This window comes from Brassica napus, chromosome A9 (genome assembly GCF_020379485.1).
Source record: "Brassica napus cultivar Da-Ae chromosome A9, Da-Ae, whole genome shotgun sequence".
Lineage (NCBI taxonomy): Eukaryota > Viridiplantae > Streptophyta > Magnoliopsida > Brassicales > Brassicaceae > Brassica > Brassica napus.
In genome coordinates this window covers 16,683,509-16,804,479 of record NC_063442.1, presented here as the reverse complement: position 1 = coordinate 16,804,479, position 120,971 = coordinate 16,683,509, and the positions used below count along the sequence as shown (strand labels likewise).

The 120,971-nt window shown below is 32.1% G+C and overlaps 14 protein-coding genes, 1 long non-coding RNA gene and 1 pseudogene across 18 annotated transcripts; 8 read left to right on the top strand and 8 right to left on the bottom strand.

Annotated features, from left to right (window-relative positions):
- The first annotated feature begins 6,157 nt into the window (after positions 1-6,157).
- BNAA09G20010D lies at positions 6,158-7,839 on the top strand. Its single transcript, XM_013804035.3, has 2 exons — positions 6,158-6,794; positions 7,052-7,839. Exons 1-2 carry the CDS (start codon positions 6,197-6,199, stop codon positions 7,423-7,425), a joined length of 972 nt encoding a protein of 323 aa, XP_013659489.2. The 5' UTR covers positions 6,158-6,196; the 3' UTR covers positions 7,426-7,839.
- Positions 7,840-9,785: 1,946 nt separating this feature from the next.
- LOC106364465 (vacuolar protein sorting-associated protein 28 homolog 2) lies at positions 9,786-10,989 on the top strand. Of its 2 annotated transcripts, none has more exons than XM_013804034.3 (2): positions 9,786-9,927; positions 10,198-10,989. In XM_013804034.3, the coding sequence occupies exon 2, from the start codon at positions 10,220-10,222 to the stop codon at positions 10,856-10,858; it is 639 nt and encodes a 212-aa protein (XP_013659488.2). In that variant the 5' UTR covers positions 9,786-9,927; positions 10,198-10,219; the 3' UTR covers positions 10,859-10,989. The 2 variants fall into 2 exon arrangements, with proteins under 2 accessions (XP_013659488.2, XP_022548506.2); XM_022692785.2 differs by having other exon boundaries at positions 9,891-10,105.
- Positions 10,990-17,007: 6,018 nt separating this feature from the next.
- LOC125578326 lies at positions 17,008-17,949 on the bottom strand. Its single transcript, XR_007316403.1, has 2 exons — positions 17,616-17,949; positions 17,008-17,367 (listed from the first exon to the last, which is right to left on the bottom strand). It is a non-coding gene; the product is annotated as an uncharacterized LOC125578326 (long non-coding RNA).
- A 10,830-nt stretch (positions 17,950-28,779) lies between these two features.
- Positions 28,780-29,872, top strand: LOC106364463 (F-box protein At4g05010). Its single transcript, XM_013804032.3, has 3 exons — positions 28,780-29,183; positions 29,270-29,344; positions 29,422-29,872. Exons 1-3 carry the CDS (start codon positions 28,959-28,961, stop codon positions 29,632-29,634), a joined length of 513 nt encoding a protein of 170 aa, XP_013659486.2. The 5' UTR covers positions 28,780-28,958; the 3' UTR covers positions 29,635-29,872.
- Positions 29,873-34,242: 4,370 nt separating this feature from the next.
- Positions 34,243-38,153, top strand: LOC106366865 (external alternative NAD(P)H-ubiquinone oxidoreductase B2, mitochondrial). The gene is made up of 10 exons (XM_013806534.3): positions 34,243-34,479; positions 34,883-35,144; positions 35,318-35,524; positions 35,691-35,941; positions 36,051-36,267; positions 36,357-36,461; positions 36,550-36,825; positions 36,989-37,110; positions 37,551-37,670; positions 37,779-38,153. Exons 1-10 carry the CDS (start codon positions 34,388-34,390, stop codon positions 37,864-37,866), a joined length of 1,740 nt encoding a protein of 579 aa, XP_013661988.2. The 5' UTR covers positions 34,243-34,387; the 3' UTR covers positions 37,867-38,153.
- An 891-nt stretch (positions 38,154-39,044) lies between these two features.
- On the bottom strand, positions 39,045-40,624 carry LOC125578325 (vesicle-associated protein 4-3-like). The gene is made up of 4 exons (XM_048740767.1): positions 40,116-40,624; positions 39,575-39,690; positions 39,361-39,486; positions 39,045-39,252 (listed from the first exon to the last, which is right to left on the bottom strand). The coding sequence occupies exons 1-4, from the start codon at positions 40,420-40,422 to the stop codon at positions 39,196-39,198; spliced, it is 606 nt and encodes a 201-aa protein (XP_048596724.1). The 5' UTR covers positions 40,423-40,624; the 3' UTR covers positions 39,045-39,195.
- Positions 40,625-41,228: 604 nt separating this feature from the next.
- On the bottom strand, positions 41,229-41,771 carry BNAA09G19970D. The gene has a single exon (XM_013806533.3). The coding sequence runs from the start codon at positions 41,658-41,660 to the stop codon at positions 41,415-41,417; it is 246 nt and encodes an 81-aa protein (XP_013661987.2). The 5' UTR covers positions 41,661-41,771; the 3' UTR covers positions 41,229-41,414.
- A 1,588-nt stretch (positions 41,772-43,359) lies between these two features.
- Positions 43,360-45,673, top strand: LOC106366862 (putative PAP-specific phosphatase, mitochondrial). Of its 2 annotated transcripts, none has more exons than XM_013806530.3 (8): positions 43,360-43,535; positions 43,615-43,814; positions 43,923-44,134; positions 44,294-44,353; positions 44,524-44,849; positions 45,078-45,156; positions 45,234-45,284; positions 45,373-45,673. In XM_013806530.3, the coding sequence occupies exons 1-8, from the start codon at positions 43,447-43,449 to the stop codon at positions 45,520-45,522; spliced, it is 1,167 nt and encodes a 388-aa protein (XP_013661984.2). In that variant the 5' UTR covers positions 43,360-43,446; the 3' UTR covers positions 45,523-45,673. The 2 variants fall into 2 exon arrangements, with proteins under 2 accessions (XP_013661984.2, XP_013661985.2); XM_013806531.3 differs by having other exon boundaries at positions 45,234-45,307; positions 45,373-45,411.
- A 7,138-nt stretch (positions 45,674-52,811) lies between these two features.
- Positions 52,812-53,391, top strand: LOC125578324 (uncharacterized protein At1g43920, Chloroplastic-like). Its single transcript, XM_048740766.1, has 2 exons — positions 52,812-52,967; positions 53,088-53,391. The coding sequence occupies exons 1-2, from the start codon at positions 52,812-52,814 to the stop codon at positions 53,373-53,375; spliced, it is 444 nt and encodes a 147-aa protein (XP_048596723.1). The 3' UTR covers positions 53,376-53,391.
- Positions 53,392-53,709: 318 nt separating this feature from the next.
- On the bottom strand, positions 53,710-56,495 carry LOC125578092. The gene is made up of 5 exons (XM_048740376.1): positions 55,289-56,495; positions 55,029-55,231; positions 54,906-54,955; positions 53,987-54,824; positions 53,710-53,913 (listed from the first exon to the last, which is right to left on the bottom strand). Exons 1-5 carry the CDS (start codon positions 56,493-56,495, stop codon positions 53,710-53,712), a joined length of 2,502 nt encoding a protein of 833 aa, XP_048596333.1.
- Positions 56,496-59,305: 2,810 nt separating this feature from the next.
- Positions 59,306-60,925, top strand: LOC106364462 (transcription factor MYB74-like). The gene is made up of 3 exons (XM_013804031.3): positions 59,306-59,730; positions 59,832-59,961; positions 60,059-60,925. Exons 1-3 carry the CDS (start codon positions 59,595-59,597, stop codon positions 60,795-60,797), a joined length of 1,005 nt encoding a protein of 334 aa, XP_013659485.2. The 5' UTR covers positions 59,306-59,594; the 3' UTR covers positions 60,798-60,925.
- A 21,561-nt stretch (positions 60,926-82,486) lies between these two features.
- On the top strand, positions 82,487-83,428 carry LOC125578091. Its single transcript, XM_048740374.1, has 2 exons — positions 82,487-83,044; positions 83,198-83,428. Exons 1-2 carry the CDS (start codon positions 82,487-82,489, stop codon positions 83,426-83,428), a joined length of 789 nt encoding a protein of 262 aa, XP_048596331.1.
- A 685-nt stretch (positions 83,429-84,113) lies between these two features.
- LOC106366860 lies at positions 84,114-86,980 on the bottom strand (annotated as a pseudogene).
- A 6,065-nt stretch (positions 86,981-93,045) lies between these two features.
- LOC106363010 (equilibrative nucleotide transporter 3-like) lies at positions 93,046-97,381 on the bottom strand. Its single transcript, XM_048740765.1, has 8 exons — positions 97,305-97,381; positions 97,085-97,189; positions 96,853-97,008; positions 96,614-96,757; positions 96,393-96,498; positions 94,016-94,188; positions 93,500-93,916; positions 93,046-93,265 (listed from the first exon to the last, which is right to left on the bottom strand). Exons 1-8 carry the CDS (start codon positions 97,344-97,346, stop codon positions 93,152-93,154), a joined length of 1,257 nt encoding a protein of 418 aa, XP_048596722.1. The 5' UTR covers positions 97,347-97,381; the 3' UTR covers positions 93,046-93,151.
- A 2,151-nt stretch (positions 97,382-99,532) lies between these two features.
- On the bottom strand, positions 99,533-102,426 carry LOC106364457 (equilibrative nucleotide transporter 3-like). Its single transcript, XM_013804030.3, has 8 exons — positions 102,054-102,426; positions 101,811-101,915; positions 101,557-101,712; positions 101,321-101,464; positions 100,677-100,782; positions 100,420-100,592; positions 99,900-100,316; positions 99,533-99,815 (listed from the first exon to the last, which is right to left on the bottom strand). The coding sequence occupies exons 1-8, from the start codon at positions 102,093-102,095 to the stop codon at positions 99,702-99,704; spliced, it is 1,257 nt and encodes a 418-aa protein (XP_013659484.2). The 5' UTR covers positions 102,096-102,426; the 3' UTR covers positions 99,533-99,701.
- A 15,166-nt stretch (positions 102,427-117,592) lies between these two features.
- On the bottom strand, positions 117,593-120,023 carry LOC106366857 (equilibrative nucleotide transporter 3). Of its 2 annotated transcripts, none has more exons than XM_013806528.3 (9): positions 119,781-120,023; positions 119,612-119,691; positions 119,410-119,514; positions 119,163-119,318; positions 118,929-119,072; positions 118,739-118,844; positions 118,471-118,643; positions 117,965-118,381; positions 117,593-117,831 (listed from the first exon to the last, which is right to left on the bottom strand). In XM_013806528.3, the coding sequence occupies exons 2-9, from the start codon at positions 119,651-119,653 to the stop codon at positions 117,718-117,720; spliced, it is 1,257 nt and encodes a 418-aa protein (XP_013661982.2). In that variant the 5' UTR covers positions 119,654-119,691; positions 119,781-120,023; the 3' UTR covers positions 117,593-117,717. The 2 variants fall into 2 exon arrangements, with proteins under 2 accessions (XP_013661982.2, XP_022548503.2); XM_022692782.2 differs by having other exon boundaries at positions 119,775-120,005.
- Positions 120,024-120,971: the final 948 nt, after the last annotated feature.

Genomic DNA, 120,971 nt, shown 5'->3' with positions numbered 1-120,971 from the left:
AATACATTTATTTAAAATAGAAATTTATACTACTACCTATAAATGAATAAAATACGAAAGCCTTATACCAACGAGAATTATACATAATGAAACATAAACAAATTAAAGCTAACAACTACATGTAAGAAACACTATTTAAACTTTAAGAAAAACAACATTGTTTAAACTTCAAAAGCAAACTTAATCATAATTTAATTTAAAATACAATTTTCAAAACATAAAACATTAATATTGACCAAATAAAAAATATATATTAGACCAAGTATTTGAGTTATTCATGTTATACATAAATATTTTAGATAGTGAATGATATCTTAGTGAATTTTTTGGATACATAATAAGGATTGAGATCAGGTTTGGTACAAATTCTTTTTAGGATTTTTAATTTTGAGGGTTTTCGAATATCAATTTGGGTTCAAGTTTGGTTCTGATAAAACCGATAACCCGAAATACCGTAAAACAAGATTTATTTGGTATTTATGTCGGGTTTCAATCATTTTTAACAATCGATTTTGGTTTGAATTTTTAGATTCGGTTTATTCGCCCGGCTTTTGCTAAATTGAAGCATTTTCAGATTTAGTCATCTAAATGTCTAATTCCAAGAGATTTTGGGTAGTCCCAAATGGTCTTTGGCTGACTAAATTAAACAATACTTTTTATTAAAATAATAATTATTAAATAAATACAAGTGGAAATCAAATAAAAAATTGAGAAATTGGTAAGAATGCACCCAAAAACCCATATAATTTGTCATATACCCTTGTTTCTTTTTAATATTTTTTATGACTATAATATCATTATCTCTATCTCTCTCTCTTTTCTCTTTTATGTGTTCTAATCTCTTTATCTCTCGTATAGATTCTTCAAATCATCTTCTAATTCAACACAAATCTTTATTTTTTTATTCTGATTCTTTTGACACCCATAATGTTAATCTTATTATCTCACCCCAATTCCAATGTTTCCAATTTCGACTCACAATCAACTTTTAGATAATATATTTGTTAGTAGGTATTTTATTACTTAGCTGCTATTATTTAGATTTTAATGGATTTTTAATCGATACATGAAGTGTTAGCTGTTACAAATAGATTTGGGGCTATTTGATAGATAACTAATTAATTGTTAATAGTTTCATTAACTGATATATGATTTGTTCATTTGTTTGATACATAGATTGTTAGATAATACTGAAATTATTAGCTGATATGTTAGTTGGTATGTAGATTGTTACCTGCTATGTAAATATTTAGCTGATAAATCTAAAGTTACTTGTTTTCGATAAAGCATGAGAGTATTATCGTCCGCACAGTGTCAAAAAGTTACTCCTCTTTGGATTATCCATAATTATGGGCATTAAGCTAATTTGGACCTTAATTGGATATATTCCACACATTCTCCCTAAAAAAATTTGATATTTGTCTTTATAGATTTATAGCCGTGAGTTATAGAGATCTATTGAGTACAATGAGAATTGTAAAAAAAAAATATTTGTAATGGTGCTCATTTTCAGAAATTCTATTATATTTATTTTAAAAAGAAAAATAATTAATAATTAATTTTTTGGTAAAATGTTACTAATAACTCGGTTTTTTTCACTTAACCCAGATATATTTCCGATTCACGTTTAACCCTGATATGACCGTTGGTTTGATCCAGATTTACGGAAAAATATAAAGCGATTTATAATGAGTGAAAAAGAACAAAATGAACTACCGCATTTGAGCCAAAGACAGAGTACTATTGACACCAAAAACAAAGCATTGAAGAACCATATTCGATGATGATCTGATTGTCGTGATGGCCTCATTTCAAACCACCGGGCGGAAGAGACCATCGCGAATATGATTACCATGATGATTGAGGGAAACAATTCGATTTCGAATTGTCTTCTCGGTTAGTTCTGTTGAGCCAGTCTTAGGCATAGCAAAGTGAAGTATTGGCTTTTGGATATTAAGGGTCATTGTTTACCCTAAATTGGGTCATGTCTTCTTTGATTAAGATTTCTTCCACACGTAGTAAATAAATCAGATTTTTATGGTAAGAGAGGGTGTCACACCAGTGGGTTGCCGCCGAACCAAGAATCTCGTATTATGAACAAGTCCATAAATGTGAAAGAATCTGGACTAAACAAAAAAAAGTCTCTGAACTTCGTTATTCATACAAAATAAGTTTTTGTTTTTTTTGACCAATAAAGTATGTATTTGTTCATTTCGAAGGAGCATATATGTAAAAATAGTTTATTTAATTACAAATCTATTAAAAGTAATAAGTCTCCCTTATATTTTAAGTATTTATATATTTGATCTGAAAACGTATGCTTCAATTTTATAAAAAAAAGTTTTTAGAAAATAAATAAATAAAATGGAATTCTAACAAGTATTTAGAAGTTATCAATGAATAACACAAGATTATATATAGAATTGTTCATAAAAATGTGCACAATGAACACTACTAAAAACGAGTATCGTAATAGACTCGCAGTATAAGAAATATCTAGATGATATTTTGACATGTAAGATATAATTTTCTAAGTCAACTCAAAGTGTGTGTGGTGCAAATACATTTCCACTTGAATTAATTGATGGATTATGTCGATACTATGACTCATGCAGCATGATGTCTTGTGTGTGACAAATTGAAATCTTTGGGTGATGCAAATCCAATCTACAGGTAAAAGCCCCCGAAACTTCATCACGTCATTTGATTTTGTTTTTTTTCTTAGAAATTAGCTGTCTGGATATGAATTTTCCACGCTAAACTACATAATTAAATTATATATATATATATATATATATACACTTTTTTGTCAACTGTGGAAAAAGAAAAAGAAACCAACTTTTAGCGCCAAAAAAAAAAAACTGTGCAAAAAGAACACAAATCCTAATTGACGAGACAAGCTCATGTAGTGTATATATGCATGATGCATAAGTTATATCATTTGGTTGGGTTTGGTCTATCGGTTAACATAAAATAGATTACACTTTTCATTTCGTTCCGCTAGCTGGTTTATCAGTATGCATAAACTTCGCGTATATATCACGGTCTAAAACTAGTTTTTAGTTCGGTTCTAGCTCCAGTAATTCTTCAAACTTGGTTTTCTTAACCTAGATGTAATATATGTCTAGCAGTCATCAATGTACACATAATCGTCTATAATGTATGTTCATGGCAAGACATTGTTTCTTTTTCTTCTCAAAAGCAAGACATTGTTACACAGCAACGTCATGCAACGTCAGGAGGGTAAATAATGTATTATATTTACTTGACTTCATACGCTTATTAACTAAGGCATTCATATATTACATATGTACACATTAGAATAATAGATCCTTTTAAGAAGCATGGTGAACTTTCATTGGCCCTTTGGCTTTTCAATATTCCAAAAAAAAATAAGTTTCTCAAAGGCCATAATCTTGACCTAGCTCGTATAGTATTATAGTTAGTACGTAACATGATAGCAAACTATCTGTAGGTCAACATCCAACTTACCTTGCTCATATGTTAAACCATGGAAAAATGCAACAAGATATTTAATTACTCTCATTTTATATTCAAAAGTGCAGATAGTAGTCTATGCATACAGTCTTTGATATGAATATATATTGGAACTTCCATTTAGTTCTTAAAGTTTATATTCACGTAATCACGATAGAGATTTCTATTAGCTTGGGACCAAATACACAATTACACGTAATAATTCTCAGCCATCACTAATAATAATTCTCAGCCAACTTTAGTAAGATATTGCTAAGCTTCTTAGAGCATGAACATCAATGAACCTCCATTTGAAGTTCCATTTGAAGTTCAAGTTTCTAAGTTTTTATTATTAAAAACATTTTTTTTTGTTTGATTTAAAAAAAAAAAATCAGATTAATTGTGGACCACCATATGTTGTGGAGTCCACAAAACAGTGATGAACTCACCACAAAAAAGTTCGCTGCAAAGAATTTAGAAGGACCAAGTTCATGAAAAAAGAATTATTTTAATTTTTTTTTTTTGACAAACTTACCCCATGAACCTCTCACGTACCTTTGATGTACATGCTCTTATCTCTTATCTCGTCGATCCAACAGATAATTATAAAATAAGATTCAAATATATATCTTCTGCAGTGAGATAAGACAAACTGTATATTTAAATATTTTGAGTCTTACCTTTTCAAACAATCAATTAATGAGTCTTGACCTTTTCAAACAATCAGTTAATGTCGACATTTTTTATTTTTTATTTTTTTATTTTTTTTTTCCATCTAGGTCAAAAAAAATGTTACTATCTAGGTCGACTGATTTAAAGATGATTTATAAAATATATATATAAATGTGATTTCATAGTAAAGGTTACTAGAGTAATTTTATCGCTCAGATGATACATATGATGCAAGTAAATTTGATCATGAATTAATCTTCATAAGACGGTTCAGATGATGCAGTTAGACGTAAATTTTCATAAGACAGATAGTATTGTCGGTTGTAAATCGTCTATGTAATCTTTTTCATATGTAATGTTTTAATAAATCAGCGTTATAAAAAAAACTTTATCGCTCAGAATCTCAAAAAAAATTCAAAATCAAAACATTATTATTTTAGTAATATAATTAAAAATTTAATTTAAACTCATAATTAAATTACTTAGCTGTGAACATGTCGAAATAAATATATTTAGATGGCGATGTGGGTAGGGAGGGTTTTATGGGTTTCTCAGTGAAAACCATTCTTGTTCTCTCCCCCCCCCCCCCCCCCCCCCCTTTTGTTTTTTTAGTGTTTAGATACCTATTTAGAATTTGGCAGTGGAAATGCTTACAAACGCTTTTTGGTTCTATATAATGAATGATGCTCTTATCATTCAAATAATTTAAATAAGAGCATCTTCAATGGTAAAAAATTTTTTTTCAAAATATAAAGATATTCAAATTTTTTTTGAAGCATGTTCTCCAATGGTTTGCTTCATTTTTTTCGTTAAAAAAGAATATTCCAAATATATTCTTTTTTTGTTTTATCATTATTTATCAAAAACATCTTTTACTTTTGCTAGTATACTAATTTTACCCAAATATTTTATTTTAACAATATTTCACCACAATTGCTAATTAATATTAAATAAAAATTATCATATAATATTATTAGTACACATCTCCAATGGTATCACTTGTTATTAACACCTTGGAAAAAGGAAATAAAAACTATTGGAGAAATTAGAGAAAACAAGCGCACAAATATAGCAACATTTGGAGATTCAAAACAAGAATTATGCTTTGAAAAAGTTTAGAGAAGAGAACAAAATTTTATTTCATGATTTGAACTCCATATAAGATCCTAACGTTAGTGCATACATTCAATATGAGCACAATCGAATTTTAGTAGAAATGAGTGAACAATAACAAGCTCAACAGCATTCTGAAACAGCCACTTCATTTGGACAATATTTTAACAATCTTAGTGGATATGGAAATGATTTACCAGATTATTAAGTGTTAGTTTATGATGTGCTAAGTTTTTTTTTTATTTAGATTGATGTTTATTAAGTCTTTCAACTTTTATATTATTTATGTAATTGTGTTTCATCTAAATATTAGTAAAAAAAACATTTTTCTAGTATATTTAATATTTTAAATTGATTGAATAAAAATAATAATAAAAACTTTAAAAGTATGTTGGTAATATTAGCTCTTACAGTTTATTTAAGTAAAAACTAAGAACAAGTTAAAGTTGAGGGATCAATATGTAATTAAAAAAACTGTATCTTCAAAAAATGAAACACCAATGGAACAAAAAATGAAGCAAAAGGTAAAAAATGAAGCACCATAGATGCTCTAATAATATATAGTATAAATTTTATAAACTAATATTCGATAAATTAATAAATTTTTCAAATTTCAAGTTGGATCAATATAAAATATGAAATAATTAAAATAATAATAATATGTTAATGAACCATACATTTTTATAAAAATAATAATTGTAAAACAAAAATAAATGATTCATTTGTTAATTATTACCTATGTAAGAATATAAATTATGTTATATTTATAGCTTTATACGTTCATGATTTATTTTCATAACATCTCTGTTTGTATATACTGATCCATTATTTATCATTTTATTGTTAGTTTATATTTATTTTAATTAGATTAACCTAACTTTAACCGAGCAAACATCGCTTTTGGTTTTGTGTGTATAAATCGAAAAAGGGTTGAATGGGTACGACAAAGGCTTTCATTCAAAGAAACAGAGACCAAAACACACACAAAAAGAGAGAAGGCGAATTAAAGACAAAGATAATGTTAACATCAAGGGCATGGATCATCGCTTCAGGTTTGGTCGGAGCTATATCACTGATGCTCCGATCGGTGTTGAACTTCTCCTTCACCGGATTTCATTTCTCTCTCCCTACTTTAAACCCCCTCTTCATCATCATCAACGGAATCATCTTCGCTCTCGCAGCCTCCTCTTCTCTCTTCGGCCATGGATCTGACTCTTCGGCCACGGAGCATAACCACGATCATGATACATATCATCACTATGAACATGATGACCATAACCATAACCATAGCCAGAACCATGACCATGACCGTTCTTGGAATAACTCATCATCCGACTTTTCGTTTGATCAATACAACAATAAGGTTCATGAGGTAAAAAAGTTCCCGGTGAAGTCAGAGAAGTCAGAGAGTGGAGGATCTTCTAGTAATCGTAGACCGGTTTCATCTCCGGAAATTCAATTTCCGTCAAAGGCGCCGGAGAAACCTACTGGACCCCGACGTCCACCTGTCCCTTTAAAGACTTTTCCACAAGGTATGTATTATATGTCCCTAACTATATGTTACACTTGTTACTTTACGGTTTTCGTTTAGGAAAACATGATTAGTTAAAAGTACCAATTGTTAACTTATAATTTTACAAAAACTAAATTTGGTAAATTATTAGAATATTTAATTTTGCAGTCAAAAATTTAAATAGTTAAAATGATGTAGAATTTCTATTTAAAACCATTAATAACTTTAATAAACTACAAAAAAATTATCTGCATGGATGTAAATGGATTATGTCAGATGACAAGTCGGGTGATGAGAGCGAGACCATGGATGAGATGTGGAAGAGAGTCAAAGCCGAAAAACAACCACCGAAATCTAACACGGTTCAAGGCCACGTCATTTCAAGAAACGGCTCAAGAATGTCCACATCGTCGTGTCCATCCCCGTCGCGAGCGAGGAGGCCTCCTTCATCGTCCTCGGGGTCGGGAAAGAAGTTGATGGATAGAATTCCGTCGTGGGTGAATTTGAAAAAGGAGTTGTCAATGGGAAGAGATGAGCTAAACTCACGAGTCGAAGCTTTCATTAGAAAATTCAACGATGAGATGAAATTGCAAAGGTTGGAATCTTTAAGACGTTACAAACTTTTCCGTCGTCGGAGCGAGGAAGAGTAAAAATAATGGAAGGAGCTACCAAAAACGACAGTGCATTTTCATACTGTTTTCCTTTTTGGTAAGCTTTGTTTCATCCACACTCCATCCGGTTTTAGTTTGTATAATCTACTCAAATAAAAAATGTTCAAGTTAATATGCAACATTCGACGACGTTGTAATCATTGTCTAGAAGTTTAGATGTGCATGTATATGTCTTGGCTTTAGATTTGCGTTTGGTAGTGTAAGAAAATGTGTTTTCTTTATTAATTAATTAATTATGTAAAAAAATTGGTATAAAACATGTAAAATCGTGTGCCACATTCATTCTGATTTTACTTGCTCTTTTTTTGTGTAAAGTGAATATGTGTGATTATGTATCTCAATCTATAATCACATTTGAAGTCAACATGGATGATCTCAAATATGTTGATCTTTTTTTTTGGCTCTGTGATCACTTCTTTGAAGTAAATATATAAAACAATATAAAACAACGAATATTAATAGTTAGCGTCAAACCATTATACTTTATCAAAAGATTGTAAAGTGTTGACTGTTGAGGATATTGAAAATATAAATCTTCTCAATCTTTTGGAAATTCTTGGAATTTTCTATCAAACTCATTATAATATCTAGCTTAGCTTCTCTGCTCTCTTGCAAAACCCAATCTTAAGTTTTACCTGAATATATATATATCTAGATTCAACCAAATTTGTGAAACAAATGTCTTCTGAGTTTTGTCTCAAGTAAGTGTTATAGACCAACCACACAAACATGATTGAGTGGTACAGGTGGTTTGAAAAGGTACTAAACACTTTGAATTCGAAACTTATCATCTTAGATATATCCGTTTGTCTGGCCAGAAAACATAAATCTCTAATTCATCACGAATAATCAAATCTGTTTGTTGATGGTAGTGAACAATTCCCCCCAAAAATTAGTTGGTTAGGATTCCCCAACCAAATACCCCGAGTTATCAAAAAATGTATAGACCTATTCTCATGTTTCATCTAGTGCTGTAAAGCGAATTAATTCCGTAATGCCAACTCCACTACATATTGAAGGATTTTTCATTCAAAAATCTGACTTAATAATTTACAAAAATTTTATATTTATATATTTTTAACACTGTGTATCGTTGAGCCACAAGGACACAAAGTTTCAAAATATTACAAAAAACAAAGAGCATAAGGTCATACCATTAGATGTGTCATAATATATAACGGATATAAAATGCCAAAGAGGTTATCCAAATAAAAAAAATAACAAACGCAATATACTTACAACAAAGACAATAGTTTGATTTTCTTTTAATCATTCGGACCTAAAAACTCGAGCCCACGAATCCGGTAAAAACCGCTAATGCGGATGGTCTAATGCTTCCGCATAAATCAAGGATTGTAATTTTACACCATCTGTGATAGAAACTCGTTGTGAGAACACTAGACAACTTATGAAATTGATGCTTTCTCATTTGTCATGAGCTCGAACTCTCCAAACTTTTTGGTTCTTTTTTTTATCTACACTATCTACTTAAAAAAAGAATTTAGTTCTTAGAGATCTGTCTCCAAAAGACCAATCCAACCAATTATGACCGTCGCAACAAAGAAGATCGATCAGTAAAGCGGGACTACTGAAAAGCCTAATTCCAATAAATAGCAAAGACCTTACTCCAAGAAAAACCAGAAATAGATAATAATACCCTCGCTTCAGAAGGAGCCAGCAACTCCCAAAAGTTACTATACCACATAAAACGAAGAAAATCTAAACCGGATCAACTTCTTTGCACCAGGCTTGAAGTTCTCAAATATACCTCAAAATATCCAAAATATACCTAATTTACACAAAATATTTCAAGTGCTTCGGGTACTAATCAACCCTCGGATAGGATCCGAACTCGAACAGGGGGATCCACAGGTCTAGAAAAATATGTATTTTACCATGGATCGAAACCCAAATAGCACCTATATTTCGGTTTGGTTTTCCGAGTCTGGTAAATATTTAAGCCTAAAAGAGAGTTATATAAAATCTTGTATACAAAATCTTAAATAAACCAATTGGTAAATTGTATAATTTTAAGCAATTTTTTCTTTAATATAATATGACTTTTTAACATGATATTACAAAACAATTTAAAATACTAATTTAGAAATTTTGTTTAAAATCCAAAGAAAAATCCACGCTTTTTATGCGCGGATTAAAATCTAGTTATAACTTATATTTTCTTTACCTTGCCGGATCCATTGCTAATATTGATTAAGTAAAATATTATATAAATAACATTTTTAATAAAGTTATATAAATATTTAAAATTTTATATTTTATTTTATTAAGAAGACTTTTTTAATTTGCTATCGGCGAATATCCGAAACCAAATTAAGTCAAACCAAAATCTAGAAAACAAACCAGTTTGAATTAGTCACCGGTCTGATATTTACTCTATTATATACTTTTTTGTAGTTTGAAATTAGTTTGGGGTCTTCTTCCTCTTCCTGGTTCATTTTCTCGGATCAGAAAGTCTCTCAGGTCAGAAGATTTGTTATCTCTCTCTTTCTTTCAAAGTCGTATTAATTACGAATCTTCTTCGTCTCCCCTGTAGTTTCCAGATAATTTCCATCAATTATTGTTTGTTTCCTCTAATTAACTTGAATTTTAGGGGTTTTAAGTTTCTCTTAAAAATTGGCCCAGTTTGATTCGTGTAAAGGTCTCCTCACTAAATCAGATTAAATTTTGATTGCGGTTCTAGAGAGATTTAGTTAGCTTAGTAAATTAATTAGCTTTTTTTCATTGATATAGAAAGGAAGAAAGTTCTTGTATTATGATGATGATGGAGGCCAAGTTATGGAACGACAAGAGAGAAAGAGAGATGTACGACAACTTCGCAGAGCTCTTTGCAATCATCAAAGCAACAGAGAAGCTCGAGAGAGCTTACATCAGAGACTTAATCTCTCCTTCAGAGTACGAATCCGAATGCAACAAACTCATCCTCCACTTCAAGACGCTCTCCGCTTCCCTCAGAGACACGGTCCCAAGCATCCAACGATTCGCAGACACATACAAAATGGACTGTCCATCCGCTCTCTACCGCCTCGTGACATCCGGTGTTCCCGCCACCGTGGAACACCGAGCCACCGTGGCGGCATCCACCTCCAATTCTGCCTCCATTGTCGCTGAGTGTGTGCAGAACTTCATCACGGCGATGGATTCTTTGAAACTAAACATGGTTGCTGTCGACCAGGTCTATCCTCTCTTGTCTGATCTATCTGCTTCTCTCAACAAACTGAGTATTCTGCCGCCGGATTTCGAAGGGAAGACGAAGATGAAAGAATGGCTTTCGAGGTTGGCGAAGATGGGTGCAGCTGATGAGCTTACGGAACAGCAGTCGAGGCAACTTCACTTTGATCTTGAGTCTTCTTACAACTCTTTCATGGCAGCTTTGCCTAAAGGTGGTAGCTGAAAAACCAATGTAGGTTTTGGAGTCGAATGTGCTTGTGTATAAAGTATTGTACGATGTGTTGGTTATATGAGAGTTTATTAATAATACCAATTACAAGTACAATGAACCAAGCTGCATCGGATGTTCTTGCACACTTTTATTGGCATGCAGAGATACGTTCAAATACCAAATACGAGACATCAAGTATTGCTAGAAAAACCTCCCTTATTCCTTTCATACTATTTTTTAAGAAACTAAGGTTTCTCTATTCTGTACACTGACTGAAGTTACCATGTCTGGAAGGTATTATGCCTTTTGTAATAGGTTAACACGTTTTCTCATTTCAAAACAAATAAAATTATGCGGTTCTACGGGTGGTATTGTCAAGCTTCTTGACACATTTTCTTTAGTGCAGGTTTGTTATGATGTATGGGTTTCAGGAGCTGTGGTCTTCTATTCTTTTATCTATCATGCTTTGTCAGTTTTTTTCTTTACAATTGTTCTAATATTTCTCGAGCAACCGTCAAGCACTAGAAATAGAATCCTCTGGAGTCTGAACGATACATGTTTTGAAACATGTGAAATGGTCCAAAAGTTCCCTTTGTTCGTCTCTAATATTTTCTGCCTGGAGTTGTAGCCAGCGGTGAATGGAGGAGAATTCTTAAATTATGATGGGATCCAAGTTTTCGTATATACAACGTAACATCTTCGTTTACTTTTCACATGTCAAATATAGTTGGTACAGCGTAACATCTTTGTTTATTTTTATTTCATTCTTAATCAATAATCAAATGAATTTCAACTACATTTTTGTTATATGCATGTTAAGCATTGTAATAAACTAATACATAATATAATAACATGTTATGTGGAAGCACCGTGACCTAATAGTTAAGGTTTAAATGACTATATACCAGGTACGGAGATCGATTTCTTATGAAAATGTAATTTCTTACAGATTATAGAATGCAAGTTGTTTGGAAGTTCGAATATGTTATAGGGAGAGCTGTTCATTATGGTCGTGTGGTGCATAGAGAGTATTTCCATCAAAGTTGTCGTATAAACAAGATCGTACGCCAATCCAAGTGTTATGGAAAAAGCTACATTGTGGAATTGATTGTAGTGTTATGGAAAAAGCTACATTGTGGAATTGATTGTTCGTGAAAGTGTTCATCATGTCCGCATATGTTGATAGTTGATCATCATATCATATGTAATATAATAAATTTCTGATGTAATTCATGCTTTGACCGGAGTTAAAAAAAACTAATATTATATATCACTGACACTTTGGTCCCCTTTTTTGTTTTGCAATTATTTAGTGAGATCTGCTGATTCAATATTTTTTTTAAAAAGCTAATATGCGGTCTATTTCACATGCATCTATAAGATAAGAAATTATAGATGTGATAGTGCCGATCCAGACATCAATAATCATGCTCGATTTCTTCAAATATTGCAAGCTGTTTGAGATATATATGTTTTAAGATAATCGCGCGAGCATAATGTGGGAGATTATAATATATCAAAATCATATAATTCGCGGACTATAAGACATTCATGTGAGCAGAGCAATTACAACAAAAAGAAAAAGAGAAATATCTATCTACGGAAACAATCTAGATCAAGCTAATATCAATGGCCATATCTCACGCCTTGCAGCCTTTGCTGCTTCTCCTTCTGTCACTTTTTTTCTTACCAGCTGCTTTGGGTGCCTTCGTCAATTTTACGAACTGCGGGCTATCGAACATTGACCGTGGCATCAATGCCACTAGTGTTAGGATCAATCCATACCCGCTTGGTATTGGCGAGAATGCAACCTTTACGATAACCGCTAATTCAAGTAAGCAATTCTCCTTTTTTTTTTTCTGATTCTTTTCTGGCAAGTCAGACTTTTCTAATATTTAGAATCTTTGGTGTGAGCAGCCATTAACATAACAGCGGGAAATATAGAGTTAGATACATATACGTCCACTACTGTGCCATTGGTTCTTCATAGAGTGCGAAAAACATACTCCCTCTGTAATGTGACGGCATGTCCTGTTACAGCTGGCCTTATTGTGTTTAATTTTCCTATCGTTATACCCAGGAATAATAGAGTTGTAAGTTTTTTTTACACTAACACTTGTTCGAGACGAGACCCATAATCTATGCATTTCAAACCCTTTGATGATATGATTTTCTGATGACCCTTCTGCAGACAAACCAGAGTGAATATTTTGCTATAATAAGGATGTACGAGAATATTATATACCAGACTATGTGCTTCGCCTTCACATATCCGACCCGTAAACCGTAACTGGACTTAATCTTATGCTGTATCCTTTGTTTCAAGACTTTTTAACGTCTCTCTCGTTATTCCTTGTATTATGTAATATTCCTTTCTTACCGATTATGTATCGTTCAACAATAAATAAGGGTTGTGTATACACACATACACCCTTGACCCCATGTCCATGTTATGTATTTGGTTTGCACCTTTTATTTTAAAGAAGTTACTTTTGTGACGCCATTTCTCTATCTTAAGCTGTAAACTAACAGAAAACTGCATACACTCTAAGATGCTACTCAATCAAACATTTAATTAAAAATTTGATTTTCAACTCATGTTAAATTTCAATTCTCTTAGATCAGTTTTTTGGATTGACCGCAAACCCTAATTTTGCGACTTACCTGATCATCTTTTGTAGGAGAAAACGTAAGACCCACCCCGAAATACCACTAGTAATGATTCAAATTCCAATTTGGTCTCGCTTAATTGCCTCCCAATTTTTTTTGTTAATTATCTCCTAATTAACAAATACCATTTACATGATTTTATGTATTTAATGTTTCATATGAAACAAAACAATACTAAATACGAGAATTTTCAAATATGGATTCAGTCATGTGATCGATCTTCTAGTTTAACTTTTATGTACGTAACTAAAGATTTGAATGTGGAAAACTGGAAAAATTATTTATGGTTAGTAATGTGAATATGCTCTTTACGACAACGGCCGCAACAGATTATAACTAAAATAACTAAAGATTTGCGCCACAACTTTACAACCGAAAATTAGTTTTAGCTCGACCCAACCGAGGTTTTACCATCAGATCGTGCTGAACATACTGCCTATGTTATCCCATCTGATCATTCCATCCTTACCGACCATGTTTTCTCATCGGATCGTGCTGATCAGACTGTCCGTACTAGGGCTGGGCATAAAATACGAAACCCGAAATTCGAACCAAATCCGAACCAAAAAACCCGATCCGTACCCGATCCGAAATGTAAAAAATACTTCAATGAATCTTATAGGGTGTTACAAAACATATCCGAACCTGAAGTGTTATTAACCGAACCCGAACGGGTAACCCGAAAACCCGAAAACCCAAAAAAATATCCGAAGAAACCGATCCGAATGTCCAAATTAATATATAATATAAATATTTGAAACATAAATATGTACTTCAAATATTCAGTTTCATATTTATTTGGATGTGACATCTAACAATAAGTATTGAAAATTTAAATAAATACCTTAAATACTCCATTATATACAAAAAAGATATATTTCTTATTTTTACTTTTAAATTTTAGATTTTACTTTGGATATACCCGAACCGATCCGATATAACCCGAATCCAAATGATATATGGTTACTTCGGACATATCCGAACCGATCCGAAACCGAAGTGTTATATCTGAATCCGATCCGTACTTGTAAATTTACTAGAATGGGACCTAGGAAGTGTTACAAAATGGAACCGAAATCCAAAAAATCCGATCCGAACCCGAACGGGTACCCGAACGCCCAGGCCTAGTCCGTACTGTCCCATCCGATCACCCCGACTGTACCGCACGTGATGTCCACCGTATCGACGCACAGACGTCTGGAATGGAGCTCAGACTACAACCACGACCTAGCGATGGAATTGACCGACCAATATCACTTCTTTCCCAACCAATTCAACATTATAAGATTGATGGTCGAGCCAAAATCCACTTGGGACGAGAAGAATCCAAAGATGGCCGCAGATTCTCCCTTATGGCTCCTTTGGTGCGCACAACGTGTCCTGAAGACTGTACTGACGTTCTTGCTTCAGTGTTCGACCTTTTGATGGACTTCTCACTTAGATATATCACTAAGGAAGGATTCTCAAGCTGTCCGAAGACTTGTCTCGCGCGAGTACACAGTTTGGTCATGTGGATCATCCGACGGGTCACGTGGAACGTCCGGCGGGTGTGTGAATCGTCCCGCGTGCATCCTTATCCTTCCCACCATGGACCAGCACGACCAGAATGAACTTGGACAGTAGGCGAATGGTTTCCGCATTCTTTGTCACTAGCCATGTATCAATATTATCCTTTTGATTGATGTACAAGTATACCATGGTCATATCAAACGCCGGTCTGGATTTGTTGGCCGCCTAAAGCGGACCAAAAAAATGTTGCCCTTTTATTATAACTACATTTATTATACTTTTATGTATATGATTAAAATAATGCTAGATAGTGCTAAAATTAGAGATATTTTCAAAAAAAAATTAAAACATTATTTTTTAATTCATATTGTCTGTTTTTTTCTTATTTTTGAATAAACATTTCAAGTCTGTTTTTTATTATTTGGTTAACATTTAATATTATTTTAGCAGATTCACAAATTCAAAAAGAACAAAAATATAATTTATAGATAAATAGAACATATAATAAAGTATGCTAACATCAACTTCACAAATTTTATTGTTTTCACATAATAATGAAACCCTATGATGTTAAGATTTTTTTTAAAAAATTCAAAAGTTTCTAACAAAATTACAAACACTTGCAAAAAAAAAGAAATAAAGAAAAATACCTATTTGAGATTCCCATTGAGATATTTCAAATTCAATCACAATGGAAGAGTGAAACATGAGCAACTGATATTTTAAGTTAATATTATCTTTTATGATATATTTTTTAGTTACAAAGCTAGTTAGCAAAACAGAAAGAAAAAACAGAGAAGAATAATTGTTTTTAAAAAATAAAAAATATAATTAAGTTTTGTTGATTAAATTATTTATCTAATAATATATGGGTCGTTGGAACATGTAACCAAATATTTCATGTCATTGAATGAAGAAATCTTTTGTAGTTATCTTCAGAAAAGGAAAATGCTGTTACTACAAAAAAGAGTAGAAATTTTGAAAGGGTACTTATCGAACCTGTGAGGTGAAGGACATAGGGAGAATTCTACAACCACTAGACTAGAAGCAACATTTACAATTTTGGCGCCCCTAAACTATCTATTATTTATGGCGCCCAAAACCTCAGTTTCATGGGCTTTAACCCAGGGCCGGCCCTGGTCACATGGTGTATACAACCAAGTTGTATACAAACAACTTTCTTTCGTGCTGGTTCACATCTTTGGTTCCTTTCGTTCAAGTAAAACAACAATTATTCACACATCATGTACACAAACATGAAAATCATCATGGATAAGCTTTCATGTACGCTGATATAATGATATCCACATGTACACTGAGAGGCGGACCCATATTTAAAGGAGGGATGTCAGCTGACACCCCTTAAATATTGTATATTAGGTTTGTAGGCTAGAAACAATCCGCAAAAGCCCTATTTTGTTTAAATATTTTTTAACCTGGGTTCGAATACCCTTTGCACCCTATTTTGTTTAAATATTTTTTTTGAATCGGACCAAAAGCCCAAATTTTGTTTATTTTTTTTTCCTGTTTGGACCTTAGTTCTTTAGTTTGTACTTCTTTTTTGGGTTTTACTTAAAATCTTTTCTAAAAATTTATTTGGGTATCCAAATTAACATATTTTTAATTAAAATCTGATAATTTTCGGTAATGATCTTTTTTTCCTACTGATTTTTTTTACTTATAATAGTTTTCACAAAGTAAACATGCTAAATATAATATTAAATATATCAAATATGTTTAATAATAATTAATTATTTAAAACTAAATTAATTATTATTTTAAAATATTTAATTTATGATACCGGTAAAAAAAAATTCTGGGTCCGCCACTGCACTGAGATAATGCTATCCATGTGGACATTTGGATGCATGTATACATGTGCAACATTTTCCGAAATTCATAAGTGAACCTTTAACGTAAATGTGTACAAATCTATTGTTACGTGCAATTTCACCATCCATTATCAAATTTTACATGAGACATAACACTAATGAAAACTTATCATAAAAGGTAAGCTTGATCCTGCCATAACAAGAGTCTCCCACAACAACCAACACGTAAAAACTTATATGTTATTTCTCTCTAATAAGATTTTTTTAAGACTCAGTCAAAGCTTTCAAGTGTTATAATCATTCAAACATGAAGGGGCAATCTTCAACGGATCAATTAGCAAACGACCTTGAGAGTTAAAGGCTCACAATCATCACCACTTGACAAGTCTTCCACATGCTCCTTTCTTAAGGAGAGTTACTCTCCTGGACCACAAAGTCATTTTTTCAAATTTGTTGCTTCTTTCACTGCTCTAATCCGTGAAAGCTCTGCCACTCTCATCTTCTGGCCACCTATAGTAAAAAATATATTATTTTCTTTTTGCTTTCGTCATATGAATAACAGAAATAATGATTGTCTTTCACTTCTTTCGCTCCTTTTTTTTATAATTGTCGAACAAGATAAGCACTTTCCTTCTATAAAAAATTGTATTTATGGAGAATACAAGTTTTCTATACTAAATCCACCCGTAGAAATCTAGAAAACAAAAATTAAACAGTAGAGAAACCATAAGAAAGAAACCAACTGTGGACTTGTTTACCTCCAAAGAAGACCGATTTTAAGGGTTCTGATCCATGAGATTCTCACGGCATGCCAAAGCTGACTGAGCCAGAGTATTCGCGTAGATTTTAGCAGTAAAGAGGGCTTTTAATACGGTGGCGGATGCAAATGAGAAAGAGAGAGCATTTTGTGAGGGTTTAGTGGATTCTGCTAGACTCTTACTATGAAGAGATCTACAAGACAGTGACAAAGAGGTAAGGATGCTATGTGGTGAGAGAGAGGAGAAAGATTCTTTGAAGACTGCGAGGATGGAGAAAAAAAAAGAAGAAGAAGAGATATAGCTCGTGTTTCAAAAAATAAAAAGATATAGCTCCGACTGCGTTTAGATCTAATAAAAAGAAGATATAAGAAAAGAGGGACCCACTAATAAAATAGGTGATTCAGTTTTAGTTAGTAAACCTAAAGAGAAAAGGGGATAAAAGTTACAGAAAATGTGGGTATAAGAAAGTGACCCATGATGTAATTCATAAGTACAAATGTGACCTAGAGTGTAAATCTTTTAAAAACAAAGAGCCCAATTCAAGACATTATTTGATGCAATATCGAGACCATCATACAACTGGTGACGTAAGAAGCGAAGAGGACGAAGAAAGAATCTGTGAAACTGATATCAGTAGTATGCCATAGTTTATTCATGCTTTTATAGGACCTTCAGCTTTTCTTATATATGTTAATCAATTTCTCGTCTGTGTAGAATGAAGCAACAGTAATAATACTCGTTCACGGCTCGCTTCCTCGTACATTCTCTGCCTACAACTTTTCAATACATTCATCAGACAAATAAGCAGAGAAAACTTTGTACTAAAACTAACTCTAAAACTGAAGATAAATTACATATTTTATTTTTTTACCTTTGCATTTTCACTGAAGCCGGCCATGATCATAAATATAACCATTAAAAGCCACATTAGCGAAAGCATCGTGACTCGCGAGAACAACGAAAGCTAACTGCCAGCTTGCCACAAACAGAATAACCACGCATGTGACAGACTCAAAACTTGTATGATTGGAGGCCATGCATTTCCAAGTAAACCACGAGCCGTAGCATAATCATCATCAGAAAGCCTTGCTCAAGTAAAACTTGTATGGTTGGAGCCTATGCATTTCCATCAACCTACCTGGGATCAAAATGGAGACGTTGTAAACTATCAGAATTGTGTACATTTAGTGGCCGACCTAAATCAAAATACAGAACTAATAGAAAGCCAAATACTTACTAAAACAATAAACCCAATGTGTGACCAAAGTGAAATGATCATGTTAGAACCTGTCAAAGAAGCGATCCAGGCTGTGGTACTGGGATCCTTGCAATTAATGATTCCCAAAGCGCACCACTTGTCCATTAAAAACCTTCAACTCTTCTGTGTTCATGATTTATAGATTTAGTTATCTCTAAGCTACAAACAGAAGCATTATAAAATGAATACATGAACAACATGGAACACTATCAAAATAAGTTACCTTTTGTATGTATAGATTCTTTTTTTGAAAAACAGCTTCGCCTCTCCCAAGACGGGAATCGTTGAAGAATTTCTCTTTTTTTGTTAGCCATGGATGCGGGGTTTTTTTATTTCGGGTATATGGAGTCGTGGATAGCGAGAGACGGGAATACTATATAATAGAAGGTGATGCTTGGGAGTTTGAAGAGGTCAATTATCATATGAGAGTTGCAACAATGAAGAGTGGAAGAGAGATCAATGAAGGTCAAAGCTTTATCCTCAGTTGAATGCGTCTCTGAGCAGAAGTGAAGAGGGAGATAGACAGACTGTAATTATAAAATAACAGTGAGACATAAACAAAGGTGAAGAGACGATCGGTTTCAACGGAGTTAAATCTCCGTCGACTCGCTCGCAACCAAGAAGAAACTAGGGCATGTCGAGCTGGCGTTGAAGTTTGAAGCTTTATGATAGTATGATTATTTAATCCTCTTTTAGTATTAGCAATTTACATTGGTTAACATAATTCAACAATATTCTATTTTTCTTGTTTCTTAACGTTTCACATGATCTTTTATCTTTTTCACAAAATAATTTAATGTCTAATTATCCAACAATCACTTTTTAAGCTCTACAAAAAAATTTTGTTTAATAACTTCTCAATATCATCTCACCATTTACAATCATATTTTTTTATCTTTTATAATTTAACAACTATGTATTAATTAGATTTTTTTATTTAGTTCACTTAAATAACTAAAGTGACATAACTTTTAATAATTTTCAATTTTATTTTTATTTACATTCTTAACTAATTTTTAAAAATAATAATAAAATTAATATTATTAGTTAAAAAGTTAGAAACACTAAAAATTTGATTAGAAGCTAATAAAAAAATATAAATAAAATAATTTTTCTATATCCAATTGAAACTAGTCCCTATTTATATATCGTAAATTATAAATTTTGATATATTTTTATTTTTTAAAAAAAATATTTTAATCTTAAATAATTGAATTCAAATAATTAAATAGAGATAAAAATTATAAATAATGTAGAAAACTAAAAATGGAACGACTCGGATTTGAGAAAAACTGGTGAAACCAGCTAAAAAACCAGTAAAACCGTTGACCCGGTTCAATTTTAAAAGTCGGTTCTAAAGAAATCAACCTATAACTATTTTTTTCAGTTGTTATTAAAATTTAATATATCGTAATCAATGTTTAACTTTTACTATTTAATTGGTTTTTTTTATTCTATTTTTATAAGAAAAAATATTTAAAAAAAAAACTCTTTTTGACTTTCATATTCTATTCTCATTTTGCCATATTCATAAATTTTAAGACTTTTAGTTGTAAAAATAAATAAATATGTCACTTAAACGGTCAATCATTTGTTATTTTTTATCAGTTTTAGTAGATTTGGTTGATTGTTTGTAGTTTTCAAAGTAGTTTTTGGTTTTTGATTTTCTATAATCTATTTTTTAACCAATCATGATTTTGACAAAGTAGTTTTCCTATTTTCTAGGAAAACTAGTTTTTGATTCATTTTACCTTTTTCTACTTAGAAACCAAAATCTCTTTTTTCATGGTTTCTCACGAGCAAAAACCATAAAAGTATTTTTTTTTAAAAAAAAATTATTAATTTTGGATAAAATTGTAGTATATAATACATACACTTATCATTCTGCAAAGCCCACAAAATTAACGTAAAACAACATCACTTTTCTAAGCAATTGGAGTTATAGCTTCACTACTTATAGAAACAATTAAAATTTTATAAAGATAAGTTAATTTATTAATGTTTTAATCAATATTTTGTACCATACATTTTATATAAAATTAATTAAAGTTGTATTTTACAAAAATGTCATTAATTAAAATTGTTAACTAAAGCATAATATTTTGTGACACTTTAATTACTTTTGTGTTTTAAAATATTTTCTATTAATATTAATGTAAAATATTTTAATAAAGTTTATTTTTTGCCATTGTTTTTAAAATATAATTAAATTTTACTTTATTCATAAAATATAACTATTATATATGTATTATACCATATGTGTAGACTTATATTTGCCGCAATTGTAGAAATATTGTTAATTTTTGTTAATTTTTAATTTAAATTTGTAAATATTATTTATCAATAATTATTTAATTCTAAAATTTTACACAAACTTATTGCATATACAGTTAAATTCTACACATAGAATTAAATTTTTAAGTTTATGTTTAAAACATAATAATATTTTTTTTTATGTTTGCTGTTTATTTATTTTAAAATAAGCTTATGTGTGTTTTGATAATGATATTTTATATTTACTATGTCCAGATTAAATATTTTACTATTAATAATTTTTTTCATTTTATTGCTTTAAAAGCCAAACCAAAAACCAAAAGGGAAATTGCCACTAATACCACTTCCCTAATACCACTTTTCAACTTTACACTTTTCAACTTTACCCTTAAAATTTTAATTGACAAAGTACCATTATACCCCTGAATAATTAAACCTAAATTACTCTTTCTCTCTCAATTCCAAATCTGAGAGTTTCCAGATTGATTTCGAATTCGACGGTGATCAAATCCGACGATCCTGACGAGTTCTCCGGACGGCGCTGGCGAGTTCTCTGGTGGATTTGACGGTGCTGACGAATTCTCCGACGAAGCCGAAAAACTCTACAAACTCAGGCGAACAAGACGATCTCTCACTTTCTCCTCCATTGAGAAATAATGACGGTGTCGACGAGCGTTGATTCGCTTCTGGAGAAGCTCAAACAGGAGGAGCTTTACCTTCCACCAAGTAATTGAGAGTCCTTACATTCTCAGAGCTGCCAATTTCCTCCTCCAACTCGTGCTTCTCCTTCGTCTTCTTCCTTTGTCTCTGTAAGTTCACCATTTACGCTTTTCATGTTTGTATGCGTGGAAACATGAGCTTTTGCATTTCGCTTGAGTGGCTAGGATCGGAAACCTAATAGGGAATGATTTGGGGAAAAAGAAGTATCAATTTTATTGATTTGAGTTTAGTACTCGATGTACTGTATTGAGTTACAACGAAATCATTATCTTAGGGAAGATTACGATGTCATGTTCTCAGATTTCTATTCTTAGTAATTAATTACAGAACAATGGAATATCTTTAGTGCTTAGATGAAATGAAAAAAGTATATTGAGACTACTTCTACTTTTGGCCACACTCTGACAATTTTGTTGCTTTTTAATAGGAATTAAGCTTGGTTAGGTTGGCGTTGAATGCCCTGCAAGGTGTTCTTCTCTTATTAGCATATAGAAGCTCTCTTATGGATTATGCTCTGAGCCAGCTGATAGGACAACCCACAAAAGTCTGAGCTTGTGGCATTGGTTATCAAGCACTGACGCCTTGGGACAGATTCTTTGAAACATAGGCTGTTTTGGTTCTTTGGTCTTTCTTCTCCATAACTTCGTAGACCCATTTCATGAACTTCAAGTTGGAAGTTGAGGGACAGGTGGGAGCTGTAAAGTAGGTGAAAATGAAGAAGCCAATAACAAGAGCCACTATACTCTTGTTAATCAGGCTTTTGCTATTGCTGTGAGAAAGGTTCTAGAAGGCTATATATCTGGTCTGGATACATTATGTGCATCTGCAGAACTGAGGCGTTCATCTAACATTGTGGTTTTGTAAACCCTTTATATTTTTTTATAAACCATTATAAATTCATAAACCCCAAGTATCTCTCAATGCTCAGTTATACCTTTTTATAAGGCCTTATAAAAGAAACTGTAAAAGAAAAATGTTCTTTAATAAGCAAAGAAATGGTGGAAAGTTGGTTAATTTGGTGATTTATAAACTCTTATAAATAGATTTATAAAACTTGTAAATTAATTTATGAACACTTATAAATAAATGTAAAAACTCTTATAAATAGCTTATAAGTTCTTGTAAATAGTTTTATAAACCCTTTTAAATAGTTTTATAAATATTTATATATGTTTTAAAAACTTTATAGATGGTTGATACAAGGTTTTATAAGCTCTTATAAAATTTATAAGTGATTTTATAAAGGTAACCCGCTTGAGGTATTTATTACGATTTTTATATTTATAAGACCTTATAAAAGAAACCGTAAAACAATATATATATATATATATATATATATATATATATATTTAGCCTTATGTTTTTATGTTTTCATAGAGAAACACAATTTTCAAGAAGATTGGAGTTGCAGAAAGAGAGAGAAGACACTTGTTTTTATATGTAATATATATGTTCTTGACACATATAAGAGAAACAAGACACATGTCTTTCTGTAATATATATGTGTAACACGTGTTCTTATAAGTGATTGTAAGCTGTAAATCATTTGTACTTTACATTTACTCTAGTTTCTTTTTTTCAGAAAATAAGTAACGAGCATCTTCATGTATTTATATCACCGATTTTACTTTTTAAACTTATAATAGATTTATGAATATTTTACTTCTAAATGTAAAGATTTATAAAATCTTTTAAAAGATTTATAAACTCTTGAAAAAGATTTATAAACTCTTGAAAAAGATTTATAAACTCTTGAAAAAGATTTATAAAATCTTATAAATATTTATATATGTTTTAAAAACTTTATAGATGGTTGATACAAGGTTTTATAAGCTCCTATAAAATTTATAAGTGATTTTATAAAGGTAACCCGCTTGAGGTATTTATTACAATTTTTATATTTATAAGGCCTTATAAAAGAAACCGTAAAACAATATATATATATATATATATTTAGCCTTATGTTTTTATGTTTTCAGAGGAAAACACAATTTTCAAGAAGATTGGAGTTGCAGAAAGAGAGAGAGAAGACACGTGTTTTTATATGTAATATATATATGTTCTTGACACATATAAGAGAAACAAGACACATGTCTTTCTGTAATATATATGTGTAACACGTGTTCTTATAAGTGATTGTAAGCTGTAAATCATTTGTACTTTACATTTACTTTAGTTTCTTTTTTCATAAAATTAGTAACGAGCATCTTCATGTATTTATATCACCGATTTTACTTTTAAAACTTTTAAACTTATAATGGCTTTATGAATATTTTACTTCTAAATGTACAGATGTATAAAATCTTATAAATGATTTTTAAGACTTTATAAATGAAATTACCTTTCTAAATATTTATAAATGATTTTATAAAACCTTATAAATATTTGGTATATTCTTATAAGTGATTTTATAAAGGTTTATAAATCATTTATAGGAATATATATAAACTATTGACAAAGGTTTATAAATGATTTCTGAATTTTCATAAATGATTTATAAACATTTATAAATTATTTATTATCTTTATAAAGCCTTATAAGGATTTTATTATGATGATATAATTTGATATGGTTTCTCTGCCTCTTCTTTATAAAACAATTATATCATTTCTCAGATTTTCTTAGCAAATAGAGGTACATCATTAACATCATCCACAATCAACTAAAGAATATATATATATATAGACTCGGTAAGATTCAATCATGATTCATGAGCAAATCTACACTCAAGAACAATTCAACATCCATAAATATTCTATAATTCACCACAAAACAGTTAAGTCAGAAAGAAAGAGAAGCAGAAGATTCTCACTGCAGGAGGCAGGCCGAGCAGATGGACGTAAAGCAAGCAAATCTTCTTGCTGGAAAAGTTTCTTGCCGCCCATAACACCGTTGTTTTGCTCCTCTCCACGTCTTCCGCCACAACCACGAAGATCGTCTGATCCACATCTAAAGCCGCCTCCGGAGACTTCTCCAACACTCCCCATTCTTCTTGGAGACACTCGCTCTTATTCTTAGCTAAGAACTATACAGCAAACTCAATATCCCCACGAACCTCTCCTGCCTCATCTCGCTGTTTTCCACTACATGAGGAAAATATATAAACTATTGATAAAGGTTTATAAATGATTTCTAAATCTTCATAAATCATTCATAAACATTTATTAATTATTAATAATCCTTATAAATTGATTTTATAAACTCTTATAAATAAATTATACTTTAATAATATATTTAAAAAACCTTATAGACTGATTTTATAAAGTCTTATTAATTGTTTTATAAACCATTATAAATAATCTTTTATTTATTATAAATAATTTACAAACATTTATATTAGAATTATAGACACTTATAATAGCTTTATGAATATTTTACTTCTAAATGTTTGTAAGCATTTATAAACTCTTGAAAAAGATTTATTAACTCTTATAAATTGTGCTATGAAGATTATTAAACTCTTATAATATTTTTACAAACCTTTATATACAGATTCATAAGCTTTTATAAATATATTTTTAAAACCTTAAAAATGATTTATAAGTTCTTATAAATAGTTTTATAAACCCTTATAAAAGCTTTCTAACATGCAAGATAATATAGATTAGCTAGAGCCCAAGCTGCAGCAAGACTACCTTCCTTTCCCTTGTATCAAAACTTTGCAATTGATCAACCTTCCCGGTGGGAAGATAAGGGACATTTTCATCCATCCTAGGACCAACAGAGCCTCTCCCACGTTTGTACCTGTCATTTACAAAGAGACTCAGAAGATGAAGGAAGCTAAAGGTAACATAAGCTATAGCAAATAGACATATATACCGTGATTGGAGAAAAGACTCAATTTTCATCATCTCCTAAACCTTCATCATCATCATCCAAGTACAATCTTTTGTCCAATGATGATTGATGAGTGATCTTTCTCTCCTCATTAATGGAGCTACATTTCTTATCCAAACTCCTTTTCGAGAAACTACTACTCCGCTTCATTTGGCTACTGCTGCTGCTGCTTTCCTCTCTTGATTTTCTTTAGAGCCTTTCGTTTTCTTGCTCCTGAGCCTTCCACATCTCATTGGATTCTACCGCTCTGTTTGTTGTATTATGGTCAAGAAACATGCAAGAGATTAGAGTAAATAATTAACATATTGAGCTACATTGAGTACTAGACAGACACGTAAGTCACAACATTGAACTGTTAAGAAACGCATAACCCAAAACAAAACTTTCAGATTCTGCCAACTTTCTTATTGTGAATCGACCATTCACCAACAATTAAAATAATCTTCTTCCAAAAACATACAGCTATTGCTTCAACGAACAAAAGAATATCACACACTATAGCAATGCAAAGGCTTATCCTTTTCAATCTTAACTTTTGTAAAACGAAAATAAGTAAAAGGTGGAAAGAAAAGCATTACATCGTTGAACACCAAGGACAGTTGCTGTGAGAAACCTCGAGTTAGGTCGATGCCTTACATTAGGCTTCTCAAGATAAGCTCGGACACCATCTTTCTCAGCTTGTCTCCTCAACTCTGCTGCTTCTCTCAACAGAACTGAAGCTATTCGATTTTCAGTTTCCAGATCCATCAGCAGAAGCAGGCTGTTAAAGTAACCAAACACTCAAAATCTGATATAGAATGCCTGAAAATTTTCTGCCACGAAACTTGTGGAAAAGCTATGGTCTTTGTATGTGAGAGAGAGAGCAAGTAAAAAAGTAAATGGAACAAAATCAACAACTGAGAAACAGAGGTTTCGCAATCAAGGAATCAGAGGAGATTAGTTGCTAAAGGGAACAAATTGTGCAATTTAAGACACACGAAGAAACAAAAAAAATATCAATGATTGTTCAATAAGATTTAAGAGAAAAACAAGAGTCAATGATGAAAATGGTGATTACCATTGTACATCGAAGCAAATGTGTGCTGGCAGGGTTGTGGCTCTCATATAAGCTTGAACATGGCTTCTCAGGAACTGAACATATCAATTACATTACAAAATAACTTAGATTTACAAAGGGTTATAAAGGGTCTTAAGTTGTCAAAAACTCAATGTTTTCATAATCAAAACTGTTTATCTTAGATCGATCTGTACAGATTAGAAGTCTAAAGCAACCTTGTTTGATATTTCGACTAGAGTAACCACAAAATCAAATTTCGCAAAATTAATCGACACAAACAAAAAAAGGAGAAATTAGATGCATACCAATTGGGAATCTTGTACAGAAGTAGGAGTCGACAGTGTGAGCCACAGAGAACCGGTGGAATTATAGAGAGATGGTGGATCTCCGGTGAATCGGAGGCAGAGAGGAAGAAAAAAAGATCGCGAGAGAGAGATGGTGGATCTCCGGTGAATCGGAGGCAGAGAGGAAGAAAAAAAGATCGCGAGAGAGAGAGGAAGAAAAGAGGATCGCGAGAGAGAGATAAGGTTAGGGCTAGTATGGTCTTTTGGTTATTAATGAAAAGTGTATTTATGAAAATGTCTTTATACTAGTGGTATATTTGAAATGAGGTACCAAAGAAAGTGTAGAAGTAAAATTCCCCCAAACCAAAAACTAAAAACCAAAATCTAAAGTAACCATTCATGTTTTTCAAAAAACTAAAATCTACTGCAAAATCTAAAATCCAAAAACCAAAATCTAAAATCTAGAAACCACACAAACAATCATCATCTTAGTATTCACTAGTTAACTGTATAAATAAACTTATGGCCTAGTTATTGTTTATTATCTAATTAATAAAAGAGAACATATAATATATTATACATAGAACTACATTTTAGGTCTAATTAGTGTAAATATATGATTATATATATGTTTATTTTAAAATAGAAAACCCTGTTCAACTGGTTGAACCGATCCGGCCACTCAACCAGTAGCTATACCGAGTCGGTATCCAGTCCGATTTTAAAAACATTGTCTTTTTTTCTTTCAATATGTTGAATAGAGTCAACTTGTGTGAATCCACGTCACTTTTTCTAAATTGTTGATTCACCTATCCTACTATTGATTTGTTATCTATAATCCTTTAGTTCCATCATCAAATTTTTTTTTGGAATGAGCTCACTCTTAATAAAAAAGAGTGTTGATTGATATACCCTCATTATTACACACAAATTTATTTTCTAATTAATAAGCTAAAATATGGATAAAATTAGAATTGTGCTGAATTATGTATGAACTATAAAATAGTATTATTTGTAAATTGAACAAATCTACATAGCACTTATTACTAAACAAATGGCACTTATTATGATAAACACATTAGTAATTTTATTTTATTTTTGCTGGATTTTTACAACTAATCCAGTAAATGAACAAAACATTAACACCAGAAAAAATACAAAATCTAAACATTTCTTAACATTAATTATTATTATTGGAATTTAGTTCTATATCAAAATATCACAACTCACTATTTAAGAAAAAGAGAGTAAATGAATGAGATCCTAATTCATTAGCTACATCAACCAAATCATAAAAAAAACATGGTAAAATCTTACTGTTAGACTTGTACTTAATCACTTTAATCTAATCTCTAACTTTGATGATTTTGTAATTTAATACAAAAGAAACCTTACAAAATACTTATTCCCACGTGGAGAATAACATGATCGCCGTCAGCTTCCATTTGAGAAGAATTCAGTGACCCAAGTCAACTAAGTTTCAAAACACACCGTTAAATGCACATGTCACACGACAATCGAAAAGGTACACCGAATAATCCGTGAACCTTACCTCATGTGATTCCTGATTTTCGACCAACACAAAGGCGGTGTAGAGAAAAACAAGATTAGCCAACCGAAAAAGACCGATCACCACTTACCAAAACAACCCAATCACAAAACGCCATGTGTCATACTTCAGTTTTTTTTTTTTTATTAGCTTACGCTGAAACTGAAGATTATAAAGCTCATCAAATGAGCTCTTCTTCTTCCTTAAATTTTTCTCTTCCATTTCTCTCTTAATTTAAAATTACATATCTTCAATCTTAGATTCTCTCAGACGATTCACACAATCTTTTAATTTATCAAAACTATTATTTCCTCTGTTTAATATATCTTAGATTTGCTTCGGGCTCAGTTTATCTGAGAGAGTTATGGCGTTCTCAAATAGAGGTTTCAGCAAGTTTCACGGCAAAGAAGAAGCGTCAGGGTTAGGGTTTGTGAGGATCACAAGAGGATTAGGGAGGAAAAGGATTCTGATATCGAAATCAAATCAAGAAAACGTTTCAAATTCCGATCAAAATCTGTTGAAGAGATCTAAAAGTGAAACAACAGAATCCAATAGCTCTGTTCTTGAATCTCTGCATCAAGATATTTTGGTAAGTTAGTTAAAAATTCATTTCTCTGTAAATTATTATTATTATTAGTTTTGATTTGATTTTGATTATGGTAAATCAATTCGCAGATTCGAGTACTTTGTCATGTGGATCACGACGACCTAGCCAGACTGAAACGTGTATCTAAAACAATCAGAAATGCTGTAAGTTCCCCAAATCATAATATCATAATCTTTTTGATTAAACAGTAATTGATCTTTTATTTTTTTTATGAATTTAGGTTTTAGAAGCAAAGAAGTCGCATTTTGATTATAGCACACCTAAGAAGACTCTGTCTTTTCGAGACCCATTAGTTACTCTCAACGAAGATTCAAATTCAAATTCTACGAGTGATCAAGATGATGAGATTGAACCTCCTAATGCACCAACTCGAAGGAAGAACGTTAGTCGTGAATCAGATTTGTCGAAGATCTCTATGGTATTGTTTAAATGAGGAACCAGTGCAGAACATGAAGACATAGAGTTCTCTTTTGCTTCAATCCTTAGCACTGAAGCTATTTAAAATTCAAGTTTATTATATTTACTGATCCATGTGAATATAACAATTATTTGCAGACTTTGTAAGATTAAAATATTAATCTGTAAATAATTCATTTGGGTTGTGATCAGACTTCAGAGTACCCTAAGTATTGATTTTGTCCTTTTCAATAAAAATTTGTTTAATTCTGCTATTTCATAACTTTTATCCTATTGTTTACTATATACATGTAGATGAACACATTGAATGAATCTAAAAATTTGCTTATATGAACAAATTGTGTCAGATAAAATTATTGCTTAGATTGTTAACCATATATGCATATTCACTCAACAGCTCAAAATGGATTGTTTTCTCTTTAATGCATTGCTCTCCACATGTATATGTAGAAAAGAAAATTATAAAAAGAAAAGAGAGTATATTCATGAAAGTTTTCTGGCTCTTTTATATTAATACAAACCACACCGACAGCTACTGTCTACTTTTACTATCTGGAAAAGTTCAAAATTATCGACCCATGAGGTATTGAGGTCTCTCTCTCTAAACAAAATGGCGTATTCGGAATATTTGAGTTCGGTAGAACCATCCATTCTTCTTTTTTCAGGTTAAACAAATGCTAATAAAAGGGACTTTAACCCCCAAATTACGTGTCCCGGGCCTGTACCATTCAATAATACACAAACAAATGTGTTGATCATATAGTGGAAATCAGGCCACCTAATCAACATGGTCGGTCCAAAATGTTATTTTTTTATTTTGTGGTTGACATTATTTAAAGAAATGTAAATGGGAAAATAGGATTGTAACATGCTGTTTTTGTGGCATATATTTGCAGATCCAAATGGACCAAATCCTAATACTGGTCATCCGTCTTTGTATATAAAAAAAAGGTCATCCGTCTTTAATTTCCACAAAAAGACAATCGATTAAGGATTGGTGACTGAAAGGGTATTTTATTTTTACTATGTTTAGATATTTGAAGAAGTCCCATAAAATAATATATTCGAATCAATGCATCATTATTCGAAAATTTATGTTTTCAGAATAATGGTTATACTATGAACGATTTTAAAATATAACTATTAAAAAGAAAATTAAGTTAATATACTAATAATTAGTTTGCTTGATGTTTAATTATTAGTTATAATTAAAAACTAGATTTTGATCCGCGCTTCAAAAACGCGGGTTTTGTTTGGGTTATAAATAAAGTTGGATACGAATTAGTATTTCAGGTATTTTTCGTCTTTCGGTCGGGTACTTTTATTTATTTTTTTGCTCCTAAAATCCAAATTGAGCTAAACTATTACGTACCCAAATTACATGTATTTTAGAGTTATTTGAATTATGGACTCGTACTGACTCGATTCTAAAAGGAATCAAACTGAACCATAACCGAAAATATTTCAAATACCTAATTGGATCTAAATGTCGAGGACTCGAAGAATTCAGATTAAAAAAAATTATCTGACCTAAACCGAAAACCGAATGAATATTCTAAGATATCCAAATGTAAATATATATTAGTTATATTTTAAAATTAGGTCAGTTCAGGTATTACAAACATGACAAACATGTTTCAGATACATTGGTTATTTGGTTATTTTCAGGTTCATATACATTAGAACCGAACATATCCGTATCTGGGATGACCGACTCGAACCCTACCCAAAAACTCAAAAACCCTAATACCCTAAAGAACTGACTCGTACCCAAATGGGTACTCGAATGCTCATTCATACACTTAGGCCTGGACGTTTGGGTCTTTGGGTTGGTTTTGGTCCAATTTTTCGGGTCTGGGTCCTTCGGATCCTTGAAATTTGGATCTAATAGGTATTCATAAAATTTTTCGGGTTTAGGTCAGTTCTTAGCACAAGATACACATATTTAGGGTTGAATATTAAGAAGATCTGATATGATTTTTTAGTTGGAGGAATAAAGAATATTATTGGAATATAAATTCTACACGATAATGTTTATCCAGTTAAAGTAGGTAACATAATTTTTTTGCACGGAAAATTATCATGTATTGTAGTTAATACGAAACTTGTAGATCAAGTATTCTAAGATTTCGGTTTTATGTATTTAAAATCGTATCGAACAGATTGTTTCGAAAATCTATTCAGTTAAAGTAGGTTAGAGAAATTAATGCTAGCCAATTAATAACTTATGGTCGTTAATACTAAATTTGAAAATATTATAACAATATATAGTTAGGATAACGTGGTTATTATAAACTTGATCGGATTTCTTAAAAACAGACTTTAACTTTGATAGATAAGAATGAATTAATAAAGAACGAACTTCTCAGATTAAGAACGAACTAAGAACCCTCTCAAAGAAGAGACTTGGTATATAACGATTTAAGCACTAATATTTTGCCATATTAGATTGATTCAAAATGATACAGTATTTTACCAGATAAGTTTTATTCAAAATGATACATTATATGTACGGTTATGCTCTGAATCATTTCTGCAGATTGAGAATGAATGTGTTGTTTCATCAAGGTTAGGGTATGATCTGGTCTTTAATTGAATGAGAGTATTGACATTTGGAGTTTGGGTCTAAGAGAGGAATACATGTGATATGATTAATTGTACAGATAACTGTCATGAACATGAGTCCTGACTCAATGAATAAACTATATAGTGTATAGTATCTTGTGTATAACATGTATTGTGTTCTATATTATCGTGTAGAACATGTTTTGGTCTGTCAAATATAAAGTTGTTATATTATTGGTTTAGATAAGGCGTAATAAATATAGTTAGTTAATCATACGATTATATTTTGTTATTATGCTAATAGATGATAAGACCAAATCATTGTTACTTAAATAAAAGGGTGCAGTAACCTTATATAAATAGATTTTTTCAGAATGATTATCTTTTAATAGAATAGATCAAATATGTTGGTTAATCGCGTTATAATACTTTATTGAGAGGGTCACTCTTCAGCTAACAATGTCTTCGTGACCCAACAAGCTCTCACTATCAGATTTTATAGTCTTGCAACTGTTTTTTTAATTTAGCTTTCGTAATAGCCAATGAATGACCCACCAATATCATTGTTTTCCACTAATCTACCGAGTACACTAGGATGTACCCTTACAAAATTTATTCGTCTTAGTTATTCTGCTATTATTACCACCACAATCAAAATATATCATTAAAACATACAATCATGCACACAGTCTTTCTAGCAGAAAGGTCATAAACAACATGTGGTTACATTTATCAAACAATCATGTGAGAAAGACAATATTTATCCTAAATAAAGGTAATGGAATTAAATTGTAAAATATATATTTTATGGCTGTTTTTCAAGCAAGAACAAAAATGCAAAGAGTGCAAAAAATAAAAATATTTGAGAATATTATATTAATAAGCAACAATTATTTGCGAAGTCCTAGATCTACAATCACTAATTATTAGTGAAATAAATCAAAATAATTTAAGCCAAAAATTAGCTTATAAACGCGTTATTTTAATTATTAATTTTCAATTAAACATGAATAATCTCGTATTTTAGATCCGTTGAAAGTCAGTATTTAAAATTGTTAGTGAATATAATTACTTGGCTATTAAATTTGTGAAAGTAGTTAAACACTTTAAGTATTCGCGACTTTTAGAACTAAATTAATCTTGGTAATATTTTTGAGATTGCTGTATACAAAGGCATATGAAAATGTCACTTTGTACTCTTTGTTAACAAGGTTTGCGTTTTATACTATTAGGCAATATGGTCAACATTCTGAGTATTATTCGATTCGTCATGTTATTATTTTTAACTGAATCATAATGTAAACAAGAAACTGGAAATTGTCAACGACACAACTGATGGCTTTTTATCAACGTCGTCAGGACTTACGTATGCTATAGATGTGAAATTGTCGACGAAACAAAAATTGAAATAAAGGGCAAAAAATATAATAACATGGTCTGCTTCAAAGAGGCCTGGCTTGGCCGCCACGCCTAGATCGTTTGAGAAATATATTATTTAAATCCAGATCCACAATAAAGGTTGTGCTTATTGTCTCTGTTACATACTTTCTTGCTTCATAATATACAAGTGTTCATGATATAATAACGGCGTTTAAAACAGAAGAATGTTTAAATAAATATAGTGAGAACGACGCAAATTCAATGGTCCAAAAGAAAGATAGATCTATCAATCGCATGCTTCAGATCCGACATCAGGCCAGCTTATCAATGTGGTTGGTTAGTATATATATGTTCTTTTTGATTAAATATGTTCATATGATCTCGAAAGATATAAAGATTTCCCTTCAAACCGTACATACTGCTTTCATTTCTAACTAGTGACCAAAACAATACTCACAATTTTAACTCAACCTATCATCAGAAGTGGTGGACTAGTTAGTGGTTTTTATTTTTGGTAAATTTAGAAAAGGAAAAATGGAGAAATATTCGTCTCCAGTCCCAACCTGGATTCGATTTGTTTTTTATTTTATTTTTATTATCACTTGAACTACATAGACTTTTTCCACGAGCGCCAGGTGTACAGCCAAACGATCGCCAAACACTACTTTACTTGCTCCACCGTCACAATCGTCTGGGGCCCCTCTCTTCTAGATCCCTTTACTTTTCTCTCTTAAAGCAAAACCGTTTCCCTCTGATATTTTTTCTTTTTCCAGGATTCCTGGCGTTAGCGAAATACTTTTCGATCTGAATCTAACAAAGAGAAAATGAGGAGGAGTTTCAGTTTCTTCGAGCGATTCTCGAAAGCTTTCCAAGATTATCCTTCCCTCTCCAGGATCATCGTCGTCTCCACGATCAGGTCATCTTCTACGATCCGTACCTCTCTATGTTCCATTTACATGCTTACCTGTTCTCGTTTCCACCTTGTGATCTCTCGAATCTCCCTCTAGCACGTATGACCGTTTGATTTATCAGTTTCTAAACTTGTTTCAGCTTTGATTTTAAGCAACTCGACGTAGTACATACGTAGTACATACGTAGTGAACAGATTCGATATAACGTTTCTCGAATCATACGTTACATTTTCTCGGCAATTCTCATACTATCTTGGATCTCTGTGAATGTTTGTGGATCTCTCCAGATCTCTGATTTTGTTTCTGTGTTAAGCATTCGTTGGCTTGTTTGTGATCTCTCTGTGTATAACGCAACGATTTGATTCAGATTAGAGTTTACTGATGGTTTATACTGTACGATTGTTGTAGTGGTGGAGGACTTATAGCCTACTCCGAGGCAAATGGAACAAACGGTGTTGTTGAAGTTGGAACCAAGAAGAAGAAGGTGGTGCTGCTCGGAACTGGATGGGCTGGAACTAGTTTCTTAAAGAATTTGAATAACTCTCAGTATGAGGTTCAGATTATATCGCCTCGAAACTACTTTGCTTTCACTCCCTTGCTGCCTAGCGTTACTTGTGGCACTGTTGAAGCTCGCAGCGTTGTTGAGCCTATTCGAAACATTGGCAGAAAGGTATTTGTTTCTCTAGTAATGTCTCTCTTTTTCCGTTTTCTGCTTGCTACAGAATAAAATCCTCAATGTTATGGGTTGTAGTTTATGTATTGAGGCTTTTTCTGCTTATAAATTCGGTATTTTTTGATGAAAAATTGCTGATATCTGCTTGTTTTTCTTTTCCTGGTAAGCAGAAGAACGTTGATACGTCTTACCTGGAGGCTGAATGTTTCAAGATTGATCCAGCTAGCAAGAAAGTGTTCTGCCGATCCAAACAAGGCGTTAGCAGTGGGAAGAAAGAAGAATTTTCTGTTGACTATGACTACCTTGTAATTGCTACTGGAGCTCAGTCTAACACTTTTAACATACCTGGAGTGGAGGAGAACTGTCATTTTCTCAAAGTAAGTCATCTTGGCTCGTATTTATTTTTGCTTCCCCTTAGTATGTTGTTCTGTAAGCAGTGGTAGTTTTAACAGGTCAGAAGCATACGGAAGTATATAACTGCTGATTATTTGTATGGATGTTAAATTTCTGAGGCTTTTTATTGGTTCCAATGTATGCTTGTAGGAGGTTGAAGATGCTCAAGGAATCCGTAAAAAGGTGATTGATTCCTTTGAGAAGGCAAGTCTACCTGAACTAAGCGAAGAAGAGAGGAAGAGAATCCTGCATTTTGTGGTTGTTGGTGGTGGGCCAACAGGTGTTGAGTTTGCCGCGGAGTTGCATGATTTTGTTACAGAGGATTTAGTCACACTCTATCCTAAAGCCAAAGATTTAGTGCGAATCACGCTTTTGGAGGCCGCAGATCACATCCTGACCATGTGAAATTTCTTGCCTCTTAAAACTTCTATTTCATGTTCAATCTTATATGTTTCATGTTTCCATTAAAAAAACTTTTATAATGATTCATGTGTTGCTTTTCTCTCACAGGTTTGACAAGAGAATCACTGAGTTTGCCGAAGAAAAGTTTAGCAGAGATGGTATTGATGTGAAACTTGGCTCCATGGTGACCAAAGTGAATGAGAAGGACATATCTGCTAAAACCAAAGGAGGAGAGGTTTCCTCAATTCCTTATGGAATGATTGTCTGGTCAACTGGTATTGGAACTCGTCCTGTAATCAAAGATTTTATGAAACAAATTGGTCAGGTAAAGTAATATGCTTAATTAAACTCACGCACTACAATCTTCAACGTTTTCTAGCAAACACGTTTATGAAATTGTCTTTGCAATTGCAGGGTAACAGACGTGCTCTGGCCACTGATGAATGGCTTCGCGTGGAAGGGTGTGATAACATATATGCCCTTGGTGATTGCGCAACAATTAACCAGCGTAAAGTCATGGTATTATAATCCTCTCTCTCTTCTTCCCAATGTCTGGGCGTTAGTTTTCGATTATTAACCAAAGAATATCAATGGTCTACTCTTGCAGGAAGATGTTTCTGCAATTTTTAGCAAAGCAGATAAAGATAATTCTGGGACGCTGACTCTGAAAGAGTTTCAAGAGGCAATGGATGACATTTGTGTTAGATACCCTCAAGTTGAGCTCTACTTGAAGAGTAAACGTATGCGTGGCATTGCGGATCTTCTAAAGGAAGCCGAAGCTGATGATGGATCCAAGAAGAACATCGAACTGAAAATCGAAGAGTTCAAATCGGCTCTTTCTCAGGTTGATTCACAAGTGAAGTTTCTTCCAGCAACAGCACAGGTGAATTTTAGAATTTAAGTCTTTTCGTTCATCTTTAATGAAACACATGCACACACATAAACACACATGTTTGCTGGATTCTTGGGTGAATTATCTGTTCTATTTAACACACACATACATTGTTTATTGGTTGAGTTATAATTTTGTTGTTGGCTGTCTTTAGGTTGCTGCGCAGCAAGGCACATACCTTGCAAAATGCTTTGATCGTATGGAAGAGTGTGAGAAGAATCCAGAAGGTCCCATTAGGATGAGAGGAGAAGGTCGTCACCGTTTCCGCCCCTTCAGGTTAGCCCTTCCAAAAAAATTTGAATCAGTATCTTTTGATTTTTGTTAACGAAACCAAAACAAATCTAAGACGTTAGAGAATAAGAATATGAAAGCGTTTCTCATTAATACTCTAAATAGTAAACAATAATTTGGAAATTGATGGGACTTACAATAACACGGCACTGCAACTTCGTAGTGTACTTGGGGTTTAGGTGTAGTGTAGTGTTTGTGTTGTGAAGATGTTAGTAAGCATGTTTAGTGAGTTTATGTAAGTATAAAGGTTTGTTATAGCTAGCTAGGATGTTTCAGTCTGAGTTTGTGTAGACTGTAGCAAGACCAAATTGAAACCGTCTTGATCCGTTTGGTTCAGGTTGTCAGCGGTTACGATATATACGTAGTAGATAAAGTAAAACAAATTGTAAAGTCCGGTGTGGTTTAATTTTGGGAGGGTGGTACAGGTATAGGCATTTGGGATCATTTGCACCATTGGGAGGGGAACAAACGGCGGCAGAACTTCCAGGAGATTGGGTTTCTATTGGACACAGCAGCCAGTGGCTCTGGTATTCCGTCTACGCCAGGTAGATTAACAAACAAACATTAATTTGCTTCTTTTTTTTTTAGCAATTTAGAAGTTTTATTTCATTCATCATTTTAAACTTCTAAAAATGGTTTTGGTAATGGAACAGTAAACAAGTGAGCTGGCGCACGAGAGTCCTTGTTGTTTCTGATTGGATGAGGCGTTTCATCTTTGGTAGAGACTCAAGTAGCATCTGAGTATAACATCACCAAAAGGTCCAAAACTATCTACACACTCTGTCTCCCCCCTTTATGCTGCCAACCAGCTTACACTTTTAACTTCTCTTTCTCATGTGAAAAGAGAGTTTTGATTTTTGTTGTTTTTCATTATGGCTTTACATTTGTAATAAAATAATCACTACAAAGATGCGAGGAGATTTGCTTCGTTCATTGGTCGTACTCAGAGGTTGCGCTATGTCCTTCCAAAAATATATTTTCCATTGCGGTTTTGGTTTTTCTGATTACAAATATGTTATTTACTGCTCTTTTTTGCTTCCACATTGACAAAACTTCATTGCTATTTTTAGTATCTTGGATTTGCTTCTTTCTTTTCCGTCGAAACATAGATTAATTATAATATCTTTGCATAAATTGGAATTTAATACAAAACAAGAAGAGGTTCACTCAAGATTGGATGTATATAGATGATCACTACTTCACTAGTCTTCTTCCATTGGCATGCGAAACCAATTCTTTGATCGATTTATTTGTTGATCGTAGAAGCTGACTGTGAATTATCCTCCCATCTCTCCACAGTTTCTGCTACTCACAAGCTCTTTCACAATTTCAAGACTAATTAGCTCTGGTGATTTTGCTTCCTGACTACTCGTGAGACTCTTTTTATCTGCCTTTTCTTAGTTCGTGCTTGTACCCTTGCACAAAGGCGACGAGAGTTTGGTGCCAAATGATCGGCATAACTTCTGTCTCCTTACGAAATCTTATGAAAGTGAGCAGCGATCGCGTCAATGGCCAGATGAGCCAGCGCATATATCTTCTCCAAGATAGCTTTCATCAAGTAACTTTTTGTGCCAAGAAACTCCATTTCCACCAAACATACCAAAGCGGCACTGCAATTCATGTATATGAATAATATTGGCAAAACTCGCAGACAGATAAAGGTATTAGAATAAGAGAGAGAGAGAGAGACGTTTTGCTATTGAAGCCCCCACCCAAGTGAAAGAAGGCATCTAGTAATAGCTTGTTGCGTACAAATGTACAATCCAAGAGAAGGGTAATTGATTTTCTTTGCCTTGGTTTTATAGGGTTTTGCTCTCTTTTGAAGAAACATTTTGTAGGACTAGAGCTCCTATTGTAATGGAACTTGGGGCTCTTGCTTGCTGATAGTCTTAATTCATGGGACGTTGTCAGATCGTTCATGGCGTTACAGAACAAACCTTTAGTTAAGACATCAAAGTAACAAGTGTTTTTTTTTTTTGGGATAAAACTTGACCACAAATACAATCTTCATTCCCTTCACACATTACATATATCCACACACTTTTTTTTGTCTTTGTGATACTTCTGGTTTCAAGCCAAGTCCAGTCCTCCTTGTTGCTGTGCAAGATACCTCTCTCGGCGTTGCTTCTGGTAATTTCAGCAGAAAGAGAAACACGTTAAACATCATAATCTCACATTTACCGTCTTAAAAACAGAAAAAAAAAAGAAGAAGAAGAAGAAGATTAAAGCTCTCACCCATTCATCAATCACAAGTCCTTCACCAATTGGCTTCGGACCACTACTAATAACCTCTGGTGCTTTCTTCCTTGCTTCATCTGCAGCATCCGCTTCAGCTAGTTGACTCTTCAGTTTCTCCATCACCTTTAGAGAACGGAGAGAAATGCAACATGATCCCAATTATATCACACTTGACGGCGACAAGAACAGGAAGAAAGAAAGAGAGACTCACAGGGTTAGGGTTTTCAGGATCCAAGAATACCACACGCATTACTTGCTCCTCAGAGACATGTGACTTGCTTGTATTCTTAATCTTAATGGCACTCCTGACTTGCTTCCCAGGCTCATCTTCAAAACACACAAAATTACATAAATTACTAAACTACCATCTAATTATTAATACAAAAAAACTGAATCTTCAAATACAATTCCACCTACATTAGCTCAACAATTGATAGTAGTATCTATCTATTTCTACCTATAGATATATTTTTATTTTCAAATTACAAGTTAACATCATCATCATCATCTATCAAATTACAAGGTGACATCATCATCATCATCTTCTTCAGATTGCAAGTTAACATCATCATCTTCAATATCCAATATCAACATTCCCAGAAAGAAAGAAAGAAAGAAAGAAAAGGCTAAAGTTTTTTAAAATCCTCAGTTGAGTCAATATCACCACTATGATCCAAAAAAATCGCAACTTTCCAATAACCCTCAAAAAGTAATGATCAGCAAAATCGGAATTTGGATAGAGTAACTCTCACAAGGGAAGTAAAGTTTGGAGGAAGGGTCGAGTTTCAATCGGCGTTTAGTAGGAAGAAGTGATCTCGCGACTGATGACATCGAAGGGATCGTCGCGGCGGGGGGTTGATGATGGGTTTGGCCCAATCGTTCGACGACAGGACGTGGTCCGTGATAGCGAAAATGGCGAGATTGATGTATATAATTGTCACTGAGATGAGAAGACGAAGAGGAAGAGGTAGCTTGATGATCACTGGAGTTTCGAAAGGGTAGTTTGAATAAGCTTCGACGTCGGCCATCGGAATCGGATTTTTCCGACGTTAAAGCCATCGGACCACCGCGACACAAGGAAAGTGAATTTTGATTTGGGTTGGTTTCACGTCTGGGTTTGGTTTGTTTACTGTTTCGTTAAGCGAGTGTCACATCGGAGGTAGAGACGATTCAAAACGCGATGGAAATTGCGTTTTATAACGACCGCGTCTTGGATTCGCTTCTTATTTCTCTTTCGATTGACGGCGTTATGAAAGGCAACGGAATGATTCATATTGTTTTGATAAGAATAGTAGAGATTTTGGGGAACAATTTTCTTTTTAAAAGTTACCAATTATGTGCGACCGCGGTTACAAGATTAGTACTTACCTTTTTTTTTACAATTACTACTTTTTTTTTTTGATCAAATTTTTACAGTTACTACTTACCAACCAAAACATGTACAATTTCGCTCCTGTGTTTCTTACGGTGCTTTTTCTTTCCATAAATGCATACAAGAGAGTAATTTTCAGCTTTTATGATTTTTCAGCATTTATGATTTTGTTTTGGGTCATTTTTCAGCATTTATGATTTTTTCAGCATATACAAGACCAGTTCCTATACAAAATCTACCAATTTTCAGTATTTATGATTTTTTTTATAATTTTGGGATTTAAAAATTAGGTTTTAACAATCCGATAATTATGAATTTGAGAATCTGATATTATCCGAGAATCTTACGCTAGAGTTGGAAATTGTTGCTAAACAGACACCTAATGGGAGTTTTCAAAAAGGCAAAATTAAATTAAAAAAAAAACAAAGATATCGAATAATGTATTTTTATACCATATATATTCACATCATAATTTAGAACTTAAGAAAAGTGATTTGGTGAGAGAAAAAACCATTTTCTTCAACACAACTTTTCGTTTTTGTACATTGATTTACAGAAACTCAAACAACTACACAAAGATGAAAAATATTCACAGCGAACATCTTCAAAATAAACAAAGAAAATAAAAACTCAAAATCAAAGCAGAAAGAGGAACGTGTTTTGGTTTACACCACCAGATCTAGCAAGCTCCCCAACAGCTAAGAAACATAACCGTCCTCAGAGACTCCTCCGCCTGCCTCAGTCTCTCGCTAGCCGCCCCTCCAAATCGCCTCGACTCCAGATCGCCGTTCAGCCTCCTCACTGACGAAGATGTCGCCACTGGACTCTGCGGCGACGCCGATTCTTTTACTGCACCGCCGCCACTTCCGGTAACACACTTGTCCTTCATTAACTTTCCCGACAACTGATTAATCACTCTGTTCATCTGCCGCAGATTTCGAGATTATAAATTTCTGATCCTCAAGTTTTTTTGAGTTCTTCTCTGGCTTTTCAGATTCTCAAGAGATGAGTTTCTTCCTTCTTTTTGGAGAGTGAGAGATCCATTGCTTTATATAGAGAAGGTACAGTGGAGTGAGAGCTAGAGGATTTGGGAGAAACAACCGGCTTAGATGGTAAAACCGGGTGCTCGACGAATCATCGGATTGCTACTTGATAAGTGACGGGCACGTGGCGGTTAAGGAAGGTTCGCGACTTGTTGGTGTAGGATATGATCGATGAGAGGAATAGATATTTTATTTCTTTCTCTCTTTGTTTGAAAATGGTTTTCATTTTAGAAGATATTTTATTATCCGCGTCGCTTTCATCTGGATAACTATGAATATTAATTATACGAATGTTTTAGTTTGTCGTTAGACATAATTGCCATGTACGATGTAACTTATTTTGTTTTACTTCACTTATTACACTTTGACTATAGTTTTTTTTATGTGCTTTATCTGCTAATCTCGATGGTTTCGGAAAAAAATATTTAATATTTTAAAATGAATTTGGTACAAGATTAACAAATCTGAATTTAAAATTCTTTGAGAGTAATGTCAAGAGTAACTAGATTGTTTGTTTAGTACTCGGTAAACTAGTTAGTCCAAGTTTAAATCCAGACTAACCAAGTAAAAATCAAACCTAACACATACAGTTTTACACCGTTCCGAAATTAGTCATCACTAGTAGACTACCATTACTTTGATCAAAGGTTTTTGTTTTTGTTTTGATTTCAAGCATGTCTTTAATAGTTTATACATATACTAATGATTGATTTATATTCTAAATCGTCTAAAACGTAATTGATAATACGATATTATATAACTATGATTGCTTTCATAGTGCACTTTTAATGTATGTAGTTACTCAACAATTTGATAGTATTTTACAAAATTCGATTTTTTTTCCTTAGAAAAAAACGTCTGACTTCCGCCATATTTAATTAACCGGTTTGTGCATGATTGAAATAGCAAATTGGTGGTGGATACATTGACAAATAGTTGTTTTATAGTGTTAAAGAACTTTGGATGTGTGCTAAAGTGGCAAGCTTGTCTGCCACTTAGTTGTTTTAAATAGTTAAACCTAATGTAACTGCCTTACAAAAATTACTATGCAGTATTTATTTTCCTTTTTAAAATTGGGTGATTTTAAATATAGTTGAGCTTTATTATAATTCTATTATATTTTTTCTTTAGAATAATTTTACTATTTACTTAATTTTAAAGTTAAAATAGAACATGAAAATTGAAGTTTAAGATGTGTTTGAGTACTCCTCTACTCTTGCGTGGAACCCTAATCTTAAAGATTTTAAGATCATATTTGACTTCTTCGCTGGTAAAGAAAGAAGAAAGGGTCAGTAAGATTTAGGTCTGGTCTTAACAATTGGTTTGATTTTAACACCACCAGTTTGGTTCTGTTTAGTTCCTTTTTAAGTGTACTATCCCTATGTGGGCTCTCTAGTTATTTTATGTGTGGGATTTAAGTTATTGGGCTTCAAATACCTCATAAGTTGGCTTGCTTGGTTTCCATCATTCATTTTAGGCCCACGTTTGATTTTTAATTAGAAGTCTATTTATTAATTAATCTGAACCCAACAAAAAATAACAAGTAGAGCCCATTTATCTTTTATCCACATCACTAAAAATAAAATCACCACTCGATAACGAACCTAGGAACCCCTCATTTTATCAAATCAAAACCGGTTTAGTTTTACCGGTTTAGCATCAGCCGCGATGCACATTCTCGACACCGGAGCTCGTTTCTCCGCCGTTAGATTCTCACCGGTATTCAATCCTCCCCGCAGCAGACACTTCACAGTAAGGTATCTTCAAATCGGATTCCTCCATCTGCTTCTACTTCTCCCAACACGAATCGTTTTCGTCTTTGAGTGTGTCTCACAGGGCTAATCTCCCGTTTCCGAAGCATCAAGCTAAGTATCACAGAGAGCTCGAAGCCGCTATTGATGCTGTTGACAGAGCTTGTCGCCTCTGTGTCGATGTAAAGAGATCGCTTTTCTCTTCCAAAGACAAGATTCTCGAGAAGAATGACCAGACACCAGTTACAATTGCAGACTTCGGAGTGCAAGCTCTAGTCAGCTTAGGTAAGAACAATGAAAAAGAACAGCCTTTTCTTTATTACAGAACTAAAGGGTGATGTTGTCGAGATTCCGACACTTTTTTTTTTTTTTTTTTTGTGTCTGGATTTGCAGAGCTATCGAAACTGTTTCCTTCAATACCTTTGGTCGCTGAAGAAGACTCTCTTTTCTTGCGTGAGAACAATCTTGTGAGCTCTGTTGTTAGTGAAGTCATCGCTAAAGCAAGCGTTGGAGATGATCGCTTGTCTGATGCTGATGTACTAGAAGCTATTGACAGAGGTGGCAAAGATGCTTATACTTTTTGCAACAAACCTGCTACTTATTGGGTAATGTTACATTTCTAACCGTTATCTATATAGATTATCATCTTAAAGCTTGCAAATTTTGGAATGAGAGAAGAGTGATACTCTAGGTTTGATGTATTGCAAACTAATATGGAAAATGATGCAGTCAGCTCAGTAATTAATACTATGAATGTTGTGCAGGTTTTGGATCCAATAGATGGCACTAGAGGGTTCCTTAAAGGAGACGATGCTTTATATGTGGTATGTCTCTTTAGCCTGCGATTCTCATTTCCTTTTCACTGTTTCAAAAATGGTTCTTTTAAGAGTTACTGATATATTAAAAAAAACACTACTAAAAGTTCTGAGCCATGAACAAAGATTCAATCAATATATTTACGTGTTTCTGATATTCTGTATACAACAAATCTTAGGTAGGATTGGCCCTTGTTGTAGATAATGAAATTGTGCTAGGGGTCATGGGCTGTCCAAACTGGCCTGGTGACTCTTCAGATGGAACCACCGGTACTTTAATGCTCTCTCATAGTGGCTGTGGAACGTGGACCAAAAATTTGCAAGTATCAGGTGATTGGACAAGGCGTTTTGTTGATGCATGTGGTTTAGTGAACAAGGCTCGGTTTTGTATTCAAGATAGCCAACCCTGGGAATCACTTCCACTCTCTGGTCTGTTCGACACAAAAATAGATTCAGGTGACTTGCATGGTAATGAGATTCGGCTTTTGCCCACATGTTGTGGAAGGTATCCATCCATCCACTCACTATCTCTCTTTTTTTTTTCTTTTTTTTTGAATGAATGTTAAATTTATTCGAATTAACAAAACATTTTTAATGAGTGTATCCTTTAGCTAACCGGTTTTTGAATGTTTTCAAAGTGTTCTTCAGAAACTGTTCGTCAACAAATATTTGACAAACTTAGCACTTGCATATAAGGTACTTAGATCAGTTTTTTTCTTGTCTCTTTGTACAGTTTGTGCAAGTACTTGATGATAGCTTCTGGTAGAGCATCGGTGTTTCTTCTCCGAGCAAGAACTGAGCGAACGATAAAGGTACTCATACATATCCACGCACAGGCACAGTTAAATCAATTGGTTCTTCTTATTTGTTTCACTCTTAAAACATGTAGTCTTGGGATCATGCTGTTGGGATCATATGCGTTCATGAAGCCGGAGGAAAGGTTACTGAATGATTCTTGACAAAGTAAAAAACAAAGCATCGTTTGTCTTTAAGTTCTTGAGACATAATAGTGTCTCTTTGTCTCTCAGGTAACAGATTGGGAAGGAGTTGATATAAATCTGGAGGAAGATCAATCTGAAAGGAGGATCATTTTTCCGGCCGGTGGTGTTGTGGTTAGCAACGGAAGTTTACATCATCAGCTTCTTGAGATGATCTCTTCTGCTTCCCCAACAATTTGATTTATATGACTACTCACTCTACACTAAAGAGTTTATATGATTTTTTACACACTAAAATGTGATTATAACTTCATGTCTCCATAGTCTCTTTGTTTGCCTTTATGTGAGAAATTGACCATATCCTTCTTTTAGTAAATTTGAAAGTTCATCATACCTGCATTTATAATTAGTTATATTGTTATATAGTTTGGGAAAGACTCGGGATAAATTTTTCCAAAGTTTGAATATATTACTGGAGGAAATAAACCTTGGTGTTGAACTTGAATTTCACGGATCGCAAAATTTTAATTAAGTTGTGGATTTAAGAGATTTTATTCGAACAACATATGCTCTGTGATTAAAAGTGAATTAAATTGTCCACAAATAGACTAAAGTCACGAAAAAATTGATATGAAATGAAACAACTCTTTTTTTTTTTTTAGTATAGCAGTCAAATGGATGGCTACCAGGAGCCGTTCAATCATGTCCGGATATAAATAGACCTAATTTAGTCACATCCATTTAGACCGCGTGCTATAATTGAACAAAAGTCACAGGACCATTCATACTGTAGACTTCAGCGGTTTGAATAATATAAAAATGGTCCGTCCAATAATTTAAAACAAACAGAGTCTTGAATTAAATCAAATTTGAGAAAATAAGAGTTTTAAGAAACCAAAACCGCAAAACAATTTTTCGCCTAGACCCCCGTAAAACATTTTTTCACAAAAAATCATAATATTATATTTTTGTTAAAACCGCAAAATCAAAAATATTTTTGCCAAAATCACAAAATCAAAATTTTCTAAAAAAACGAATTTTCTCGACAAATAAAATTTTATTGCTAAACCAAAATTTTCCACCAAAATCGTAAAATAGAGCTTTTCTACTAATATCGCAAAATCGAGATTTCCCGTCAAACAAACTTTTGGTTAAAACCGCAAAACATATTTTCTGCTAAAATCATAAAATCTTGTTTTCCCACTAAAACTACAAAAACAAGTTTCATATATTTAGTTTTGAATACTTAAATGATCCCTATACATATTTGTATTATAGTAAAAAAAATTATATGGCCTGTAATAGACCCCGTAAGTAATCCATATTAACATGGTTCTTCATGGGTGTGGTCTTTAATGAACGTGGTCAAATGTTTATCCATAAATAAAAATTGTTATCTAAATATGGACAAATGGAAGTGGGATATCCTAGTTTTTCTCCCCATCAAAACATATATTTACATATCTTTCTTAGCTTTCATTTTCATCTTTTTGAAATTGGCCATATCTTTCCTTGTTATACTTTTTTCTAAGTTATTATAAACTTAAGTTGATCTTAATTTAGGAATTTCCATATAGAGAGAGTAAAGTACAGATAAAACAATTGTGAAACAGTTAAAATCTTTGATTTTTTTCTAGTCATTTCTCGAGAGAACGAATGTCTTTGTCTTTCCACTAAATTCTGTAATGGCTATTTTAATTCTCAGCATCAACTCTGTTAGAACCTCTAAAAGTTTATTAATCAAATGTATATTATAATACGATACTAATACTTAATATAACGTGGATAGATTCTTACGTACATGTACATGAAGTGGCACTGGCCCATCAACTACCATTCCAATATTATGTCGCATATTATAGCTATATAGGTGAATTTTATGTATAATAATCGATATATAAATATATAATGTGTATGGCAATATGAATGTGTGGCTTATTGGCATGCATTTGCCTTCACCTTTCAACTATTTAGGATTCAAAGGGCTTCGTTTGTTACGTAACAAAGATATGGAAAAATGGGACAGTAATCTCTACGTGACGATTTTATTTTATAACATATACACAAATCAATCATATTTTATATGAAGAAAATTAGGTAAAGATCGCATTTATGTGGCTGCATGCTCTATTATTGCCTAACTCTTTTGTCCATGTGGCCTAAATACAGGCAGCGAGTATTTATAAGAGTTATTAAAAACAATGAAATCGCTGATGTTTACTATCTAATCTGGATTTCCTCGACGTCGTCAGTGTTTTTATCCGTAGTGAGTTTCTCATCGATATATTTTTATTATATAATTAATCAAACATTACAATACTGATTTATAGGTCAAATATTCACGGCACACATATGTCTGTAATTATTTTTTCTAAGGCTTAAAACATTATCAACAGATTTAGTCAACTATATGAAGTATCAAGTAACACGTAGGCTACTCTTTGTGGCAAGTTCATGGGCAAGCAAAGTCTCCTTGACAGGTTACTACCCTAAACTAATATAGGATCACTAGCTATTATCTAATCTATTATATTTGGTTATTCCTTTAATTATAGTAAAGTAATATAACTTTATCCTCCTTTTTCATAAATTAATATGCGCTGTTCATTCACGTAATTTCCTCTTGTGAAGTTCTCATTTGTCGTTAGACCCGACAGGTTCTTGAATATGGTAAGGAACGATATGTATAACATAATAATACTAATTATAATTAAATATAGTTGTTAATTATAGTATAATAACGTGAATTCGACAGTGATTCGATGATTATTCCTCTCAGTGCTAATAAATTAATCGAAATACATATCGTTAATCCTGATTATTAGAACATTTTGTCGTTAAATTAACTATCTTGTGTATGTATGTGTTTCTATTGCTTGGATGCTTTTGTCTGGTGGAAACTTGGAATATTCGAAAGAATTGTTCTCCTGAAATTAGGCACAAAATCATATCCTCCAGATCCATTCATTAAGTATACTATATTGGTCTGGATCTGTAGTTACTAAATAATTCAATTGATCTATGACTAATGAGTGGGGTTTTTTTGTATCAATTAAATTGTGTGTTAAATGTAAAAATAACCGTTATTTTAATTACAAACTAGTTTTTGACCCACACGTCCGTGTACATATTTTATTTAACTTTTATATTGTCCAACATTTATTTTATAAAACTGAATATAATACATATATACATATATATAAAAAACTTATCAATATTAAATAATTTTTTAATTAATATGTACTTTTTAAACACACAATTTGATAAGAAAGATCGACAATATTTTATTTTGTTTTCAAAAAAAAAATATTAGCCAATTTTATATTTTTTTTTTGTTATATTTTATTTCTAATAGAATCAATAATGTAAATATGCGTAAAAATACATATTTATAATTATTTTTTTTATTTTACATAATAATGTTCCAGTTGGTGATTTTAACTGATTATTTGCATGTGTTTTAAACATTTTTAGTTCTTAGGAATAAATAGTTATGTATTGGATGCTATTTTAAGACAAAACTAGATCTCGATCCGCGCAACCGCACATGGTTTTTGTTTTCATTTATTTTTATATAAATATTTTATTTTCAATTATAAATTGGTATATATTACAATATAGGGCAATTGTCAATATTAGCATCTTTTGAAGTTTATGTCTCAAAAATAGCACTAGAAGGAGAAAGTCACAAAAATGACATTCATTAAAGGGTAAAATATCTCTAATACCCTTGATTTAAAATTAAATAAACAAACAAAAATAAATAAAAATAAATAAAATAAAAATAAAAAAATGAAAAAAAGAATTTTTTTATAGTTTCAGATTATATATTTTCAGTTTCGAAATTTTTATAATTTTTTTTTAAACTTTTTTTCGAAATTTTTTTTATTTTTTTTTTCAAATTTTCTTTTTATAATTTAAAAATACTTTTTGAAACTGTTTTTAAAATTTTTATTTTTTATTTTAGTATTTAACTTTTATAAAATTTTAAACCCTAATTCCAAAACCCCACCCCTTAACTCTAAACCCTAAGGTTTAGATTAATTAACCCAAAGGGTATAAATGTATATTTACCTCTTTAATGAAACCTATTTTTGTGACTTTGAGCTTTGAGTGCTACTTTGGGAACAAAAACTTGGTTTGGTGCTATCCTAGTCTTTTTCTCTACAATATATATGTGTCTATCAATTTTTAAAGCATAATAAGTTTACAGTATATTTTTTTCATTGAATAGATTGTTACAAACTTTCACATGTATTTGTATTTTTTCTATATATATATATATTTTAGGATTATTATTTCATTATTAAAATCGTAACTATATATATATAAAGATTAGTAAAATATTGTTTTATTGTTATATTCAAAAATATTATAACATTTCACAAATTTAGAAAGTTTTTTAAAAATTAAACTTTTTGCTTCATAGATTTATATTATCAAGTAAATAATTACACATTTGGTTTTTGTTTAATTTTTAAAATAAACTATATAGTTTAAAATTTGTTTTCATTGGTTTAAGTTAGTAAAGATTAATTATTGTTAGATAATATGATTTTTGTTATTAAAAAAAAAATCTTTATAATTTTAAAAGTTAACATCGATAAATATTTAAATATTTAACATTTGGAAGTATAATATTACAATATTAAATTATATATATTTAATTTATACTATCTATAAATCCAATGGATCATTTATTGTTTAAATCCAATTATTGATAGTCCAATAAAAATTTCTTGTAGGCCCAAAATTTAAATAATAAGATTAGGGATTAAATGTAACATGACTTTCTAAGAATATATCCATTAGGTCCATTTTTAAAAAAAATTACACATGAATCAAGGTTGTGACTTCTCTTTTAATATATAAGATATTTCACATTATTTTAAAAAACATTAATTTGAAAAATATTTTACGATAAAATATTCCACATAATTTTAAATATTTTAGATTATATCATATTTGGTTAGTTAACATTTTATATTATGATTTTGTAATAGAACATTTAATTTTCTACAATAAAATAATTTTATAAGAGAAATATTCGTGTTTCAAATATTCTATTAACGATTTTAATTGAAAAAATGGCATTATTTTTTATATGTGATAGTATATATATGAAAATAATCTCGTTGTTTATTTTAGGTTTTCTAATATTTAATTATTTATCTACTATATGTTTAGTCACGAATATAAATTGTATACAAAAGATTGAATTCTTTTTATTTAATTTGATAGCAATATTTTGTGGAGTTAATTTTAAGATTTAGACATTTTCTGTTTAAAATAGACTTAGGACATTTAATCTATTAAAAGAGGAGTATAAAATAAAAATACACTTTCACTAAATCTATTAAAACTTTTTTTTATTTCCTTTTATGAATGTTGTTTCCTAAATTTATGTCTTCTTAATTGCCCACAACGATTTGAACAAAAACGTGGGGCCTTTTCTCTTTTTCATAATTAGTTTTAGGGCATTTACGTATAAATAAGGTTATATTGTGAATATGTCAATGTATCCCGGAGATTATTCCTGGTCTATTGGTTAGCGCCCTTTTACTAGTCTCATTTAACCCAGGTTCAAGGGACATTGTGGCATTTTTCTGTTTTTTTTTGGTGCTAGATTAAATAAAATAGGAAAGACAAAAGTGACCCCATCTTCAACCTAGGACTCTGCAATTTTTAGCTGCCGTTTTCTTTTTTCTTTTTTTGCGATTTCATAGTTTTTTCTTGTTAATACTGTGGATTGTTACACAAATTAAGCAGATCTATAACCTAGCATGTGATTTCGAACAACAAATCTACAGAACAATGGACATTTTATTTTTATTTTTCCATAAACAACCGAATCAGAGCAAAACGCCACGGTGTATCACCGTTTCACGCGTTTCCGATGACTACAGACGCGTTTTTGAACACTGCACATGTTTTATTTCTTAATAAAATGTTACTTTTATTATTTTTTCGTTTTAGTTAAATTTTAATTGTATTTTAAAGTTAATTAGGAAAGACTAAAGTGGGTTTTCATTAATGTTTATACTATAGAAACAATAATTTCGGTTTTAACTCTAGGGGGACAAGACTATAGTTACTTTGTTCTTTTTTTTCAAAATTTCCCTTTTGTAAATATATGTCGATTGATTATTTACATATCTTTTACGATTAAATTTGAAACAGAATTAGGACATACATTTATTAATCGTAAAAGACAAAGGAAACTTAAAAATATGTTTATTAAATATATCAGTGGTATTGGAATGTAAATAACTTACAAAAATAAAAAAATATTTTTATTTTGTACTTTTTTTTTAATAGATTAGATTTTTTATTTTGTACTTTTCTTTTAATAGATTAGATGAACTATTCAACTGTTTGTCAGAAAGAAATAAACATGAAAACCTAAAATCATTTACCTATAATGCAAAAGGAAAATCCTAAGATGTAGATTAAGACTGCGCTTTTCGAAGTTGAAATTGTGAGAATTCCAGACATTTGGTCAGTAATCTTCTTCATTATCTAGATTCAGTCTTCCAATACTTAGTTTTAATATAACACTTCATGATAGTTTAATTACTTATCCAGTTAGGATATAGCCTAGTTACTTGTATTACTATTATCGTTGTCAGTCCTGAATTAAATTCGTATATGTTAACAAAAACTATATATATGTATATACTCTATAATCTTTATGTCTAGCTACGGAAATGAGTTATCTTTTTGTTTAATATTGTATTCTGTATGTTTTCTTGGTAAAACAAAAATTTACTTACAACTTTTTTTATACATACTCTCCAATTTATCGATGAGAATTCGACCAAAAAAAACACTGAAATTTACGAAAATTACCAAAAAAACCTGGACATATGAGCTAGCTAATAAAATCCTGAACTTTTGTTGACTTTTTTTGTTTATTAAGAAATTTACGATTGACTGACCAGATTAACACACCGTTAACCGAGTTAACAGATAATTAAGCGGACATTAATTTTGGATGTTAAAGTATACGACGTCGTTTCATCTCTTTGTCTGATTAAAGACAAACAACGTCGTTTATATAGCCTTGTTATTAAAAAACTGGGTTTCTAACGGCTCGAACTCGTGTATTCGGATTTAATGGTAAGGGTTTTTGCCACTAAACTAGTGGATTTTGCAATAAATTTACGAACACAGTTTATTTTATTCTCTTCGAATCCGACTTAAAGACAAATGAATGAAACGACGCGTTTTATATAGCTTTTTTATTAAAAAGATGGGCTTCCATCGACTCGAACTCGTGCACTCGGGTTTAATGGTAGGGTTTTTGCCACTGAGCTAGTGGACTTTGCAATAGATTTAAGAACACAGTTTCTTTTATTTTCTTTGAATCCAAGTTAAATGAATCAAAAAGAAACGACGGCGTTTTCTCCTTCGATTGGTATAAACCCTAAATTCCCAAAATCATAAATCCAGTTCGCGATTCAAGCTCGATTCTCTTTGATCTCGTCCTTAAGAATCTCGATTCTCACTTTTCCTTCTTCGAGTATCGCATGATGAGTTCGGGTTTTGAGGATTCGTCTGTGAATACGATGGGAATTCGTGGTATCCCGGAGCAATGCGGCTGTGGTCGAAGAACTGGGATATACACATCAAAAACGAAGGTCAATCCAGGAAGAACTTTCTTTAGATGCCCAACGTTTCAAAATGTAAGTGTTTAATTTGATTGCAATTGATTGTGTTTAAGAAATTGTTGAACATAAAGCTTCAATGGCTAGGTAGTGAGAAATTGTTTGAACATAAAGATTGTGTTCATGATTTGTGTCTAGGATCACTTGTATAAATGGGTAGATGAAGCTGTCTACGAAGAGGTTCAAGATGCATTGCCAAAAGTTGAGTGCTTTGCATCAGATGTTATGAAAATTAAAATGGAGATCGAACGCATGAAAACCGTGGAGGAAGAGTTGAAAGATGATGTCAAGAAGGCGAGCAATGAACTTAAGAAGCTGAATGTGATCATGAAAGTGGGTTTTCTGGTGGTTTATTTAGGCGTTGTAATATGTCTTGTATTGATCATGTTTGACAAAGCAGATGGGTTGTCTTTGAATAGCTACTAGGAGACTCTGTTTATGTAATGGTAATGGTTTCAGTAAGGTTTATGTAAGGCTGTGTTTATATAAGACTCATGGTTCATGTAAGGATATGTTTTAAGACTATGTTTCAGTAAGGTTTATGTTTTACTTCTTGATTGTTTATAGAAGGACAAATGAACACACCAATGAACAGACCATCAAGATAAACAACATGATGAAAACACAAAGATAATAACCAACAGTATCTTCATTGAGAGTTTCAAATTAAAACAGCAGGAAGAGAAAAAAAAAGAGGTAGTTCTTGTTCCAAAAGCATTCAGACAGAGACACTATCATAAACAACACACAACAAAAGCATTTAATATTGATCTAAAAGAACCATCTTTCCCACGCTGTTGTCTGTGATGCTTGACCTTGTGAGGATTGGGGAACTTCCCATCGTGATGGTTGGAGATTGTGAGGATTGACCTTGTGAAGATTGAGGAACTTCCCATGGTGATGCTTGAGTTTGTGAGGATTGAGCTTGTGAGGATTGACCTTCTGACTCGCCAAAATGTAGTCCCTGTAACATATAAATGAATTGTCAGACACATTACCGATAGCTAAAAAACTAAGACCCTAACCAAGGCCCTAACCTGATATTTCCTTGGTCTGCCTCTTGGTTTCTTAGGTGGACTCTGAACAAAAGCCTTCCGACATGTATTCCTGTAGTGCCTTTCTTCTTTGCAATTAGAGCATGTCATTACCCTGTTCGCACGGCTCAGCTTGGTTGTAGACACTGTCTCATTGGTTCCCTTCTTTCGATCATGGTTTTTAAGCCTACCAGGCTTGCCATTTCGATTAGGTGGTGGAATCACACCTAATCTATTGGTCCGAGGCCACTCGATTATCCCATTTACAGGTCTGATCCCAAAACTGTAGGTTTCACGCCACTTAGAGGTTGTGAAGTAAGGAGCAACAAATTCAGAAAGTTTTCTTTCCACACCAAGGATGACCTTAGTAGCATGGATGCAAAGAATACCATTCATTTGCAAGCTTCGACATGCACAAGTCTCAATCTCCAAATTCACTACATATGACTGGTTTTTATCCTCCACCTCAGTCTCTGGTCCAATTGCCCAACGCAGACTACACTCTTTTGACTTCTTCTCAACCATGTCTAACTCTTTATGTGTCTTCTGGGTGAACCTAGTTTTCATGTCATTAGTCATCTTAGACCTATTGTAGTTCCTAGTCATACATTGGCGCCTTATCTCCTCTAACATGTCTAGCAGAGGCTTCTTCCTAGGCTCCCTGATGGTCTTGTTGAAGGACTCACACAAATTGTTCAGATTATCATTGCAGTAGGAGCCTATCTTGAAGAAAGCTCTAGACCAAGTCTCTGGCTTTGTCTTTATCAGAGATGCATGTGGGGCATGATCATAGTTCTTAAGCTCGTCCATGTTGGAGTTGAACATACCAGGAGTGTAGCTCCTTGCAATGAACCAGAAGAACCTTTGTAACCTTAGATCTTTTTCACATTTCCTCTAGTTTTCGTATATATGGCGACAACACTGTCTATGCTCAGCTTCTGGAAGGAGGGTATGAACTGCCTTCACTAATCCCTACAAGATGAGAAAAAAAAATCAGAAACAAGAATCAAACATTCATTGAGTATCATGAAAGAAAGGTGTTTACCTTTTGTTTGTCAGACATTATAACAAAGCCGTTCCCATCTTCCAATCTCAAATCCAAGGCCAAACGCTTCACAAACCAATCCCAGTTTGTATCATTCTCTATCTCCACTACAACCCAAGCAATAGGAACAATCCTATTGTCTCCATCTCTTCCAACCGCAGCCAACAACTGTCCCTTAATGTCCCATTTCAAAAAGGCTCCATCTAAGCCAATAACAGGCCTATAAGTCTTCTTTCATGCTTCCTTTTGTGCTTGGAAACACATGTAGAGCCTGTAGAACCTCTGCTTGCTTCCAACAATGGCTCCTGGTATGGTCTCAATTTTCATGGTTGATCCAGGATTGCTCCTCAATATCTCTGCTTGGTAATCCCAGATTTTATCAAAATGCTCCTCATGGGTCTTCCTCCTTTCTTTCATCACCTTCGTCTTGGCCTTAATGCATGAGTTTTCTAAAACTTCCATCTTATACTCCCTCAAGATCTCAGCCTGTATCTCCTTTACCGTGAGCTTAGGATTAAGCCTTAACCTCTCAGCAAATAGACTTGCAATTGCTGACCTCTTAAGTATCTTGGAATATCCTGTCCTCTCACACTTATGGTCATTGACGTATGTCTTTACCATCAACTTCTGTTTCCTCCTATCATACGAACAGTAGACCATCCAGGGACATGGAGCCTCATCATCTCTCATCCCAGCGGCACATTTTGCACCCATCTTCAAGCTACTGGATCTGTAGTACTTGATGTTGTATCTGGTTTTCAGTGTATACCTGAGACAAGCATGTTTGAAGTCCTCAACATCTGAAAATGTCTTACCTAGCTGAAGGAGCTCCTCTGGATCAGTGTCTTCTCTGTAAGCTTGCGCATGTATCATCTCCTCTTCATTCTCATCATCTGATGACATAGAATCAGGGATTTTATCATCATCCCATGCATCATCATCCCCTTCGTCTTCATCAACCTCACAGTCATCATTTTTTGCTTTATCGCCAAAATAAAGACTCAAATCTGTACAACCAACTTCCTCAATACCAGCAATACCGTTCTCATCTTCCCTACCATCATCACCTATATCCCCAAATTTCTCAATCTGGAGAAATTCTTCTCTGTCATCACCATCATCACATAGACTCTTCTCCGAGTTTACCTTCTGCTTCTTCGATTGTCTAGGAGACATAGGCGACCCACCATATGAAGTTCCCCGCCTTGTCTTCTTCGCAACTGTTGATGCCAACATCTCAGTCTCTGACCATTCTTCTCTGACATCACCAGAAGGAGCCACATTTACCTTCTGCTTCTTCGCAACTATAGGAGATAGAGTTGAACCACGCCTTGTGGCCTTCTCCGGAGATGGCGACCCATATGAAGTTCCCCGCCTTGTGGTCTTCTCCGGAGATGACGCAGGCGACCCATATGAAGTTCCCCGCCTTATCTTCGACGCCTTAGACGCCTCTATAGATGCCAACATCGATATCCCTTCAACGCTTTTACGGATCCTCGATCTCTCCGGCGATGACAAACTCACAGAAGCATCGCGTTCTCAACCCTTCTTCGACTCTTGAACCGCTTCGTCACTCCCGTAATCGAAATTCCTCATCGCTCCGAAAATCATTACCTCCCTTCCATTCCTTGTGAACTTCGTCTTTACCATCTCTTCACATCACAAGAAAAATCCCCAAATTGATTTGAGAAATTAAGGTTACGTTCAAACACGGGTTTCGTTTTGTTTGATTTCAATCAAACACATCTTTTGATCAATAAAAATAAACATGTGTGGTAATTTTCCGAAAAGTCTACTAGCTCAGTGACAAAACCCCCTAAGGACCACGAGTGCACGGATTCGAGTCCAGCCAACAACAGTTTTAATTAAGCAAAACGACGCCATCTTGAGATTTTGTCTTTACCAAAACAATTGGATGAAACGACGTAGTTTCACTAAACGACAGTAATTAATGGTGAGTTAACAATGTTTTAACTGTCGGTTAACGGTGTGTTAATCTGGTAAGTCAATCATAAGTTTGTGCATAAACTAAAAAAGTCAACAAAAAATCTGGATTTTATTGGTCAGGCTCGAGTACAGGTTTCTTTTGCAATTTCTGCATAGTTCAGTGTTTTTTTGGCCGATTTTTCATTTATCAATCATATTTTGTCTCATTTTTATTATATAATATATATCAAATCGTAGGAAAAAAAAATTGTACAACCTCGGGAGGTAAAACGAGTCGCAGAATGAGTGGTTCGTACAATAAGGAAAATCATCTAAAGTCACGCCATGCAAAATGTACCGGTCATCATTTTTTCGCTCCATGTTTACTATAAGACGACTACACTAACCTTTGACCCAGCACGTGTGCTTTTTGAAACCAAAGCCGAACAGCTTCCGTCCCGGCTCAGGATTTGTTTTTCAATATTTGTTTATTAATAATTGGCAGTTTTCAAAAAAATACAATTGAAGTTTATGTTTTATCTCAACTAATTATCCACTCAATGAAGAAGAAGATAACTCAAAATAAAATTTTGATTGGGTTGTGAAAAGCATCACAATTCACAATCATGTATTCAAAATTCACGTAGAAAAAGCTAATAGGTCCAAAAGATTGGTCTTCATTTTTTTTTTCTTGAGAGATTTTGATGGATAGAGAGACAGAAATAAACAGCTAAATATGGTGTGTATTTATATTTATTACCTCGAATATATTAGATAATGAAATAATGTTTTTCTTCTTCTAGAACATAGACAAATATTGTAATTGTTGTAATTTCTTTTCTTTTTTTTGTCATCAACATAAATATTGTTGTAATTTCTTATTCCATTGCAAAACCATTTCAAAAAATTAAATCTTAGAAAATACAATTTTCATTTCTAAACTTCAACATAATTCCACTGCTAAATTTTGTGTAACATGTGTTGATATATTAACTATACATAACATATAACTCTTAATTGGTAAGCAACATAATTCCACTGCTAAATTTTGTGTAACATGTGTTGATATATTAACTATATATAACATATAACTCTTATTTGGTAAGCAATATTATCATGAATTTATCATAAAAATAGTACTACCAGACTCAGATTGCCTTTCAGTTTTTCTGCCCCATTCTCCTTCCTCTATATAGTAATTAGTAACTATGAATAGTATATATGTTACCAAAAAAATAATATATATGCATGTCTAATGAAGCTAACAACATGGTTCAATTCTCTTAATATGTTGAGCAAGACTGTTCGAATTAGTAAATACCTGATTAACAAAATAAATACAAATTAAAATACATACCTTATAGTTCAAACTTATAACTCTTAGCTAGAGGCAGTAAAAGGCCTGTAAAACTATTATACATTAATGATATGTTTTTGAAATAAAAATCTTTGGAAAAAAGCCTGAAGGGAAAAAAAGGTTGAAACTGTAAGGGGAGAGAACGAGTACGTGGCATCATAATTTTTGCGACAGCTAATGTGAAAACACCTAAAAACTATGGAGAGCGATGCTCCTCGACGACGTCCTTGTCCACTTGGATTGTGATTGCATTTTGATTTATCATACACTAATCAATTGATTAGTTAACTATCATCACACAGTATTAAAACTTCAATTCCATTAATTTATACAACATTTCACTACGTATCTCCCCAAAATCACGTGTTTCATATCGTACGTACGATTGTCTAGTCTTTATGAAGAAGACTAAAACACAATATATAGTATAAAAGTATAATTACCTAGACTCTTATAAATGATGAAAGCCTAATTTGGAACATATCCACTCGAAACTCGGGTATTAGTTGGATTAATTCTTCATATAATATGGAGAAGATGACATCTCCCTTATTAAAATCAATAAGAATGTACTAATATTATTTATATACTTCTTTTATTTTAATACATGACCTTTTATTGATTTTTTTTGTTTCCAATTAGATGATGTTTTCAATTTTAATGTAAAATTTATTAGTTTTTATGTTATATGAGTATTTGTGCTACATTCTATTTTTAATTTGGTTCAATTGTGTTTAACTTAGTAAATATTGTTGTTTTAGTGTATAAAATATATAAAAAATAAATGTTTCTTAATCTGTATGTACAATCCTAAAACATAGTTTAGTAAAAACAAACGGAGAATTTTTTGTTGATTACGCAAACTGAAATTGCTGCATTAGAAATGTAGTAGTCATCTTTGTTGAGTTTTAGACATTTTCATAAATCACTGTAGAAGTTGTAGAAATTAGTTCAAGATGTATAAAAAACTTTCCCTTTTCAATTTTTAATATATATAATATATAAAGCCAAATAATCTTCTTCAAAATAAATATGCTTGAGACTGCAAAGGACACGTAGCCCAATCGATGAACAGAGGACGGCACCGAATCATTTTGACTTCACCTTTTTCTTATGATAAAGAGTCTCATCGTTTTTCCTATATATACTTCGTACTCCTCTTTTAGGTCCCTACGTCTCTGTCTCTCTTTCTCTATACTCTCAATTCTCAGTTTCTTGATTAACCCAACAACATTAATTTTGTACAATTTGACTCCATTAATCATTAATTATTCTTCAAAACGATGGGAAGATCACCATGTTTGGATAAGAAAATTGGGCTCAAGAAAGGTCCATGGACTCCAGCGGAAGATCAAAAGCTCATTGATTATATCAATAAACATGGTTATGGAAACTGGAGAACTCTTCCCAAGAATGCTGGTTCTTATATATATCTTCGTTATTGCATTTTACTTAATACTTTTATTCATTTTTGTTTGATAAAAATTTTAACCTTTTTTCTCGAATCTTGTTAATTATAGGGTTAGAAAGATGTGGTAAGAGTTGTCGTCTCCGGTGGACTAATTATCTCCGACCAGATATAAAACGAGGAAGGTTCTCCTTTGAAGAAGAAGAAATCATTATTCAACTTCACAGCATCATGGGAAACAAGTGAGTTTAATGTTTCCCTTTTCTTGCATATTTTCAAGTGCATTAATTTTCTATGTTTTTCTGACTTTGTTTGCTTTCTTGATAAACTATATTTTAGGTGGTCTGCAATTGCGGCTAGATTGCCAGGAAGAACAGACAACGAGATCAAAAACTATTGGAACACTCACATCAGAAAAAGACTTCTAAAGTTAGGAATCGATCCGGTAACACATAGTCCACGTCTTGATCTTCTGGATATCTCCTCCATTCTCAGCTCATCTGTCCACAACTCTTCTCATCATCATCAACAAAACATGTTGAGGCTTATGATGGGTGATGGGAATCATCATCATCAGCCATTAGTCAACCCGGAGATACTCAAGCTCGCAACGTCTCTCTTTTCAAATTCTCAACAACAATACAAGAATCAGAACAACCCCACCAATACACACGAGGTTAACCAACCCGAAGTAAACCAATATCAAAACGGCTACAATATTATTGGTAATCAAGAATTACAATCTTGCTTCCCTAGCATGGATCAATTCGCAGAGTTTCAAGACCCCATGCCAACGACGACGTTTCCAGATTCAGTGCATTCGCTCCCATTGAACCAGGACTATGATTATTCGACATCTAACTTCGCATTAGAACCTTTTTACTCTGACTTTGCTTCGGTCTTGGCCACACCCTCTTCGAGCCCGACTCCATTAGACTCAAGCGCCACAACTTACATCAATAGTAGTACTTGCAGCACCGAGGATGAAAAAGAGAGTTATTGCAATAATAACTTCATGAATAGTTCTGAAATAGGTCCTGATTATTCGTTTGATGTTAATGGTTTTCTGCAATTCTAAGAAACACATTAAAGACCCATGGGATAGAGTTATTTAATACTATTGTATTCAATATATAGATTTTGTTACATATGTAAGATACAATTTCTTATTGTTTTTTCTTCTCATTATTTTATACTAGTTTAATATATCGCCAAAGCTAGCGAAAGTAACATCCCACCAATAAACAATATACATCTCGTAAGACTTTTTTAAATGATCCAGTTTCTGTTATTGGTATCTACACTTTTGTTTAATATATTTGGTCAGCTTTTCTTCCACATAACTGCCTACAGATCGATCCAGCGAGAATATCAAATATGGCTCGAGTTACAGCATATATACATATTTTATCAGGTGCATGATTTAATTTTGCTGAAAAGAAAGCAGAAAAAAATGATAACCAAAACACTTGACTCCTTGTGTTTCACTCACTACCCTGAATAAATTAACACTCCCTCCGTTTTACAAAGATTGATGTTTTAGAAAAAAATATTTTTATAAATACATTCTTTATATTTTTCATGTATCTTTATTACTAATAATGATTAATTTTAAAAAACTTACTGTATTTACTATATTTTTATTAGTTTTAAGGGGAATTTGCCGAAAACCCTATATATTCATTTTAAACATAAAGGTGTATACATATTCTATCAAATACAAACCAACCTAAATAGATGGTAAAATTACTAGTTAACCTTTATGACTAAACAAAAAACCATAAATACATTTTTTATGATTTTGTCATTCTGAAATTTACAAGTAATAGAAAGAAGTCTACACATAAGTAGTATTTCTAAAAAATATACTATAATTAGACTTATTTTGTAGTCTACGTCGTAATATGATCTAATAATTTAATTATAAAAATGTAAAAATATGATCTAATAATTTAATTATAAAAATGTATCAATATAAGGATTAAGATGACATATATAAATTATGATTTTATATTATTGAACAATATAAAATATATATATTGATTTGGTAACCATGCGTTAGACAATTTTTATGGTTTACCAACAAAAGAGGTTCTAACATGTTATGTCTCTAAGGGTTAGATTTTAGATTGAGACATTTTTGGTTTTTTGAATTAAATTGCATATTAATGTTGAGTAGTTTATATTTTGTATATTTTGATATTTGATACAATAATTAAGATTTTTTTGATTATCAAACAAACATTTAAGATTTGAGATTTTTAATTTAGGGCATAGTAGACCTACAATAAAGTCTACTGCATTGTAGGTGTAGTGTCTTTTTCATACTTTAATTGGTGAACTAGATTTTGACCCGCGCTTTGAAAGCGCGGGATCGATTCTTTTTAAAATTTCATTTAAATTAATAAATATTTGTCTAATCTATATTTTAATAGATTTTTTATTTGTTTATAGTCAATTTTTATAATATTGTCTTCTTTAGTTTTTTAATTATTATTAAAATAAAAATGTTTGTGTAATAATTAATTAGTTAAAAGATTTTAAAATGGTAAACTCCTACTCAATAAATTTAATCATATTGTGATGATATATTTGGTAAGGTTATTTATTTATAATTTTAACTTATTAAATAAATATTATATGAAAAATGTAATAGACATTACATTTTTTATTCTACATATTTTTAATTAATGCATAAATTTTAAATTATAATAACATAAATATTTAATAATAGGAAACCGGTGCTGCCTATTTATAATATTGATCGGATTCAAAGCGAGGTGTTAGGTTTTAGGAAAAAACTTGGGGAGAAAGTTGGGGGATCTTTTCTTTAAAATCAAATTTCTCTATATTTTAAGATTAGTTTTGGAAAATTCAGTTACCATGTCAAAGAGTTAAAATATTTTTCTGCGTGTTCTTCAAGTTGGGAGATTTTTTTTAATTTGATTTGATTCCGTAAATCTCTGAGTAAATGGGATTTAAAACGACTTAATGGGCTTAAAAACGAAAATGTAAGTAGCATATTTGTTGGGCTTTTCATTTTTGAAAAACATTTACAACAATTGAAAAAACAATTGAAAAAAGAAATGAAATGTTTTGTAATTAATAGGAAAATTCAGGGGCAGATTCATAAGAAGTATTCTGCTTTAATAGTATAGATACAAATAAAGAATGTGAAACCATATATTATATCTATTAAAAAAACACATTTAGTAAATCATACGTTAAAATTATTAAACAATAAAGAAAAAAAGAACCCAAAAAAATCGTTGTAATCTAACAGATAAGTCTACTCACTAGTAGTAATTTAACCCAATCATATTTAACCAAGTTAATTTTAACTTAACTGAACTTAAACCAATTTTTTTTTAAAACCTAATGTGAAATCATATATTAAAATTATTAGAAGAATATAAAAACGAAAAAATTATAGTAGACTAGTTTGTAACTCTACCAAACCGAAAACAATTTGAGATTACAAAAATTAAAAAAAAAACAATTTTGATTGATTTTAGTTTTTTGTATGAATAAATTAAAATTATAGTAGACTAGTTTTGTGTTTCACTTGTATAATATTTTTTTTTTGTCAGCTCTTGTATGATATTATTAATTTTTGTTAGTAATCAATTTTCACAAGATATTATTTTCAACCAAACAGTTAAAACATCCATAAGATAAAACAATAACGAACACAAATAAGAAAACAAATCTATACAAAAATTCCAAGAAGTTTCAAGAGTAAAACTAATCACAAAAACTTTGCAATATGTCTCAAGTGTATACTTCAAACAATAAAAATGCAGTAGTAGACTTCTAAGAACATCTCCAACAATGACACCAAATTTGGTGTTGAAATTACACCAAATTTGGTGTTTTGGTATCATAATCTTTTTGTCATCTCCAACAATGACACTAAATTTTCAACTAAAAGTAATATTATATATATTATTTGATGCTTTCAGTTTTAATTTTTTTTTTAATATTTTTTATTATTTGTAATTCATAAGTAATTATTTTATCATATTTAGATTATTATTTATATTTTTATTATTTGTAAGTTATAAATGATAATAGTCATTTAGTTATTTATTTTGAAAAGAAAAGTAAAATAATTTTAATTTTTAAATATGTGAAAATAAATTAAAAATACAAATAATACACTATATTTATGTTTAATTAGAATTTTCTAGTAATTGAGCTATATTATTAAATGAAACAAAATAAAATATGTATTTTAAAGATTTGGTGAATAGCGTTACACTAAATATGGTGTAACAATATTCATAGTACACCAAATATGGTGGGATGGTGTCAATTTTGATGTTTTGTTGGAGATGAAATTACACCAAATTTGGTATTTTGGTGTCTTGTTGGAGATGACCTAAATAAGTCTACACTTAGTTAACTACCTAATCAAACCAAAAATTTCTTAGCTCCATAATTATAACACATTAAATTGTGAAATTTATCCAAGACCATTAAGATTTATTAACACACACTGTAAAACAATTAAATCATAAAAATATGATACATAATACGCAAATGCACTTTTAATAGAATTTTGGACGTAAACTTCAACTGCAATCTACATTTGTTGACTTATGAAGACCTCTACACTAATTTTCTAACAACATATTCAAACAAAAAATTGATAGTTTCATAATTATAACATATTATATTTTGAAAATCAGTTAAGACCATTAGGATTAACTAACACACACTGTCAACCAATAAAATTTTGAAAACATTTAATGAATAATACACAAATTCACTTTTAATAGATTTTTCTACGTATACTAAATATGCAGTCTACACATTAGTAGACTTTCTTTTTAGATTAGGTATGTAGACTGTCATATACGTCTACTCTTTGGGTTAGTTTTTGTAATTGCAAAATTCACAGGTTAATTTCTTAATTTAAAAAGTTGTGATTTTATATGTGTAGACTTCCTTTATTGTTTATAATTTAAAAATATTAGTTTTGCAATTGATCTGAATTCACCTAGGATTTGGCTTTCAACAGTAGACTTCATATGCAATTTACGTTATCTTGGAAGATGTTTGTTTTGCAATTGACAAAATCTGAATTTCTATGAGTAGATTTAAATGAATGCCTACGAATATGTAGAATTCATTTGAAGTCCACTCTCAAATCCGACAGATTAATATTGTGTTTGACGAAAATAAAATAGTAGATTCATTTGCAGTCTACGTTTTTTGTAATATTAGTATACTGCATATGAAGTATACTCTTTAATTTATTTTTGGTCAATCTTTTAACATTTTAGTCAAACACAAAACAAACTTATTTAATGAAGTCAAAGTTTTGGTCAGATGCAAAACATATCTTTTGTAGACTTTCCAATCAATATGCAAAATGTAGACTTCATTGGAAGTCTACTATGAAAATTCAAAAGTTTAATCAAATGCAAATATAACTTTTTTATGTAGAATTTTTAGTAAATCTACCTAATTTTTTTGTATGTTTCCAAAAGTAAAGACGTATAGATATTTAGGGAAGTCTGCGTAGCAAAGAATATAAGTTTGATCAATTTCAAAACTAACATGTGCGTTGACAAGTAGACTGTTTAGTATGTCTACACATATGAGTACACATACAAAAAGTCTACTATCGCGACACAATACAAAAAGTCTACTACCGCGACACATATTTGAAAAATTATGAAAACCATGTAAATATTTTTTTTTGATGTAAAGATCGTTTCCAACTTTTTCCACCGTCCAAGTTTCAAATATGAGCAAAAAAGCACCTTTGACAATTTTTTTACTTAAGAAACTCAAAAATACGAAGTTTGTCTTTATGGAAATGAAAGTTGTGAAAGTTTTTTAGATGAAAATGAAAAGATAATGAAGATTTGTTGGTTTGGAATGAGGAAAAAGTAGATATAAATTAAATTCTTGAGCTTTAAGAACTCAAAATAGTTGTTCATGGTGGTTGAAAATTGACGATGATGTCATTGTTGTAAATACTGAGAAATGTTTAGAGTATATTTGGTTTTTTGATATTTTGAAATAAATAAAAAATTAAATAATAATGACTAGTTTGTTAATATTTCAAAATTTTGAAAAGAGTATGAAAAATTCATGGCTGAATAGTATTTACAAAAATGGATTAGTTTTAGGTTTAACATGAAATGTTAGGTTGTTTTTTTGAAAAATCCCTAGTTTTAAAATATGAAAAATAGATAAATCACAAAATTATTTGTTTAATACTGAAATTATATATATATATAAAATAATTTCTTTATTAAAAATGAAAATCTAAGATATGCGTTATTTTGAAACATAATAAATAGTAACTTACAAACCAAAACAAAATATTTGAAACGGTAGACATGCTTTTAATTAAGTAAATCTAGAATATCCTTTTTGGCAAAACAGTCTAGAATATCATGAACATAGTAACCAAGTAAAAATGAACCAATACTTACTAACTAACTAATTAGTACCAAGTGTCCTATAGTATAAATAATTTATTCAGTTCACAAAAAAAAACTTACTAACTAATTTACACACAAAAATATAACTTATTAACTAATTTAGTGAATTCACTTAAAGTGAAGATCCGATGGCCAAACCGGCAAGACTGGCCATCAACGTTTGTATGGGCAATGGTCCGACGTCACGTGTCAAGCAGGCTAAATGTAAGAAATGATTTTAGACAACGTAAATCATAAGCAAAAAAAAAAGAAAGGAAAAGCTCGTTTTAATTTAAATCACGGTGTACATATATTTCCATTTTACACGTGTTTTGTACGGCGAGTTATCTGAAAGTGGGGACGCGTGGGACAAAGCACGTGTAAACACGAACCAGTGGGGGTGGGGGACACTTAAGTTTGAACGTCGGCACTTTGAGATGAGCTATTTGCTCTGACTTCTGACCCTGTATGATTTGCCTGATTGGCACTGATTTTAGTTCAAAACTAATTAAAAATACAAATTTAATTAAAAAAGTAGAGATGGATTACAAACGCATTATCCATAACTTTATCAGTACTTTCTTTTTTGAAAAGACTTTATAAATATTCACAATATTCTTTTGTCAGAGAACAAACTTAAAACTAAAATAAATACATTTAAATGTTTATGTAGTTGCGATACAACTCAGTATATGGAAATATATGTATACTACTACTAGTCAAACATAAAAAAGTTGAGACGTCTATTTTGGGCGGTGGCATATGAATTCATTTGGGCTTAAAAGGCGAATATTGTTTTGCATGATTCAAAAGTAGTTTTCGTTTTTTCATGTCCCTTACAAGGAACACGTTTTATCCTTGTATAGACTTGTGTTTTTGTGGGACCAATTTACTTTTATTTTATTTTTTATCAATAGTTTTAAAACTTCATGTATTTTGTGGCAGAGAGGGAGTATATGCTTTGCCAAGCACACCAAGAGTCGCTGATTGTATACAGCTATATTTTACATTCATTTAATTTATATTGTATTAATTATACATATTACAAACTATCATGTCACAAAAAAAGATTTAGTAGTTTATAATAGACAGCTTATATAGTTGATGATTTAAGTGGTTATAATCAACGCACCTGTAAAGGCAACAATATACTCCCTCTGTTTCTGAATAAATGTTATAGTAACATTTTTTACACAAATTAAGAAAGTTGCTGAAATGTATATAAATTGTTATTAATTACACATCTCTAACCAATAGTATTTGAAATAAATAAAATTATTTATAAAATCAATAGAATTTATAATTAATTTTCAGTTGAAAGTAATTATAATTTATATTGAAATTGTAAAATGACACTTTTTGTGTAACAAAAAAAATGTTAGAATGACACTTATTATGAAACAGAAGGAATAATATTTTTGATTCACTAGTAATTATAGCAAGTTGTCCAAAACATAAGAAAGTAACCATTAACAAAAACACAGAAAGCCCTAGTTATAATTCATCTTATACGCTAATGCTAATGCATAGTAGAAGTTTCAAGACAAAAAAACACACAAGACGTTTACACAGTAACCTTTTAATCGATCAACTATAGACTGATTTAATAACAAACAAATTACATTGGATTTGGACCAAATGAGTGATGTAATTATTAGAAATCACTGATCTACTGGATTTCGTAGCTTGAAGAAAAGTTAAGTTTCCTTAAATGTCCAAGTGGCTAACCAATCAATTTTTTTTTTTTTTTTGGAAAAATGTTAAATCTAACCAATCAAATATATTCGCAAATACTAGTTTACGAGTGTTTTGAAATCCGATTCGGACCCGCGGTTGAACCGGTAAACTCGGTGACCCAAAAATAATTTGGTCTGGATTTTGTCAAATACTCAATATTTAAAAATCTGTAAAAACCTAGTAAAACCCAGAACCCGATACCGGCTGAACCACCGGTCGAACCAATAAATAACTTTTACTTTTAAAAAAAAAGTTTTTAATTATGTTTTTAGATTTTGTTTTACATTCTAAGTTTCTAATTAAAAAGTTAGTTGTTGACAAAAAAAGTTAGGTTTTCCTTTTTCAGTTTATATTTTGATGAAGATTTTACTATGCCATTTAAAGAGAATGAAGTGAACGATGGTAGTATAGACAACCAAAATTAGTTGATATGATTTGGTGTTGGTTTATTTTCGTCATTGACAATTTATTACGCTGAACTTTTACTTTTGGTTTATTTTGTATTTGAAGTTTAATTTATTATTCACATTAGACATTTAAATATTTATAAATTTTATGTCTTGATTTTCATAGATGTCATAACTCTTACGTTGTTAGAGAAAATTTTAAATAGTCTAAATTATTTTTTGATATTTTGTATGTCAAATAAAAATATAAAAACTAAAGTTAAGTATTTTCTAAATGTTTCTAAACATAAAATATATACATATCCAAACTATTATTTTATGTTTTAAAAAACATTTAGAAAATATTAAACTTTAGTTTCTATATTTTTATTTACATAACAGATATATTATTATATAATAAAATTAATTCATTTATTAATCCGCGGTTTATCCGCGGTCGATCCAATGACCCAACAATCCGATAAGTCGCCCGGTTCAATGTTCGGGTCGGTTTTAAAAACATTATAGTCTACATAAATTCTAAGAATTACTCCCTTCTTTTCAAATTATACTCCTTCTGTTCCTAAATGTAAGACGTATTAAGTAAAACACAGTTATTAAGAAAATGTATTTTTATCTAAAATGTATTATTAAAATTGTAAAATTATAAATAATTGAACTAATTATAAAATAGAACTATTAAATTTGATTGGTTATACCGTTTTTATAAAGTTAAAATTACCTAGAAATATGAGAACATCTTACATATTGGAACATAAATTTTCTTTTAAACATTTTATATTTAGGAACGAAAGAAGTATTATGTTTTAAAAGGTTTATGTTGTTTCAAAAAATATATGATGTTTTGAGATTTTAAGGTTAATTTTGAACTTTATTATTGGTTACTGTTCAACCAGATTGTATGGTTTTTTATAATTGGTTGAAGATTTCAAAATTATATTTTTAAAAGTATTTTTTAAAAGAATGTATTTTTTCAATCTCTGTTCCCAAAACATGTTATACTAGGATAAGATCTGCGCCTTGCGCGGGATTAAGTTATTATTTTTATTATATTTTGGAGAATAAAACAATAGTTTGGCTTCATTTGGATTACGGGTGTTCAATCTGGATATCGGGTTGGTTTCGGTTCAGTTCGGTTTTTTTCGGTATTTGGTTAGTAAAATATAACTACTATTCTAAATCCATATTTACTTTGACTTTAGTCTTTCACATACTTTTGAAAGATTTCAACTGTACGACTAAATTGATCAGCCAATCTTGTTGCTTTAAATTATTAGTGTTTATATATATATATATATATATATATATATTATTTAGTTTGAATATTTATTAAATAAAAATTCATATGCGTTATATTTTATGATCATTTGTAACTTATTTTAACAAAAAAATAATCTATTGATCACAAAATTTTCATAGTGGGAATATTCAAATTTCTAATAATATATAGACGTTTTGAAAAATTCAAATATAACATATAAGAAAAAATATAAATGTTTTTATTATATATTTAATGTGATTTTTTAATATCTTTCAATAATATAAAATTAAAAAAAAGAACTAAGATACCAAAATTGTTATCAAATATTTATTATTCATAATAATTAATTTTCATATATACGTTAATCATATTAGGTAATTTCGTAGCTTCTAATTAAGGAAAGTGCAAAAACAATTTTGGTAGATTATTTATCAATTCGATAGTTAGTTTAATAAAAAATATAATGTAAGTCAAGATGGACCAACCTATTTTTCTAAGAATAGTATATTTTATATAGTCATTTATTAAATAAGAATTTATAATCATACAGTTCTATGATCATTCATATCATTTTATAACTGAATATTTAAATCATCGATAACAAAATTTTCAATGTGAAATCTTTAATAAGTTTATAATTTATAAATGTTTTTGAAAATTCATTGAAAGTTTTAATATTAAAATATTTATGTAATCTTATGGTATATAGTATAATCTATATATATATATATATAAATATATATGTTTTATTATTAAATGATATTTTTTACTCATATGGTTTTAAAATAATGTGTATCTTCTTATAATATTAAATAAAAGTTCATATTAATACAATTTTATGATCATTTGTAACTTATTATGATAAAAAAATAATCTATTGATCACAAAATTTTCAGAGTGGGGATCTTCAAATTTCTAATAATTTATAGACGTTTTGAAAAATTCAAAATATAACATATAAGACAAATTATAAATGTTTTTATTATATATTTAATGTGATTTTTAAATATATTTTAATAATATAAAATTAAAAAAAGAACTAAGATACAAAAATTGTTATCAAATATTTATTATTCATTATAATTAATTTTCACATATACGTTAATCATATTAGGTAATTTCGTAGCTTTTATTTAAGAAAAGTGCAAAACATTTTTTGATACGTTATTTATCAATTCGATAGTTAGTTTAATAAAAAAGTGTAATATAAGTTAAGATGGACCAACCTATTTTTCTAGGAATAGTATATTTTGTATAGTTATTTATTAAATAAGAATTTATAATCATACGGTTCTATGATCGTTCATATCGTTTTATAACAAAATATTTAAATCATCGATAACAAAATTTTCAATCTGAAATCTTTAATAAGTTTATAATTTATAAATGTTCTTGAAAATTCATTGAAAGTTCTGATATTAAAATATTTATGTAATCTTATGGTATATAGTGTTTAATATATATATATATATATATATATATATTTATTTTATTATTAAATTATATTTTTACTCATATGGTTTTAAAATCATGTGTATCTTCTTATAATAAAAATGTTAAACCATTGATCATTAATTTTTAACATATAATTTTAATAGTTTTAGTCATTTATTGTCGTTTTTAAAAATTCAAAATATAACATATACGAAAAAATCTAAATTTTATTTTTATAGCTAATTTGATTGTTTAATTTATTTTAATAATATAAAATTAAACAAAAAATGATGGAGGAGATATACATTGTTATCAAATCTTTATTATTAAACTCATTAATTGTCATATATATATATTAGTCATTTATGGTAATTCCGTAGGTTTTATTTAAGGAAAGAAAATATCATATCATATCATTATATCATATAGTTTGACCAACTTATGTATCTAACAACATATAAAAATCGAATGTGGACCTACTTATTTTTCAATTGAATGTAATTGACTACCTAATTGAATGTCACCTATGTATTGGGGCCTCTTTTAATTAATACAAAATTGAGGTTACATCTTTTCAAATGTTCCTCAATTAATATATAAGTGATTGTGAAAATTAGCAAGGGAGGGATTATTATTAACGTCGACAAACCGATAGTGGACTTTAAATGTCCGAAAGGGTAAGAAGCTTTAATCACATGGGCTATTAATGTGGTCCGAACTTAGAACAGTACGTCATTAATCGTCAGAGAGAACTATCACGCTTCAATTATTTTTGGATGAACTGGTATTTACGTGCAAAAAAAAATACTGGTTTATCTTTGAATTAGCTTTTTGAATTTGGACTCTTCAGTCAACAGATTCTTGCTCTTGCATCGCTTTTACTTCCAGCTCACCGTCCTAACTTTTAGGAAGACTTCAGCTGTCTTAACTCGTAAGATCATTTTCGTATTAAGATATCCCATTTGATTTATCTAGCAAAACTCATTCAAAATCGAATGACTATTCATTTTCTTCTTTATTATTCAAAAATTATAATATTTAAAAAATATGGTGAAAAAACATGCTAGTTTTGTTAGTTTTGAAATTCTAAATTTAATCCGTGTAGCTTCAAATACTTTCTCTATTTCAAAATAATCCATGTTTTAGAAAAGGAAAAATTCCATAAATTTTTTTTTTTTTAACAGGAGGTTCAAAAGTGATCCGTAATCCGCACGTGGTTTCCGTTTGCCCAAAGGCCCGTAATTCGCACGTGGTTTCCGATTGCCAACCATCTAATCCCCCTGATCCGGAACCAGCCGACACTAATACCCATTACCCAAGGACCCGGTACCAACGCCGTGATAACTTTAAACTTAGGGAAGGCGTAAAGCATTCCGTGACCACATGGGGTATTCGAATCCGGGTCCGTATTAATGTGTTAACTACCTCAAGACCACTAGCCCACAACCCTGTGGTTGAAAAAAAATCCATACAAATATCTCAACTAAATTTCATTAAGCTTTTTAATACCCAAAATTTTTCACTACTCGATTTAATACACCAACTAATTATTTTGTTTATTTTAATACACAAATTTTTAAAACTGTGTCCCCTTTTTAAAGCTCAAACTTTGTTTATTTTATTTAAAATACTAATAATAAATTTCAAACAAAATTATAAAAAATTTCCAAAATCTAAGAAAAAATATTAAAATTTTTCAAATTTATTTGAAGATTTAGGAAAGAATGTAAACACATTAGGGAGAAATTTTTAAAAATTAAAATTTTCATTTTGAAGGAAACGAATATATTTCAGAAAACAAACTAAATTCAATATTTAAGACTTAAAAATTTTATTGCAAAATTTAAGATTATACACAATCTAGTTACTTTTATTTCTCAAACATAAAAGATAGATTTTTCTGAAACTTGTTTTGTAAATTTTGTAAAAATTTTAAATTTCGTTTGAAACTTATTAGTATTTTTAGTTAAAATAAAAAAAGTTTTGATATTAAAAGAGGCACAATTTAAAAAATTTGTGTATTAAAATGAACAAAATAATTAGTTGGCGTATTAAATTGGGTAGCGGAAAAGTTTGAGTATTAAAAAGCTTAATGAAATTTGGTTGGAGTTTTTATGGGATTTTCCTATAGGGAAAAACTGTTTCATAAATACATTTTTTACATTTTAATACATTTTTATTAGGTAATAATGTTAACTGTAGAGAAATTAATTGTGTTTATTGAGTTTTGATTGGTTAAAAATTATAAGAAATATCTAGTCACAAATAATGCATTTATAATTAAAATTTAAGATGTTTTCTCAATATGTGTCAAAACTCCAAGACATGTATTTTCTGAAACAGAAGGAGTATTTGTTTCTGAAATTGTTTGAACTATTTATGATTTAAAATTTTTTTTTGGAAACTTTATAGTATGTTTTTTTGTTAATCCAATAAAGCTTATTATACATTACATTCGGTTAAATCGGTGATGTTAACTATATATGTTTTTATTTTGGTCAAACTACTACTATATATGATTTAAATGTTGATATAACATAATGTAGAGAATCGACCTTGGCTGTTTCTCGTAACAAGTAAATCGACACAACAATATGTTGGGCGAGTCCTCTCCAAACCGGAGACAAACTCTATATCACTATGAATCGAAAACGTTACAAGCTTCGCACTAGTTGCGTGTTCTATGCCTTAAAGAGTTTTTATGTTTCTGTGTCTAACAATGAGAACCTAGACTTCTATTTATACAAAATAGATCGTAGGTTTTCCTAGATGGAAAAGGATTGTATTATTCCTAATACTATAAGGAAATAGTTTCCTTATTGAACCTACACTCATCCATATCTCTTATGTCTTGTTTAAGGTTCTTCCCGAAGCCCACCAGCAGGCCCAAGAGACACAAAGCCTCACATTCTCCACCTTGGCTCTTGAGTCACTCCTCGACTTCTCCGCTTCTCCATCTCTCTCTCTCTCTGCGAAAATGAAAACTGAAGCACCGACGAGCTCGCCGCCTCGTCTTCTTCAAGCTTCGTCTGTTTCCTCGACGTCGCTTCACCGGAGTCGCATGCCCTCTCCGATCCTTGCTTCTCTTCTTTTCTCCGAACACTTCCTCTCTTCGATTCTTCGTGATCCAGACAAGATCCTGACTTCACCGTCGCTTGTCTTCACCGGCGATTGCTCTCACCGCCTCTGCCATTGAAATCCCAGGTTCTGTTCGTTCTTCTTCTGTCTGTTTCCTTAGACATTTGAATAAACCCTAACCTTTTGATTTCAATTTCCAGATTGCCCCTTCGATGAATCTGGCCACATCCTTTGACTTTCGTGACTCTCCGGTAGCAAAATTCCTTTTGCTTACCTCACGACATGTACGAGATCAAACCAGAATTGTCTAAGTCCAAAGGTAACTCCTTTTGTTTTTGACTTCTTTTGCTTCCTTAAGAACGTGTCTTAAGCTCACCCTGTAATGAAAGTTTCTTTTTCTGAATAATTAAACATATCTCCTTGTTTAATGTTACAGCTCATGGTGTTGACGTCTCTTCACCATCGTTACTTCCGTAAGGTAATCAAATTGAATTGTTTCTTCAATTTTTCCAAGAGCTTTGAACTTGTGAATTAATAATTTTATTTTTTTTTGTTCACAACTGTGTTGCAGGCGTTTCCTTGCCACAACCCCACGTCTTCAGGTAGAGCTTCTGATTCTTCTCTTTATAATGATTTTCCAGCTTCTGTTTGAAGTTTAACCTCTGCATAAAAAATTCTTTGACTAGTATTTCCTGAATAATTTTTGCAGATTCCTTGCATAAACAGCTTCTGTCTACACTCATCATTCTTCAAAGGTAATTTTCTACACTCAAATTCATCTTCTTCCTGAGTTTTTTTTTTTTAATAACCCTGTCGAACCATCAGTTTACTTTTCCCGAAACTGATATTTTCTTTTGTGGCTTTTCCGCGAGGTGATCAACTCGACAGCATTGTCACCTGCAGCCACGCGAGACCTTCTAAGGCAGAACCTTGAGGATCTCCAAACATGTCTCGAACTTCTGTCCAGGTACACACTTAGTTAGAAAATCTGCAGGGTTGATAGATGTGTGAATCTTGTGAACCGTAACGTCGCCAGCCTCAATTACGTCTCTCATAAAGTGTAGTCTAGTATCTATATGCTTAGTCCTTTCATGGAATCCTCCATTCTTAGCTAAGTGTATAGCACTCTGTGAATCTGAAAACACTCTCACATCATCTTGCTTGAATCCCAATTCACTAACAAACCCCTTAAGCCATAATGCTTCTTTAAAAGCTTCGGCTAATGCCATGTATTCTGATTCTGTCGTTGATAGTGCGACAATATGTTGGAGACCTGATCTCCAGCTTATTGTGTTGCCTCCGACTTGAAACACATATCCTGTCACGGATCTTCTTCTGTCCAAATCGGTTGCGTAATCTGCGTCACAGAATCCTTGTACTTTGAAATCTTCTCCTTTAGTAAACAATAGATCCGAATCTAGAGCTCCTTTAAGATATCTCATCACCCATTTAACAGCTTCCCAATGTATTCTTCCTGGCTTGCTCATATAACGGCTGATTAAGCCCACTGCGAAACATAAGTCTGGTCTAGATCCCACCATTGCATACATTAAACTTCCAACGGCTGATGCGTATGGAATCACGTTCATGAACCTTGCTTCCTCGTGCTCTTCTTTTTGTGTCAAACTTTTAAGCTTGAATTGTGGTCCGATAGGAGTAACCACAGCTTTGCTCTCTGCCATGTTAAAAGTTTCCAGCACCTTCTGTAGATACTTCCCTTGTGATGGTTTTAGAGTTCCTTTCTTCCTGTCTCTAATAATATCCATTCCAAGTATTCTTGAAGCTGCTCCAAGGTCCTTCATCTCAAACTCTCTCTTCAAGCTATCTTTGATTCTTTTAATTTCTTTAGAATCCTTAGATGCTATGAGCATGTCATCAACATAGATCAAGAGATAAACCATATGAGATGAGTCTGAACCTTTCATGTAGACACAAGGATCATATGCACCTTTTTCGAAGCCTTGTTGTTTCATGAAGCTATCAAATCTCCTATTCCACTGTCTTGGTGACTGTTTTAATCCGTAAAGGGATTTCAACCGGAGACAAACTTGATCTTCTTTTCCCTCCTCAACGAAACCTTCTGGCTGTGCCATATAAATCTCTTCGTCTAACGTTCCGTACAGGAAAGCCGTTTTCACGTCTAGTTGTTCCAAATCAAGATCATAATTTGCAACAAGTGACAGCATAATTCTAATCGACACGTGTTTCACCACTGGTGCAAACACCTCTGTGTAGTCGATCCCTTCAACTTGTGAAAACCCTTTAGCTACTAATCTAGCTTTGTATCTCGGCTTCTCTACTCCAGGAATGCCTTCTTTCAGCTTGAAAACCCACTTGCTGCCAATAATTTTCTTTTTCTCTGGTTTCTCAACCAGCTTCCAAGTCTTATTTTTCTCCAACGAATCCATCTCTTCTTGCATTCCCTCGTTCCATAACTTCCAGCTCTTACTCCTTCTTGCTTCCAAATAGGATTTCGGCTCATCCTTATTTATTTCTTCTGCTGTAGCTAGAGCATAAGCCACGCAATCTGAATCATCAAACCTAGAAGGTTTCTTTACTTCTCTCCTGATTCTATCTCTAGCAAGAATGTAGTTGTCTAGATTTTCCTGTTGAGTTCCCACAACTTCTTCTTCGCTTTCTGAGCTTGAAGATTCAGGTTCCGAGTTTTCTGATGCTGGAGAAACTCCACCTTGAACTGTATCCTCTGTTTCAGTGTTTGTAGTTGTGTTTGAAGGTCCTTGAATCAGCACAGGATTGAACTCTACATTTTTCGTTTTCCTCTTCTTCTCGCTGACTCCTTTAATGTCTTTAAACATCTCTTCCTCATTGAAAATCACGTTTCTGCTCACTGTACATCTTAGTTCTTCTGGTAACCAAACTCGATAACCTTTAGTCCCGTCTGGATATCCCATGAAAACTCCTTTCATCGCTCTTGGACTGGTTTTGGCTTGAGTCACGTGAACATAAGCTGTACACCCGAACTTCCTTAGATGATTTAAGTCTGTTTTGGTTCCAGACCACACCTCTGCCGGTAGTTTGAAATTAATAGCTGTACTGGGAGATCGGTTGATTAAGTAGACAGCTGTAGAAGCTGCTTCCGCCCAGAACTTTTGCTCTAAGCCTGCCTCTGTCAACATACATCTAACCTTCTCCATAATCGTACGGTTCATGCGTTCTGATACTCCGTTTTGCTGTGGAGTATAGACGCATGTCCTGTGTCTTTTAATCCCTGCTTCCTTACACAATGTGTCCATCTGTGTATTGCAGAACTCTAATCCGTTATCCGTCCTAAGATACTTCACCTTCTTTCCTGTCTCAGTTTCCACGCATGTTTTCCATTCCTTGAAGTTTTGAAACACTTCATTTTTTGATTTTAGAAAATAGATCCAAACTTTCCTAGAAAAATCATCAATGAATGTAACAAAGTAGAAACATCCTCCGAGACTCTCTACCACCGAAGGTGAACCCCATAAATCTGAATGGATGTACTCTAGGACTTCCTTAGACGTGTGCTTGCCTTTTGGAAAGCTTAGCTTGTGTGCTTTACCCAAAACGCAATTCTCGCAAAACTCTAACGTCTTCACATCCTTTGCGTTTAAATATCCGTCCTTGACTAAAATATTCATGCCCTTTAGACTCATATGTCCAAGCCTAGAGTGCCACCTTTTAGTCAAATCGATATCAGGCCTTGCGACTGCAGCTTCACCATCCAATACTGTCCCTTGTAAGTAGTACAGACCATCACAGTATTTTCCAGAAATAACTTTCTTATCTCCTTTGTAAAACTGCACCATGAAGTCTTTGCCTTCGTATCTGCATCCCATCTTCTCCAATAAACCGTAGGAGATAAGGTTTCTGCCCATTGTAGGCATGTAACGAACATCAGTGAGAATCACGCTCGATCCATCATTATTCATGATCCTGATCTTCCCGATCCCTTTAATCTCGCTGATAGTATTATTTCCCATCAAAACCTTTCCTCCTTCTATGTCTTCAAGGTCAAATAAAACATCTTTATTTGGAGTGATATGGAATGTACAGCCAGAATCAAGTACCCACTCGTCCTTAGTAGCTTGCTGGCTAGCCACTAATACCAATGGTTCCTCCTTCTCTTCTGCTATGTTGACCGAATTTGATGGCTTCTTTCTTTCTGGACACTGCTTTTTAAAATGTCCTTCCTTGCCACACGTCCAACATTCTTTAGAGAACTTAGGTCTTGATTTTGATCTGTTATTGCTTTTAGATCTAGCTCTCCAAGTTTTATCGCTCTTCTTCTCCCCTCTGCCTCTGTTTTCGCCAGCAAACAGCCCCTCTGAGTTACCTTTGGACTTGTTGAGAAGTCCCTTCTCTCTTAATTCTACTTCCTTAGAATAAGCTGAGCTTGTAACATCACGAACCGTTAAAATTTATTTGCCGCTGCCGTATTTTAATGCATCAACGAGAGACTCGTATTGCTTGGGCAAGCTGGTTAAGATCTGAATTGCTTGGTCTTCTTCACTGATCTTAATATCCAGACTTGCTAGATCAGCCACAAGTTTCAGAAACACATCCATATTTTCCTCAATGGACTTGTGCTCTTCCATTCTAAAACCTGCATATCTCTGCTTCATGTAGATTCGATTTGGTAATGTCTTGGTCTGATACTCAGCTTCTAGAGCCTTCCACATAGCCAGTGCTGTAGGCTCTTGCATAACCTTGCGCAGAATTAGGTCAGATAGACACAAACTGATCAGATTCTTTGTACGCAATTCCCGGTCTTGCTCCTTAGGATCAGGTTTTTCATCTTTCTGTTCTTCACCTTCAACATCCGTAGAAGGAGTTTTCTCCTTAAGAACAGACCCCAAACCAAAGATCTCTAGCTGACACAGCATCTTATATTTCCATAGACCAAAATCACCTTTGCCATCGAATTTTTCCACTTCAAATTTCTTTGAAATTGCTTCCATCTTTCTTATAACCCGTAAACTTATTTTCCTTTGTTTGCAGGTTGCTGTAACACGCCGTAGTCTTCAAGCTTCAATTACCAACGAGCTGAGTCTTCTTCTCCGCACCAGATAAGAATTCTCCTTGCTTGTTTATTGAATCTTGCCCTCGAATCTCTATAACTAGGATCTCTGTTAGCCTAAGCTCTGATACCACTTGTAGAGAATCGACCTTGGCTGTTTCTCGTAACAAGTAAATCGACACAACAATATGTTGGGCGAGTCCTCTCCAAAACGGAGACAAACTCTATATCACTATGAATCGAAAACGTTACAAGCTTCGCACTAGTTGCGTGTTCTATGCCTTAAAGAGTTTTTATGTTTCTGTGTCTAACAATGAGAACCTAGACTTCTATTTATACAAAATAGATCGTAGGTTTTCCTAGATGGAAAAGGATTGTATTATTCCTAATACTATAAGGAAATAGTTTCCTTATTGAACCTACACTCATCCATATCTCTTATGTCTTGTTTCAGGTTCTTCCCGAAGCCCACCAGCAGGCCCAAGAGACACAAAGCCTCACACATAAGAAAATAATTCTTTCTGTATTTTTGTGTATTGAAATGGTAGGTTTAATGAGACAATCACATGGGTTATTATTTATAGTCATAATTTAGAACAGTGGGTCACTTATACGTCATAGTAAGATATCACTTTTTAATTATACTAGATTTTTTAACCGCGCTACGCGCGGATAAGATATTATATGTATTTCTCAATTCTAAAAAATAATGTATAATATTGTATTATATTATTTAAAAAATATAAAATATGACTACATAACATAAATATATTTTTTAAATTTTCTTTGTGGAAATCATTATGTTGCTTGATTGTTGTACTTGATTCACATATTTGCATAGATATTTGTGATAGATGAATAACTATATTTTTATTATCAGTAAATAATATATATTTATTATATAATATAAGAAAAATAAAATTATTTACTTTTTAAACAAACTTGTCTCATGTTGGGGACTCGGTTATAGACATATCATATACGAATGAACATTTTTACAGTTATCAATCTTCTTAACATTGAAAAAACAAATCTACATATCAAAACAATATCTCATACGATCTATTTGTGGAATAATTACTCTGAAGAAATTGAATTTAGGCATCAAAAAGGACTGAAAATGTATGTGCATATATGTTATCTAAGTCTGCTTCACAAAGTACTATTCATAGTTCATATATCATTAATGTCCATCCTATTTTTTTGTACACCATTTCTTAAACATCTTGAAATAACTGATGCTAATTAATAATAAACTTTTTGCTGAAAAAAAATCAAATTTGTCTAATTATCGCTTAAATATTTTATTAATATGGTCTAAAAAGCTTTTAAGTGATATCATAGTTTAATTTATTAGTTTTTTTGTTAATTTTTAGAGGTTTTTGTATTTAAGATTTTTTTCCATATTAAGCTTCTATTTCTTTCACAGAATTGATATATATATATATATATCATAAAATTACCATCAAATCAGTTTTACTTATTTATTATTTTGTTTTAACAAAAATACACTTTTTAAATAATTTAATTTAAAATAAAATTATATATTAATTTGCTGTATTTTAACAATTTCATTGATTTAATTAATTTGCTTTGGTGGATAACTTAAAAAGTTTTCATATGAATCGGGGAAAGTAAATTTATGTTGTTATATTATATTTATTTTGTGTATATAGAATCTATATATAATTCTAGTGTAATAAAGAAAGAACATTATTTTTTTGTAACTTCAAAAAGATACATTATTACAATTTAAAATGAATCAAAATTGAAGAAAATGGTAATTAAATATTTGTAAATCTAATTGTTTAGTTGGATTCTCATGAAAAAAAAATCGATTGGTTAAACAAATGTTTCAAAATTTGTTGTGGTATTGTTTTGTCTATAAATTATAAAATTTATTGAATTAATATATTTAATTATTGCATCCTTAAATAATATTTTATTAAGACATTAGAAAAATATGTTTTGAGTTGTTTTGTCAAATTGTACAAAAATCTATGCTTTTTCATATTTGTAACTTCAAAAAGATACATTATGATAATTTGAAATTAATCAAAATTGAATAAAATGGTAATTAAATATTTGTAAATCTAATTATTTTTTTATCTTGTTTAGTTGGATTCTCATGAAAAAAAATCGATAGGTTAAACAAATGTTTCAAAATTTGTTGTGTTATTGTTTTGTCTATAAATTACAAAATTTATTGAATTAATATATTTAATTATTGCACCCTTAAATAATATTTTATTAAGACATTAGAGAAGTATGTTATGAGTTGTTTTGTCAAAATTTTACAAAAATCTATGTTTTTTCATATTTGTCACGAAAATTTATATGTTAAACTTACTTTTACAAAATTCTTAACTTTGTCACGAAAACAAAAATATATGTTTTTTCATACTTGTCAACGTTCTCACACTTTCTAAGAATATATTAGCTTAGTCACTTACTTATTTTTTTTTTACAAAATAAAGTATCGGAGTCTTGAAAGTTGAATTCATATTATTGTAAATGTACATAAGAGTTTGTGATTATATACTTAGTGGTTCTTGTATATGTGTCCAAGAAAGTTTCAATGGCTTAGTGGTAACTGTCCTATATATATATCATACTAACCCGGGTTCGATTCTCACCTTCGCATTGTTTTTTTTATTTTTTACGAAAATAATGAGATGACATGGCAATTTCAGGTTCTCTGATTGGTTGATTTTTCTATCCTATGTGGACACCCTCTCCATGGCTTATATCCCCCTTTTAGTATAGTATAGATTTCTATCTAGACGAAAAGAATTGTGTGTCTAAATACCATCTAATATTGGGTGCATCTTTCTATATTAATGGAACTCAAAATCAATTCAGAAAATAGGATTAGAGTTTATAATAGCGTATTTTTAAAAAATCTATGAAAAGTGTTTACTGATTATCTCGTATGAAAATGTGTATATTATTGGATGTTTTGAACTGATACAATTGTTATGATCCGATGGATATTAAAGAGAAAGAGAATACAAGAGTATTTAGATTATAGGTTCAATATGAAAAAGATATTAGATCCATTTTTCCTCTTTTGTTATTTTTTATAGGTATTAAACGGCAACGTGAAAAAATATTTTGGGCGATATGGTGATTTTTTTCTCCCTCTCTAGGCGATTTGATCTCGACCGATAGGAGTGGAGTGAACTTTCAGAAGGAGAATATCCTTGCTGCAAACAAGATTGAAACAGGAAATTTTCAAAATATTTTTGAAAATTATCAAAGATCTTCGGAAAATATTCGATTTTTCTATCAATCTTCAAAAGAAAAGAGTATTTATTTAGGGTTTATAACACCGCCGTCGCAAACTCTAATACCTTTATTGACTTGGAGAACAGCTAGAACAGTCGAACTAATCTTCTACTGGTGATGGATGCGAATCTGGTCGAGGTGATGCAAGGCATGTCACTGGAGGAGGATAAATCGATTGTTATACCACAGGACGATACTTTCTGTGCCATGGAAAGAGGAGGAAGAAGCTTGTTGGGTAGACTGCTTAACCCAGAGTGTCAGAATATGGCTCGGATGCTAAGAATGATGCCGAAAATCTGGAAGGTCTATGAGCGGGTCAAGGGGATTGCTTTAACAAGAGAGCGATTCCAGTTTGTTTTCGATCTGGAGACGGACATTCAGACTGTGCTGAAACAAGGGTTTTGGACTTTCGATGACTGGGGGATGGCTATGGAGAGATGGGTCGAGTATCCTCCCAAAAACTTTCTACAAACTACGGTAATTTGGGCACGTCTGAGGAATATTCCGGTGAACTATCTGACGCTGAAAACAATTGATGCGATAGCATATGGGATTGGTCATGTAAAGGTTATTGAATTTGATCCGGAGAAACCTTTGCTTAATGACTATGTGAGAGTTCAAGTGATAATCGACCTCAACCAACCTATTAGAGATAAGAAGTCCTCACTCTGCCAGGTGATCGAGTGGAATATATAGACGTGGAATATGAAAGAATCAGGAAGAAGTGCTTTCATTGCCTACGACTATCACATGAAAAGCAGAAGTGTCCGTTGCTACAACGCTCAAAAAAAGGATAAGGAGATAGCAGTGGCCCAATGATCAGTGCAGAAGCAGGCTAGGGAAAGCCGTCAGCACCATAGCAATTTAGCGGAAACGCTTATGCCACTCTTTGCTCCATCTGTGCCTCCGGGGTTTCAGCCTCACAGTACAGTGGTAGCTTCTGAAGTATTTGAGCAGATGAGAATATACATGAGTTTTCTGGACCCTGAGGAGAGAAGACTCAGAGAAGCTAAAATGAAAAAGACTCTTGACGAGCTATCAAGAGATCCTCTGGCGTAAAGATCATGTTTGAGATGGAGAGAAATGGAGAAAGAGGTCGAGTTTTTGACTTCAGAGGAGCTGAGAATGGAGAGGTTCCAGATATTTCTGAATCATCAACTCGAAGAAAAAACCGTCAGTATCCAGCCGTTGAGATGGGGAGTGAACATAACAATCAACAGAAGGAAGGAACAGATGCTATTGGTTTTATAACAGAACATGTTACAGAGAGGAGTGTGAAGCTTAAAGTCTCAATGCAGAAAACGGCTGACGAGGTGATAGGGTGTCAAGGGATGGAGGAAAAGAATGCAATGGCTCTAGAGAGAGAAGGTTTTGTCATGGGAAGCCATACATCCATGTCAGGCGAGAGAGATAATAGAAGTCGTAACTCCAGACAAAGCAACTCATCTTGGGTCCTTAGGAATCAAAACAAAAGACGAGCTATCGGCGTTGTGAGAGAGAGGAGTACGAAGGATAACGAGGAAGGTCCACTCAAACGTAAGGCTACTGAGGATGGAGAAGTTACGTCAAAGGTGTCAAAACACTATGAAGATTTGATGGTTTACCAGAAACCACCCAATCCTTAATGACGACGCTCAGTTGGAACTGTCGAGGATTGAGGAGCAACTCGACAGTTTGACGCCTGGAGGAGATGGTTCGTGAACATCTCATGGACTTTTTGTTTCTCATAGAGACTAAAAACTCTAGAGATCACGTAATGAAGTTTCAAAGCTCGTTGGGTTACGACCACTGTTATTTGGTAGACCCAGTGGGGCTTAGTGGAGGCTTGGCACTTTTTTGGAGGAGTACATATGAGGTGGAGGTATTATCGGTGTCAAACCGGATCATTGATATCCAAGTGAAGATTGGAGCATTACGGTTCTTCATGTCTTTCATTTATGGAGATCCAGTGAGACATAGGAGACATGCTGTGTGGGAGGTATTGAGAGACATCAGCCTGAACAGTTGGTGGCTGGTTTCTAATTGGTGACTTTAATGAACTGCTGAACAGTGGAGAAAAGCTAGGAGGGCCAGCACGAGAAGAGAGCTCTTTCTTTGAGTTTCGGGCAATGCAGAGAGATTGCAGATATTGCGAGAAAATGTTATTAACAAAAAGGAACAATTATTCTTTAACACACCATTTATAGGAGATGTAATTAAATATCATACGGGTTACATACTTAAGATAAGAACACTTAGCAAGATTACAAGCAAATAATAATGATCTTGGCGAATAAAGAAAAGCAGAATAATCTCCAATTAGTTACGTGAATAATTGGTTTGAAGAAATGATGACTAATCAGAAGGCATTCCTCTTACCAATAAGCCATAGCCAACCCAACGAAGTTCCTGCAACTATTCCTCCTGTTAAGAAAACCACCAGCAAGTTCCCTAACGCATTCTTTTCTGGACCCTTCACAAAAATAAAACCAAATTTTCTTTAAGAAAATCAGACCAAATGTGAGACTGATTGTCCATTGTTTAAATATCAAACAATGCTATTTTTTGCGTATATAAATCTTCAAAGATAATGTTGTTAACATTAATATCATACACTAACATGTTTTATTTTCGTTAAAATACGCTAAGAAAAAAAAATCAAATCAATAATCTCTATTCAGAAAAAGGTTAAAATGGAGTACCTTGTAGCCTTTAGGAGCAGTGATGAGAATGCAAACATTGAGATGTCCTGTTGTCAATCCCAAAAAAGTAACGAGCATAATCATCCATCCTTGATCACCAAACTTCGCAGAGAAGTAGAACGCCGGGATGAGGAAAAAACGTGACAAAGTTGCAATGGTGAGCCCTTTTCTGTTCTCAATCTTGAGCCATTCCACCAGCGGCGTATACCTCCCAACCAAGTTCCCACAATTGTACATCGCTACTAGGACAAGGGCATACCAAGAGCCTAGCCCATGATGTCCCGTATTCTCATATAAGAACCCTGGAAAAATGGATAATGACAAAATGTAGATGAGGGCTAGATTCACTGCATAGTCTATGTTTTGAACTAAGAGCTCTTTGTTGTTTAGTCTTTGATTATTGGAAGCATCGTCAGTCTGCATTGAAGAATCAAGAAGGTAAAATGAAACCAGCTTTCAAAAAAAAAAAGAACCTAAAATGAATAAGTGTGAAGAATATTCCTAAAAATAAGAATTATTCAAAAAAAAAGAATCAAGAAAGATAGATTCTTGATGAATCTGATTTTACCAAATATAAGGGTGAAGAATATTTCTAGAAAAGAATCAATTTAAAAAAAAAAAAAAAGAATCAAGAAGGATAAATTTTTGAAATATATGAATTTACCAAATATGATTGATTTTTGATACCAGCAGCAACAAGATCAGCAGTAACAGTTTTAGATCCTTCAGAAGCGGCTTTTCTTCGATAATACTTTACTATGGGGAGTTTAGGGAACACATATGCGTAAAGCATCACACAGAGAAACTGTATGAATGCTGAGATTGCTAAGAATATCACTGCAAAAAGAAAAACGAAAAAAAAAAACAAGAGAATTGAGTACATTGATTTTCAAAAATGTTATATGGTTTTCAAAAATGTATAAACTCACTTGCTCCTTTACGTAAACCGTCGTTTGAGTTCTCAAAGGCTGCTTTAGTCATTAGCCTAAAAGCTGAGGTTAGAGCACCAGCAACACCCAGACCAGCCATGAATGACTACAAAGAAGCAAGAAGATTGTATCTCTATTAGAAGATTGTATCTCTGGTAATATTTGTTTAACCTAAACGATAATCTTGAAATTACGTTATAAATACCTGGATTAGTTCAGGGCACATCAAAGATAAATCACCGATCATTCCTCCTTGAACAGTAGCATCCGCGAGGCCAAAAGAAGCAACAATTGCGCATAAACCGATATAACTCCACCACGTCCTCTTGTAGTCAAATCCAACTGTTTTTAAGTTTATACCAAAAACAGTTTATAAGAAGAATATTGAGTCCATAGTCAAATTAAATTCACTTGTAGTTCAAAAAAGTCTTCACTTTCTTTATTGTAAGATTAAAAGAGACATTAGGTTTTAACTTACAACAATTAGCAATAGTGTGGATATTGTGAAAATAATATAACCAATCAGGTTACGTTTCCGGGTATTGATTTTCGATTCGTGGTATGCAAGAATCACAATTGTTCCAAGCGCAAAGGGCTGGTATACAAGTACTAGTACCCTTGACGGATGATAATCCTACAAAAAAACATAAAAACTTTTCAACTTTTTTTTTAGATAACCAAAACAGAATTGACCGAACAAAAACCGAACCGGAAAAACTTTGTAGTAGTAGTCTGCGATAGTGAGCAGACTGTTCCAAGAAGCGAGACCTCCGATTCCAAGAATACAACATATGACCTTTGCTTGAAACTTCCCCTGTTTTATTTATTTTGTTATAAAATTCAGACATAAAACAAATTTTTTCGTTTAAAAACTAAAAACAAGATTTTTTTATTTTACATTAAAAACCAGAACAATGAAAGATCTTTGGATCTAAGTTTTTGGTGTCCTGGAAGCTTACCTGAAGCTTTTCGGGAGCTTGATTCTCGTTTCCATCGGCCATTTTCAAATAGTTGTTGAGGGCTCAAAAGAACATAAACCCTGTTTCAAGATTCAAGTATTGGACTCAACTCAAGATAAATTTTATTCTTTTGGTGAGAAAAATCTGTCATGGAAGTTGGAACTTAGCAAAAGGTTTTGAGGATTTTTGTAGAGCCAACGGGTTTGTTTATTTTATTACAATCAAAGCTTTCATGTGATCCCAAAACAAAAGTTGCTGGAAATAGTCTGAATCCCAAAGTACTAAACAGCTCCAGTGTTTGATTTTTTTTTAAACTATCTGTTAGTGCAAAGATGACACCATAATTGAGTAATGCAGAAGATAAATCAAGAGACAAAATAGATACAAGCAACCAACTATGCTTTATTAGAAATCGCCTAAACAATCTATTACAAGACTTGCTTATCAGCTTTTACACGTCAGTGTTAACACCCTAACACACATTACTGACAGATTCCTAATCTACTCAAACATGTCTCTTTCCCGTCAGTACTTCAGCATCTGCTTCAGCACGACCCAAGAACACCCCTAAAGGATTTTCACCCTTCCTCTATAATAATAGCCAGTGTCTTATGGAATACAGACGACTCCATAGCTCTTTTATAGTGATTTCCACGTTCCTGAAACCCTAGTCTCCAAGGAACATGAATATGGACAACTTCCATATCAATAAGTACACTTTCCTTTTCTTGAAAAGCACTTATTCCTCAAGGCATAAACTTGCTCCCCAAGTTTATCTCTTGCTTTTTTCTCCACGGTATAAACTTGCTTCTCAAGTTTATCCCACGCCAGCTCAGCATCTTGCGTCCACATGGTCTCCACCACTCTGCATGCCTCCTGGTTCACTCTCTGACACACACTGCCTCAGCAACTACTTTAACGACTACGTCAAGACATAAACCCTCAGTTTATCCTTCTCCATCTCAGCATATCTTGCATCCACATGGTAACCCACCACTCCGCATGCCTTATGTAGTAACGACTAATACCTCCAGCATCAGTGACTTCGTCGCCTAGTTAGTCACGGAAGACCATTGACATCTACAAGCTCCACTTGCATCTTCAATCTCCCCCTTTTAGCTTTGTGTGCCGATCAAGCACAATATCATTCTGGTTCAACAACCACGTTTCCTCACCTGGAAACTTCCACCCTTGATATGCCATTCTCCCCCACGAGAGTTGCACTATCTTCATCTTCTTACATAGATATGCTTTTCTCCCCCACAAGATATGCACCATCTACATCAGGACGTCCATCACCATGCTCTTCTCTCCCACGAGATATGCACTCCTTGGACCAGAACGTCACCACTTTCCCCCTGCTTGATTGCATACTAAGCTAAAACACAGATGCTTAGATGTCAATACAAACATCACAGACACACCTGTCTGCTTCTTCATGCGTATTGCATCAGGCCCTGACTCATCCGCCGAGCTACTTCTTGAACTACCTCTCGAACCACTCCTTGTCTTGGCTCCTTATGCTTGGGCTTCTTCCCCTCTGCTGTAAATATGGTAGGCTCCTCCCACCCAGTCTTCACAGCTATCCACGCAGCATCATTGATTCCTCGAACCAACAGCTTCATGTGCACCTTCCAATGACCATACCGGCCATCCTTCTACATGATTGTCTTCTGCACAGAACAACCGTGTACATCTTCACCTTCAGGATCACACCAGAAACTTAGGTGACCCGCTCTGATACCACTTGTTAGTGCAAAGATGACACCATAATTGAGTAATGCAGAAGATAAATCAAGAGACAAAATAGATACAAGCAACCAACTATGCTTTATTAGAAATCGCCTAAACAATCTATTACAAGACTTGCTTATCAGCTTTTACACGTCAGTGTTAACACCCTAACACACGTTACTGACAGATTCCTAATCTACCCAAACATGTCTCTTTCCCGTCAGTACTTCAGCATCTGCTTCAGCACGACCCAAGAACACCCCTAAAGGATTTTCACCCTTCTTCTATAATAATAGCCAGTGTCTTATGGAATACAGACGACTCCATAACTCTTTTATAGTGATTTCCACGTTCCTGAAACCCTAGTCTCCAAGGAACATGAATATGGACAACTTCCATATCAATAAGTACACTTTCCTTTTCTTGAAATGCACTTATTCCTCAAGGTATAAACTTGCTCCCCAAGTTTATCTCTTGCTTTTTTCTCCACGGTATAAACTTGTTCCTCAAGTTTATCCCACGCCAGCTCAGCATCTTGCGTCCACATGGTCTCCACCACTCCGCATGCCTTATGTAGTAACGACTAATGCCTTCAGCATCAGTGACTTTGTCGCCTAGTTAGTCACGGAAGACCATTGACATCTACAAGCTCCACTTGCATCTTCACTATCCATCTGAAAGCAAAGCCTTCCCCCAAGAATAACGAGCCTCCTTCATTTGACTGCATATTTTAATCAAAATCATCACATGTTAAAAATATTATTATATATTTTTGAATAATATGAGATATAATGGGAAAGTTTTCCCTAGTCAAAAGGAAACATTATATTATTAATAAAATTAATGGCTCAACTAACTTATATATTTTTATAAAGAAATTGAACTCCATTGTCCTTATCAAAGTTTTTTTCCATGATTAAAGTAGCAAAGCGCTATTTCAGACACTGTTGGAAACATAGTAATCTGATTATGGCCATATACGCTATTTTATCTGTATGTAACATCTCTCTTCCTCATCTCTATATGTTCATCGTTTCTTTCTTTCTCCCAAATTTTTAAACATGTCTTTTTCTGCCCATGCTTGTATTATGATGTGTAAAACAACTTGTTGAACCTGCCTCTTTGTGGTGCCCAGGCTTGGTCGGTCGTATAGTGATGACTAAATATTGTTTTGATAAAGTCAAAAAGAGGTTAGAATTTTAAACTCTACACCTCAAAAGCATTAACAAGAGTGTTAACCACTGCACCACGATAAACTCTCTAAAGGCATCTCTAACCCATGCCACTATTTTAGTGTTAAAGTTACACTATTTTAACATAATTTTAACACTTAATTGTTTTGGGGGCTCTAAGCACAACACCAACTATCATACTAAAAGAATATTTTTATTATTATTTTATTAAACAAGACTCTTTTAGTTTTTAACAGTTTAATAAAATATTTATTATTTATGACTAAAATATTCAATGTTTAAATTAAATTTTGTTATGTATTTTTAACTAGTTTTTAATTTGTTTTCATATAAGTTAACATTTTATATGAAATAAACTAAGTATAGTTACAAAATATTTAAATAAACAGTTTTGAAAAAAGGGTTTTGCTATTGTTACAATACAATACCAAATATAGTGTAACACTGTAGCAAAGAATATAATTCCACTAAAATGCAGTTGATTTTACTGTGTGGTTGGAGAAAGAAAATTGCAAATGTTACACTACTTTGCAGTTATGTCTTTTGATTGGAGTTGAGTCAGTTGACCTAAGAGTAATGCTTTTTAAATTCCTAAAATTTTCTGGCACCTAAAATACAGTTTCACCAAACTGGCTTTAATAGTGCCATATCTCCTATTCTATCTTTGATTCTTTTTTATTTTTTCTTTTCATTTGTTTCTTTTCCTCACCAACTAAGAAAATAACTTCCAATGTTCAACAAAAAAAAGATCATTGACATTTTATCGAAAGGGTGGAGGCCACGGATTTGAGAGTAAATGTATTAATGACCAAATAGGTGGAAATGGAAGATCTACATTGAATATGGTGGCGGTCGTTATGGTGGAGAAAAAGGAGGAAATAGTTGTAGATGTAGAAGCTCATACGCAGATGCGACTCTCTCTAAAGTGCATGGATAATTATTGATGTTGTATGGTTGAGTTTGATTCCAATAAGATAAATTCTACAATTGAATATGAACCTGGATTTGATTATTTTGGATGTTGTTAATCACATATTGGAAGCTGAAGGAGATGAATTTGAAGAACGAAATCCTCTCTATATTTTTTTTGAGAAGCATTTGTAAGTAACATCATTACCACCATATATTTAATTTAAAAGAATGTCATACTGACATGTCATCATTAGATGGTTTCTTAATATACATATGAAAATGTGCTTCTTTTACTAGGATATCTCTAACCTATGTTATAAAAATCGGGTGCCTAGCCACTTCGACGCTACGTGTCACTCTTTCACTCCGATTTATGCCAAATTGGTTAAAAAATCGAATATCCGATTATCTCCACCTATACCGCCTAAATGACCGTTTAGCCAGCCGCTTAATCTATTTTTTATTATTTTATTATTTTTATATTATTTTTAATAATAATTTTATTTATTTATTTGATCTAAAATTTTATAAATATCATTTTGATTCATAGTTTTGGTGAAAATTACACTATATTAAGTTTATATATTCTATTTGTGTGTTTTATACGGTCTTAAACATGAAAATGTATTAATGTTATACACAATTAAAGATTAACATGTTTTATAACATAGTATACAATCTAAAAATTCCACCTCGTATAATTTTCGATTAATCCTTGATTTTCTCTTTAGACACTAGGCCCAACCCGATCACCCGACTAGCGCTAGCGCGTTCCCGAACAGGCGCTATAACATAGGTTTTTTTTGTAATTTTCTTTCTTCATCTATACATATTTAATTCTTCTAATATAATACATATTAATATATAGAACCAAGAAACATTTTTAAATTATCTATGTGTTATTTACGTATTTTTATTTTTAGAAAGTCTTTAAAATTTTAAATAATTTATAAGATTTTTTTTTTCAATCACCACAGAATATAAAATGTATAATATCATTTAAAATCTATATATATATATATTATATTTTATTATAAAATAATATAAGGTTTTAGTAATAAACTCATCAACTAATATTTTAATATTGTAAACCATTAACTTATAAACTGTTAATATATGTCATCCTTTGTCTATAATTTCGTATATGGATGAAAAGAGTTAAAAAGTTTAGTTGAGGGGTTTCATCACTAAAACCTCATAAAATAATTTGTAAAAGTTTTTGAAATTTGATAAAAGTTTATAAAATCACTAAATTGGAATTTGTTTTTAAAAAAAAATATTTATAAAAACTTGTAATTGGTTATAAATTTTCATAAATAATATACAAGAAATTATAAAGGCATATAAATCATTTACATAGGCCTGTTAATCACTTAGAAAATATAATAAAACCAGCTGTAAGAGTTCAAAATAAAGAATAAGTGTTTTAAAAGTTTACAATTATCATTTATAAAATTTAAAATAATTTATTCTATTTTATAAAATATTTATAAAGACATATAAAATATTTATAAGAGTTACAAAATAATGTATAAAGCTTATAAGGATTAATAAAATAATTTAGAAGGACTTATAAATCATTTCCAAAAGTGAAAAAAATGAAGTTGCGATGGTGAAGGCTTATAAAATCATTGATAAAGACTTTACCTTATCTGATCTAAGCCTTACATAATAAAAAATGGTACGAGAAAATGTTATCAGTAAAAGGAACAATTACTTAGCATAGATAACCAAATATCATCTGGTTCCAAGGATAATAACACTTACAGATTACAAGAAAATAATAATGGAGGATTAGTTTTAGTTATGGAGGACATCCACTATGATCCATGCAAGCATTGTACTAGTTCAAACCAAACAAATGATGTACTACAAAAATCAACTTAAGTTTTGTTGTAGCTACTAATGAGTTATTGTTTGGCTCAGTTTTAGGATATGTACGGCCTCAGTCCATAGTCTTTTGGTTATGTAAGGCTACTTAGCCCACTAGGCATTTGCTTGTACACTTTGTTTTCTCAACCTTTAAATAATATCTTTAAAAAAAATCCATAATCTTGTACTTGGTATTGTAAGACGGGTTAAAAATAGAGTATTCTGCTATGTTAAAGTTATATAGTTGGAAACATAAATGAATAGTATATTATCTTCAACATCTCTAGTTCCATGTGTTATGGTTTGTTTGTCATTTCTTTCAGCTGTTTTATTTTCTTATGGCGGTTGTAGCAAAAAAAATTACTAGCAGACAATTATTCTTTTCCACCCCAGATATAGCAAATGTAATTAAATATACTCTGGTTTCAAGGATAATATCATATAACAAGATTATAAGCAAATGACAATGTTGTTGTTTTGGTGAATGAGAAATGAGGAGTAATCAGAAGGCATTCTTCTTACCAATAAGCCATAGCCAACCCAAAGAAGTTCCTGCAACTATTCCTCCTATTAAGAAAACCACCAGCAAGTTCCCTAACGCATTCTTCTCCGGACCCTTCACAAAAATAAAACAAAATTTTATTTAACAAAGTCAGAACAAATATGAGACCGATTATCCATTGTTTTAGTCTCAAACACTGCTGTATTATTTTTTGCGTTTGCGTTTAAATATTCAAACATAATGTTGTTAACATTAAAACCACACATTAACATTTGTTTTCTTGTAAATAAGCAAACGAAAATAAACAATCAAATCTTTCTCGATATACGAAAAATTCAAATAGCTTACATTGTAGCCTTTAGGAGCAGTGATGAGAATGCAAACATTGAAATGACCAGTCGTCAATCCCAATAAAGAAACGAGCATAATCATCCATCCTTGATCACCATACTTTGCAGTGAAGTAGAACGCCGGGATGAAGAGAAAACGTGACAAAACCGCAAGGGTGAGTCCTTTTCTGTTCTCAATCTTGAGCCATTCCACCAGCGGTGTGTACCTCCCAACCATGTTCCCACAATTATACATGGCTACTAGGACAAGCGCATACCAAGAGCCTAGCCCGTGTTGTCCCGTGTTCTCATATAAGAACCCCGGAAAAATGGATAATGATATAAGGTAGATGAGGGCTAGATTCACTGCATAGTCTATGTTTTGAACTAAGAGCTCTTTGTTGCTTAACCTTTGATTATTGGAAACATCATCAGTCTGCATAGAAAAGAATCAAGACAACTAAACAATGAATAAGGTGAAGAATCTTTCTAAAAAGAATCAAGAAACATATATTCATAAGAAATCTGAATTTACCGAATATGATTGATTTTGGATACCACCAGCAGCAAGATCAGCATTAACAGTTTTAGATCCTTCAGAGGCCGCTTTTCTTCGATAATAATTAACGATGGGGAGTTTCGGGAAAACATACGCGTAAAGAATCACGCAGAGAAACTGTATCAATGCTGAGATCGCTAAGAATATCACTGCAAAAACGATAAGAAAAACAAGTCTCTATAATAACACTTTGAAAACTTTATCATCAAATAGCATTCAATAGTAAAAGTTTTTGAAAATCTATATTATTATTTATGAAGTGATTTTGCTTATTTGTCATGTTCTCCATGATTTTAAGTAATTTTGTTTACTTGTCATGTTTTTATTAGATTTTACCTAAATCATTGATTTATTATTTGTTATTAGCTGAGTCATTAATATATTAATTTAAAATTATCTTTAATGAATCTTGTATATAATTAAAAACGAATGTTAATAATATTAAATTTCTATGTTATATTAAAAACAAATTTTAAACAATATCTTTACTGAATTTTATATATAATTAAAAATGAATTTTATTTTAATAGTATAAAGTTTATAATGTTATATGTTACATTAAATAATTGATTATAAAATAATATAATAGAATTATAAAAATTAGATTGTTCTTATATATATTATGTTGCTATCTGAAAACAATATTTTATTATAAAAGTTAAAAAAATTAAGATAAAAAAACAATTGATAATTAAATATTAGTCAAGCAAAAAAATTATATAAATATATTTTCTATACTATTATTTATGAAGTGATTTTTCTGATTTTGCTGATTTTCATGCTTTTCATAGTTTTAGTTTATTTGCTTATTTGTCATGTTTCTATAATTTAGGTAATTTTGGTTATTTATCATATGCTTGATAATTCTAATTAATAGTTTTACTTAATAAATATATAATGTTGCTAGATTATAATATATATTTAACCAATTGTTATCTTTTTGTTCACACGATAATATTATAAAACAAAACCTATTCATCTCTTTTAAATTATAGTTTAGTTTATATAATATTAAGTGACGTCATATTGCTTCGGATATCTTATGTATATTTTTTTATTATGTGATTCTTTCTGGTTTTGTTCATATTGAATTTTTTCAGTGGCTATGGAGATAGAAGAAGGATTATATTGTCTAGATAAATATAATTGTATTCTCTTATGTTTTTTTGACTTGAGTTTCTTTTAGTTTGTAGCATCACTATTTTGTTATATGAATTTTTGGACTTTGGGCTTCGGCTGTCCAAGAACAAAAAAAAGAAGTAGATCTAAAATCAAGGAGCATAAAAGACGTAGAAGATGTACAGTGTACATGTAAGTTCTTGGTCTTATGGACGTTATTTTTGTGAATCCTGAGTAAATAAAAATGTATGAACTCAAAATTAAAACAAGGCATGAACTTTTTTACAAATGGGTTGGTTATGGTAGTGATACAAATTTATAGATTGTATTAGTAGTTAATTAAACAAATATACTCTAATATAAAATTGTGATACTATTAGTTTCAAATTGATATTTTTTTATCTGAACTATCACATTAAAAATAGAGTAATTAGAGTCATTCTACATTTAATGAATAATTATCTTTATTTATAATGCTTAATAATTAGATAATTATATTTATTCATAATATAGATAATTATATATTCATATACAACAATAAAATCAACCAAAAATAAAAGGTAAGCTTACATAAATAATAATCGAGTAAAAGAAAATTTAATTATATATTATCATTATCTAAAAAATATTAATTAACCTGTTATTATCCAAAATCAATAAAAGCTGATATATATAATTGTAGTTACAAACAGTAATCTTATCAGTTTTTAGTATAAAAATGTTTAGACAAAAAAATATTATATCATATAGTTTCATTATGATGAAAATAGGTTTCTATGAAAGATATACTTAAATGTGACATATAAAATTTGGTGATAAGATTAAGGTCGTTGAAGATTTTTCTAAAATATAGTTGAAAGCAATACAATTGAAAAAGTGATGATTTTTAAATAAATAATGTATGTTCAAATTTTATAAAAAATGCTTATGCCCGCATATGCGGGCTCAACACCTAATATCGTTATTTGACAAGAAAAAAATTACTCCTAAACTCTAATCACATTCCTATCCTCTAAATACTAAACACGAAATCCAAATAAAATTTTAAAAGTTTTTTTTTAACTTTTAATAAATATTATTTTAGAAATTGTTTCCTTTGTGTACTATTTTTGAAGAAAAAATATGTTCTCGTTCTAGGGTATGGTATTTCTCAAAAAAAAAACGCAAAACAAGAATTGAAATTCGTAAAGACTTGGAAATTCTCATATGGTTTTCAAAAATGTTAAAAACTCACTTGCTCCTTTGCGTAAACCGTCGTTTGAGTTTTCAAAGGCTGCTTTAGTCATTAGCCTAAAAGCTGAGGTTAGAGCACCAGCTGCACCCATACCAGCAACGAATGACTACAAAGAAAAAAGAAGATGCGCCCTTTCTCAAAAAAAAAAAAAAAACAAGAAGATGCATCTCTAGTAATATTTGTTTAACCTAAAAGAAGATCTTAAAATACGTTACAAATACCTGGATTAGTTCAGGGCACATCAAAGACAAATCACCAATCATTCCCCCATGAACGGTAGCTTCTGCGAGGCCAAAAGAAGCAACAATTGCGCATAAACCAATATAAGGTCCGATTCCACCACGTCCTCTTGTAGTCAAATCCAACTGTTTTTAAGTTTATTAGAAATCTTGAGTCCATAATCAAGATCAAGTTTCTTTATTGTAAGATAAAAAGAGACATAATTAAGGTTTTTACTTACAACTATTAGCAATAACGTGGATATTGTGAATATAATGTAACCGATCAGGTTACGTTTCCGGGTATTTATTTTTGATTCGTGGTATGCAAGAATCACAATCGTTCCAAGTGCAAACGGCTGGTATACAACTGTTAGCACCCTTGAAGGATGATAATCCTACAAAGAAACATAAAAAAAATCAACTTTTTTTTTCCTAAGATAACTAAAACAATTAACTAAATAGAAACCGAACCGGGAAAACATGGTAGTAGTAGTCTGCGATAGTGAGCATACTGTTCCAAGAAGCGAGACATCCGATTCCAAGAATACAACATATGACCTTTGCTTGAAACTTCCCCTATTTATTTTTTATAAAATTTTAATAAATAAAAAAAAAGCAAGAATTTTGGGTTTTACGATTAAAAACAATGAAAGATCTTTGGATCTGAGTTTCGTGTGTTGTGGAAACTTACCTCGAACTTCTGAGGAGCTTGATTCTCGTATCCGTCGGCCATTTCAAAACAACATAAACCCTGTTTCAAGATTCAATTCTTTTTTTAACTAAGTTTCAAGATTCAAATATTGCCTTTACCAGAAAAAAAGAAGAAGATTCAAGTATTGGATTCAACTCAAGATACTTTTTATTTATTTTTTAGGTGAGAAAAAAGCTTTCATGGATGTTGGAACCTTGCAAAACGTTTTGAGGATTGTGCAGAGTCAACGGGTTTGTTGATTCTATTACGATCAAAGCTTTCATGTAGAATCAAAACAAGATTCTTATAACGTGGAGATGAGCGAGTTGAACGATTGCTTGAGATCATCTGAATCCCATATTAAAGAAATCTAGTGTTTGGAACTTTCTGCTATCCACATGAAAGCAAAACTGAACTATAACACCCTGTGTCTAAAGTTAGTGGGCATTTAACGCCCGCTCACTTGATCTATAGGTTTTATATGTATGACAGACGCTCCCTTAATTTTCTGTTAATTTTTAGACTAGAAAGACTTGTTTATTGGTTCTACTACATAACTTTTCTTTGTACTTTGGTTTCATTAACACGATATCGTGTATCATTTTAATGTATCAATCATTCTTCTAATACTCTAATTCAAGCACGATTAATTCTTGAGTTCTTCCTAGATATATGTGACCTAAAGTGTCTCTTGTGCCCATGCTTGGCCCGTCGTATTGTGATACCAAAAGCAACTTGTTGAACATGTCTCTTTGGTGCCATGTCCAATCAGTCATTGTAATTCCTAAATAATGTTTTAGTTAAAAGTCAAAAAAAGTTTCAACCCTTTCACCTTGAAAGAATTAAGAAGAATGTTAACTACTAACAAGTAACATCAAACGGTGTTTTCACCGCTTTGCTGGAACAAACTTGCACCCAAAAAAAAACATCACAACAAACTTTCTAAAATTAATGCTTTCGAAATTCCTAATATTTTCTGCCACCAAAACTATAGCTTCACCAAACCGGCCTTAATGGTGCCAAAGCTCATATATATCTTTGATTCCTTTTTATTTTCCCTTTCTATTATTTCTTTCGCAACAATTAAATAAATGATTTCCAAGGTTAAAAAAGAAGAAGAACAAGGCCATGTCTATCGTAAAGGTGGAGACCACAGATTTGCGAGTAAATGAGTAATGGCCAAAAAAGTGGAAATCGCAGATCTGCATTGAAAGACATATATTTATAAAGCTCTAATATTTTTTAAAAAATGTATATATACATATATTCTTAAGGATGTAGTAACATTTTATTAGATTGCAATCTTAGAAAATCGGTATAAATATTTTAGTTATTTTATTTTAGAAATAGTTAACTATTTAGTTGAATTAATTAAATAATTAACAAAAGCTGTTAGACGACATATTAAGATTCATAATTAATACAAAAATTCAAATTTTTATACTATTATATCTAAGTTATGCTATTATTTAATAGTATTTATTCACTTTAATTTCTGATAATTTCATATATATTCAGAAAATGATAATACAAAATTTTATCAATAAGAACTATCTACTTTAACTAAAACTGATTGTTGTCTGCTTTCTTTTTTCTTATGACTAGGTAATTCTGTCATACTTCATATATGGATCTAAATATTTATAAAATAATTAAATTATAGTGCTTAATATTCACTTTATTTTTGTATAAATTTTAAATCGTTTTGTAATTTATATGAACAAAAATAATCTGAAGATTGTGTAAAATATAACTATTTTAATTAGATATGTGGTTTTCAGTATAATAATTGGGATCAGTTCAATTATGTTTTGTACATTAGGGTTGCATCTATTTTTTCTAACTGAACCATAAATTTTAATTATAATTAAATTAAAATCATATTATTTTTAATTGCTTTTAATTTGGTTATCCTCATAACTTTGTAAATATTTTTTTTATAAAATTATACATAATTTCATATATATTATTTTAGAAAAATTAGAAATTCAAATGTTAATGATTTTGAAGTTGCATTAGCATACATAATATTAAGTAATATTTTAAAACCCCATGCACACAAATAGATCACCAAGGCACACTTTTCTGTGCGTTTAAGGCGCTTTAGAACAAAAGCCAAAGGCGCGCACCTTCTTCTAAAACATAACCTCGCTCTAGAGGACCGAAGTGTTTGGGTCTACGTTTTGATGTGCTATGACGGAGAAAAGACACTTTTTAAAACTCATGGAAGCACACACAGAACGCCATTTTCATTGCTGATTGTACTTACATAAATTAATACTTTTAACAACGTCAGATCCTTGAGAAGCAAACAACAATAACAGAAGTAAAAGGATCATCTACCACGTCAACAATCCAAATCAAACTTCTTTCACACTCTACTGGTTTGATAAGTAATCAGAAGGCATTATTCTTACCAATAAGCCATAGCCAACCCAAAGAAGTTCCTACAACTATACCTCCTGTTACAAAAACCACCAGCAAGTTCCCTAATGCATTTTTCTCTGGACCCTTCACAAAAATAAAAAGGAAAATTTCTTTTAACAAAATCAGAACGAATCCGTAATCTTTATTTAATAAAAAAAAATAGATTACCTTGTAGTCTTTAGGAGCAATGATTAGAATGCAAACATTAAGATGTCCAGTTGTCCATCCCAAAAAAGTAACAAGCATAATCATCCATCCTTGATCACCATACTTCGCAGTGAAGTAAAACGCTGGGATGAGGAGAAAACGTGACAAAGTTGCAATGGTGATCCATTTTCTATTCTCAAACATGAGCCATTTCACCAGCGGCGTGTACCTCCCGATCAAATTCCCACAGTTGTACATAGCTACTAGGACAAGCGCGTACCAAGAGCCTAGCCCGTGTTGTCCCGTGTTTTCATATAAGAACCCCGGAAAAATGGATAACGACAAAATGTAGGTGAGGGATAGATTCATTGCATAGTCTATATTTTGATGCAATATCTCTTTCTTGTTTAGCCTTTGATAACTGGAAACATCATCAGTCTGCATAAAAGAATCAAGAAAATAATCGATGAGTAGTGAAGAATCTTTCTAATAAAAAAGTTCAGAAAAATGAATCAAGAACTTTTGAGGAATCTGAGTTTACCAAATATGATGGACTTTTAATACCAGCAGCAGCAAGATCAGCAGTAACAGTTTTTGATCCTTCAGAAGCGGCTTTTCTTCGATAATACTTAACAATGGGAAGTTTCGGGAAAACATATGCGTAAAGCATCACGCAGAGAAACTGTATCAATGCTGAGATTGTTAAGAATATCACTGCAAAAAGGGAAATAAAAACAAGAAATGAAGTTCGCAAACACTTGGAAACTCTTATATGATTTTCAAAAATGTTAAACTCACATGCTCCCTTCCGTAAACCGCCGTTTGAGTTCTCAAAGGCTGCTTTAGTCATTAACCTAAAAGCTGAGGTTAGAGCACCAGCTACACCCAGACCAGCCATGTATGACTACAAAGAAGCAAGAAGATGTATCCCTAGTAAACTTTGTTTAATCGAGACCGAGATCTTGTCATACGTTCCAAATGTAAAGAAACTTTGATAGTCCTTAGCCTACCTCAAGACCGTAATACGCCGAGAACCCGAGAAAATAATACTCTCTAATATGAGAAAAATATGAAAGAACTCTTGAAAATACTTTTTTTTTTAAATGTTAAAAGCTCTTGAACAATACTTATAGAACTTATGACAATTTCTTTATTTGAACTTGTTTTTATTTACTTGTTTACCTTCATGTACATGTTCCAAATGAATTAGGAAAAAGCTATTTATAGATTCTAAAAGTACAAAATATCTTGTAAAAAATTTATCTTAATCTATAAAAATTTCTAGCATAATATCTTGATGTTTTAATTTTTAAAAAATTCTCTAGAACTTTTTGATGAGGTGGCGAAAATTTAAAATATTTCTAGAAAAATTCTAGAGCTTGGGGTTGGTTCAATAGTGAACTATTAGGCTATGAACCCAAAATAAGATTTATCTAAACTACCTGGATTAGTTCAGGGCACATCAAAGATAAATCACCGATCATTCCTCCTTGAACGGTAGCATCTGCGAGGCCTAAAGAAGCAACGATTGTGCATAGACCGAGATACGGTCCGATTCCACCACGTCCTTTTGTTGCCAAGTCCAACTGTTTTTAAGTTAATAAGAGTCTTCAGTCCATAATCAAGATCCAGTTTCTTTATTGTAAGATAAAAAAAGAGACATTAGGTTTTGACTTACAACTATTAGCAATAACGAGGAAATTGTGAATATAGTGTAACCAATCATGTTCCGTTTCCGGGTATTGATTTTCGATTCGTGATATGCAAGAATCACAACTGTTACAAGCGCAAACGGCTGGTATACAAGTGTTAGTACCCTTGAAGGATGATAATTCTACAAACAACATACAAGTTTTCAACCAAAACAAAACATTAGATTTCAACTTTTTCTTAATCAAAACAGAACTTAACCGTACGGAGACAGAAACGAACCGGGAAAACATGGTAATAGTAGTCTGCAATAGTGAGCAGACTGTTCCAAGCAACGAGACCTCCGATTCCAAGAATACAACATATAACCTTTGCTTGAAACTTCCCCTGTTTTGTATTAAAATTAAAATAAGATTCAGACAACAACTTTTTGTTTGAAGATATTATAACAAGAATATTGGGTTTTACATTTAGAAAACAATGAAACATCTTTGGATCTTAGGTTTGGGTGCTGCGGAAACATACCTGTAGCGTCTCAGGAGCTTGGTTCTCGTATCTATCCGCCATTTTCAGATTGTTTCAGATTGCTCAAAAGAACATATAATAAACCCTGTTTCAAGATTTACGTATTGTTTCGAACTTAAGATGATGTTTTATTCATTTTCTGGGTGAGCACATGCTTTCATGGATGTTGGAACTTGGCAAAAGCTTTTAACGATTTTATAGTCAACACATTTGTTGATAGCTGTCAGGTAAAATCAAAACAAGATTTTCATAACGTGGAGATGAGTGTTGAACGATCGCTTGAGATAGACTGAATCTCAAAATATTAAAAAAATCCAAAGTTTGATAGTTTTTTTTAACAGTCCATCTGAAAGCAAAACTTTCCCCCGAGAATAATGAGTATCGTACGTTTGACTGCATATTTTAAACAAAATTATCACATGTTTGTGAAAGAGAAAATACAATCTTAAATTGTCTTATTGATCACCCATCGATTCATATACATTACATCATAAGCCTTAGAAAAAATATTCACACAATGCGATATATGATAACTATATTATATGATATTTACATACTCCTTCCTCCCCATTCACATAATGAGATACACGATGACTATATTATACGATATTTATATGCTCAAAATTGGATTTTGACGTGTTGGTGTAATGATACAGAGAAAGTGTTAGTTGATATGATTTTTTTGGAGTTTGGATCGTGCATGTTGATAAGGTTCTTTGGAATTTGGTTCGTGCATGTTTAAGAATATGGAGTTTAATATGTTGTTGTTGTGTGTTACACATGATGGTGTTCGTGTACCAAATCAAATCTAGGTGGAAAGAAAGAGAACTAAAACGCGTGTGACGTGGAGAGTTCTCATTGGAAAGGTCTTGTTGGATGTGATTAACAAATTAGAAGATTCTCATATCACGAATTGGAAAATTTAATGATAATACTTTTTTAGAAAAAAATATATTGCATAATAAGAAAGATTGGTGACATTTTTATTGTGGCTTAGACTTATGGTTAAGTTGAATTGCATTCTCACATGAACACAAAAAGGCTTTTTAAGGTTTCAAAGGTAAGTGACTTGTAGACATGGTCAACTAGTGTTGAGTCAAGAAGGTAGATTAAAATTGGTCCGTCTCAAGTCGTGAGTAATTCAGATCATATAGATCTGTGAAAGATTCGTTAAGTGATTTTTAATAAATAAATATGTGGTCTCAAATATTCTTCCTAGTTTTGATTGTAAATATGTCCCAAAAAATTTAATAAAAATGTATTTTATTTAAATCTGAAGGAAATTAAGTCAAATATTTTTTTTTCCTACCGGAACTGACGGATTCCCAGTGAAAGCCATTTAGGTCTTAAAAATATAACAGATTAAGATTTTATGGTCCTTACAAATTATCGGTTCATGTAATAAATTTGAATATTTTAAAAATGTTAAATACAAGTTTTATTTACTGTTACAAACTTTTTTATTTTAAAAATTTCAAATCATTATAAAATATTTAAACTATATTGAAAACTATATTTTGAATACTTTTAAAATGTTTAATAAAAATTTAAGCTATATAGAAAACTATAATTTGAATATTTTTGAAATTCTAAAACAAGTTTTAGTTAGTTTTACCAAAAAAAATGTTTTTACAATTTCCAAATTATTATAAAAAATATTTTCCATATTTTTCCAAATGACAAAGTATAATTAGAAACTAAATTTTAGTTTAGTTTTGATTGTAAACAAAAATTAATAATTACATAAAATACTTTTAATAATATTTTAATTACAATAACAATTTTAAATTGATTTAGTTTTCAAAATTAAATTTAAGAAATATTTTAAAAGATGTTTTTAAAAAGAAATATTCATTTCTATTTCTAGTTTAAAAATAAAAATATCTTAGCTATTTAGCACATAAATTATGACTTATTTCATATGTGATTTTCTTTTTAGGGTCTGACTGGTTCAAACGCAGCGGTTGCGGTTGCGGCTGCGGGCATTTGCGGATGCGGGTGGTTGCGGTTTCTAGCGGTTTTAAGAGATTTATACGACTGGTTCTGCGGTTAGAAATTGGTGCGTTTGCGGGATACTTATGACTGGTTAACTACCAAATACAGCAGCGGTTAAATAATAAATTAACAATATTTACATTTTATATAATTATAAAAATATCAAAAATCATAATATTATAATAAATATGTAAATTATATTTTCAAAGTTATAGTTTTAAATTTTTAAAATGATAGAAAATATTTTTATTTTAAAATTTTATAATATTAATTAAAATATAATAGATATATTTTAGTATTTTTATAATTCCATTTTAAAAAATTTTTTGAATATTTTTATTTTTGTATTTATATGGTTTTTAAAGAAAAAGAAAAAAAATTATCTTCCCGCAACCGTCCGCAACCGCAAACGCTAGCTGGAACCAGCTTTTGATTTTAAGAGGTTCGGAGCGGTTTGAAGCGATTTGTACCGGTTTGTATGATTGTTTCGAAACGCTGTCAACCGCTACCAACCGCAAAAGCTGAGTTTGCGGGTGGTAGCGGGGAAACCAATCAAGTTCTTTGTCTAGACTACTTAGAAGTCATACCTTTAAATGCTTTTACCATATAATACAATTAGTTTGCACCTCTCTTCGTAGATGAAACATTTGATCTTTATTCATATCGTATATATAAGACTTTAATCTACTATTATTAACATCTGTGTATTTCCATGAGTTACAAATCAATTCGGTTTATTATTTAAACAACTATACTAAATTGGGTTAATTAATCACTATATAGCAAGTTCACTATTATTGTTATTAGTAGGTTCAACTTAATTTAATTTCCACATATATTTCAAATTTAGAAATAAAAAAATTATGTAAATCAGTATTGTTACATTTTGTTACAAAAATACAAAATTTATAAAATTTTATAGTAATAATAGTATACTCCACACAAATATTATTCTAAAATTAGATAATATATAGCACCAAATTATATTAATTTATTGATATATTTTATTACATAATTTAAAATATTTTTGTATTAAAGAAAACCCGCACGGTCGTGCGGGACGAGATCTAGTAATACATTAAATCAAGATGGGACCGAGGTATGTAATTCTGTGAAATTGAGATCCATTGGTCGTGTATGACTTGCATGAGAAAATATAGTTTCTTATGCTCTCGTCTTTTTGCGAGGTTATCTGCATATACATTTTGAGAACGAGAAATACGATATAGAATACGGATATTGAAAGATGTTCTAATTGTGTTTACATATCCTAACTGATTGAGTGGACATGATAACATAGAGGTATGATTTAGTCTGAAAAATAATGAAGAAACGAATTTTGGAGTTCTAATCGTAACAAGAAAAACAAAAGGTTTCAAACATCTGTTTATAAAAATTAATCAAAAATGAGATTCAGTAATAGCCTAAACAATTTATTTATAATAGAATCTAAAACTCTATAAAGAAACAATAAAAAGAAATTATATATCAATAATTAATTAATAAAATAAATGATAAAATGTTTAGAAATAGTTCCAAACCTTTTATATGTATCATTTTACTACGGAATGGAGATTAGTAGTCACTGAATCTTATATGTGGTAATCAATTCTAAAACTTTTAAAATTGAAAATTTTACTCGAAATCTTAATTTCGGATTCTTCTAAAAAATAGTATTATTTAAATAAAAGAATATAAATTTGTCTCACTTCAAACAAATCAACATGAATAATTTTTTTCAAATCCATGGAAAAAGCACTGTCATGATGGGCATATACGCTTGGATCAGACCACCATGCCCAAAAACATCTATGGCGTTTTGTAATGACCACATACGTGTAGTCTTTTTGGCATTAAATTTGCTCTCGTCTTGGATTTTTAGTGGTATCCTACACGTCATGTCTTCCATCGCCTCTTTAATTTACACTAGAGATTTTTTCCGCGCTTCGCGCGGATTGTGTCTTATAAATTTATTTTATTTATAATATTATTTGTCGATTTTTTTCTTTTACATTAACTTCTTGTTTTTCCAATGTTAGTTTTTCCTAATTTAAATTTATATGTTTATAATTTTTCATTTTTCTTGTTGTAGATGGAGAATTATATTTTTTATTGATGGTTTTTTCTATGTGACATAAACTTTTTGAAATTTCAAAATAATGTTATATATAGTACGATTAACACATTAAAGAAGAGAAACATATTCAGGCACATTTTACACAGGTTTTATATGCATAATTTTAAACATTATATATGTATATATTATAAGTTTGAAACATGTAAATGCTTTCTAAAGCTAAATACTTGTTCCGAGTTTACATAACTTATCGAAAGTTTTATCTCTTTTTAAATTCAAATCACAGAAAAAATATCAAAAAGTCAGTATAGATGGGTTTTTTGGGCTTTTAAATCAACACTGAAAAATTACATGAATCAGACAACAACAGTTTTATAAACAACTGGATAAAATTTGACCAAGCCAAAGATTTCCACACAATATATTCTTTCTTCTTCAAATTGCGAAAAGCCTATAAGCACAAGAAAAAAAATCATAATTTTTGTTTTCACTTATATAACATTTTTTCTCCTTTACACACAGAGTTTATTACACTGCTATAAGCAATGGAGAACTCTATTCATATAAGATTCACATCTATGCATTTTGACAAAGAAGAATTTTAGCCATCTTTAGTTTCAGAATGGACCAACTTCAGTCATATACACTATATTTTCTCTATGATTCAAATCTTACAATTTTAATATATGTGCAGATTTCCATGTGAAAAAGCACGCACGCCATCTATCATTCAACCTATTACTTTTTCCAAAGTAAACACTATATTCCTCGTTTGGTTAGCTCCACAAACTAATCTTTTTGGATCAGTTTACTAAAAAGTATGGATACTAATGTCAGAAAAGAATATACACACTATCAACAATAAATATTGGCATAAGACTATTTGGTTCAAGGAACATATTCCACGTAATGCATTTATATCATGGTTGGCTTTGCGGAGAAGAGTGCCAACCAAGGATCGCTTGAGGCGTTGGGGGTTAAATGTCTCAGGAACGTGCGTCCTTTGTAATCTGGAAATAGAGACTCACCATCATCTCTTCTTTGATAGCTCTTTCTCTCGCTTGATATGAGAGCCTTTTGCTGCTTAAGTTTGGATTTCTCCTCTGGCGGATCTACACTCTGTTGCAGCCTGGATCAATCAACCTCGCGTCAACGCAGATGCGCATGCTACTCCAGTCATCAAGCTCTACTTTCAGTCAGCCATCTACCTGCTGTGGAAAGAGCGTAATGCTCGTGTGTTCACAGCTGTCTCCTCACCTTCATCAGTCATCCTTGCCTCTCTCGACCGTATGATGCGTGACCGTCTACTCTCTTACCCGGCAAGTTCTTCTTTCTCCTCTTCTCTACTTCTTTTTATCTTTCTTGTATAAGACCTCCTTAAGGCTTTTTTTACCTTGAGTTGTTGTTGGTTGTTTTTGTTTCCTTGCTGTAATAAGTTGTTTAAAAACAACAGTGTAACCTTTCAGAAAATGATAATCTTAACATCTTACCCAAAAAAAACAACAAATATTGACTTATTTATGTGAATATATATTTTATTTTAAATTATTATAGTGGACGAAGAAAGCACCATAATTTGTACAACAAATTTTCATAGATTCACCTCATCATGCACACCATTTTACCATTTTAATTACATAATTTTACATGAGCTTCTTCACCCTCCCCGGTTATTTTCTCTTTATTTATAACTACAATATAAAGTTATAAACTATATATATTATAGATTAGTAATTTATTTACCCTTGAAGTCTAACGATTAAAAATAGAACATAATTCAATATAGATATATGATTCTATTAATAAATTAGCAGTTACAAATTTGAAATTTCTAGAAATATCAAAAGTCGTATGTTAGTTAATTATCTTCTAAATGATGTCTATTTCTATTTTTTTTTGGATGAGAATATTTTGGCTGAGATGGATAGTCCCAAAAACCTTGAATTTAGTCTCTTTTATATAGTAGGATTGTATCTTTCTTTTCATCATATTAAAATTTGGATTTCCGATATTTTTCCAATTTTTTCAGAGAAATTATTAGGTTCACTAAAATGGATTTTTGTCTGTATGATAGTAAATGCATCCGAACAACATCTATCTATATATATAAAGATTATTTTTTCTTCTTCAAGACACGTGGAAGTGGATTTGTTAACATATGTCTTCATTTAAGTTTTTCATCTTTTAGATTACTGCAATTTATCTCGATACTTTCTAATTGTTCATTTTTCTTTTTGGTTCCAAAATCTTCATAACTCCTAATGCACTAAAATAATCAATGAAGTGTCAAATCCAACTTCCAATTTTTCTCTATCTCTAGATTAGAAGGTATAATCATTCCTTAGAACTAGATGATCACCTATTTTTTTCAAAAGAAAAAAATCTAAAAATTATCTAAAAATTTGCGTCTCTATTTTTCTACTGATTAATGTCTTCAAATTGAATTTATCATCATCGAATCCACTATAAATTTTAAAACCCACAATTCTATAGGTAAGGAAAAAATATTTTAGAAAGTGACTAATTTTTTGTGAAGAAAAATGTGTTTTTCATTACAAATAGCAAACAAAAATTGAGGTGTCAGCAATTGGTCAAGTTATAGCGTCCAAATGGCAAAATACAGAACAACTGCATTACAGTTTTAATAGTAACAAAAACATATAAATATATAGTAATATAGAGATTTTTGTTACTATAAATGCGTTGCGGTTTGTAAATATTTGTTTTTGTTGGTTTAGGTATTTGAGATTTCAAAACCAGTAAAATGGGGTATCCGAGCGAGAAGTAGTTAAAAGAACTTTTATTTTTGTAAATATCTATTTTTATCTTTTAATTTCAACCACTGAATTAAACATGATCTAATTTGATAGGTAAGATTGGTCTGAAAATTTTAGTTATCTAATCTGTTTTGCACTAACCATCATCATATAAAGTTTGAGAATCTATTTTATTGATCACTAATATCAAGATAAATAAAGAAATAAGTAAAATAAGATAAATATATTTTAATATTTTAATATATTCACAACTAAAAATAACAAAAAAAATCAAGCTTTTTTTTTTACTATTTTCTATATTTTATTTACAAATTATATATTTATTTTATTATTAAAAATCATAAAATAACTAAACTAAGAAAAAGAAAATAGAGCACAAAACATAAGCTAAACCTAAAACCTCCACAATCACAGAAAAATGCAAAATGCCATAATAACATTAACTCAATAAAGGTATGGATATGAAAAGAGATCAATAACGAAGACTAACTAACATCATTTTACCATAAAGTGGTTTGGCCAGAACAAGCAGATGTCATAAAATAGTAAAAAGATAAAGTATGAGACAAAACAATCCCACAAATACAAAGGAACGTGATTACCACCAACACAAAACCAAGAAAGCGGGTTAGAGAAAAAATAATCAAAGGAAGGCTAAAGTCACCACTTAATGAAAAATTATAAAAATATTGTTTTATAGTAAGAACAAGAGCAAGTAGGTGAGTATTTTTCTGGTAATGGTAAACAAGAGTACGGATGTGAGTCTTTTTCCGTTAATGGTAAGAAGCACCGTATACCAGAAAGGTAAACCAAAACATAGATGGTGACATGATGACGGCTCAAGGTCAAAATCTGGAGAGAGGAAAAAACATTTTAAAAGAATATGTTCAAAATTTTGAAAAAAAAATACATTTTTTATGCTGAAACTGTTAATCTTAGAATCAACAAATGCCTAAATGCAAAGTTATTGAAATTTAATATGCTTTACATCAGAAGCTCACTTCACCACAAACAAGTACTATTATATACACAACAACATATTATTGAAAAAACAAACAAATAATATATTAACCTATCACCTTTTTTTGAGCAACCGATTGATTATAAATAGGAAAAAGATTTTATGGCCTTGGGCCTAAATACAAATAAAGGCAGGCTTTAGCTATTGAATTTGCAAGCCCATTACTTGAGCGAGGAATGAAAACGAAACGACAAAGCAGAAAAGGCGATGTCGGAGGAGAGGCCAGGGATTCGACGTCGAGAGTACTCCAAAGAGGTCCAAAGGTGTTCTTCCCGTGGTGATTGCTCTGACGAGCATTTGAGAGTCTTTTCTGAGACAGATTTGGGTGAGATTGAGAGAGGAGGCATCGATCAGAGCTTCCCTTACCACAAGCGCCTCTATCATTAACGCATAGGAGACGTGGGATTGAGCGCTCGATCCTCTGGTGAGTTCTTGACCTTCATTGTCCGTGAAAATCCATCCTTTTCCCGCTGTTTTGTGTTTGATTTCCATGACGCATCTATGTTACAGTAGATCGTCGGAGAGGGGGTCTGAGTTGCATGCGTCTGAGTGATCGGCTGAGCTGGGATCGAGTGGTTGGCAGGCTAGGCCGCTTCCCACTCCTTTGAAGCCTGGAGTGATTTCAGAACAATCTCTTGTGGGGAGAGTGTTCGATTCTCAAACGCTAAAAGGTTTCGTGCGGTCCAAAGATTCCAACAAATCCAAGAGAACAGATTGGTGGTGACTCCGAGGGGAGATATATTTACCCATTTATAAGAAGCTTGAAGACAATCTCTGAAAGTCGACATCTCTTAGGATCGAGAGAGGAGTACCAGAGATCAAAGGTCCAAACCTCCTTTGCAAAGGCGCAGCAAAATAGAATGTGGTCAATAGTTTCTACTTCTCCGCATCTTGGACACTCCGTGTTGATTAGCAGGCCTCAGGTTTGTAGATTGGTTCTGGTGGGAAGGGAGTTCATGGCTACTTTCCAGAAGAAGAAATTGAGTTTTGGAAGCATAGGTGGTTTCCATATGTGTTTGTTCCAGTTCCAAGTATTAGCTTCATCCTGGAGTAGTGTCAGTTGGGTATCAAAGCTATGGATGGAGAAGTACCCCGACTTGACAGTGTATTCTCCCGTCTTCTGCAGTGGCCAGACATACTAGTCCTCAGTCCCTAGCACGCTCGGTTTGATGCTTACAATGTGATCTGCTAGTCCAGGTAACACGCTTTTGATTTGATCCATATTCCATTATTTTGTTTCTCTTTTAAGGATTTCCGCAACCATAAGGTCTTTATCTTGCAGAGCTATGGGGCCAGTAGGTTTGAGGTTTGATTCAGGGTGAATCCAGGAATCTGACCAAATATTAGTATTCTCTCTGTTGCCTATTTCTTTGACGAGATGTTTCAGGAGCAAGTCTCTCCCCACAAGAATGCCCCTCCCGTGTGATGTTGCTGATCCTGGGGAGACTTTTGTGAAAGGAGATTTATGGCAGTACTTGCTCAAGAGGATTCTGGCCAAGAGACTAGTTAGTTTAGTGAAGAATCTCCATGCAATCTTAGCTAGCAGAGCCTGGTTAAAGGCTTGAACATCACGAAAAATCCTCCAAGGCTCTTGGGGTGAGTGAGAGAATCCCAAGACTTCCAGCAGATTTTTTCTCTCTGTCCTTAGAATTCCACCAAAATCTGGTAAGTACTGATTGAATCTGCTTACACAGACTGACTGGTAATAGAAAGTTCGATATGGCAAAGTTTGGTGTCGGTGATAGAATTGACTTAATCATTGTAGCTTTTCCCGCAGTTGAGAGGAACTGTGTGGACCAGTTGGCGGCTTTCTGTTTCATGCGGTCAACAATGGACGCAAACAGATCATTCTTTCTCCTGTCAAAATGCTTAGGGAGGCAAAGGTATTTTCCCATTCCACCCTCCTTGTCAATACCCAGTTGTTCTTTTACTCTCACTCTGATATCCACTGGCGTTTTACCAGAGAAGGAGATGGATGATTGATCATTTGCCAGGAAGCTCTTTCATAGCTTTGGAGAATGTCGATTAGGGTTGTGCAGAAGAGTGGATTAGTCTTCGTGAATATCATGGTGTCATCAGAAGAAAGTAAGTGGTTTACTTTTGGTCCATATCTCGAGATTCTGATACCTGGTAATGTACCATTCTCATGTGCTGATTTGCAGAGACTCGAGAAGACTTCTGCACAAATGATGAAGATGTAGGGTGATAAGGGGTCGCCTTGACGAATGCCTCTCTGAGGGTGCACATCTCCAACCACCTTGTTGTTGAGTAGAAAAGAGTATGACACTGTGGAGACACACTCTACCATCCAGCTTACAAAGGTATCAGTGAACCCCCAATCTTCCCAGAACAACTCTTATAAACGACCATTCAAGCCTGTCATAAGCCTTACTAATGTCCGTTTTAATTGCTATTGAGCTGTGTTTTGTAGCTCTTGAAGATTTCAGATAGTGTAGCATTTTGTGCATTGTGAGCACATTATCCTGGATGGCACGATCAAGTATGAACGCTGACTGATTTTCTAAAACGATGTCTTGTAATATCGGTTTGAGTCTTGTAGATATATTCTTCGATATGGTATTGTAGTTGACTGTAGTAGACATTACATAGGGCAATAGATCGGTAATCATAGACTTGTTTAGGGTTTTGGATCTTTGGAATTAGCCTGATGTGTGTCGAGTTAATCGAATAAGGCAGTGTCCCTGATTTAAAGAAACCTTGAATCTCTTTTGTGATTGCAGGCCCCACTATGTCCTAATTGGATTGGAAGAAGCTTGCTGAGAAGTCGTCTGGTCTGGGGCCTTATCAAGGTGAATTGCAAACATTGCATTCTGAATTTCCTTTGCAGAGGGAGGGTTGTGAGCTTAGCATTGGTCTCCGGAGAGATGCACGGGTTTATTGCTCTATTGACAATGTCCAATGCAGAGGGTTTAGAGGAGGTGAAAATATTATTGAAATACTCAGCGATGACTTTTCACTTTTTTATCTTCTTCAAAGCCTGGGTTCCTGAGCTATCTTCAATGATTGTGATTTTGTTCCTGGCTTTACGGCCTTTTGTTGTAGTATGGAAGAAGCTAGTGTTTTTCTCACCTAGGGAGAGTCAAAGCAATCTGATGCGTTGCTTCCAGAACCCTTCTTCAGCCTTATAGGCTTGGATCAGATCTCGATTAAGTAGTGAGATTGAGGAGTCGTCGCTTAGCTGTGCTGCCATTGCCAAATCCAGAGTCACTTTCAGTTCATTAATCTTTTTCTGACTGTTCACATACGTACGTTTGCTCCAAGCCGCTATCGCATGTCTGCATCTGCTGTTTCTTTCTGCTACGGTGAGATGGGATCCTGAAGCCAAGGTCACGTCCACCAGTTGCTTGATATCAGGATTCTTTCGCAGCCTTCTGTCATATCTAAATAAGCGTGAAGGTTTCTTCTTTTTTGCGTCAAAGGTGGAGGTAAGGGCATGTGGTCAAAGCTTTCAAATTGGAAATAGTGAGACTTGCCATTCGGGAATAAGTCTGACCATAGGCTATTGACCATTGCTCTGTCTAGCCTACAGTGCACGAGATGAGTGTTCTTTCGACCTCTCCACGACAAGAAATTACCAGTATGCTTGATATCAAACAGATCACATGAGGATAGGAAAGTTCGAAAGGCACCGAAGGAACTCTCACGTCTTTCTCTTCCTCTAGATTTTTTTTCAAAATTATCTGTAATTTCATTAAAACCTCCAGTAAGATACCATGCACTGTTTCTGTTTAGGGAGATATTAGAGAGCAAATTCCAAATTCCCTGGCGATTTTGGATTTTCGGAGCGCCGTACACGAAAGTGCTGAAGAAAGACGTTCCTTTGAAGGAGACATAGTATCTATGAAGTTTTGATTTGATGTTAGTATCCGCAAATCAACATCACTTCTCCAGAGTAGTGTCAGTCCCCCTCCTCGAGAGGCGGAAGGTGAGACTAGGAAATGACATTCCATATTTAGCGGTTCCAATTCTTTCAAGAAGAACTCATTTAGATTTTTTGTTTTAGATAGGAACAAGATATCAGAGAAACTTGCCTTATTCATGTTTATGAGCCTCTGGACTGTTTGTGGGTTCCCCAATCCACAACAGTTTCAGCTCAATACCACTAAGAAAGAGGAGGAGGGAGGGTGGGAAAATCCAAGGATGATCCCATGGGGATGGGTGGTCTAGATTGCCTAGAAGTTGCATGTGATTCTCTTCTTCTTTGGGATGTTTGGATTGGCGAAACATGGGGGAAACCATGTCTGTTAGCATTACTACAAGCAGTGGAGATATTATGTTTCCTCAGGTTTGTGTCAGAGAAGATCAGTGAACTAGCAGAGGTTCTTCTTGAAGTTCCTGTTTTGTCCCGTTGTCTTTTAGAGGTGACTTGAGTGGTCATATCTTGGTTCTAGTAGATTTTTTCCTATATGTTATATTTTGAATTTTTAAAAACGAATATAAATGACTTAAGTTGTTAAAAATCTCACGTTGAATTTTTTTTGATCCATGGTTTAAAATTTATGTTATAATAAGATATAAATGATTACGAAATTACATAAGTAGAAAATCTTATTTAATAAATATAATATATGTATATTAATATTTTTTTAAAAAAAATAAATTATATACCATATAAAATACATAAGTATTTTAATTTTGAATTTGCTTTGAATTTTTTTGATAAACATTTTGAACAATTATTAACAACTTAATATTTAGATTTTAAACTTTGCATTGAATGTTTTTAAAATTATAAATTACTAAAACTATTAAACATCCCAAAAATGTTTTATTGTTATCATTGATTTACAAAATTTGTTAAAAATAAATACAAATGATCAAAAATAATATGAGTCTAAAATATTTTTTAACAAATGTCAATATTAAAAATGTACTATATACCTATGTTAATATCATTTAAACTTAATTTTATACCATATAAAATAGAAAAGAATGTTTGTCTGGATTAATATAATTTATTTAAGTATTTGTACTAATTTAATTATATACGTAATAGTTACTAAACTTTTAATTATTCAATATATATTTGTTATTTCATAATATGTAAAAAATATATAATACTTAAAAATAATTTATATATAATGTTCATTCCGTGCAAGGCGCGGGTCTTAACCTAATATATATTAAAAGAGAAGCATTAAAACATATTTTTGTAGCCACATGTCATCACCACAATCATTCTTAGAATCCTTAGAAAAATATGTTGGTCCATATAAATATATAATAAGCTTTTTATTAAACTAACCATAAATTAATCATAAATGTTCTTCATTATTTCCTTAAATAAAAATCACAAAATTACCTAATGTGGCTAAAGTATATATGATAATTAATGATTTTGAATAATTAAGATTTGATAAAAATCAGTCTATTCTCTATCATTTTTAATTAATTTTCGTATATGTTATATTTTGAATTTTTAAAAATGAATATAATTGAATAAAGTTGTTAAAAATCTCACACTGAAATTTTTTTGATCCATGGTTTAAAATTTATGTTATAACAAGATACAAATGATTACGAAATTACATAAGTAGGAAGTCTCATTTAATAAATATTATATATATGCATATTAATATTTTTTTTAAAATAAATTATATACCATATAAAATACATAAGTATTTTAATTTAGAATTTGATTTGAAATTTTCTGATAAACATTTTGAACAATTATTGACAACTTAATATTTAGATTTTAAACTTTCCACTGAATGTTTTTAAAATTATAAATTACTAAAACTATTAAACATGCCATAAATTTATTATTGCTATCATTGATTTAAAATTTTTGTTAAAAAGAAATACAAACGATCAAAAATAATATGAGTATAAAATATTTTTTAACAGATGTCAATATTAAAAATGTACTATATATCTATGTTAATATCATTTAAACTTAACTTTATAATATATAAAATAGAAAAAAGTGTTTGTCTGGATAAATAAAATTTATTTAAGTATTTGTACCAATTTAATTATATACGTAATAGTTACTAAATTTTTAATTATTCATTATTTCATAATATGTAAAAAATATATAATACTTAAAAATAATTTATATATAATATTCATTCCGCGAAAGGTCGCGGATCTTAACCTAGTAATTAATAAAACAAAATGATAGAATATTTAAAATATTTTTTTATATCTATGGGCATCACTAACTCTGTTTTGAAACAAAGCCATTCAACATAACCTTTCAAAATGGTTTGTCCGGAAACCCTTATCTTGGAGACAAGTCATTGCTCCGATGAGTCCATCTCCAAATATAGTACTGACAAACTTAAGCAGCAGCTTTTTTTTGTCCAAAGTCATATCCTATAACATCTCTCATAATAACACAAGCCCAATAACCAACTCAAGAAGATTGGAATTTGGAAAGAGTTCAATGGGGCCACATCAAACTGGCTAGGTCCATCTCTTCCTCTTCTTCATCTTTCGCTTCCTTATTTCTCCAGCTCTCGGCTTCCACTATTGCTATCTGAAAGGTATTAATGGTTGTCGTTTCCTTACCGCTAATAATGTTTCTCTTTGCGGAGTATGTTTTTACACATATTAAAAATATATATTAAATATTTGCTACTAACTGGGTCAAGATAAATTGCATTTTTAATAATTATAATCTATGGTTTCATCTAGAATATATATGCAGTTTAGCATGTGCTATGATTTATTTATCATTTTTGTTTGTTTGTTTCAGATGCTATTTTATGGCAGTTGTGAGAAAACGTCCTTATACTTTTAGAACTGTACCTTAAGCCTTACCATAATTAAAAAAAAAAGTTCCGAGAAAATGTTTTCAGTAAAAAGAACTACTACATACTCATTACTCGCCAGAAGAGAGAGAAGAGAGAGAGAGGGTTCCCGGCCGACGGCGAGGCTCCTTTAGCCACCGTCGGTCCGGTCATGTTTTTCAAGTTTCTTTTAAACGGGGGTTTAGGTTTTTAGTTTGTGGATCTGTTGGGTTTAGTCTAGGCGGCGCACCTATCTACGGTGGCTGTCCGATTTTGTTCCGGGAAGTGATGGCTTTCTCAGCATCTTCTTCGCCGGTTTCTGTTTCCGGGAATCGATGGCTTCTTCAGCACCGAGATCGCCGGCTTTGGTTCCGGGAGGCGGTGGCTCTCTTAGCATCGCTAGCGCCGGCTAATTTCTCGAGTTACCTCACCGCGATCTACGAATCCGAGCCTCTCTTGTTCATCTGCCTCTCGTTTCTGAATCTGGTTCCGCATGCATGTATGTCGGAGATGATGATCGATTGTAGGCGGGTCTATTCTCTATTAAATTCGTAGATCCGGTTAGTTATGATTCTCGGTGTGCGTTGGTTGTATACGAGTTGCGGTGGAAATGTGGGTTTGAATGGTTTCGGCTCAATACCGATGACGGCGTAGCGGTTAGGCGTCGTATCGCGGAATCCGGAGCTGAAGGAAGAAGATAGGGAGGCGCGCGCTTCGCGCGGATCGAGCAGCGCTAGCTAGGGTTTTCGGAATTTGGGCCTGTTGGCCCATAATGGTAGTCCTGCTTTTGTATAATGTATTTGGGCTTTTGTAGTTGTTCCTTGTAAGGTTTGGGCTCTGCCCTTTTGGGTTTTAACCCTTTAATTAATAAATTCAGATGGAAAAAAAAAAAAAAGAACTACTACATAGCAAGATAACGAAATATCCTCTGGTTCCAAGGATAATAACACTTACAGATTACAAGCAAATAATAATGGAATTTTTATGAAAAAGAAGAAAAACCAGATTAATCTCCAATTAATTAAGAGACGATGACTAATCAGAAGGCATCTTTCTTACCTATAAGCCATAACCAATCCAAAGCAACTCCTGCAAATATTCCTCCTAATAGAAAAATCACCAGCAAGTTCCCTAACGCATTCTGCTCCGGACCCTTTACAAAAAGCATATATGTATTGTTAACATTTTAATCACACATACTAACAATGTCGTGTTTCCATTTAATAAGAAAAATAAATAAAACAATTAAATTAAACTCTATCTAGGAAAAGATTCAAATAGATTACCTTGTAACCTTTAGGAGCTGCGGTGAGAATGCAAACTGTGAGATGTCCATTAGTTAGTCCCAAAACAGAAATAAGCATAATCATCCATCCTTGATCCCCATATTTCGCGGTGAAGTAGAACGCAGGAACGAGTAAATAACGTGACAAAACCGCAACCGTGAGTAATTTTCTATTCTCAATCTTGAGCCATTTCACCAGCGGTGTGTACCTCCCTACTAGATCCCAACAGTTGTACATGGCTACTAGGACAAGCGCGTACCAAGCGCCTAACCCGTGTTGTCCCGTGTTCTCGTATAAGAACCCGGGGAAAATGGATAGTGTCAAAACGTAGATGAGGGCTAGATTCACTGCATAGTCTATGTTTTCAAGAAGTAGTTCTTTATTACTCAGCCGTTGGTTCTTGGAATCATCATCAGTCTGCGTAGAATACTCAAGAAGATTAAACAATAATTAATAATAAAGAATCTTGAAAAGGAAGGGAATATTCTTGAAGAATCTGAAGTTACCAAGTCGGATTGGTTTTGGATACCAGCAGCAGCAAGATCAGCAGAAACAGTTTTGGATCCTTCCAAAGCGGCTTTTCTTCGGTAATACTTAACGATGGGGAGTTTAGGGAACACATATGCGTAAAGCATCACGCAGAGAAACTCTATGAATGTTGAGATCCCTAAGAATATCACTGCAAGAAGAAGAAAAAAAAAAGCAAGAAATGAAGTTCTTGAATACTTGGGATTTGGGAAGCTATAAAGATCTTTAAAAAATGTTTAAACTCACTTGCTCCTTTGCGTTGACCGTCGTTTGAGTTATCAAAAGCTGCTTTAGTTATTAGCCTAAGCCCTGAAGTTAGAGCACCAGCTACAGCCAAACCCGCCATGAATGACTACAAACAAACAAGAAGTTGAATCTCTAGTGAAATTCGGTTAAACTAAATCATGATCTTGAAATCTGTTAAAAATAGATAAACCTGTATGAATTCAGGGCACATCAATGATAAATCACCGATCATTCCTCCTTGAACGGTAGCATCAGAAAGGCCGAAAGAAGCGACTATTAAGCATAAACCGATATAAGGTCCTACTCCACCACGTCCTTTTGTAGCCAAATCCAACTGTTTTTGAGTTTTTTCCTTTAATTAGTCTTGAATCCATAATCAAAATACAGTTTCATCAGAAAGATCAATACTTAAAATAAAACTTACAACTATCAGCAAGAACGTGGATATTGTGAATAGAATGTAACCAAACAGGTTGCGTTTTCGAGTATCGATTTTCGATTCGTGGTATGCAAGAATCACGATTGTCCCAAGCGCAAAGGGTTGGTATACAAGTGGTAGTACCCTTGAAGGATGATAATCCTACACACAACATAAACGTTTTCAACGATTTTCTTGGAAAACCAAAACAGAACATTAGATATCCAATTCCGAACCGAAACAGAAACCGAACCGGAAAAACTAGGTAGTAGTAATCTGCAATAGTGAGAATACTGTTCCAAGAAACAAGAGCTCCGACTCCAAGAATACAACAAACAACCGTTGCTTGAAACTTCCCCTGTTTTTAATACATAAACAAGAATCTTAGTTCTAAATTCAGAGAAAAAACAATGAAAATTTAATGGATCTGACTTCTGGGTTTTGTAGAATTTAACCTGAAGCTTCTCAGGAGCTTGGTTCTCGTTTCTATCCGCCATTTTCAAGTAGTTACAGAGAGCTCAAAAGATCCTAAGCCCTGTTTCAAGATTCAAGAACTGGATCGAACACAAGATGTTGTTTTCTTTTCTTTTTATAAGGGGGGAGCAAAAGCTACGTTACACTTATTTGGAACTTTAGCACATGAGGGTATTACAGAGTCAACGAGCTTCTTGTTTATATTCCGACTAAAGCTTTCATGTAGATTCAAAACACGATTCTTAAATTATGGAGATGAGCGAGTACTTTTAAGGTTTGACAGCGAAAGTGAGAGGATAAAATAAAGACTCAGAAGAACAGAAAGAAAAAAAGAATAAAAAAGATTAGAGAATCCAAAGTGTGAAAGCGTATTCGTTTACTATATTTGATCGACTGGAAGACGGTGTAGACTTCGTTGTCTGAAAGCAATCCTTGGTGAAAATTCATTTATTGATAAATATCCACATATCTATGAAGAAAATTCATTTAATGATTAATATCCAATATCTTTGAGAAAAAATATTTTTATTTTCGCTTGCAAAATTATCAAATAGTAATGTGCCCAAATTTTGTCTTTTTGGGGAATATTATTAAAGTATCCCCATGTTTATATTTTCAGAAATATATCACACCAACTTTAGAGCAATTATATATTTTTTGGAAAGTAATATTTTAATTTTGGAAAGTAATATTTTATTTTAGTACTTAGGATATCCCTCGGGCTTTTTAATTTCTATGAATTTTTCAGAATAGTAGTTGCTCGTAAATTATTATACAAGTATCGGTTGACTATAGATTTTAGAAATTGATTTTATCAGAACCATCACATGTTAAATCATTTTTATAGATTTTAGAAATTGATAGTTAATGAACCGGCCCGATGGGTCTTAAAGTCCTAACTCATAGTGACGATCAAACAAAAACAAAAATAAAATGGATGGAACATTGATGAATTTGCGTTTCTCAAAGAAAAAGAATATATTAATGAATTGTACAAGTGATACACATTTTCGCCAATTTTTTTTGACAAAAAAAATTAATTAATATTTTCTTTTACATAAAAACAAATAAAAACCCCAAATCGAAATCCCAAGTGGGTTTGATTAAGGACCGAACTCCGTTTTCCAACTAAATTGACATTGCTTAAGTTGTTGAACACTTCACCGGAAATGGACTATGCGGTGTATAGGCCGAGCCGGAGAATAGAAGAAAGAACCTAAGAAATGAAACCCATGCAGATTCGGCCAGAAGACTGTCACTATTATCAACCGCTACTGGGATCGATTTTCACGCCCCTCTACCGCTTTCAAACAGAGAGCTTACTAGAGATTCCAGAGGTTC

Coding starts and splice junctions, on each gene's coding strand:
- BNAA09G20010D (XM_013804035.3), top strand. CDS start 6,197: ATGGGTACGACAAAGGCTTTCATTCAAAGAAACAGAGACCAAAACACA. Junction 6,795..7,051: donor TTTAAAGACTTTTCCACAAG/GTATGTATTATA, acceptor GGATTATGTCAG/ATGACAAGTCGGGTGATGAG.
- LOC106364465 (XM_013804034.3), top strand. CDS start 10,220: ATGATGATGATGGAGGCCAAGTTATGGAACGACAAGAGAGAAAGAGAG.
- LOC106364463 (XM_013804032.3), top strand. CDS start 28,959: ATGGCGTTCTCAAATAGAGGTTTCAGCAAGTTTCACGGCAAAGAAGAA. Junction 29,184..29,269: donor CTCTGCATCAAGATATTTTG/GTAAGTTAGTTA, acceptor ATCAATTCGCAG/ATTCGAGTACTTTGTCATGT. Junction 29,345..29,421: donor CTAAAACAATCAGAAATGCT/GTAAGTTCCCCA, acceptor TTATGAATTTAG/GTTTTAGAAGCAAAGAAGTC.
- LOC106366865 (XM_013806534.3), top strand. CDS start 34,388: ATGAGGAGGAGTTTCAGTTTCTTCGAGCGATTCTCGAAAGCTTTCCAA. Junction 34,480..34,882: donor ATCGTCGTCTCCACGATCAG/GTCATCTTCTAC, acceptor CGATTGTTGTAG/TGGTGGAGGACTTATAGCCT. Junction 35,145..35,317: donor TTCGAAACATTGGCAGAAAG/GTATTTGTTTCT, acceptor CCTGGTAAGCAG/AAGAACGTTGATACGTCTTA.
- LOC125578325 (XM_048740767.1), bottom strand. CDS start 40,422: ATGGCTTTAACGTCGGAAAAATCCGATTCCGATGGCCGACGTCGAAGC. Junction 39,487..39,574: donor ATCCTGAAAACCCTAACCCT/GTGAGTCTCTCT, acceptor CGTTCTCTAAAG/GTGATGGAGAAACTGAAGAG. Junction 39,253..39,360: donor GACTTGTGATTGATGAATGG/GTGAGAGCTTTA, acceptor TGAAATTACCAG/AAGCAACGCCGAGAGAGGTA.
- BNAA09G19970D (XM_013806533.3), bottom strand. CDS start 41,660: ATGAACAGAGTGATTAATCAGTTGTCGGGAAAGTTAATGAAGGACAAG.
- LOC106366862 (XM_013806530.3), top strand. CDS start 43,447: ATGCACATTCTCGACACCGGAGCTCGTTTCTCCGCCGTTAGATTCTCA. Junction 43,815..43,922: donor GCAAGCTCTAGTCAGCTTAG/GTAAGAACAATG, acceptor CTGGATTTGCAG/AGCTATCGAAACTGTTTCCT. Junction 44,850..45,077: donor TTGCCCACATGTTGTGGAAG/GTATCCATCCAT, acceptor CTCTTTGTACAG/TTTGTGCAAGTACTTGATGA.
- LOC125578324 (XM_048740766.1), top strand. CDS start 52,812: ATGATGAGTTCGGGTTTTGAGGATTCGTCTGTGAATACGATGGGAATT. Junction 52,968..53,087: donor GATGCCCAACGTTTCAAAAT/GTAAGTGTTTAA, acceptor ATTTGTGTCTAG/GATCACTTGTATAAATGGGT.
- LOC125578092 (XM_048740376.1), bottom strand. CDS start 56,495: ATGTTGGCATCTATAGAGGCGTCTAAGGCGTCGAAGATAAGGCGGGGA. Junction 55,232..55,288: donor GTTCTACAGGCTCTACATGT/GTTTCCAAGCAC, acceptor TTATTGGCTTAG/ATGGAGCCTTTTTGAAATGG. Junction 54,825..54,905: donor CCAGAAGCTGAGCATAGACA/GTGTTGTCGCCA, acceptor GTTCATTGCAAG/GAGCTACACTCCTGGTATGT.
- LOC106364462 (XM_013804031.3), top strand. CDS start 59,595: ATGGGAAGATCACCATGTTTGGATAAGAAAATTGGGCTCAAGAAAGGT. Junction 59,731..59,831: donor AACTCTTCCCAAGAATGCTG/GTTCTTATATAT, acceptor TGTTAATTATAG/GGTTAGAAAGATGTGGTAAG. Junction 59,962..60,058: donor CACAGCATCATGGGAAACAA/GTGAGTTTAATG, acceptor ACTATATTTTAG/GTGGTCTGCAATTGCGGCTA.
- LOC125578091 (XM_048740374.1), top strand. CDS start 82,487: ATGGATGCGAATCTGGTCGAGGTGATGCAAGGCATGTCACTGGAGGAG. Junction 83,045..83,197: donor AGAAGTCCTCACTCTGCCAG/GTGATCGAGTGG, acceptor TGATCAGTGCAG/AAGCAGGCTAGGGAAAGCCG.
- LOC106363010 (XM_048740765.1), bottom strand. CDS start 97,346: ATGGCCGACGGATACGAGAATCAAGCTCCTCAGAAGTTCGAG. Junction 97,190..97,304: donor AAGCTCCTCAGAAGTTCGAG/GTAAGTTTCCAC, acceptor AAAAATAAATAG/GGGAAGTTTCAAGCAAAGGT. Junction 94,189..96,392: donor CGGTTTACGCAAAGGAGCAA/GTGAGTTTTTAA, acceptor TCGTTTTTGCAG/TGATATTCTTAGCGATCTCA.
- LOC106364457 (XM_013804030.3), bottom strand. CDS start 102,095: ATGGCGGATAGATACGAGAACCAAGCTCCTGAGACGCTACAG. Junction 101,713..101,810: donor ACTATTACCATGTTTTCCCG/GTTCGTTTCTGT, acceptor TGTTGTTTGTAG/AATTATCATCCTTCAAGGGT. Junction 100,593..100,676: donor CGGTTTACGGAAGGGAGCAT/GTGAGTTTAACA, acceptor CCCTTTTTGCAG/TGATATTCTTAACAATCTCA.
- LOC106366857 (XM_013806528.3), bottom strand. CDS start 119,653: ATGGCGGATAGAAACGAGAACCAAGCTCCTGAGAAGCTTCAG. Junction 119,073..119,162: donor CCACGTTCTTGCTGATAGTT/GTAAGTTTTATT, acceptor ACTCAAAAACAG/TTGGATTTGGCTACAAAAGG. Junction 118,644..118,738: donor CGGTCAACGCAAAGGAGCAA/GTGAGTTTAAAC, acceptor TTCTTCTTGCAG/TGATATTCTTAGGGATCTCA.